The 141406-nt window shown below is 50.0% G+C and overlaps 5 protein-coding genes across 13 annotated transcripts in view; 1 reads left to right on the top strand and 4 right to left on the bottom strand.

Annotated features, from left to right (window-relative positions):
- The window catches only part of EFNA4 (ephrin A4), a 31604-nt gene extending 31366 nt beyond the window's left edge, over positions 1-238 (bottom strand). The window contains exon 1 of the mRNA XM_061606661.1: positions 216-238. Within this exon, the coding sequence (XP_061462645.1) occupies positions 216-223 (8 nt within the window). The 5' untranslated portion in view covers positions 224-238. The remainder of the gene's footprint in view (positions 1-215) is intronic.
- A 3687-nt stretch (positions 239-3925) lies between these two features.
- Positions 3926-40448, bottom strand: ADAM15 (ADAM metallopeptidase domain 15). Of its 3 annotated transcripts, XM_061606657.1 has the most exons (25): positions 40122-40447; positions 35644-35747; positions 34943-35025; positions 32452-32530; positions 30610-30686; positions 29424-29601; positions 28692-28757; positions 27941-28009; positions 26279-26448; positions 25697-25778; positions 24865-25019; positions 23923-24097; positions 23501-23593; positions 22691-22886; positions 21442-21550; positions 19539-19704; positions 18616-18693; positions 16621-16732; positions 14222-14363; positions 12960-13010; positions 12445-12550; positions 8040-8117; positions 6704-6763; positions 5507-5622; positions 3926-4069 (listed from the first exon to the last, which is right to left on the bottom strand). In XM_061606657.1, the coding sequence occupies exons 1-25, from the start codon at positions 40243-40245 to the stop codon at positions 4009-4011; spliced, it is 2730 nt and encodes a 909-aa protein (XP_061462641.1). In that variant the 5' UTR covers positions 40246-40447; the 3' UTR covers positions 3926-4008. The 3 variants fall into 3 exon arrangements, with proteins under 3 accessions (XP_061462641.1, XP_061462642.1, XP_061462643.1); XM_061606658.1 differs by lacking the exon at positions 12960-13010; XM_061606659.1 differs by lacking the exons at positions 6704-6763; positions 8040-8117 and having other exon boundaries at positions 40122-40448.
- A 3633-nt stretch (positions 40449-44081) lies between these two features.
- DCST1 (DC-STAMP domain containing 1) lies at positions 44082-58262 on the bottom strand. Its single transcript, XM_061605963.1, has 13 exons — positions 58136-58262; positions 57536-57675; positions 56347-56524; positions 55273-55416; positions 54611-54732; positions 53839-53996; positions 52103-52202; positions 51232-51327; positions 49975-50101; positions 48767-48883; positions 46713-46855; positions 46025-46138; positions 44082-44377 (listed from the first exon to the last, which is right to left on the bottom strand). Exons 1-13 carry the CDS (start codon positions 58260-58262, stop codon positions 44132-44134), a joined length of 1812 nt encoding a protein of 603 aa, XP_061461947.1. The 3' UTR covers positions 44082-44131.
- Positions 58263-63156: 4894 nt separating this feature from the next.
- DCST2 (DC-STAMP domain containing 2) lies at positions 63157-84094 on the top strand. Its single transcript, XM_061606761.1, has 15 exons — positions 63157-63460; positions 64470-64640; positions 66194-66295; positions 66551-66745; positions 68525-68590; positions 70298-70511; positions 71288-71445; positions 73283-73447; positions 74918-75085; positions 77338-77438; positions 77699-77829; positions 78678-78805; positions 79549-79642; positions 82036-82314; positions 84001-84094. The coding sequence occupies exons 1-15, from the start codon at positions 63157-63159 to the stop codon at positions 84092-84094; spliced, it is 2370 nt and encodes a 789-aa protein (XP_061462745.1).
- Positions 84095-85937: 1843 nt separating this feature from the next.
- On the bottom strand, positions 85938-132617 carry ZBTB7B (zinc finger and BTB domain containing 7B). 7 transcript variants are annotated; one of them, XM_061606345.1, is made up of 4 exons: positions 132559-132617; positions 131966-132347; positions 90641-91637; positions 85938-87977 (listed from the first exon to the last, which is right to left on the bottom strand). In XM_061606345.1, exons 3-4 carry the CDS (start codon positions 91627-91629, stop codon positions 87494-87496), a joined length of 1473 nt encoding a protein of 490 aa, XP_061462329.1. In that variant the 5' UTR covers positions 91630-91637; positions 131966-132347; positions 132559-132617; the 3' UTR covers positions 85938-87493. The 7 variants fall into 7 exon arrangements, with proteins under 7 accessions (XP_061462329.1, XP_061462330.1, XP_061462332.1 ...); XM_061606346.1 differs by having other exon boundaries at positions 131989-132347; XM_061606348.1 differs by lacking the exon at positions 132559-132617 and having other exon boundaries at positions 131966-132378.
- Between the last annotated feature and the right edge of the window lie 8789 nt (positions 132618-141406).

The following is a 141406-nucleotide window of genomic DNA, read 5'->3' as shown; positions in this document are numbered from 1 at the left end:
CAAAGTGCCCTAGTTGAGAAATCCCTCCCCCTTGCTCTATTACTGCCTTTTCGCTTGTGTTCTCCGAGTGTGTAAGCAGCAAAAGGAGCAAGGAAAAGGAGTGACAGGCTTTCCAGACTTCTCTACCTCTGGGCAGGGTTGTGGATCGGGGCCCAGGAGGGAGAGGGCCAGTGAATGGGCAGGGGTGACTGCAGGGTTGGGAGAGACACTCTTACCTTTGCATTTTTTAATGCAAATTTCCCATAGTGGTCCTTCCTGAAACAACACGCGAACCGTACGTTCGCACCAAATCTCCTTCGAAATCTGCACTTGCTCCCAAATGTTGTGATGCAGCTATTCAACCAAACAATGCGGACAAACGTCTGTCTGTGAAATAAAATCGACATGAAAATGTGCATTCTGTTACAGGGAGGATGCTTGCAAAAAATGCTCCGACTAGGCACAGTTGTGTATGAGAACACGTATATCAGGAGAATGAAAATGCATACAAATGTTCACGTGGACTAAGATCACCATGGGTCAAGCAAACTTACAACTGGAAAAACGAGGGAAGCTGAAGTTGACATGCTTGCCCGTCCCTAGGTGGCAGAGGCAAGAAGGGAGGGCCTCTCAGTGGAGGTTCTCTTGCTCAGGCTGACCCCTGAGACAGACACAACTCATTGCTTTTGCTTATTGTGTTGTCTCAAAAATCTTTTTGGACCAAACCAGGCAACTCTACGGATATATAGAAGTAGAGAGGGTGCACAATGGAAGGCTGTGCTGGACTGCTACCTACTGGAATAACAACGTAACAACAATTTGCTTTTAAAAAAGGGAAAAGCACAAAAGCTGCCAAAGAAGCTGCCGCAAGTGGCTCTCTGGCAAGGGGATCCGGAAGCCCTCCCAGCTTTCCCCAACCTTGCGCCCTCCGGTTGTTGCTGGACTCCATCTCCCACTGGCCCCCAGCCAGCACAGACAGCGGTCAGAGATGATGGAAACTGTGCGAGGCTGAGCGAGGCTGCGCACACACCCTGTCCATTTTGATCTCTTCTTTTTCAGTCTTAAGTTCAGCCCTGCCCATTTCTGCAGCCAGTTGAAGTCCACACAAAAACTCATCGGTCTTTTGCCGATCCTAGAGCGTCTGTTTTGCATACAGGTGGTCCCAGGTGCCTCCTATAAGCCTGATGGAAAAGCAAGATCTATTGGACCGCTGATGCCTTGAACTCCTCCATCTTAAGCTCCAGTTGGAATGTGTGTAAATAAACCATATTTCATCAGAACACCATAGACTCCGCTGACCTTCTTTCCAAGGAAACCAAACCCTGGGAAAGCGCAGGGACCCCCGGGGATCTCTCACCACTCGGAGATCGGGGTGGCGTGCAACAATACATTTCTGCGTGCAGTTTTGCCAGATACACACATTTCTACAAACAGGTTTCCCTAAAAGAATTAATTTCCTATGTCATTTCCCCCAATATCACACTTCCCCCTCATGCACACCATTATTTGGTTGGAGAACTGCATCACAAAATGCCAAAGGATCGCTGTGTATCGGTGTCATGTATCGTTCCAGAAATTCGGGAGGGTTCACATTCAAATCCTAACTGAACCAAATGTCTCCCCCTAGCGACAAGCTATCAAAAATGTTGACACTGCAGGTCATCCGGCCACCAACTTTTGCCACTATATCTGTACCTCAAGGGTGCAATCAGGACAGGACTTGGGGGCAGAGGTTCACGGACCCCCTCATCAGGAGGAGGAAGAGGGTCCCCAAAACAAGGCAGTACAGCTTCTTCTAAGCTTTTTCCCCCTACTGCACAAGCATCCAGCAGACCGCCCACTTCCCAGCTAGTTAAGTCATTTGTCTCATAGTATCTAAAAGGTTCATTTCTTTTTTTCTTTTCTCATCTATTTTTTTTTAGAAGCTACCTGGCTCCTTATTAAATCCCATACACCCAACTGCATAAAAACTTATTTCACACTGCACACACTTTTTGACACTGCACAAAATGTGTCTAGCCGCACATTAGAATTAACCATGCAGCAGAGCTAGTTTACCACATGTTGAAGTAAGTGAAGGAATGCACAATGCCTTCTAAAAGCAGAGATTGGGAACCTGCAGTCCTCCAAGATATATTGCTGGACTACAACTCCCACCATCCCTGACCACAGTCCATGCTGGCTGGGCCTGATGGGAGCTGGAGTCCAATAATATCTGGAGGGCCACAGGTTCCCCATCCCGGCTTTATACTTCCACAAGTGCATTTAATGTGTGATCCCTGATTGGTTGGAAGATGTGGCTGGGACAGGGATGGGGAAACTGTGGCCCTCCATGTGCTGCTAGACTGCAAATCTGACCATTGGCTATGCTGGCTGCTGGGAGCTGTAAAACAGTCACTTTCACAAGTGCTACACAATGTTTATTCTGCACTTGCAAGGGGAAAAAAACCAACCCTTCACCATGTCAGCACCTACTCTTTGGAACTCACTGCCCACTGATATTTGGTAAGTGCCTTCGCTGTAGTTTTCAGCATTTCCTAAAAAATGTTTTTATTTAGGACAGCCTGCCCAGAACTACAATTTCAACATGTAATTTGATTATGCACATCTGCTGATTTTATTTATATTTGGTAAAGCACTGACTCTTTAGCAATCATGGCTTCCCCCAAAGCATCCTGGGAGATGAAGCTTGTTAAGGATGCCGAGGGGACTCCTAGTTCCCTCATGGACTTTACAATTCCCAGAGTGTTTTAACTATCTATCCCTCTTCCCAGAAAACTCTGGCAATTGTAGCTCCATGAGGGGAACGGGGGGGTCTCCTAACAACTTACAGCACCCTTCACAAACTATAATTCCCAGGATTCTTTGGGGGAAGCCATGTTTATCGGGGGGTGGACACAGGGGCTCTGACTCCTTTGCAGAGACCCAGATCTTCTGCCATTCCCCTGCTGCCGTTTAAAACTTCAACTAACAATGCACCTGCTCTGAAGGAATGGAGGCGGGCGGCAATGGGTGGCAACTCCTCCGTCTCTTGGTGCATTCGTAGTGTTAGAAGGCAGAGGCAGAATCATCCAGAAGCAAGCCTTCCCTATGCTCCACCTCGATCACCAAGACCCTCTGATTGGGGTCTTCTGGCGCTTCGCCCACATCCCTGAAATTCGACTGGTCTTTAATAGGGACTTTAGTGTGGCAGGCCCTGCCCTGTGGAACTCCCTGCCAATAGAAATCGGAAGGAATCATTCCAGCCTTCTTCTCGATGTCTCCTAAAAAAACAGTGTTGTTCAGACCATGGGTTTTGCAATGTGAACTTCTGGTATTTATGGATTTCTAAAACTTCAATCTCGTTGTAATTTTGTATGCGGCATACCGCCTTGCTGAATTTTTATGAAAGTGCAGCCGAGAAATATTTCAAACAATCAGTAATTTTAGACAAGCCTTCCTGGTGGTCAGCCCCAACCCGGGGTGGAAAAAAACACTGAAATAAAGAGGCTGGTGGGGGGGAACATGATGGAGCCAGTCCATTTTTATTGAGAAGAAAAGTTATGGGCAATTTCCAGCCAGCATTGGTGAGGGGCAGATTCCCTTAGGGAATATATTCAGAATGTCTCTCTCTCTCTCTCACACACACTCACACACAGTGTTCTCTCTCTCTCACACACACACACACACACACTCACACAAACCCCTTCACCGAGGGAGTTTACTCCTTCAACCCACCAGTGCAAAGACTCCCCCCCCCCTTTCTCCAGAATTCCTTGCATCCAGATTCCAAAACCAAAAGCAGGGCAGCGGCTTTGAGCCAAAATGGCGGCGTCTCAGCCAAGCTGGGAGTCCAACTTCCGGGAAAACAAAACAGCAAACAGCCCTGTCTGGGCAAGGATGTCAGGCAGTCCTCTCCTAAAATCTACAGCCGAAGCAGCCGGCAAAGCAAGCAGCAAGGACGGACTTGGGGGGGTTGTCCTCATTTGGGCTGTTTCGGCTGGAGAAGGCGGCACGCCGTTAAGAGTCCGTGGGCCTGGGCCGGCCAGATTAGATTTCATGGATGTGCAACGATGGTCCGGTCGCCGTAGAAGGGGGAGGAGGAGCAGGCCTGAGTCAACAGAGGAAGAAGGGAGGGATTGGCATTGAGAGGGTAGATGCATCAGAACAACATCTTTAAAAAATTCACTACAGCAGGGTTAGGGAACCTGAGGCCTTCCAGATGTTGCTGGGCTACAAGCATTTCGGACCCTACGACCGGCAGGCTGTCACACAGAGGAGGGCCAGGATGTCTTCCTGATCATCCCAGAGTGCAGGTCACGGAATAAGGGGCTCAAGTTACAGGAAGCTTACAGGTTTCGACTAAACATTAGGGAAGGGGGTGGACTCTGGAGGCATCCAAGAGGCAGCTGGATAGCCATATGTCAAGTGTTCTTCAAGTTGGATTTTTTGCATTAAGCAGGGGGGTTATAGGCCCCTTCCAACTCTACCACTCTATGATTCTATGAGGCCTTGTTGGTGGCGCTGCCACCACTGAGCGCTGCCTGGTTGGCGCTGACCCATGACAGGGTCTTTTCAGTGATGGCTCAGTGTTTGTGGAATGCCCTCCAGAGCGAGCTGCATCTCTCCATCACGATTAACTTTCAGGACGACTTTGAAAACATTCCTGTTTCCCCAGGCGTTTGATGGCTAAAGGGGACTCTTCCTGGCAACCTAGAGATCACTGACGAAAGAATGTTTCCGACTATGGTTTAGAATATTTCCGACTGTAGCGTTTTGGAATGCTTTTAGCTGTCTCAAATATGCTTTCCTTTTTCTTGTTGTATGGTTTTACATTTGCTGCCCTGGGCAACTCCTTAAATTTATTTGAATATGAATTCTAATCATCATCATCCCTGAGCATTGGGCTGAAGCGGATAGGAAGCTGGAATCCAAAAACATCTGGAGGCTCTCCGACCCCTAGATCTAGAGAAACCCTGAAAGAGAGAGAGCTTGATTTCAAATTCAGGGAGGTCCAACTAGCACAGCTGGTTTGGGAAATCAAGAAGAATTAGGGGAGGGGAGGGGCTCCGTGTGGGTTAGCTGTGCGGAAGATATACCGCAGAAGGACTATCTGGCCATTTTAACCTGCTACTGCTGGGGTTGTGTTTTGTCTTTGTTTCACAAATTATTTGCACCAATGTGATATTATTCTATCGCATGTTGCAAGTCACCTCGAGGTTGCGGCAAAAGTGTAGAAAGGCGTGCCAGAAACGGGAAATAAGTTCCATAAAAAGAAATACACGTCAGAGGATATATGTGTGTGTGAGAAAGAGAGAAATATACCAGATAAAATGCTGTCTCTTCCTCTTTGGTACCTCAAAACTCAAGGAGAGAGACTGCCAGTCAGTGTTGTCAACACTGAGCCAGACACACCAAGTTAAACCATTAGGCAAAGGCAGGTTCCTATCTAACCTGAAGACATACATGGTTTTCCGTATTCCCATCGGGCCAGCAGGGTCCTTCCCCCCTGCCCCCCAAAGCATTCCCCTCCCATCCTCCCACTCACCTAGAAGGCAGCATCTGGGCCCGAAGGTCATAGCTGGGAACGGCGCACAGCTCAGCTCGGGGAGGATCCGAAGGGAGCGGTTTCCGGGGAGGCGGAGGTTTGGCCAGACCGGGGGGCTGCATGGAGGAGAGCGAGACAGCAAACCCAAGTTAGGGGGGGTGCAATCCAGGCTCAAATGCTTCTGCACCCCCTTGCACTCTAGCAAGGCCACCGAGCCAAGAGCAGTGCCGAACATTTATTTTTGGGGCTGTTTGTTAGGTGGGTGGGATATCAACCCCCTGCTGGAAAAATAACCCGAGAGTGCGGAGGTGTCCCAGAAATTTCTCTGACATCTTTGGGAGGGGACTGCCGCTCACTTGAATTAACTGTGCAAAGGGGCCAAAGGTCTTAGAATTGGTTGTCATGCTTTAGCTTAAAAAAATGTAAGAAAGCAACAGCAGCTGGCTGGATCAGGCCAGTGGAACCGCCTAGTCCAACACCCCATTCTCCCAGTGGCCAACCAGATGTCCCAAATGGGAAGCCCGCAAGCAGGACCGCAGTGCAAGAGTGACTCTCCCTGCCTGCGACTCCCAGCAACTGGGATTCAGAGGGTTACTGCTTCTGACAGTGGAGGCTACTAGCCACTGATAGGCTGATCCTCTTTTAAAGCCTTCCAGGTTGGTAGCCATCACTGCCTCCTGTGGAAGTGAGTTCCACAGTTGTGCTGTGTGAAAAAGTCCTTATTGTCTGTCCTGATTCTTTCGACATCCGTTGGTTGGTCCCGCTGGGTTCCAGGATGATGAAAGGAGGACAGAAACGCCGCACCCCCCTCAGGACCGCAAGGCCCTCTCCCGAGCTTCCCACCAGCCGCACTGCCAGAAATGCCTTGCTCCACTCAAGGAAGTGCAGCTGGCAGGCAGCCATGCCAGGGCTCTCTCCCACAGCTTCTGGCCGGGCAGACGTCATGGCGAGAGCTGGTAAGGGAAGTGGCGAATCCATCCTGAAAGTTACAGGATAGACCTCTGTCCCATCAGACGGGAAAAACACAAGATGGCCCCCGGCTTTTGTCGGAGAATTGGGACCTTAACTGAGACCCTCCTGTGCCTCTCGCCGCTGCTCCACCTGTCTCAGGCTTCCCTCCTTCCCAAACGGAGCACGCGCCCCTCCCTCTCCAAAAGGGCCATCGCCACCTGGAATGGCACAACAGCACCAGGTTACCTGAGCATCTTTAGGAATGGGATCAGCAGGCAACGGGCGCATGGGGGGCGCGGGCCTGTCCTGGGTAGAAAGAGGAGGTACAGACATAGGCAATACATGCTCAGGTAAGGAAGAAGAAGTTGAGGGTTGTATGTTGGGGGAGTAGTGCTAGCAAAAAGGCGAGGCCTTGCTTACCAAGGGCACCCACTAATCAGGTCTGGGAATGGACTGTAGCTTAATAGAAAGGAGAGAGGTTCATTGGCTGATGAACCTACAGAAGGTTAGTTCAGGGCTAGCCAATGCAGTGCCTTCCAGATGTTGCTAGATGTCAACTGCTGTCGTCATCTCTGACCACTGGCCAAGCTGGCTGAGGCTGAGGGGAGCTGGAGTCCCAACAAGGACCACCCATGCTGGCATTACACCTCTGTAAGGGAATTTAATATATGATCCCTGATTGGTTGGGACATGTGTCCAGGACAGGAATGGGGAGCATGTATGGACCTCCAGATGTTGCTGGGTTACAACTCCCATCATCATCCCTGACCATTGGCCATGCTGGCTGGGGGGCTGATGGGAGTCATAGTCCCAACAAGATCTGGAGGGTGCCACGTTGGCTAGCCATCGGGTTTGTTCAACTCTCCCCTATTGCTCCTCTGTGTCACTGGAAAGGGGTGTGGCTCAGTGACAGAGCACATGCTTGGCATGCAGAAGGTCCTGGGTTCAATCCCTGGCATCCCCAATTTGAAGGATCTTAGGCACTGGCCATGCTTGCTGGGGCCACAAACTCCCCACAACTGATCCTAGGAAACAGCACTAGGAAAGGCACTGCAGAGCCACTGCCTTCCAGAGTAGTTAATATTGGGAGAGGCAGACCAAGGATCTAACTAGGTATAAGGCAGGGATGGGGGAACTGGTGGCCCTCCAGATCTTGTTGGACTCCAACTCCCACCAGCTCTAGCCAGCATGGCCAACATCCGGAGGGCCACAGGTTCTCCACTCTGTCTTACACATATGTCCCAACCAATCAGGGATCATATATTAAATGCAATTATAGAGGTGTCAAGCAGAAATGAGGGGCCCATGGTCCTTCAGATCTTGTCGGACTCCAGCTCCCATCAGCCCCATCCAACATGGCCAATGGTCTGGGACGATGGGACTTGGGAGTCCAGCAACACCTGGCAGAGGGCCACAGGTCCCCGATCCCTAGTATAAGACAACTTCAGGGGTCTGCTCTGTTTTCTGATACTGGAGAAGGGCCGTGGCTCTGTGACAGAGCATCTGCTTTGCATGCAGAAGGCCACAGGTTCAATCCCCAGCTGTGACCCTCCCCTCCTTCCTCCCCCTACTGCACCATTACCTGTTGACCCCTTGGGACCGGGTCAGGCGGAAGAGGCTTGGACGGCGGGTCAGGCCGCGTAGTGCCAAGGGGATCAGGCTGCAGCGAGACAGAAAGGAGAGCCGCGAGAAAACACGAGAGGGGGGAGAGAGAGAGATGCATAGAGGGTGTTATTGTTCAGGCTAGTAGCATGCACAGCTAGGGATATGTGGGCCACACATTCATGCAAATGCAACCATGCAGCATGCAAGGGGGGGGAAGAGAGGGAGAGAAAGGAACCCAGAGAGACGCCCCCAAATCTCACGTCGGCCCAGGAATTCATTCTGAGCCCCGGTCCGGTCCTGGAACCTGCTCCACGTTTCCGTGGCAGGGCCTCAGCTATGGAACACCCTGGGCAATAAGTAGGAAAGGGGTGCCCCAGTGCAAGCACAGAGTGCCTCGAGCTCCACTGAGTATCTAAAGCAAACATAAGAGCCAACCCTTACCAAACTGAGGTTGGTTTGGAAAGGGAATGAAAGGGGCTTCCAGAATTCAGGAAGGGAGTTTTGGGGTCACATTTTTGGGTTGGATCCAACTAAGTTCTACACTCAGAGTAGACCTACTGAAAACAGTGGTCATAAAAGTCAAGTGAATGGGTTTACTCTACGTAGGACTAACCTTTGCATCTGTATTGGAACTGTTTTTTTTAAATGTTTTAAAAGGCTTTTTCTTTTTAAGACATTTTTAAAGGCTTTTTTTTTTTTAATATATTTTTAAAGATGTTTCCAGGGTTTTATCATCTGTTGTGTACCTTCCTGGGCTCCTTCTGGGAGGGAGGTGGGATATTAATTTAACAATAAAACAATAAGCAAACAAACATAGGATAGAACCCATTATATTTTGGGGAGGGGGAAGAAAACAGGAAACACGTTCGGCACTGCCACAGACATTTCACACACTTGTATCATTTATTATTATTAAATATTATTATGAATTATTAGATTTCTTATCTCTCCTTCACGAGGTGCCAGGGTGGGTTACAACAATTTAAACATGAAATATTAAAATCAGTTAAAGTCTGAGGGCAGTAATCAGCAAAGCAATTCTGTCCAGGCAGGGATTTCTGTTTGCACAATGGAAGTCCCCCCCTCCCTTATTTCTTACATTTATATCCCAACTTTCCTCCAAGGAGCTCAAGGTGATGTAAGTAGTTCTCCCTTTCCCACTGTACCCTCACAACAACCCTGCGAGGTAGGTTAGGCTGAGAGAGGCAGTGACTGGTCTAAGGTCATACCCAGTATGCTTCATGGCTGAGCGGGGATTCAAACCCTAAGCCAGCCTTTCCCAATCTTTGTGTCCCTCGATGTTGCTGGACTCCAGTTCCCATTATTCCTGTCCATTGGCCATGCTGGCTGAGACGGATGGGAGTTGTAGGCCAGCAACATCTGGGGACCCAAACCATTATGCCGCACTGGCTCTCTTCCCGCACGCGACTCGGGGAGGATGCACGTGGAAAGAGGGGAGGGAGAAGTTCCCCTGTGCAGCCAGAAGGCCTGATGGAACGACTCCATCGGATACCACCCACAATATTTGCAACTTGGTTTCTGTAACTCTGCTTAGGTTGACTAAAAAAAAAGGTTCCGCCACTTATAGATGTATGCAAAACCTTGAATCTGGGGCAATTTGTGGAGAGGGAAAACAGCTCAGAAGCCAGGAAGGCTGGTGGTCAGGGCTTCAGGGAGTTGGGACATGGAACCGGGGTTCCCTTTCCTACATGCCAAACTTTTCAGCCTGCTGTACCCCAGAAACAGCCCCTATAAAAATGTAAACATACTGCCTTCAAGTCAATTCTGACTTATGGTGACCCTATGAATAGGGTTTTCATGAGGCAGAGAAGCAGTGACTAGCCCAAGGTCACCCAGTGAGTTTCATGGGTGTGTGGGGTTTCGAACCCTGGTCTCCCAGGCTGCAGATTGAAAGGGAATGGGCTGTTGGGAGTAAAGCATCAATGCAGGTTACAAGTAACCTGAACCAGAGGAACAGGTTGGAAAGGCAATCTGTTCTTCCCTCTGCTGATTTCCTTCTCTAAAGCGTTTGTTGCTTTTGCAGGCTTTGCTCCTCCCCTTCCTCCCTTCTCTTCCTGTCTTTGTCCTCAGTCAGTCACGGCTCCCTGAGTGGAAGCCTCACAGCTGCTTCAACATGTAGGCCTTTACCTCTTTGCAGTAATAAACCTTAAGTTTCTTGATTCTTTCCATGACCCAGTCTTAACAGACCAGTTATTTCTACACTCCGCTGCAATACACACATGCACACACACACGCACCAAAAACTCTAACAGGGGCAACCTGTGACCCTCCAGATGCTGTTGGACTCCTAACTCCCATCAACCTTGACCATTGGCCATGCTGCAGGGGCTGATGGGAGTCAAAGTCCAACAGTATCTAGAGGAACACAATGTGCCCCATTTCTGCAATAAACTTTCACTCATTAAGGATTCTGCACGAACTCTCTGGCCACTTGAGGGCGCTTCAGGACTTTCTCCTTAGTCAGCCCTACGCACCCTTCAACCTGCTGTTTACAATGGTGGCGAGTCACCGGGGGCGTGTTCCAGCCACACAACCCCGAAATCCTTTTGTTTTGAAGGTTTGCCTCTTATTCTGAGCCATTTCCACAGGGAGAAGGATTTGGGGAGATTTTCCTCATAGATGCATTAGATCCCCTTTCTGACTTAAACAAATACAGAAGTGGGGCGCTGCAACACCTCCCAGCAAGAGTGCTCCTGTTCATGCTCCTTCCAGCCAGTCATACCTGCTTCCAGGATACTCCATTTCATCCCCTTCTTTTCTTGTTTTTCAGCCAATACCCCACATTTGGAGGCCAGGTTGTGAAGTGCCCTTCCCAGGAATAATGCTTAAAATTGAGCTTCAGTGTATGTCACCGAGATTATATTAAAATATTGTGTTTATTCATATTAGGGTGAAATATAGACTTAAATGTATCTGAGGTTTAGTTGTATATGAAATATACGTGGTTTGGTAGAACTGTGATTATTTTGCAAATTAAAAGGAACGATAGTGTAGCATAGTGGCCAGGGTGTTGGACTAGAATCTGGGAGACATGGGTTCAAATCCCCACTCAGCCATGAAGCTCACTGGCTAACCTTGGGCCAGTCACGGCCTCTCAGCCTAACCTACCTCAAAGGTTGTTGTGATGACAAAACGCGTGGGGGGTGAAATATGTATGCCACCTTGAGCTCCTTGGAGGAAAGGTGGAATATAGAAGCAATAAATAAATGAATATTGCATCGAATGATGTTGAATGTCTTTGTACAGTATGTATTTAATATTTAGAACACATTTATTGATCTCTAGACAGAATGAATTTAGGCTCTAGATGTTTGAATTTCAAAACTATCAACAAAGTTGAATGCATTTAATGTTTACATGATATCAGCATATAGAATTTAGTTTTTAGAGTTTTGTGTTTAATAATTATAGTAATTAAAATGTACATATATTCTATTTAGCATAAAATGCTGCAAGGGGCGGGAGCAGCTTCAGCAGCTTGTCTCCTTTGGTGCAAAAAAAGTAATTGCTGTTCATTTTCAAATAATTCCCCCCTCCCCAAAAAACAGGCATTCCCATAGCAACAGCTCCAGGATGCACACCAGAGAGGATCTAATGAGACACTCAGGGTAACTGCTGTAAGCCCCGCCTCCCAGCAATCACAAACCACTCCCACAATCACCCACCACAACAGCCCACAGCCCTGCCAACCATCACCAACAGCAACAGCCCAGGCTGCAGGCAACAGGCTACCATGGCAACCAATACACACACACACACAGCTCGACACACACAAATTTTACTAAATTTTACTGCAATCTCAGAATTAAAATTTACAAAAATCTTAAAATTTGATACCAAGTTATCACCAGAAACAACATTTGAAAACCAGGTGTTTGGAAGTTATGTATACCGAGTAAGGTCAATTATTATGTTCTGGTTCCATTTCTGCTTTGTAAACTCCCCACCCCTCCTGGGATCCATCGTATTCAGAGAAAGGTAACTTGGTAACACTGGGGCAAAAGAGCTTCATAATTTAAAATCCACCTCCTGTATATTTGGGGGGAAATTGTTGCGTAAGAAACAAAAACAAAACTGTTTTTCCTGTTCTTTCCAAATGTCTGTTTCAGCATAATAATAATAATAATAATAGCCCCCCCATTACCAATAGGTCTCAGGGTGGGTTATAAAATCTAAAACACAATATTAAAACACAAGAATTAAAACAAATTTCAATCGCAAGAATGGGGGGGGTCTTCTCGTCCATCGCAAATGCACAGAAGGTCCTGCCTGGTTGTGCCAGGGTCAATATCAGACTCCTGGCAATAATCAGGGGTGGTTGAAGCCCCTTCCACCAGGGAAAGTGGGGCACCCTTGCTTACCTTACAAGTGGGCATGAGCTGGAGCTCAGTGTTCTGCCTCCACTGTGGAGGACGGGGGCGCTCCGGAGGGGCCTGGCTGTAACTCCGAGGCTCTGGCTGTGTGATCCTGATTGGGAGAAAAATATATATTACAGGCCAACATACAGAGACCAGCACACTTTTGCCTTTGGCTTAGTACTGGCGTGTGGCCCCCAGAAGGTTATCCAGAAGAGAATGTGGCCCTTGGGCTGAAAAAAGTTCCCTGCCCACGGTCTAGAACATATGCAGTCCTGCCCCCCTAGACAGCTGCACTCCACGCAAAAGGGAGGAGTGAAAAGACACACGTGGAAAAGCAACAGACAGCCCCAAGGAGATCATTACAAAAAATCACCAATCAGAGGCAAGATTCAACCAGCACCGAAGGGAAGGAGCCTCCACCATTTCATTCAGGGGAAAAATGGGTAGCAAAGTGCAGCTTCAAAGAGTAGACATTTTAAAACAAAAACACTCTGCTGTTTCAGGATCAGCCACATTACCCTCTTTGCTCAGCTGGGCGGAGGAATCGCACCCGGGACTCTGTCTCAGCACTGCAGGGTGAGGGGAGCACAGTTAGTGTTGCACAGCAGGGTGTGAACTGGGGGTGGGGATGGCTTTAGGTTTACCGGAGAGGTCCCTTTGTGGAGAGCGAGATGGGCGAGTGGCACTGGGTGGGTGGGGGAGTAAATCAATGTTAACATAGACGGGCAGAGTGAGAATAAGGTGCAGGTCAGGGCAAGAATTATCACTGGGTGGGATCCAGTTCAGTTCTACTTAAGAGTAGACCCACTGAAAGTAATACATTCCAATGAAGCCATTGCACATAACCCATAAAATGAAATTCACTAAACACCTCCCAATGTTGCTGAACTACAGCTCCCAGCAGGCCCAGCAAGCATGGCCGGTGCCTGGGCATGATGGGAGCTGTAGTTCAGCGACATCTAGAAGGACAGAGATCGCACACCCCTGAAATGGGCCATTGGCCAACTCTTTATACTGCATCAAACGCTTGGGAGAAGAAATGAATTTAAACCCGGTGCACAAAAAATGTTAATTACAAAGCCTGGTGGACATCACTGGGGGGAGCATCCCACAGACTGGGAGCCACAACGGAAAAGGTCCTGTTCCTTGTCATCAACCTCCAAACCACCCTCAGCGAGGGAGACCCAAGGAAGGCCTCAGATGAAGACCAGAGGATCTGGGTAGGTTCGTAGCAGGAGAGGTGCTCTGAAAGATATCAAGGTCCGGAGCCATAAAGCAGGGCCACATCCACACCAGACATTTAAAGCACTCTTATACCACTTTAAACAGCTATGGCTTCTCCCAAACAATCCTGGAAACTGTAGTCTGTTCAGGGTGCTGAGAGTTGTTCCAAGACCCCTATTCCTCTTACAGAGGTGCAATTCCCAGCGTGGTTTAACAATCTATCCCTCTTCCCAGTGACCTCTGGGAATTGTAGCTCTGCGAGGGGAACAGGGGCCTCCGAAGAACTCTCAGCACCTTTAACAGACTACAGTTCCCAGGATCCTTTGGGGGAAGCCATGACTTTTGCAAGGGGTATCACAGTGCTTCCGATGTAAGGCGCAGATGTGGCCCTGCCCCACTGAAAGAGGTTGGGCTGTTAGACAAAGGGGGAAGCACGGAGGAAAGTATCTGTGCTTGTGGACACATTTCGAAGGGACACCAGCGGAAAGCTAGGGGAGTCATTTGGAGGGGACACTGGGGAAGAGAATAAGGGGGGGAGAAGCGGGCACGATGTTACCTGTACTGGCAGCTGGTGCCCTTGCCGAACTTGCAGAGGCGCTTGTGGAGGCCAATCCGCTTGGCGAAGCACAGCCCGAAGGCCAGGACCAGGGCGACAAGCAGGACACTCAGCACTAAGACGGTCGAGGTGGTGCTGCCCGCTGGGAAGGAGGGGGGGGAAGAGAGAAGACAGTGTGTTCTTCAGTGCCCGGCAGACTCACAGCCCCTAAGGCTGCATACCAGGCGGTATGCTCTCCGAGGAAGGGGCCTGTCCCACGCCTTCCAGTCGACAAAGGAGGCCTTGTCCCCAGCTATGAACATCCACCAAACAACAATGAGCTTCCCCAAAGCAAGAGAGCCCAGGGGATTAACCCTTCCTACGACAATGGAACCAATGACCTAGAGAGGTAGCGGGCTCTCTGACACTGGAGGCATTCAAGAGGCAGCTGGACAGCCATCTGTCGGGAATGCTTTGATTTGGATCCCCGCATTGAGCAGGGGGTTGGACTAGATGGCCTTATAGACCCCTTCCAACTCTACTATGATACTATAATAGGCTTTTTTCCTGATTATCCGGCCCTGATCCTGAGCTTCTCCTGCAATTGGTATCTTAGGGTCCCTCCAGACTGATATAGCTTCCCCCCACTTTTTTTTTGCAGTTGTCTTTCGCAAAATGCCATGGACGCAGTAACAGCGCATTAGCACCAGAACAGTGCTGGACCGTCCGCACATCATCCCGCTTTATGAGTCGTTCTGCCGTGATTCCGCAGGGTTACCACAGGATTGCCACCCGGAGGGGCACCCTTGTGCAACCAAAGCAGTAGAAAAAAATAATAAAACGGAACATTTTGCAGCCTGGAAAGTTACGGGGATTCAGCCGGAAGCAACGGGGCATGTGCCAATTGGAAATAAAGCAGGATCTCCCCCCTGGAACTTTTGCAGGTGCAAACAGTATTGAGAGCGGAGCAACGCATAGCTGCCTTGATACCATCAGCAGCACCAATAATTATGAATGCACAATAAAAAGGACAGCTGGAGGGGGCCTTTGGCAGAAACGCCGACCCTGCAGGGGGTGGTTGGGGTGTACAGGGAAAGGACATAGCTCAGTAGCTGAGCACCTGCTTTGCATGCAGAAGGTACCAGGTTTGATCCACGGGCTCTCCAGATAGGGCTGGGAATATCCCCTGCTTGAAACCCGGGAGATCTCGCTGCCAGCCAGTGTAGGCAATACTGAGCTAGATGGACCAATGGTCTGAGTCATTAGAAGGCAGCTTCCTGGGTGTGTGTTTATGTGTTCTTCGAGGGTGGGGAACCTTTTACTGTTACACACTTTCTGGATCTAAGCATTATGAGTGCCTCCAAGTTTTTTAATTTAGAAAGAGCAAAGCGAAAGCCAGACTACAGCACATTTGGGAAATCATTGTTCTGGAAGGCAGTGGAAGAGAAGAACATAACAATTAGCTGCCTGCTTTTTATGGTTATTTTCTATGCTGTTACTGATGTTTTGGTTTTTTAGAATTATCTGTATCAAGAGTTCCCATTCAGGTGCTCTGCAGCGTGTCTGTGAAGAACACGTATAATCTGAATTCTATGGAATGCAAACTGTAACACAACTAAAACGCAATATATGTGAGAAACAAAAGTAGCAATAAAATGCCATTTTAAAAAATCACACGGCACCGAGCACAGTGTGTTACAACTGCCGCATCAGGCACAAAAATTATGAAGAGGTCCGCCCAGACCCTCAGCAATCTTGAAGTGGTCCGTGGGGGAAATGCTTTGGGAACCAACAATCTGTGTCACAACTTTTTATGACTTTCGCTTTGAAACCACGTGATTAAAAAACAAACGTCTGAATATGGCTTAAATCAGTGGTCCCTATTTTAAAGTATTTCTACCTGTGAATTGTTTTTACAGTGTTTTTAAATTGTAGTTGTTTTCAGATTGTTTTTTGTCGTCGTTAAAATGTTATGTTGATGTGTGAATGTATGAAGAAGTCCTTCCTTTTGTCTGTCCTAAATTGATTAACTGATTAATTAATTAATCAATCAATTAAATCTATATCCACCCTTCCTCCCCGAAGGAGCCCAGGGCAGCTGGGCTTCCAACATTCAGCTTTTTGGGATGTCCCCGAACTCTAGTGTTATGAACGAAGGAGAAACACATTCCCCACACCGTGCATAATGTTATACACTTCTATCATGTTGCCTCCTACTTGGCTCTGCTCACTTGCCAAAGGGTTTTACTTTGCCCTTCTGGCCTGCAAAAAAAAATCCCTGCGGACACCTAGGCCACTGGCCCAAAAAGGCTGGTGATCCCTGGTCCAAAGTGTCACTCACACTCACACACTCACACACACACACACACACGTGATTAAACAACACATTTGTGATCCTACACCTTCCCCCAGCCACTTACTTGGCTCTGCAGCAGGTGATCCACTGTCTATACTGCCCCCAAGTCCGCTGCTCAGGCAGTCTGGAGGAGCCCATCCTGACTGACAATGGCAGTGCCCTTTACTGTTACATACCTGCAAGCAGGGAGGACAGAGAAGAAGAAGAAGAACAAAGGAATGCACAAAGTTGGTTACTTGGCCAAATTAGAGAAGGCCAGAGTACCTCCATCATTACTATTATCGTTATTAATTACATTTATATATCACCTTTCCTCCAAGGAACTCAAGGTGGTGTACATGGTTGTCCACCTCCTAATTTTATCCTCAAAGCAACCCTGCAAGGTAGATTAGGCTAAGAAACAGCGACAGGCCCAAGGTCACCCAGTGAACCTCATGGCCAAACGAGGATTCAAACCCTGGTTTCTCGGGTCCTAGTCCAACACTCTAACCGCTATACCACACTGGCTCGCAATACTTTATTTCACCTTTCCCACTGCTGCACATCCCCTTACAAAGGGGAGCCTGCCGGCATCTGAGAAGGGGTGGCCTCAGGCAGCATGGCTTTATCACAATTGTCTCTTCAAGAAGGCCCCAATCCGCTTCTAGAGGAGGTGGGGCTGCTGTAACTCTCCAGGCCAGTCCCGTACCATACATTTAAAGTACATTCAAACCCCATTCCTGCCACCCGGCCAAAAAAGAATCCTGGGAACTATAGTTCCCCCCTCACAGAGCTATGATTCCCAGCATCCTTAGCAAATGACAGTTCCCAGGATTCTTTGGGGGAAAGCCATGTGCTTTAAATGTGCGGTGTGGATCTGCTGTCATCAGCCCAAGGCAGGGCTCTTGGGAGCACATGAGCTTAAACAGCAGCTGCAGGAAGAGGTCTCATATGCCCCGGAGGTCTGGCTGCCCTTTTCCAGGCACCAGGCCCTTTAGCGTGGCAAGCTGTGCCCTGTGGAACTCCTTGCCAATAGAGGTTTCGGAGGAATTCTCTCTCCTTGCTTTCAGATGTCTAACAAAAACCCTGGCTTATTCAGGCAAGCCCTTTCGAACCAGAGATTCTTTTACCACCCAGTTCTTACCAATAGGCATTTGCGATACTCTTACTGTTTTTATCAGGCCTACAAATATTTAAACAAATAAAGACACAGGGATGGAAGCATCTGTCCATTTCACTTCTGTCCATTTCACATTTTGCCAATCTGAAATTCAGTTTCCACATTTCTGCAGCAATTTGCGGTTTTTCTTTTTTAAATCCTCATGAAAATTCTTCAGAGTTTTAGTGCGAATTTCTCCGAAGGCGTGCATTTTTGTATGCATTCAAAATTGCAAGCAAATTCTCCTAACGTAACACATTTCTGTACAATGTTTTCACTCATATATTCATTTTTATGCACAATTTCCCCTGACATATGCATTTTTTGTAAACATTGGTTGGTCGGAGAATGGCATTGCAAAATTCAGGGGGTTGGAATTCACTAGGGATGGAATGATCTGCCAATTTCATCTCTCTCGTTTCTAATCTTAAATTCGATTCTCCACATTTCTGCAGCAATTTGCAATTTTTAAAGAAAAAAGTCCTTGTCAAAATTCTTCAGCATTTAAATGCACATATCTCCCAATAAATATATTTTTGTATGTCGTTTTGACTAATGTACACATTTTTTGTAAGCCGTTTCTCCTAATATAATGCATTTTTAGTGTTATTTTCACCAATCTCTTCATTTTGGGCACAGTTTCCCCTAATACCTGCATTTTTTTCAAACGTTCTTTGGTTGGAGAGCTGCATTGCAAAACTCCAGTGTGCGGATTTCGAAGGATGACTGTGATTCAGTTCTCATATCGTTTCAGAAAGCACAAATTTGGTAAATTTGGTTTCAAATGTGAACCGAATTGAATTTCTCCCCCATCCCTATAAATAAATCTATTCCCCCAATGGGGCAATCAATGTGCCACTCCCCACTGCCACCCCCATGACACCACTAACTCCCTCCCCCTCCCCATGGCCCTCTACTTACCCCATGCCCGTTGCACTGGCACACCGGCAGTTTCAAGGAGGAAAGATCTCGACACCGTTTGTTGACACACACCTGTAACTGGAGAGCAAGGGGCAACGCATTTTTTAAAGTAATACTTGTGATGTCCAAATGGTCACCCAATGGACACAAGCAGACACACATAAAAAGTAACCAATGAACCAAGAATTCAGACTGGAAGCCGCTGAAACACTGGCTAGAAGTATGCATTTTTCGTGAAATTGAATAGAAACAGAACAACAGTGGCACATTATGCAATAATTCTTAGGGTTATTACAAACCACCAATCAGAAGGTCTCCTCTCTAGCTACCCTTTTTAACCCCATGCAGCCTCAACCCACAAGTTGGAGATGAACCACATATTCAAACACATGATTCACTAAAAAAGACACTAATGCTGGGAAAAACAGAAGGGAGTCGTAAAAGAGGAAGGCCAAACAAGAGATGGATTGATTCCATAGAGGAAGCAGCCACAGACCTGACCTTACAAGATCTGGACAGGGTGGTTCATGACAGATGCTGTTGGGGGTCACTGATTCATTGCCATAAGTCATAATCGACTTGAAGGCACATAACAACAAAAATACAAGTACAAAGCAAGAACAAAAACAGGCATCCAGCCCAGATTACATAACATTATATACCCACTATCCTCTGCAAACAATATAATCCAACACTATTATGAATCTGACACTTAAATCTTTTTTTATCTAAACTATTACAGATGTGCAAGCCATCTGAATGAAAAAAAAAGGACATTCTGGAACAATTCCTTTAAAAATGCCCTGATGAGGGGTTGGGAAGAAGGACCATCTCACTAGGGATCCACACCTGCTTTACAAGCAGCAGCAAAAATCAACACCACCCAACAAGATGCCCCCTGCACCCCAATGATGCCCACTTACCTTGCCAGCCCCACAGGCTGTGCCAGGCAATGCCATGGCCAGATCAAGAATGTCGTCCACAGGAATCGGGGTGTTATGTGAGCAATCGGGCACTCTGGCTGTTCGGTTTTGCTTTCCAGTGCTGGCAAGGCTGCTTTGGCACTGTAGCCGCCCGCACCGCGCATCCCTGCCAGAAAGGGATGAAAAGCCATTTACGTTGGTTGCCCCTTTACTCTCTCTGCACGTCAAGCTTCTAGTCCTCAGTGTCTCTTAATTTTTTAATTTATAAATATATCTGTATACCACTGTTTCATTTTAAAAATGTCACAAGTGGTTTTACAGCAAATAAAAAAAGTAAAAACCATTTAAAAATACAGTAAATATTGAGTATTATACTCATTTATCATTCGATAATGCTCTCTGTAATTCATAGAATCATAGACTAGTAGAGTTGAAAGGGGCCTTTAAGGCCATCCAATCCCCTGCAAAATGCAGGAATCCAATTTTAAGCATATCCAACAGGTGGCTCTTACAGAATCACAGAATAGTAGAGTTAAAGAGTAATTATTATTTCACCTGCATTCCTCTCGCTGCTAGTCCATGTTCCTTTTACTAGCTCATATTATTATTAATCATAATGATCATGCTTAACCATATTTCTAAAACCTTTTTCAATTAGTTCATGTTAGCATTCCTATAGCACCATTAAGTTTATGCAGATTTTCTTAAATTTCATTCCATAAATGAAATATACAAAAACAAAACTGTTCCATTTCTCTGGGCCACATAGTATCTCATTGTTTGCATCCCCTGAAATGCCTTATAGTTAATTCTCTCTTCTAGGGGTTCCGAGACTTTGGTCCGTGGACCACCAGCGGTCCATAAGCATCATTGCGGTGGTCTGTGGCGTGTCCACATTAAACATTCATAGCGATTTTGAATGGTTTTTGCTTCTTTGGGTTTTTATATGGCTTTTTACTGTGTTACCGTTTGAATTCCGTGGAACACAAATCATAATACAATAAAATTACAGTATTAAAAAAATTAAAGCAGCGACACAAATAAAATTAAAAATCAGACAGCACAAGACTCTTTTATGCAGAAATGGGGCTTATTTGCAATGCGCTGGAACAATATGGTTCGATAATATTAATCCTTATAAGATCATGGGAACTCTGAGAAGATGTTACAAACCTTGTCCTCTGTTTTTTTTCTTATTTTAACCCGTAAAGGATTTGTTAACCAAATCCTGATGTACTTACTAGAAATTTGAAATATACTTTATGTTATACAACTGAACATATATTTAGATTCGATTACTATGCCTTTCCCCCCCTTTCTTTTCTGTAAAAACTGTTGTTACTTTTGCATTTGACTTTGTTTAAATTAAAAAAAAATCATGCAGCACATTACAACTGCTACAACAGGCACAAAAATCATTGTGGTCCACTAAGACCCTCAGCAATTTATAAATGATCCACGAGGAAAAAAAGTTTGGGAACCACCAGCCTATTCCACAGAAGCCTGCTTGCCATCATGCAGCTTCAAACACACAGGCGAGACCACACAGCGCAGATGAGCAACTGTTGGACAGCCTCCAACAAGGTTTGTTCTATTTGAAAGCGGGAAAAGGCCAGAGAGATCAGTGGTTAGAGCACCTGTTTTGCATGTAGAAGGTCCCAAGTTCAGCCCCCAATGACATCTCCAGGTAAAGCTTGGACAGACTCCCTGCTGGAAATCCTGCAGAGCTGCTGCCGGTCAGTGTCGACACTACTGAGCTCGATTCAGCACAGGGACTGAATGTGACCCTCCAGGCATCTTGATCTGGCCCTTGGAATGCTTCCTAGGACACACCTTTGAAGTTGCCCACCCCCGGGCTGGCAGAGACACACCTGAAGCTCACAGGGAGAGGGAGACCACTCACCTCTTTGCACACGAAACATAGGAGCCATTGGGGTGCTGACCGCAGTGCCCCTCCAGGTCGCCTCTGCCGTTCAAAGAGGCCACGCAGGTGTCCGACACCGGGACTGATCCTGCCAGGAGACACAGAGCAAGTCAGGATGGAACAACAAGCCATGGAAGCAGGAACCCAGAAAACGGCCCCATCCGCGCTGTACATTTAAAACAAGATCATGCCACTTTAAAGAGTCACAGCTTTCCCCAAAGAATCCTGGGAACTGTAGTTTCTGAAGGGTACTGAGAGCTGTTAGGAGACCCCCTATTGCCATTCCCAGAGCTATAATTCCCAGAGTAGTTTAGGAATCAATCCTTCTTCCCAGGGAACTCTGGGAATTGTAGCTCTGTGAGGGGAATAGGGGGTCTCCTAACAACACATAACTAAGGAATTTCCGAAGGAAATCACCCTGTGCTTTATAGATTACAGCAAAGCCTTTGATTGTGTAGATCATGAAAAACTACGGAATGCTTTAAAAGAAATGGGGGTGCCACAGCATCTGATTGTCCTGATGCGCAACCTATACTCTGCACAAGAGGCTACTGTAAGGACAGAATATGGAGAAACTGACTGGTTCCCCATCGGAAAGGGTGTGAGACAGGGGTGTATTTTATCACTCTATTTATTTAATCTATACGCAGAACATATTTATTTATTTATTTATTAAATTTATATACCGCCCGACTAGCAATAGCTCTCTGGGCGGTGAACATATAATAGCATAAAAATACAATGAATAACAAAATAATACTAAAATACAATCAACAATCCAATACAATAAACATTTTTAAAATTAAATCAGTGTAACTTAAAATGCTTCAGAGAATAGGAAGGTTTTGACCTGGCGCCGGAAGGAGAGCAGAGTCGGTGCCAGGCGTACTTCCTCGGGGAGCCTGTTCCATAGTTCGGGGGCCACCACTGAGAAGGCCCTAGATCTTGTCATCACCCTCCGGGCCTCCCTGTGAGTTGGAACCCGGAGGAGGAAAGCAGGATTGGACCAAGTTGAGGACATTGAACTTGTCAAGGAATATCAATACCTTGGCACAGTCATTAACCAAAATGGAGACAATGGTCAAGAAATCAGAAGAAGGCTAGGACTAGAAAAGGTCCTCAAATGCAAAGATGTATCACTGAACACTAAAGTCAGGCCTTCTTGGGACCACGACTCAGCCCACCATACGCAAAATCTCCCCCCTGCATACCTCAAATATCAGCTTACCTGGGCCCCAAAGTTCTTGGCACTGGCTCAGGTAGGTGGGGCAGACCCCCCCATAACAGACTGCCTTGCTGCCCCCACACGACATCCCGTCCTGCTTGTGGACGTTGGCGGGGCAGCGCGGTGAGGCGCCGTCGCAGTACTCGGGGAGGTCGCATTCGTTCTGGGGTCCCCGGCAGACAAATCCCGCAGCGCGCAGCTGCAAGAAAGATGAGAGACAGAAGGGATAGACAGACGTTGAAAGAGCATGCAAGTGAAGGCCTCTCCCTCTCCCATGAGCCCACTCCCTCTCAAAAGTGCCCCTCTCTGGGTGCTTAGATTTCAGTGTTTTAATGGGGTTGTTTTGTCGTGTGTATTCTAAAGTTATGGAAGGTTTCTGGTCTTAATCTTTCTGTATCCAGTGCTAGCCCAATTCAGAGCAGACCGATCAAAATCAGAGGACATTCAACGGGTCTACTCCAAGTGGAACGTAGCAACCTTCTGTAACTGGTTTTTGTACTTGTGGGCCGCTGAGAAGCCTATTTTGGCATTAAGCGGTGTATTTAATTAATTAACTGATGGATTATAAAACAAAACTGAACAAATAAATAAATAAACCTGCTGTGCTTTATTTATTTAAAAGCCTTTTTAAACACACCGCTTAATTTTTTTTAAAAAAACAAACCTCTGAGCAGTGTACTGTCTTAAAAAAAACCCAACCCAGACAATATATCATTAAAACAAAAGCACAACTAAAAGCATATATATATACTGCTTAATAATAATGATGATGGATGCTTTGCCCCCCACCCTCCTATGCCATGGCAGGTTTACCTTGCACTCGTGGCAACAAGCTCCCCCCGTGGCACACTGAGCTCCGGCCACGAGCTGGCACGTGCTTGCATTGCAACACGGATCTGCGCACTCCTGGAAAAAGAAGACAAATTAATAGAGAAAAATCCAGTGACCCACGTGACTCCTCCAGATCCTCGCCTAGGCCTAGCGCACGCAGCTATTCTGGGCCGCAGTGAGATGAGCAAGGCCAGAGCAGGCTCTTGCTAAGACGTTGCATTGTTCGCACCCGCTCCTGCATCACCGCCAGCGGCAACTGGCTTCTTTCTTGTCCCATCCATGCCAGTAACGTAGAAAAACTTTTTACCGTCCAAAATATATAGCCGACAGAACAAATATACTGCATCTATCCAGCAAGGACATCAAAAGATCGCAGGGTCGGAGAAGAGCGATTCTCTTCCTACCTCTCGGAGGCCGCAATCGCATTCCTCCCAGGCCTCCACAAAATGGTTCCCACAGCGAGAGTCCACCAGGCGCCCCGGATCAGGGACGTCGAGGAGGCACCAGACTCGATTGCTCTGCAGGATCTGTTGGAGTTGCCGGTGGCTGCAGCTGCTGAAACTCAGCCCGGGCATGATACTAGGAGGAGAGGAAGAAAGCGTTCAGAGCCCAGGCCTTTTCAGTGGTGACTCCCCGTTTGTGGAATGCCCTTCGCCAGCGAGATGTCAACCTCATTACTGACTTCCAGGAAGAATTTTTAAAGATTCCCGTTTGCCAAGGCTTTTGGATCATTGAAGGAGACTGCTCCCGGCAACCCGGAGATCACTGGATGAAGAGTGTTTCTACCTATTTTCAGAGCATTTCTGCCTGTAACTGTTTTCAGAGCGTTTAATGACTGTTTTTACCTATAACTATTGTTAAGAGTGTTTTCATCTGTAGCTATTTTTAAGAGTGTTGTTGAAAATGGAAATGGACTGCCTTCAAGTTGATCCAGACTTACGGCAACCCTCTGAATAGGGTTTTCATGGTAAGCGGTATTCAGAGGGGGTTTACCATTGCCTCCCTTTGAGGCTGAGAGGCAGTGAGTGGCCCAAGGTCACCCAGTGCGCTTCATGGCTGGGTGGGGATTTGAACCCTGGTCTCCCAGGTCATAGTCCAACACTCTAACTGCTACACCACACTGGCTCTCACAAGAGTGTTTTTACCTGTAACTAAGATTGTTTTCACCTGTAACTGTTTTTAGCCAGCTTTTTTTGTTCTTAAGATGTTAAAATGTTGTGTTGATGTCTTGGCTGCCTTGGGCTCCTTTGGGAGGATATAAATCCAATAAATAAATAAATAAATAAATTCGCAAGGCCCTGTGTCTTAGCACTCTAACCCCCCAATCCAACCCCCCCCAGACTCACCCTGTTGGTGGCTCCATGATGCAGCTGCGGCCAGGGGGGAGGTTGGGGCTGGAACCGTCGCAACCACAGCCGGCACCGTCGTGGTCAAGGCCGAGGTTGTGGCCTAGTTGGTGGGAGAGGGTGGAGGCCATTACTAAAGGGCTGACGGAGTGATCCTGAAAGAGGAGGAAAGGACAGCGGTGCGCTAGGGATGCTCAACGATGGTGCTCGATTCCTATTTGTGAGAAAACTGGCCCGATTTGCACTTTCCCCCTAGACCCCTATGCAGATCAGGACAGTGACTCTGCAGGTTTGGAACGTCCCCAAATATTACAACACAAACCTCATCTCAAAAAAACCCAACAGCCTCATACCTGAATGCATATAAAAATGCATATTCTAAGTGAGGGGCTGGAGAACCTCAGACCTCAGGGCCCAAATGCAGCTCTCCAAGCCTCTCTGCTTGGCCCTAGGGACTTTTCCCGGGCCACACCCCTCATCAGGCCTGCTTTATACCTGCCTTGAGTGTTGGCTGGAATACGCCCCTGAATTCTGACAATGCCTCTTGCATGAGAAGCACTTGGGGAGGACAGAGCCAAACCCACACAGCCCCCGCTACCCAGCTGATGGTCGATCAGTGCGAAGAAGTGCGAGGGGGACTCCCTAGGGCCTAGGTCATACCTAGAGTGGCTGAAGGGCACATGCGGTCCTGGAAGCGCAGGTTGCTCGTCCCTGACAAGTTCAGGGCAAAGAAGAGATTTGAACTCAGCCCCTCCCAATCCAAGGCTCAGCTGCTTAGGGGCTATGCTGCACCAGGTCTCTGGGAAAGCAGGGGACGGGTACAAGCACTCACCATGCTGATCCCTCCAGAGCGCTTGGAACAAATTGAACCCTGCGTGGCTGCTCCTATTGTGCCGCCGGTGAACGGAGAGCCCCTGCCAGATAGAAAGGAGTGGTGAGCGAAAAGAAGATGGACCAAAAAGAGGCAAACAGAAAAAACACACAAGAGAATCTTGCTACAGCTGACAGGGCAGGTAAAGGGGAGGGCTTGAGATAGCCCCGCCCATCAACATTCCAGGCTACACCCACAGCACCGGTATTATTAAGCCCCAACCATCAAGACCCCAGGCCACACCTTCTGCCGGGCCACGTCCACAGCACTGGTACTTGTCAAGCTTCGCCTGTCAAGATTCCAGGCCACGCCCTCTGCCTGGCCACGCCCACAACACTGGTACTATCAAGCTCCACCTAGCAAGAGTCCAGGCCACGCCCTCTGCCTGGCCACGCCCACAGCACTGGCACCCCACGTCAAGCCCCTGGTACTCCTTCCCAGAATGCACCAAGCTTCCTCTAAGGCCACCTCACCCCCTCCTCCTCCATCCCTGCACCCCAGCCACGATCCCCTTGAGCCTTTCCAACTTTTCCGGCTCCTTACATGATGAGCTGGACGCTGTCGTGCGGAATCTGGGGAAGCAGCTCCTCCTGTCTCCAACGCAGGAAGCGCTCCAGCACTGCCCGAGGCGGACCGTCCATCAACAGTCGGTCCCCCTTGTTCCAAACTTCGATGCCGACAAGAGCCACCCGCAGACCCAGCATCCGGTAAAACTGTTGAGGGCAGAGAAGAAAGTGAAGAAAGCAGGTTGGGGGAAAACGGAAACAGAAAAGCATCAGACTTTTTTTTTTTTTTTTTTAAAGAGCGCTTATTTTTATTTATTTATATATATTTGCAAGCCACACTTTCATCACAAGGCGGCATACAGATGGAAAACACAATTAAAAAGTCAAACACCTCCATAAGAGCAGGTTGGCAAAGAATCTCAGAATGGTATCCAAGTAACTTCTTCTCAGAGTAGACCCACTGCAAATAATGAACATGAGCTGGCCATGCCCATTCATTTCAATGGGCTTAACCCTCTGGTTGGAAACACTCGTCTAAATAATCCAGTTTCCAGAAGACGTCGGAAAGTGAGAAAGGATGATGGCTGCTGAACTTCTATTGGCAAGGAGTTCCACAGGGCAAGGCCTGCTACGATAAACGCCTCAGTCCCCGGTAAATCAAATCAGACCACTGGGACATGTGGCTCAGTAATCTCTACACTGACTGGCAGCGGCTCTCCAGGTTTTCAGGCAGGGGACATTCCCAGACCTAACGTGTAGTTGCCAGGGATTGAACCTGGGTCCTTCTACATGCCAAGCAGGAGCTCTATGACGGAGCTCCTGCTCCTAAAAATCAAGGAAGATTCCAGTCCCCATGGTGGTGAATTGAAAAGAACATAGCAACTCTCCTGCATTGAGCCAGACCATTGGTCCATTGAGCTCAGTATTGTCTACAATGACTGGCAGCAGCTCTTTAGGGTATTATTATGATGAATGATATTTATTAGTCGCTTTCCCCCCAAAATGGAACTCAAAGCAACTTACCAATAAAAAATTGTGCTCAAAATGGGTTACAACAAATGCAAAGAACAATTACAAAAACAATTTCATGATAAAACAAGACAGCAGCAGTAATAAAGCAACAACAAATGTCAAAGTCTCAGCTAAGAGACATTCCAGCCCTACTTGGAGATGCCTGGGATTGAACCCGGAACCTTCTGGATGCAGAGCAAGTGCTCTGCCGCTGATCTACAGCCCTTCCCCTACTTTACAGTATAAACAGGAATTATTCTTTAATGCTGTAAATCAGGGCTAGGGAACCGGTGGCCTTCCAAACGTGGCTGGACTCCAACTTCCCCCGTCCCTGGCCGCTGGCCATGCTGGCTGGGGCTGATGGGACTTGGGAGTCCAACCACATCCGGAAGACACAAGCTTGGGAAAAGCTCAGCCAACACTGACCGGCAGCCGCTCTGCAGGATCTCTGGCCGAGAAGGGCCTCTCCCCGCACCTGGTACCTGATCTGTACTCCCTGAAGATTAGCCAATCATTCCCCTAATATGTATACCACTTTTAGGTACATGCAGCGGGTACGAGCCACATCTAAAATGTCAGGAAGGCTGCATTGGATTCCTGCATTGAGCAGGGGGTTGGACTTGATGGCCTTATAGGCGCCTTCCAACTCCTACTATTCTATGATTCTATGAAAACGACAGTCACTCACCCCATCCATGTGGCTGGCAATCTCTAACATCCGTGTCCGGGTTCGGTCAAGGTCTGGGTCCAGCTCGAACTGAGAGGAAACAGAACAGGGGTGAGGAATTTCAGAGCTGGGGGGGGCAAAGGCACTCCTCCAGGCCTCTCTATTTGGCCCTCGGAATTCTCCCCAAGGCCACGCTTGCCTCCCTACCAGCCACATCCTCCCCAAATGCTGCCTGGCTGGAATATGTCCACAAACACAGACAATGCCTGTTGCATGTCTGAATGGAGAATAGAGAGGGGTGCATGCATACATCTAGAAACCTCTGACTCTGGCACGCTTGGAATGTAACCTTGGCCACATTCACACCATATGTTTATTCCACTATTATTCCACATTAAACAGCCACGGCTTCTTTCCCCAAAGAATCCCAGGAATGATAGTTTGCGAAGGGTGCAGAGAGTTGTTAGGAGACCCCCTCATCCCTGCCACAGTCGTAGCTAAGAGAAACATTTTACTGTCTGTAAATTCCCAAGCGATCTGGTTCCCGATGGCGACAGCGAGGTAACCAGGAGAAGGTGGAAAAAAAAGAGAGAAATCCCTCCTCATTGAGATCTAGCCACTTGAGATTCCAACCCATTTGAAAGTTTCCCTCACTGGGCAAAACTGGGTGCTCGCAATCTGTTCTAGCAGACGGGTTGTTCAGATTTCTTCCTGGGAAGCAACAAGAAGGGGGGGAAGGTTTTGCCATGTGTTGGGAGAAGAAGTGACTCACCTCTGCGCGGTCAGCCACCATCACCAGCTCCACGAATCCACGCTCAGGCTCCGCCTCTCGTTTAACCTGGGAGGCAGGAGAAAACATTGTTTGTTAAGCAGCGGAGACAGAACAATTGCGACACGTTGAAGCCACGGCTGGAACAGGAACATAGGATGCTACCTTATATGGAGTCAAACCATTGGTCCGTCTAGCTCCGCACTGTCTACTCTGACAGGCAGTAGCTTTCCAGGGCTTCAGTCAGGGAATGTCCCCAGCCCTTACCCAGAGATGCCATCGGTGATTGAACCTGGGACCTTCTGCATGCAAGGCAGATGCTCTACCACTGAGCTACGGCCCTTTGTGTAAAAATAAAGTAAGGTTCTAGTCCTCATCGTTCTGAATAAAGGGCTGGTCTTAAAATAGGAACAAAGGAAGCTGCCTTATAACCAGGCAGGCCCTTGGTCCACCTAGCTCAGTACTGTTTGCTCTGACAGGCAGCGTCCCTCCAGAGTTTCAGGCAGGGGTCTTTTCCCAACCCTACCTGGAGACCCTGGGCAGAGACCAAACCTGGGACCCTCTGCATGCAAGCTGATCTACGGCCTTTCCTCTGGAATCATGATGCCTTGCATACCGCAGGCCCAAACCCCAGCATATCTGGTCATAAAGACCTCTCACCCTGGACTGCTGCTGCCTGTCAGACAGCACAGGGCTGGATGGGAAAATGGCCCAACCCAGATGTTCAAAACATACCCTTTGTAGCTGACTGCGCTCCAGCTGCGGCTGTCGGCAGAGCTGTCCGGGGGACAGAGAGACAAGCCTGCATTCCCCCGACTCTTGCCTGACTGACTCAAGTCTGTAGGCTCTCGTCCCCTCCTCTGCACCGGACTCGAGGCTGTAGCTTCGGTCGCTGGACAGGACCAGGAGACCGCTGGAAGGCGGCAAGAAACAGAAAGCAACATTAGCGCTCCAGCAACCTTTGCGCTGAAATAGCATGGACAGAGAGCAGGTAGGCAGCCATGTCGTTTCTGGTTGGCCACCTTGTGCTAGCTGGCTCTTGCAAAGAATTGTGGGTAAGAACATCAGAAGAGCCTGGATGGTGGATCAGGCCAGTGGTCCATCACAGTCCAGGCTCCTCTTCTCACAGTGGCCAACCAGGTGCCCATCAGGGGAAGCCCGCAAGCAGGACCTGAGTGCAAGAGCAACTCTCCCCTCTGGCTGTTTCCCACAACTGGTATTCAGAAGCATCCTATCTTGACCAGGAAGGCAAAGCATAGCCATCATGGCTAGTAGCCATTGATGGGTAGGTGGGTCCTAGGGTCTGATCCGGCAAGGAAACTTCCTGAGCAAGAGGGCAGATCTTGGAAGTGTGGCACACAGAGTTGGCTAAAGAGCTACAGTTCATTATTCTGAGTGTTATTAGCAGGATCTGCAACAAAATGTTGCAGGGCAGAGAGATCATCTACAGGGAGCCAGCCAGCCAGCCATGCCCTCTTTCAAGATACTCCATTCCATTCCATTCCCCCTTCCCTGGTTTCCCATTTATTCCTCCCAACAGTAAATATTTTCTGTCTTAACTATTAGACAGGCGCCATCTCTGTTATCATTTCGGCACCTGCTAAAGACCTTCCTCTTTCAACAAGCCTTTTAAGGTGAGACTTTATGTCGGTCTGCATCTGTGTTGGAATTCCTTTTTAAGATGTTTTTTAACCTTTTTAAAAACAACAACGTTTTTAAACTTTTTTTAAAAGATGTCTTGAAAGCTTTTAAAAAAATGTTTTTAAAGATGTTTTGTTTTAATGTATTTTAAAGACGGTTGTTATATTTTAAAGTGTTTTTAATGCTTTTGTTAGCCGCCCTGGGCTCCTGCTGGGAGGAAGGGCGGGATATAAATCAAATAATAAATAAATTAAACAAAATAAACAGGTTCTTCTCGTACCTTAGCCCAGAGCAAACACAGACATTGGCCCAGGAGTCGAGGTACCCCTGCATGTCGCCCCGATAACAGCAATTGCCCTGGAAGACAAAAAAGAGATGATGATGATGATGATGATGATATAGGCACAACCTCCCAATTTAGCAAAAGTCTCCTTCTTCCGTCCCAGAATAATTCTATAAGTAAAACAAAACAGGGGACCCTGGAAGCTGCCTTAAATTGAGTCGGCTCAACCTTGGTCCATCTAGATCAGTAGTACCTACACTGACCGGCAGCAGCTCTGCAAGGTTTGAGGCAGGATTCCCTCCCAGCCCTACCTGGATATGCCATTGGGGATTGAGGCAGGTGTTCTGTCAGTGAGCGACAGAAGATCTGAGGTGTGGGCGGGGAAGGGAAATAAAAACCAAGGAACTCAAACACTTTCAAGGGCATGGAGCGCCGCTCCCTGCAAGGATCACCTAAAAGTTGGGAAGGGGCATTGTGGCTGAGGACAGGGGGCGTGCCCCTTGAAGCCCGTAGCCCGATTTGAAAAGAACTCTACAAGCTATCAGTTTCAGACCACTGGCATGAGCAATCTGTCATTTCCTGCCACGCCCTCTTCCCCCCATCCATCCGGTACAGCCTGCTTGGCGAAGAGGAAGAGGGAGCGGGGGGGGGGGGGAAAGAAGTGGTCCCTCCCGATTTACTCTCCGGCCCCGCCCATCACTGCTTGCAGCCCCACAACAAAACGCAGCCCTTCGCAGGGGAAAGGTTGCTCGCCTGGTTTAGAGAAGAAGAAAGACAGCCAAGGGCAGAGATGGAATGTGTTCATCCCAAGGGCCACACTCGCTTCTGGGCCACCTCCTGGGGGCCACATGCCAGCGGTGGGCAGGGCCAGAGGCAAAAGTGGGCAGAGCAACTGAATGAAAACTTGACCTTTGCGCAGGAGGCTAGTTTGCACATGCACCCCCCCTCGCTATCCCCCATCCCTGCAAACAAGAGGCACGATCAGACACACCCCAGCCAGGTGAAAGCACCTAGGGGTTGAAGTAGGGCCATTTAGGGGTGTGGACTGGGGAGAGATCCAAGGGCCAGATGGAGAGACTCGGAGGGCCGCCTTTGGCCCGTGAGCCAGAGGTTCATAAAATGATGTGCGGCACAGAGAAACAGCTGACTGTTTCCCTTTCATTTCATCATGGGTTCAGCCCTATGACAGGCAACAGATTCAGCAAAGACCAAAGAAAGGCACTTCCTTCCCGCAACACACAATTAAGCCTTCGGGCTTAGGGCGGTATATAAATTAAATTAAATAAATAAATAATAATAACTCACTGCCACAAGATCCGGGGACCGTTATTGGGTTTAGATGGCTTTAAAAGGAAAAGAGACCAATAAAAATTGGATCGGGGCGGGGAGAGCGGTGATCAACATAGCCTTTGCCTTTTTCAGTGCTGCCGTACAACCAGGTGGATGTTTCCATCTGCTGAACCGTTCGCCATGACCTCAGGATGTCTTTGCAGGCCGGCCACTACCAGCTCAGACCTTATTTATTTATTGCATTTGTATGCCGCCCCATAGCTGAAGCTCGCTGGGCGATTTATAACAATTAAAAACATTAAAAACAAATATACAAATTTAAAAACACATTTTTTAAAAAGCAATTCAGGGCTCGGATCTCTCCGTTTGCTTTGCAGCCCTGAAAGTTGGCACTTCCGCCACGGCGTCTGCGTCACGGCAGAGTCCCAGATGGCAGAGGCAAAGGTTCTAGGAATAAACATCTCCAGCCTCCAGATCTTGGCTGGGGTGGGAGGAAGGAGAGAGGCCAGCTGGGAGGCACTACGCAAAGCCAGAAAACAAGATGCCCACCTCTGTGGTCGTCCGATGCGTCACCCTCGTCCCGTTGGGAAGGTAATAGGCAAGCCCTTGGCTGCCCGCCAGCAGTTCCCTGCAATTGAGGACAGGCAAATCAGCACGGGCAGACATTAGATCCGGAGGACATAGGAAGGTTCTAGCGCAGGGGTGTCCAGACTCTTTTGCCCACGGACCACTTGCAAGCCACGGATGGGTCTCGGTGGGCCACCTCAAGATTTTTCTGCCTGTTGCGGCAATCGCAAGGCGCTGTGCTGCACAAATTTCCATTGCGTTTGTATTGCTCCTTTTATTTCTGATGTCGCGTTTTGTTGCGCAACCGTTTGCACGCTGCAGAATTCAAACTGCAACGCAATCAAACACAATACAAGCAACACAAATGCAACTAAAAATCGGGATGACTATTCCATGTGGACATGCCACGGAGCACCTGAATGAAACTCGTGGACCGTTGGCAGTCTACGGACCATAGTTTGGGACCCCCTGCTCTAGGCGAAAGACCCTAGCTCAGTGGTAGAGCATCTGCATCGCATGCAGAAGGTCCCTGGTTCAATCTTCATTGGCATCTCCAAGTAGGGCTAGGACAGACTCTGTCTGAAACCCTGCGGAGCCGCTGCCAGTCAGTGTAGACAGTACTGAGCTAGACAGACCACTGGCCTGACTCAGTATAGTTAGTTAAGTTATTTTTTTGAACTACAACTCCCATCAGCCCAATCCAGTGGCCATGCTGGCTGGGACTGATGGGAGTTGTAGTTTAAAAAAGTAACTTTTCCAAGCTCTGAGTATAAGGCAGCCTTCCTATGTGCTTTCCCTGGGGTCTTCCAGATGTTCTTGGACGACAACTCCCATCAGCCCCAGGGCAGCGTGGCCAATGGTCAGGGGTGATGGAAGCTGCGGGTCTGGAGGGCCACCGGTGTACCACGCCCAAGGTACGCTAACAGCAAACACAAGCATTGTGTTATGGTGCCTTGTGCAGCCAAACGGGAGCTACTGAGAAATAAGAAGGGGGAAATCAACGTGCTCAGAGGAAGCCCCCCCATTTCCAAAATAGGGGAAAAAATATTTAGGTGGGAAGCAATACACGCCATCAACAGCCCCAGTCTGCATTTAGCCAGTGCAGTGTGGCGGACAGGGAGCTAGATGAGGAATTGGGAGATCAGGGTTCAAATCCCTCCACTCAGTCTTAAAGCTCAATGGTTGACCTTGGGCCAGCCCATTTCTGAGTGTAACCTACCTCACAGGGTTGTTGTGAGGATAAAAACAGAGAGGGGGAGAGTCACGTTAAGCTCCTTGGAGGAAATGTGGGATAGTAATAACAGTAGTGGTAATTATAATTATATGCTCAACGGACGCAGAATACTAAGTGTCTATTGGGGGAGGTAAGAAAGGAATGGAGTATCCTGGAAAGGGGGATGGCTGCCTGGCTGGCACCCTGAAGAGAAGCCCCTCATACTGCAATGTTTCCTTGCAGGCCCCACTTGTTAATGACTATTAGTCGTGGTGGCTATATGGAGCCTCTGTGTTCAGGGACAGTCTACCCCTGAATACCAGCTGCTAGGAGGAGGCGCGATAGGGTGAGCAAGGAGAAAGATCCCTGCCTTCATTCCCTGCTTGCGAGCTTTCCAAAGGCATCCAGCGTTGGAAAAACAGGCTGCTGGAGGAGACAGATTTTCGGTCTGACCCAGAAGCGACTTTGTATTATGCAACAATTAGGGGTAGAAAGGGTGGATGTTACCCCCCTTCCATTTTTTGTGTCTCAACGCAAAGTGAGTGGTTTCACTGCAGCAACAGGGGCAGATTATTAAACCAGGAGACAAATTAATTCTGAGGTCAAAGCTGAAATTTCTTGTTAGAATGGGAAAGTTCCTTTTAGACAACCACCTATTGCTGCCCATGAATGGGGTGGGGGGGCTATTCTTTCCTACTTACGGACTTTCTGGAAGTGTCTGGCTGGCCACTCTTGGAGACAGGATACCAGGCAAGGGTAGCCTTTGGGACAACCTAGCAGGGATCTTCTTAAGATTCTTTTTTAACGCTTGTGCCCCAGGAGCTTCCCGTACCTCGCCCCTTCCGCTTTCCCCATACTTCCACCCTACAATCAGCAGGCGAGGCCTCACTGGTGTTGGCGCTGATCCGTGACAGGCCCTTTCCAGTGGTGGCTCCCCATTTGTGGCACGCTCTCCCCAGGGAGTTGCACCTGTCGCCATCACTATTAACTCTCAGGAGGCATTTGAAAAGCATTCCTGTCTGCACAGGCATTTGACGGCTGAAGGGGACTCTTCTTGGCAAACCCAGAGATATTTTTCACTAATATTTCTAGAACATTGTTGATGATAATCGCGTCAACATTTTAAACTGTTTTTAGCATGCTTTTCTTTTTCTTGTTAAATTGTTTCATTTATGTTTGCTGGGGCCCTTTGGGAGGAAGGGCAGGATACAAAGTCAATAAATGACCATTATACTTCCACCCGTGCAGCCCCAAACTCACCAATTCTGTACTAAGTCCAAGAGGAGGTTGTCTCCCTCGACCTCCAGTGCAACCCTCAGGAGAGCAGGGAAACCCCTCCACCCCTGCAAACAAGAGATGCGAGACATGACGGCGAAAACGGCACAATTTCCGTGCAGACGTGTCCCCCGCTTACCAAAAGGGGGGATTGCGAGCCAGTGACTGTGGAACGGGACTTTCCAAGGAGATTGGAGAGATACCGGCGTAGACCTTCCACTTGTTGGGCCAGCTGTGCCCCTCCACCCACATAAGACTAAGCACCCTCCAAAAGCGTGCCCAGTGCCAGGGTTAAGCCAAGGGCAGGGCAAGTTTCCTTCACCCCCTTGATGGCAGGAAGCACCACTCCCTGGTTAGCTCATTGTCCTGCAGGCGTGAAAGGGGGGTGCCGCAGAGAGGTGTCCGCTTCTCTCCCCCCCCACCCTCCATCCCCACCTGACCCCACCCAGCACTTCCTGCCCAGCGGCAATTCACGGAAATGCTTGGAGGCTCCCAACATCCGTGGGTCAGGCATATGATTGGGAGGAGAGGCTGAAGGCTGGTGTTTGGGGGGGGGAGAGAGATGAGCTCATTTTGCCAGCTCAGCTCGAGGTCATGGCATCACAGCTGCTTCACCTCCCCCTTCCAAAGGGTCTCAGGCTTTGCCGGCTAGCAGCTCGGGTCAAAAAGCCGGCAGGGGATCTTACCAGCGCGGCTTCCTTCAAGCTGACAGGCCGACCGCCTTGCAGGATCTTTGGGGTGACGGGCCAGGAGCAGGTCCGCTCGTCCCATCGCCGCCGGACACTGTCACCTGCAACGAGGGAGGGGGAAATCTGTCCATTTGGGGTTCGCTCAGTTCCTCGTTTTCCATTCTTAAGTTTTCCGTTGCGCACATTCCTGCATCAGTTTGTGTGTGCGCGCTTTTTTAAAAAAAAGAAGTTTAAAACCGAAAAGTCCTCGTGACAGTTCCTCAGGATTTTAGGGCAAAATTCCCGTCGTGCATACATGTTGGCATGCAACGTTGCCTAATCAACAAATTCTTGCTCAACAACTTTCCCAAATAGAATTTATTTTGGTATGTTACTGTGCGAGATGTGTAGGCTGGGAGGGGGACGGAAAAGTCGGATCTCCCCCAGTTTTGGAGGGGCCTTCAAATCTCTAGTTACTGTCAATAATGACATGCATTTTCAGGCAGGGTCCAACAGCATCTGGAGGGCCACAGGCTCCCCATCTCTGCTTCACACCCCTGTAAGTGCATTTAACAGATGATCCCTGATAGGTTGGGACATGTGCCTAGGACAGGTGCGGCTCAACTCCAACGCAAGTCATACTTGCCCACTGGCCATGCTGGCAGGGAGGCTGATGGGAGGCCGAGTCCTACAACATCTGAGGGCTTGCCAGTCCAACGTTTGGAGGTGCACAGGTCCCCTATCCCTGCCCTACCTTCTTAGTCGTTCTCCACCTAACTCGGGTTCTGAGATCTCAACAGGATGTTAAGGGCTAGAAACTTGGGGTGCGGTGTTGCTTTGGTTTTGTTTTGCACATGTGTAGAATTCAGCCCTGAGATTGAAGCACAAGACACTTCTCTTTTTCTTTCTTTCCCTGAGCGGTAAAGAAAAAACTTCCCTTATTTGTGGTTTTCTGATGAATCACATTTAGGGCATTTGGAGCTAAGATGTGCAGTGACAGCACCTTTGCTCAAACAGGCTTCAAGGCTTAAACGGTACTGGAGAGGGAAGGGCGATCAGCTTAACGGGGGATGGGGAGGTGACTAACAGCACAAGCCCATGCACATTTATTCAGAAGGACATCCCATCTCACTGCATTCAGCTTAACTCCCAGGTAAGGGAGCTGCCAGTCATAGCCTTAGGGCTGTTTCACACACGGCATCTGCCCGACGCGAGCGTGCACAGGTGCAGGGAAACTCCCACCTACACAGGCCATCGGTCCATCTCCCTCTGTATTATCCACACTGACCCTCCCAATGGTAAGGGATGACGGGAGTTGGAGTTCAGCCATGGCGAAAGGGAACCACTTTCTCTAGCTCAGATGTACGAGAAAGAGGTTTTGCAGCACACGAACTCAGGACTGGAAGCAGATTCAGGACTGACGCTACTTCATCCAACACTCAGGTACAGAATTCACCGCCGCCCCAAGAGGACCGTTAGCTTGGGTGCTTTTCAAGAAGGGAGGGGAGATGAAATTGATCAACGGCTATTGGCCATAGCCTAGTGGAGCCTCCATACACAGGGGCAGTCTACCTGTGAATGCCAGTCAATAGCTGCTGCCTTCATCCCTAGCTTGGGGGGCTTCCCAGAGGCATCTGGTTGGCCATTGTGGGGGAAACTGGGGCCTTTGCTATGAACCTGCAAAGCTCCCCTTACGTTCTTCAGCATAGGACAGATGCAGGGAATCTTCGGCCCTCCAGAAGTTACTGAACATGCCCTGGCAAGCATGGCCAACAACCAGGCATGATGGGAGTTGTAGTCCAGCAACATCTGGAGGGTCAAAGGTTCCTCACGAGTGGTGTAACGTCTGAAAAGCATCACTTATGAAGCGGCCTTCAATCTCCCTTCCTCCTATGCTGCTAGATCCCACACTGCTTTGGAAGCAGAGGACTGGGGTTGCCAACTCTCGAATTGGCTCCTGTGGCGATGACAGCAAAGAAGAATAGAGCCTCCAGGTTCAGAGGCAGTCTACCTCCACATAGCTTTTAGAGCAGCCTTCCTCATCCTCGGGTCTCCAGATGTTATTGGGACTATGACCCCCCCATCACCCCACCTCAGCCATCGTGGCCATTGGTCAGGGATGCTGGGCGTTGCAGTTCAGCAGCATCTAGGGTCCTGAGGATGGGTGCTAGAAGGATGCAATGGTGGGGAGGAAGACTCTTGCCTTCATAAACCTGTTGGGAGACAAACCCACGGATGTATGGCCTTGGGTTGCCAACTTCTGGAGCAGCCTCTGCAGCTGTGCCTTTAACAGCAACGCGACCGCAGCAGCCAACAGGCGATCATGTTTCCCCAGTTCTGTGAACTCATGTTCCTTTCCCATGTCCTGAAAAGAAATGTGATCACCTGCCCAGTATTGCACCTGCGGTGGTGAACTCGAACCGCTGTTAAAAGCAGAGGCACCACTCAGGTCCGCACCTGCCAGCTCCAGCTGTCAACAACCCTCCCACCCGCTCACCCCGACCTCAGGACTGTCTACGCCGCTGTTCTTCAGCCTTGGGCCTCCAGATGTCCTCGAACTACGGCTCTCATCATCCCCAGCCAAGTTATGGGATCATGGGAGTTGTAGTCCAACATCATCTGGGGACTAAAAGTTGAAGAACGCTGGTCTACGCTGACTGGCAGAGCTTCTCTAGGGTCTCAGACTGGGGACTCTCCCGGCCCTACCTAGAGATTGAACTGGACCCTCCTGCAAGGTTAGCAGATGTTCTCTCTACCATTGAGCTAGGCCCCTTTCCCTAAAAAGAAAAAAGTTAAGATTCTAGTCCTCATGCTTCTGAACAAAGGCCTGATGCAAATAGGAACATGGATAGTTGACTAGCAGTGGCTCTCCAGGGTTTCCCGACAGCTAAGGGCTGTCTCTCGCCCGCTGCAAACCCAGATTCACACAACCAAGCATTACACCCAGAAATGACTACGAATCCTTGCTTTCTAGAAGAGCAAAGCATATTCCAAACTACATCTATTGCATTTCCATTTTCCAAGGGAGGGCACTCAAGGGCTGCAATTCTAGCCACACTTTGGGAGTGGACTACAAAGGAACTTACTTTGGAGTAAACATGCCCAAACATCCCTGTGCTTGATTTTGCTGGCAATCAAATCCGTTAGCAAACAAATGCATTTGAAAACTCCTCCTCCAATACTTGAAACAGGCCAACTCCCTCTCATTCAGTGGCTTTTCACCTTTTGCGGGGTCACAAGCCCATTCGAGAATCAGATTAAGAGCTATGGGCCCCCATAACTAAATAAACAAACTTATTTTATTGCACTGGAAATTGGTTTTTTGTTGCAACTGATCCACAACCCCCCTGAAGCCTATCCACAGACCCCGTAAAGGTCCATGCACCACAGGGTAGGAACCCCTGTTCTAATTGGCCTGAGAAATCCCCTCTGAATGTACTCAGGTGCACCTTTTTCTTGTCTGAAATTTATGCTCCAGGGAGGAGCCTTGGCACTAGATCTGGACAGGATGACTCAATGGTGGCATAAATTTATCCCCAGAGAGGCGGCATGCAGGGATGAGGAAGCTGTGGCCCTCCAAATGTTGCTGGTCTCCAGCTCCCATCAGCCCTAGCCAGCATGGCCAATGGTTAGGGATGATGGGAATTAAGAGTCCAGAAAGGTTTAGAGATAGACACAGGTTTCGCAAAGCTTAGAGGCTGAGGCTGCCATCCTAGCTTCACTTACCTGGGTGTAAGCCCCATTGAATTTAATAGGAATTCTGAGTAGAGATGGTGAGAATTGCAGCCAGAATCATTAGGAAATTCTATCCTCACAGTCTTGCCATTTCCATCCAGCTATGGAGAAGATACTATTTTCTCTGCATTGTGGACACAACACTACCCACATTTATGATCACTTGCACCTGCTTGGCATGCAAAAGGCCTGTGTTCGATCCCTGGCATCTCCAGGTAAGGAAAAATACCCGCATGTGAGCTGCCGCCAGTCAGTGTAGGCACACCAAATTGGATGGACCAAAAGTCTGATTAGGTCTAAGGAAGCTTCCTATGTCCACAACAGCTGGCCTACCTTACGGGGTTGTTGCAGAGGGCTTCACACAAGCAAAGCGCCCTGTAATCTTAATTTTGTTGTTTATTTAGGATCCACAATGCGGATGAACGCCGCCACGGGTCTTATTTCCTGGGTCAACCTCAGGAAAGGCCCAGGCTCGGTGGCAGAGCGTCTGCCTTGCACGCATCAGGCCCCAAGTGCAATGCCCGGCATCTCCAGGCAGGCCTGGGAGAGACTCCTGCCTGAAACGCTGCCAGTCAAGGTCGACAACACTGAGCCAGACGGACCAGTGGTCTGACTCCGGGTGAAGCGGCTTCCTACGCAGGAGTTGGCTGTAAACAGACGCACGCTCCCGAAACACGTAACGTGTGAAGGCAGCCTAAAGAACGTTTGAACGGGGTGGCATTGGAAGGACCGGGAAAAGGGGCAACGGCAGGCTGACTTACCTCCACCCTGCGCTCTCGGGACGGCTCCGCGGGGCTCCGGCGCCGCTCCGGGGAAGAGGAGTCCCCCAGATCCGAAAGGACCGCAGGCAGCCAACAGGACCCCGAGACCCCAAAGCAGCGCCATGCGCCTCTCCCTGCAGCTGGAGGGACGCCGGAGGAGGCGCGGCGACTGGACGCCAGGGGACGCCGTGCGCCCTAGCGCGCCCCCGGCTTTGGAGAGGCGTCAGCGTCCTTGAGGGCGCTTCGGCGGCGCTGCCTTGGCCAGAAGCCACTGGCGCTCGGAGCTGGAACTCGGAGTAGCTTGGCTCCAACGCAGCGCCAGCAGCCACGGCTCCGGTTAAATCCCTCCCCCGGGCCGGGGCGAAGAGGAGGAGGAGAAGGAGGCGGCTCTTGCTCCTTCCTAGCCCGGCCCATCCGCCGCTGCCGCCGCCCTCCCTCCCGCCCGCCTCGCATCGCAGCACAGCTGCTGGGCCCGCCCGAGAACGGGAACTTCCTGCCCGACCGACCTTCAGCCTCCGCCCGGCTGGTGCTTGCCAAGGCCCGGCCCGAGGAGCCACCCCCGAGGATCGCGCGCGCCTCCCCTCCTCTCCCGCGGCTTGCCAGGCCGCACCCAAGGAGGGCGCACGGAGCCGGGAAGCCGCCTCCCTGTCCACGCAGCGAAAGAATGGGCGGCCCGAGCCAAGTCTCCGAGGCGAGGGGCGAAGGCGCTTCCGAAAAGCGGCGGGGGTTGAGGGGGTTGACTGACGTCGGGAAAAGGCAGGCGGGCGGGGCGGTTGGGGAGGGGGCGCAGCTCGGGATTTCCCTCCACCCCAGGGAGAAGGGCGAGGCTTTGGCGTTTCGCCTCCAAAAGGGGATGCCAAAGGCAAATCAGTAAATAAACGGGAATTCGAGAGGTCGTTGCCAACTGGTCAGGACAACCAAGCATGGCTTTAGCCTCATCTGGTCTCGCTTAGAGCTAGCCTTGACCTCTGGATCAGCAGCAGGGAACAAGCCTTTTGACAAGGCTTTGTGCTGAAGCGCCTGCCTTGCATGCGGCAGGTCAGAGAATCATAGAATAGTAGAGTTGGAAAGGGCCTATAAGGCCATCAGGCCCACCCCCTGCTCAATGCAGGAATCCAACCAGCCCGGCGGAGGGTGAAGGTCCCGGTTCAGTTCCCAATGGCATCTCCAGGTAGGGTCAGGATCAGTAGTATAGTGGCAAATTCAGTAGTGCAGAGTCTCTTCATGTTAGTCACAGCCACCCCTCCCCCTTTTTTGCTGGGTTGAGCATGAGCTCCTTGTTAATGGCTTCTCCCACAAGACATCCCTAGGAGCCAATAAGAAAGGGGAAAGTGTTAGCTACTGAGAAGAGTCTTCTCAGTAGCTGGCTCTCACTTCCTTTCACTCTGATTGGCTACATTCCACAGGAAAGGACAAGGAAGGCTGTTAGAAGACTCTTCTCAGTGGCTAACAGACTCCCCTTTTATGCTCATTGGCTCACAGGATGCTGGAGACATTGGGACCCTGCTCCCAAAAAAGGAAAGGGTCTAAGGCTCCCCCAGACCCTGGATGACTACTTTCCCTTGTCAGGAAAGGCTCCTTGCCTAAAACCCTGGAGACGCTGCCAGCCAGGTAGGCGGTACTGAGCTAGAAGGGCCAAAGGTCTGGCTCCATGTAAGGTAGCTTTCCTGTGCTCCTCTTCTGTGTGCCCCCTCCGAAGGAAGTGCGGAGGGTGGCGACACGAGAAAGGGCCTTCTCAGTGGTGGCCCCCGTTTGTGGAACACTCTCCCCAGGGAGATACACCTGGCGCCATCATTATCCATCTTTAGGCGCCAACCAAAAAGCATTTCTCTTCTCCCAGGCGTTTGGTTCTGAACTTTGGAAGGCTTTTGGACAGCTTCTGTTGTGGAGCCTTCCTAACATGGATTGCTCCATCGCCTGACGTACTAATTTTGTTTCCAACTTTTTATGTTTTCAAAAAATCTCTTGCTTTTTTTTGTTAACTGTAAGTTGCTTTGAGTGCGCATATTTGTGTCGAAAAGCAACAGATGTAAATAAATAAATTATCTAGGCTAAACATGCCCAGCCCCTTTGAGCTTTCCTCGTAGGACTTCTTTACCTAACCAAAGGCTATCATTGTTAATCAGAGGATCTTATCAGGGTTCCTCACACCCAATTCTGGCCTGCCTTAACCCTTGCTGGAGCCTTTCAGTCCTGGTCAGTTGGCTCAGAAGCAACCCAATGGAACAAGGAGGAAAACAGAACTCAGGACTCCCTGGGTCAACTGGATTCTCCCTCCACTGACTAACAGTCTTCACTGCACGCCTCCAAACCCATTCCAATTGGGATCGCCAACATGACAACCATGGGCATCAATGTGCCCGCCTGTACCTCCTATGGCGCCCACGAAGGTCTTGCTAAATATCCCTTCCAGAATCTACAATGCACAAGAGACAGTTTGCTCTTCCCACGTGCTTGGCTCAGCCTCTCTTACACCCCAAAATGCTCACATTTCATTGGATGCCAGGACTGGACACCCACCCATCTTTCTGTTCTCAACAGAAGAAAGGCGCAAAGGGTTTCTCCCTGTGGGGGCCAGTGGCTGATATAGGTATCTTTCTTCTGTTGATGGAGAGCAGGGCATGCCTGCACCAGTTTGAGGTCCCGTCTCTTTTTGACGTGGTGTCCATTTTGTGCTAGGCCATGCAACCCACGGCAGACAGGCTTCTACCTACACTCCCCGCATCGCTGCATCCTCCATCCCGGCAAGCGAGAGGCACCATCGCCTTTCGAAGATGCATCCTGGCCAGGTAAAAGCACTGCAGGGCGTGGCCTGCAAAAGGGGGCATGGCTTGGAAGAGGGGGCCTGGGGGAAGGCTGCATTCTGCCCACGGGGTGGAGATTCTCCCATCGCTGTAGGAAGAAAATCCAAATGGATTGGGGGCAGGGGAACCACTGAACATAAAAACAGCCTGCTGGATCAGGCCAGTGGCCCAACTCATCCGGCATCTGGTTCTCACAGCGGCCAACCAGATAGGAAGCCTGCAAGGAGGACCTGAGCGCAACAGCAACTCTCCCCTCCTGTAATTTCCAGCAAAAGGTATTCAGAAGCATAGTTCCTCTGACTGTGGAGGGAGAGCGTAGCCATTGTGGCTAGTAGCCTTCGATCGCCTTCTCCTCCATGACTTTCTCTAATCCTCTTTTAAAGTCTTCCAAGTTGGTGACTGCCTCTGCCTCTGGGAGTGAGGTCCACAGCTTTGCTGTGTGCTGCATGATGAAATCCTTTCTTTTCTCTTCTGACGTTCAGCCTTCACTGATTTACTACCAGGATGAAAGAGCATGTCCTCTCTCTACACCACCGGGTGGAAGCAGAATATACACTATACTGTACGCATAAAGCAATATTATACCACTTTCAACAGTCGTGGCTTCCCCCAAAGCAGCCTGGGAACTGTAGTTTGCTACAGGTGCTGAGAGGAGACCCTCGTTTCTCTCACATAGCAACAATTCCCAGAGTTCCCTGGGTAGAGAGATTGTTAAACCACTCTGGGGATTGTAGCTCTGTGAGAAGAACAAGGGTCTCCTAACAATTCACCCTTAACAAACTACAGTTCCCAGGATTCTTTGGGGGAAGCCGTGACTGTTTAAAGGGGTGTCACACTGCTTTAAATGTGCAGTGCAGATGGGAACTTAGCTTTGCACAGTACGTTGCATTCCAGCCATGCAAAAGCCAGAGGTTTCTTCATACACACATGCCTCTATCCTTCTTCATCCAGGGATGCAAGGGGCCTTTTAACAGTTGAAAGACATGTTCCAGGAGGGCAAATCATTTAAAGAGGACGTGGCCTGCATAGCCTGGAGAGAGTGTTGAGGGCCAGGCAGAGAGGCCTGGAGGGCCACTTTCGGCCTGCAGGCTGGAAGTTCTCTCATCCCTGCAGTAAGAAAACCAAAGGAGATTAGGGGGGGAAACCACCCCAATAATTTAATAACGGGAAGGGGGGAATGCCATCATCACACTCCTCTGCATTGCTTCAATCTGCATAGCCTTCCAGGCCCTCGCTGCTCTCGTCGTCAGAAAGCAGTTTGTCAGGACTGCACGCAAAACAGATCCGCCCCATATCCTTCCAACAGACTCTGCAGTAGAGGGTTCCACAATCCGGGTCCGGGCATAACCGAGAGTTGCTGGACTCGGGCAAGTTGCAGAGGATGCAGCGTTTGCGGAGAAAACGCTGAAGAAATGGGAACCAGCGGCCCACTCTGTCCAGGAAGGGCTTCTCCTGCGATGGGGGGGCAGGGGGGAGAGAAGGCACAAGCCAGAAGCAGGGGAGAGATGTACCGTATGGTTTGGAAAGTGGTTTGCTCGCTGTCCACTTGGACACCCCTTTAAGATATCATAACCAAATACTGCATGCTGGTTCCTGAGATGAAAGAGCAAGTTTTTGTCTCTGCTTGGATACAACTGGATGCCATTTTTGAATCAAGATGGCGGACGGAACCTTTCAAAGCTGCGCTGATTTTAACCAGAGGCTGCATAATGGTTCCTGAGATCATTTTTTTTTTTGGATGAAATGGGATGCCATTTTGAACCTTTCAAAGCTGCACTGATTTTAACCAAATTTTGCATGATGGTTCCAGAATTATTATTATTGTTGTTAATAATAATAATAATAATAATAGTCACTTGTTACCTGAAGATCTCCAGGTGACTTACAACACTGCTAAAAACAAAAACAAACTTACCGTAATAAAAAAACAACACAATGAAACAACAACACCACTTGCGTAACGGAGCAGGTTTTCATCCTTCTTTGGCTACAACTGGATGCCATTTTGAATCAAGATGGCAGGCTAGACCTTTCAAAACAGTCCTGATTTTAACCAAAGGTTGCATGACATTTCCTGAGATCCATTTCCTCCCCCCCCCCATGTTTGGATACGATTGTCATTTTGAATCGAGATGGTGGGCAGCACTTTTCAAAGCTGCACTGATTCTAACCAGTTTTTGCATGAGATTAAGGAGCAGGTTTCCCTCTGTCTGAATACATCTGGATGCCATTTTGAATCAAGATGGTGGACTGAACCTTTAAAACAGCACTGATTTTAACACGGGGTGGGTGTGTTTGTTTCTTTGAACTCCCGAGCAATACCGGGTACCCGGCCGCTAGTTAAAAATAAGTCAAGAGAGGTTAAAATGAAATCGCCAGTCAGCAATCTCCAAAATAAAAATAGAACAATCCTATTTTGTCCCTCTCTATATAATTACTTAAGTGGTTGCCAATCACTTTCTCAGATCCAGGGCCATTAAAAATGTCGCATTTCCCCACCCCTGCAGGTAATGTGGTCTGGTCCACCGTGCACTTTGCATGTCTGGGGCCCTAGAATGAAACGAGTTGACCCCTGCCGCTGGTGATCGTCAGATGCTTAAAAGCACCAAGCTGGGCTGTTGGTTTACTCAGTAGTCCCCATAGGAGGGAAAGGGCGGAGGCTGCTCCGCTGAGCCAACAGGAAGCCTTGCCCCTGAGTGAGGGAAGGTGGGAAGGTAGTAGGCCAAAGTGAGCAGGAAACTGGGTGGCTTGGCTTCTTGCAGAGATACAATGGGCTGTAACCCTGCAGAGGCGCTGCCGTCTGGGCTCGGCAACACTGATGGCCCCATGGTCTGACTCATAAGGCAGCTTCCTATGTTCCTGTTTAAATCAGCCCTTTATTCATAGTGATGAGGACTAGAACCTTGCTTTATTTTTAGGGGAAGGCTCATAGCTCAGTGAGAGAGCACACACTTTGCATGCAGGAGGTCCCAGGCTCAACCCCGGCCTCCCCAGGTAAGGCTGGTGAAACCCCGGAGAGCCACTGCCAGTCAGTGCAAGACAACACTGAGCTAGATGGACCAATGGTTCGATACTGTACAAGGCAGATTCCGAGCTCACCAGTCTTTTGTGCTGCCGGGCGCGGAGGATGATGCGCTTCCGCTGCACAACGACAAAGGCCACTCGCTGCCGAAGCATCTCGTTGTAGAGGAAGAGGATGCGGTTCTTCTCCCGCTAGCAGAGAGAGTTGCGTTAGGCTGCTGTTAGACAGGTCTAGACTCTGCTTCTAATGGTCTTATGGGGGGATAGGGGTGGGCTCTTTTGATGTCAATGTGTATTCACAGTGGCGGCTGGTGCCCATCAGGACTGGTGGGGCGGAAGGCAGGGAGCCCAGCAGAAAGTGGAGCAAGAGCCAATCACAGGCAGAGCCAACTGACTCATAGTTTTGCCCCCATCCTCCTCCCTGGTGACTTCTGCAAGGGCAACACCAAGACTAAGCAGGAAGAAGCTGACAGCCAGGGCCACCCCTTGCGCTTGATGGAAGTCAGAAGGCAGGCAGGTGAGGGCTGGCTGAGAACAGTGGTGGGGCGGTGCTCCACGCGCCCCAATGGACCAGCCTCCGTTCTTCCTTACCCGCACTCTGAAATGTGGTACGCAGCCCCTGCTGCATTTGAGCTTCCTCCCCATTCTGGGCTCCCTGCTTTCCGCCCCAGCTGTCCCGATGGCCACCAGCCACCACTGTGCCACAGCGAGGGCGCGATGAAGCCGGAGTGGTGGCGGCGGTTAATCTTGCCCCTGGCGTACCAACCTTGGGGAAAAAGAAGGCGGCAATGATGCGGCGGAGCCGGAAGACGTAGACCTGCACAAAGCAGAGCAGGACCAGGGAGCCCAGGGGGGCGGCGCACCTCAGGTACTGTTCCTTGGTCATCACACGCGCTTCCGGCAAGCACTCTGTGGAAGACAGGACGCGGAGGGAGCTGGGTGAGGCAGGGGCAAAGCTCCCTGTGCCCTCAGGGGACAACTCAAGCCATTGCACGGTCTCTGTAAAGTGGCAGAGCGCTGGATCGGGGGTTGCCCAAACTGTGGCCCGAGTTGGTGGCTTTCATTCAGGTGGTCCGCAGCATGCCCCCACTAAACATTCATATTGAGTTTTAATTGCGTTCGTATTGTTTTATCCATTTCTTACATTGCACTTTATTGTGTAACTACTTGAATTCTCTGGGATGTAAACTGTACTGCTATAAAATACAATATGAGAAATAACAGAAGCCATACAAACACAGTCAAAAACATACAGCATCTAGCACAGTGCGTTACTGTTGCTACGATGGTTGTAACAACAAAACTCCTTCGGTGGTCTGGCTAAACCCTTGAGCAGTTTTCAAGTGGTCTGGGGTGCAGGGGGGAGGGGGCCAGGAACCACTGCAGTAAATAGAAGCTCTGCGTTTCAAACCCTAGCACAGGAGTAGGGATCCTTTTCCAGCCCAAGGGCTGCCTTCCCTTGTGGGGAACCTTCGGGGAGCCATAAGCCACTGGTGCGCAGGGCCACAGGCAAAAGTGGGCGGAGCAATACCTGTGACTGTACATTCCAGCCACGCAAGATTTAGTGGATTCTATATACACACACATGCATCCATCCAGACATGCAATAGACAGCATCACAATTCAAGGACACATTCTACTCAAAGAGGGTTTGAAGCAGGGCCAGTGAGAGTTGTGGCCAGTGAGGGTTGTGGTCTGGCCAGTGAGGGTTGTGGCCTGAAGGCCAGACAGAGAGGCCTGGAGGGCTGCCTTTGCCCCCCCCAGGACCGAGGTTCCCTATTCTCACCCTTGCATCTATAGTTAAAACGGGTTAGCCCACAGATCGCCAATGTGGTCCCCTCCAGCTGCGGTCGGATCCCCAGGTAGCGTGGCCAACGGTCAGCGCCACTGCAGTCCAACAGCATCTGGATGGTGCTATCTTTTATTCTCACTTTCTTTTATGCGTATGCACATATATACATGTATGTATGTTTGTATGTGTCTGCATAATGACGAGGACCTATCGGTCTGCGCATATAACACCTGTCCTGGCCCGCTTGCACTGGCTACCCATCTGTTTCCGAGCTAGATTCAAGGTGCTGGTTTTGACCTATAAAGCCTTATACGGTGTGGGACCGCAATACCTTGTGGAACGCCTCTCCCGCTACGAACCTACCCGTTCACTTCGTTCAATATCTAAGGCCCTCCTCCGGGTACCAACTCATCAGGAAGCCCAGAGGAATGTTGTTAGATCTAGGGCCTTTTCTGTAGTGGCCCCCGAACTCTGGAACAGCCTACCTGAGGAGATACGCCTGGCGCCTACGGTACTTTCTTTTAGGCGCCAGGTTAAGACCTGGCTATACTCCCAGGCATTTTAATGTTTTTACGTTTAATTTTTTGTTAATTTGCTGCTATGTGTTATTGATTTTATTATATTATTGTATTTTAATCCAGTTTTGTACACCGCCCAGAGAGCTACTAGCTATGGGCGGTCTAGAAATGAAACGAAATAAATAAATAAATAAATAAATAAATAATGCATTTTATGTATTTCAATAGCATTTTATGCATTTTAATTTACTGGAATGTTTATTGTGTATTTTATTATATATGTGTGCGATTTTATTGTAGCCGCCCTGAGTGCCCTATCGTAGGGTAGAAGGGCAGGATAGAAATATTTTAAATAAATAAATAAATGTGGGCTACGCCTGGACCGTTACCCCCTTCTCCAGCACTTCCCAAAAGACTGGGCAGAAAAGGCTTCCTCAGTCTTATGGCCTCCATCCTCTAAGGCATGCACGCATGGCACCCCTGCCAGCAGCCCCTCTCTTCCCTACTTACGCAGGTTGTTTGTCTCCATCACCATCTCTGAGGAGGTATTCAAGGCTCCGATGGTGCTCCGCAGGAGTCGCGCCATCATTGTGTTCCCGCCAACCTTGACTTCCAAGTGGTGGCTGCCTGCAGAGAGGACAGGAGAAGGGTGGCTGTGCAAAGGGCCCCTCTCTCTGTCAAAACGGCCCCGCCCTTTCTCGCTTTCTTTCCCCTTGCGCCTGGGATGCCCCTTGTCATGCCTAGCCCTGACTCAGATCCAGACCCGGAGTCAGAGGGGGTCGACCCAGGCAACCCGCAAGACGAGGACCTCGAGGAGGAGGCAGGGTCTCCCTGAAACCAGTGCTGAGGATCCCCTTTGAGGGCCCTCTGGGGAAAGGCCTGCTGAAAAGCCCTTGGAGCTGTCAGAAGAGGTGGGGCCACCACCCCTCAGGCCCTGACAGTGCCGACACCAAAAAGGTTAAGTCATTTGAGTAGGAAAGCCCTATTCCCCTCACGGAGCTACCATTCCCAGAGTTTCCTGGGAAAGAGGGATTGACTGTGACACCACTCTGGAATTTGTAGCCCCGTGAGAGGAAGAGCGGCCTCCTAAAAACTCCCAGCACCCTTCACAAACAACACTTCCCAGGATTCTTTGGGGGAAGCCATGACTGTTTAAAGTGGTATAATGTATAGTACAGATGGGGGTCTACGCCACCACGCTCTTGGTAAGAATGTGGTTAGAGACACCCACCCCTCTTCTTCTCATAGAGCTCCAATTCCCTCAGTGGTTTAACAGTAAATCCCTCTTCCCAAAGAACTCTGGGAATGGTTGCTCTGTGAGGGAGAAAGCAAGAGATTTTAATGCACAGCAAAGACACAGATTGATCAGTTTCACCTTAAAGCAAAGGCATAGGCTTGAAAGCTTATCCATAGCAAAGCAAAGACACATGCTAGTCAGTTTCACCTTAAAGCAAAGGCATAGGCTTGTCCATTTATTGATAGCAAACAAATCTGGTCAGTTTCACCTTAAAAAAAGCCTTCCTTAAAAAGAGCTTCATTCCCTTAACTGAGGTATTGCTGTACTGACAAATTAAAGGAACTATTTTCCTTCAAAAAGAGCAGCAAAATATTGCTACCTAAAACTCTGATCTGCAACAACAAAGAATGAATGAATGGAAAAGTCAATACTGAATCCGAATGGGGCAGAATTCTAGCACCTCCCCAGACTCACAACTTACTGCGGAAGGAGTACTCCACAAAGGAGTGGTGTCTGATGGTACTGAATATAGTGTAGAGGAGGAAATCAAGGACACAGGCTATCAGCAGGAACAGCAGAGCTGGCAAGCAGCCCAGTAATTCTGTCATCTGGAACGAAGGAGGGTGTGGGACAGGAGACGAAGAGGGGGGCCCATATGAAAACAGGAGAACCAGCATGGCGTAATGGTTAGGGTGCTAGACTAGGAGCTGGGAGATCAGGGTTCAAATCCCCACTCAGCCATGAAGCTTGCTGGGTGGGACCTTGGGCCAGTCACGCTCTCTGCCTATTGCGTACCTCGCAGAGTTGTTGTGAGGATAAAATGGGGAGGTGGAGAACCATGTACAGTATGTACACGAGCTCCTTGGAGGAAAGGTGGACTATAAATGTGAATAAAATAAAATTAAACAAAACGGGAGCCAGGGCAGGAGGGGCACAGCAAACTCACAGGGCCAGCCCCAGGACGGTCCCATCCATCCCAGGCTACGGTCTGAAGGCATGTGAGGCCAGCTCCCTGCTGAAGCTAAGCAGGGTCAGGTCTGGTCAGTGCCTGGATGGGAGACAGCCTGGGAACCATCTGTAAGCCGCCTTGGGTTTCTATCGTGGAAAGAAAGGCGGGGTATAAATGTAATAAATAAATAAATAAAATGCATACCATATTTGGTAATCACATGGCTTCCCCCAAAGAATCCTGGGAACTGTTGTTTGTTGCAGGTGTCCAGTGAGGGGTAAAACAATAGTTCTCAGGTTTCTTGAAGGGAAACCGTGTGCTTGAAATGTGCTTGAAATGTGTGGCGTGCATGCAATTAGAGTGGCTGCAATGGAATCCTGAGCACAAGCACGCCACGTGGCAAGATTTGCAAGATCCATTTGTGCAAAGGCTGCGTACGCACCAGACATCTAAAGCGCATTTGAAGCACACGGCTTCCCCCACTCCCTAAGAATCCTGAACTGTAGTTTACAACTCATGAGAGCTACAACTCCCAACACCCTCAACAAATGACAGCCCCCAGGATTCTTTGGGGGAAGCCGTGTGTTTTATACGTTATGTTGTGGATGTGGCCTTTACTGCCTGAGGCAAAGATGAAGATGGGCCCTGTGTGGGCTAGGGATGAGCAACAAAGAGGGAGGGCAGCGAGACTGCCTGCCCCGCTTCTGGCCTCTTGGAAGAACTTAATGAGAACTGAATTGACTTTCTGCCGCATCCCTAATCTTGGCCCTCCAAAGCCCTTCCATTTACCATGTTCTTGGTCTCAGCCGGTTGGAAAGCGAGTCGGAGGGGGTCGATGGCACGGCCTTGCTCGGCCCGCCGCAAGGGCAAAAGCGTACGCTTCTTCTGAAAGATTAATTGGGGTGGCGTGCGGGGAGAGGGCAGGGAAGAGATAGAGAAAAGCCTAAAAGAGAAGCAGTGGATGTGATGCTCTAGACTCGGGGTGTGGGGAACCTGTGGCCCTCCAGATGTTCTGAGTGACAACTCCCATCATCCCTGGCCACTGGCCACGCTAGCTGGGGCTGATGGGAGTCGTCGTTCAGCAACAGCTGGAGGGCGAAAGGTTCCCCCGCCCCTCCTGTAGAGCAGGGGTTCCCAAACTTTTACTCCTGCAGGGACCACTCCAAAACTACAGAGGGTCTTGGCCAGAGCTTGGAAAAGTTACTTTTTTGAACTACAACTCCCATCAGTCCCAGCCAGCATGGCCACTGGATTGGGCTGATGGGAGTTGTAGTTCAAAAAAGTAACTTGTCCAAGCTCTGGTCTTGGCATGCCACAACATGAATTTTCGCCTGTCGTAGCCTCGGTAACGTGCCATGCGAGGTGCTGTACGATTTTTAGTTTTATTTCCATTGCATCTTTTGTTTCTTATGCTGCATTGCCCGTTGCGTGCCGTAGAATTCAAACAGGAAGATGATAAAATGCAGCACGAGAAATAAAAGAGGCAAGCAAAAACACAATTCAAAATCGATAGGGATATGTAATGTGGACGTGCCACGGACTACCTGAACAAAGCTCACAGACCACTGGTGGTGCGCCCACGATACCAGCACCCTCAGATTGACTGTAACACCCCTCCTGATCATCCAGCCCCCCCCCCGAAATCACTGGTTGCTCCTACCTGTTTCCGACGCCGGGCATCTATCTGACGGAAGTAGCGAGAGATATAAAGGTTGTCAAAGCGGATGTCCTGATTGTAGCTGTTGGTATAGGAGTAAGCCCTTGGGAAGAGAAGGGGGTAGGGACAAATCGGTGCAAGGATTGACAACAGCTTGTGGGGGGGAGGGAGTTGCTCCAACCTTGTCTGCCTAAGCTCTGCTACAACCCCATCGACACTCCCCCGCCAAACCCCCCTCAAAGCACCTGCCAATGTCAGTAACGTGAAGCTCAGCTTTTGCCGCAAGCAGCTAGTCCTCAACATCTGTTGAAGGCTGCAAGACTCTCGATCAGGGCTGCTCCACATCGTGAGCTTCGGTGCCTCATTCCCCCCGCATGTCCCCAGGGGTAGAAATTTCTTATCCCCCCCTCCATGTGCACCCCCTTACTGTCCCAACAGATCTGGGGCACCCCAATAATTTTCCTACACAAGCTGGATTTCAGTCAGGGAAGTGGAACCTGTCACCCTCCAGAAGTTGCTAAAACTCCCAGCCGTCATGCAAGGGTTCTCCTGATGAAGAGAGGAAATGGCCTGACTCCCAAATCAAACCACTGATCTCTTTGGTAAGTTTTGAAATGTTTATCCCATCCTTCCTCAAAGAAGCTCAGGGTGGCATACATGCCGCGCCGGCTGGCAGCTCCCTGACAGTGGGGCAGTGGAATCTGCTCTGGGTTTTAATCTGAACTTTCAGGGAACTGTCCAAGGTGCTCCTGTGAATACACAGCTCGTCCCCCTACGCCCCATTTTATTCCCACAACAATCAAGATGCTCCAGCCTTGAGTTGCTACCAGGCACTGCTAGGAGCTTGCCTTCTGCCTCCACATCAGGTGGTGCTAAGCCCCACCCACTATTTCATGAGGCTTCACCCCTTTGCATCTCCGGAGACAGGGCAACCTTAAACTGCGGCAGGGATTTTCAGCACGGCGTCACAGCTGGGACCTTTTGCACACAAGCCACACAAGCTTCCCATTCAAGCTATACATCCTCCCTGTTTAACTCTAGATCTGTCTTACATCGAGTCACACCACTGGTCCATCTGGGCCAGCTCTCCTCAACCTGGTGCCCTCCAAATGTTGTTGGGACTCCAACTCCCCATCAGCCATGGCAAGCACAGCCAGTGGTCAGAGGTGATGGGAGTTGTAGCCCAACACCATCTGGAGGCCCACAAGTTTCCCCACCCTGTCCTAAACATATGTCCTAACCAATCAGGGATCACCTATTAAATGCACTTACAGAGGTATAAAGCAGGGATGGAGAGCCCTTGGCCCTCCAGATGTTGTTGGACTTCAGCTCCCATCAGCCCCAGTCAGCATGGCCAACGGGCAGGGATCATGGGAGATGGAGTCATGCCATATCTGAAGAGTCTCGAGTTCCCCAAGCCTGTCCTAGACACATGTTATTGGACTCCAGCTCCCATCAGCCCCAGCCAGCATGGCCCAATGGTCAAGGATTATGAGAGTTGCAGTCTAACATTATTTATGGAGAAGTCTGAATAAACCGAGGAAGAGTAGTCTACTAGGTTAATGTTACCACGGCCTGCAAGCCACTCTCCAAGATCCCACAGTTGAGCAGAGAGCAGCCCCGATAGCCTTTTCGCTGGAGAAGCTGGGAATTGAACCTAAGACCTTCTGCATGCAAAGCACGCACTATGCCCCCATCCAAGACCGTCCCTGAACTGCCACGCCCCGGGTCCAACTCACGAGGCAAAAACAACGATGAACATGCAGGACAGGAGGACACGAAGCACAGACATGGCGGTGCCCAGGCGCTCGCCGTTCTTGGCCACCTCTTCGTTGACCTCATCCACCAGGTGTTTGTGGGAGAGGTTGGCACCTACCAGCATAGCTTGATGCTCTTCCTGGGTGAGGTGGGGGGGAGAAAGGGAGAGGGGAAGAGGGTCACTTAGACAAGCCCTGTGCCCAGGACATGCCAACGGGAACTGGGCTGTCTCCTGAGTACTCCTGCAAAATTGATGCTTAGTGGCAGTCATTCCATCAAGCTGCAGGGCAAATTGTTGTGCCCCAGACTGAGGGGGAGCTAGACTGGGAAGTGGAGTCAAACGCGGATGAGGTTCCTTTGGAAGCGGGAGGGAGGGAGAGTAGCAGGGAGGGTTCTGGCAGACCCCAAACTCCCATGCCCAGCACTTCCACAGATGCAGTTCCTGTGTCTCCTGCGAGTCCAATGCCCGAGCAGTTGGGAAAAGAGTCCCCGATGGCGTCATCCATGTCAACCATTCCATCAGGCTACCTGAACCATTTCCATCCCAGCTAGTCATTCTAAGAACTGCAGCTTTAAGAACTAGTGCCTGAGTCTTGCTTTTTCCTCTTCCCTATCCATTGTTTTTTCCTTTTGTGTCATGTCTTGTTGTTGTTGTTATTCTATAAGCACTCTGGGAGTTGTTTCCGCTGAAGAGCGGGGTAAGAACATTTCTTTAAACATATAATAATAAATTGAAAGTCACCCCATACGCACTGTGACCACTAAGCTGGCAGTGAAGTCCTGGTTTAAGCTGTCGACGGAATCGTTGACCCGGTCGTAAGTCTGGCCAAAATTTCCTTCCACAGGGATCTTATCACGGCACCAAGCATGCATGACTGCAGCAGAGGAAGAAAAAGGAGGGGGAAATGAAGGATAGAGAGGGACGTTGTGCGTCAGAACAGGCGTCGTTCTTACTGTTGGCCACCCCAAAGCAGGACTATACCACTTCAGGGGGCAAGACTGTACCAGTTCTGGTGGCATGTGGGGACTCACATGAAGGAATGCCCAGCTCCTCAGGTGCAACCTCTTCACAGTTCTACATCAAGTCTGCAATTTATTTATCTTTACATCCTCATGAAAATTCATCGGCAGTTTAGTACAAATTTCCCCCTAATTTTTGCAAATGCAATTTTCTCTCATATCATGCATTTTATCTACTAATGGTGTGCAATGTGGTATGCACACTTTACCCCAGTCTATGCATTTTTGTACACGACTTGGCTAGAGAACCAGATTGCAAAATTCGGAGGTGTGCTAATTTCGAAGAAGGCCTATGTTTTGGTACGCATCTTGTTTTCGGAAAGTGCAAACGAGGCAAGCTTGCTTTTAAAGACGAACCCGGATCAAGCCTCTCCCCATCCCTCGCTGGAACTCACTCTTGGCAAAGTGGCACAGGAAACTGAACTTCATAGGGATGCAAAGCAGGTGGTTGATGAACGGCACGGCAATGGTGCGCATGCAAGACTGGTGCTTCATTGCGAACCAGTTCTGGCAGCGCTTGATGGCTTGGTCTATTATGTCTAGAAGGAAAGAAGTAAAAGGAAATCCTCAGTTTTTAATGTTTTGGTTTTCATGTTTCCTGTTGCACTACAGCACCAGGTTTCTGTAGAATTGTGGGTCATGGATTCCTGCAAAGAATCCTGGGAACTGTAGTTGGCTAAGAGTGCTGAGAGTTATTAGGAGACCCCTCACAGAGCTACCACAGAGTTCCCAGCGCACCTTAACAGATTACAGTTCCCAGGATTCTTTGGAAGGGAGAGGAGCCGTGTGCTTTAAATGTATGGTGTGGATGTGACCGTGATGGCGGGAGGGAGGCTTGGAGGCCATCTAGTCCAACCCACCCCCATCCCTGCTTGATGCAGGAAATATAGAGCTAGTGCATCCCCAAGAGATGGGTGTTCAGCCTCTGCTTGAAGACCTCCAGTGAGGGGCAGCTCATAGGATGGCCGTGTGTCCTGCTTTGCAGGAAGAGAGAGAGAGAGAAAATAAGTGGCAGAAAGGAAGTGACGAAAGGAGGTGACAAAAAGTGTATGCATGTGTGTGTGTGTGTGTGTATGTGAGAGAGAGAGAGAGAGAGAGAATGGGGAAAACTCTCCTAACAATTGTCGCCCTGGGCGCCTGCTGGGAGGAAGGGCGGGATATATATTGAATAATTAATAAATAAATAAAAATTCCCAGCACCCTACAGTTTTCCCAGGATTCTTTGGGGGAAGCCATGACTGTTAAAGTAGCGTCTGAGTATATGGTGTGGATGTGACGTTAAATGCACGTTTAAATGCAGACTTAAATGCAGGTTTACATTCTAATTGAAATTAAATGTGAAGTTAAATGCCTTTTTTATTTTTAAAAAAATCAAAAATCAATGTAGAAAGCTGACTTATGGTCGGCGTCCGTACTTGAAACTCCCTGCCGTGCTCACACTCTAACCCTTCCCTTCTCCGCATGCTCACATGTGCAGCGCATGCGCGTCTTTGCCTCGTAAATCTCCTGCGTGGAAGGGTTGGCCGCCTTCACCGCCTCCCTCACCGAGCGCACACCGAAGCCCTCCTGGCTGGCCACCTGCTCATTCAGCTCCGAGAAGGACTGCGAGACTTGTTGGGTTTCGGATCTCAGGGTCTTGCCAGTCCTCTGCCGCAGAAAACGGGAACAGTGCCAGCGAGGACGGAGGGAGATGGGAGCAAAGGGTACATACCGACGGCAATGCCATGAAAGGCAATTATTGTTTCCCGTATTTTCCCAAGAAGCAGGTGTGGCCGGCTCTAGTGGCGAATGCCATGGCTGAGAGGCCAGGATGGAGAGCAATCCACCATTCTCTTTCCATGTAGGAAAGTAGGAAGAACTCTGCTGGATCCATCTAGTTCAGGGATGGGGGAACCTGTGGCTACATCTCCCATCATCCCTGACCATTGGCTATGCTGGGGGGGGGACTGATGGGAGATGGAGTCCAACAACATCTGGAGGGCCACAGGCTCCCCATCCCTGCTGTACACTTCTGTAAGTGCATTTAATATGTGATCCCTGATTGGTTGAGACCTGTCTACGACAGGGATGGGGACCCTGTGGCCCTTCAGATATTTGCTGGACTACATCTCCCATCATCCCTGACCATTGGCCATGTTGGGTGGGGTTGATGGGAGTTGGAGTCCAGCAACATCTGGAGGGCCATCTGATGTACACTTACATAATATGTGATCCCTCCCTGATTGGTTTGGACATGTGATCCTTGATTGGTTGGGACATATGTCTGGGACAGGGGTGGGGAACCAGTGGCCTTCCAGATGTTGCTGGACTACATATCCCATCATTCCTGACTACTGGCTATCCTGGCTGGTGCTGATGGGAGCTTGTCCAACAATACCTGGAGGTCACCAGGTTCCTCAGCCTTGATTTAATCCAATGGCCACACAGATGCTTCAAGAGGACTAGCAGCACCCCAGCTTGGCGATCGAAACCATCTAAACCAAACTGCAAAACCATCCACTCTGTGTCGAGCATCGCCCTTAAGCCTACTCCAGACTCACTCCCAAACCCGCTACGATTTCTCCCTACTGCTAACCCCCATGCTAAATGCCCAGGAATCTTCAAGAGGATTAACCACATGCCCCCCACAGCTTTTTGATCTAATAAACCACTTCTCACCATCATGTCCTTGAGGATTTTGCGCAGAGGGGCCATCGACACCTTCCAGGCACGCTTGGCGTTTTCAATCTGCAGCTCTACAGTACAGCTGATGGAACGTACCACTTCACCCAGGTTGTGCCGGATGTTTGCCACTGGGCCTGGGGGGGCAGGGAGGAAGAGGAAAAAATACATCAAGCAGAAAAGAGGACTGGCACCCTTTGTGCCCACCCATCCAGGGATGGGGCAGATGCCTCTGCTGCGGCTTCCTCAGCACTTGTGGCACAGTTGGCACCAGATGTTTAACTGCCTGCCGCAGCATCTGTGGGCAGCCCCCATGGTTCAGCCAGAGAGAAAAACTGTTGGAAGTGCAACAGCAAGGATCATTCAGGTTGTAACTTAACAGTTAATTCTGTTAGGGTTAAAGTCAACTAGCCAAGAGGAGGATGGGTACAGATGTTGCTTAGTAACCAGGCAGAGTGGCATGATCGTAACTGAGATAGCATGTGCTCTGATTGGCTGGCTTCTGAGGGAGCTTTCCCTCTACACGTTTGGATGTATATCTCCCTGCTATGTACAAGGCCTGACCTAAGAAAGACAAAACTTCTCTGTTTCTTGTACCATCATAGACTGTGGCCAAGACGTAGGTGAGGATGTAAAGCCGTCCTTCTTTCCCCAGGAATTTGGGCACCACCAAGAGGCTGGCACAGCGGAAGTGTGGGGAGGTGCCCCAGCCCAGGGCAGCCATGCCTAGGGGAGAGAGAGGAGGCAGTCAACTGCCACGCTGCAGAGCCACACACCATGTTATCTGTGTTTGGAACGAACCAGTTTGGTTTAACAAAGTTCACAGAATTTGTTCAAAAATCTCTGAACTACGCCTGAAAGTAGTTCTCATAATTGCTGGGCAAATGAAACATGAATTAAGTTCATTCGGGGATAGAACTGTGAATGATTCCTAGTTCATCTTCAAGTTCATTCTGTTTCATGTGTTTTGGATGCTTTCAATGACCTTTGAGGTCCCTTCCGACTCTATAATTCAGGTGCAGGGAACCTCTGGCCCTCCAGATGTTGCCGAAGTATTTTAAATGACTGGTGTGGAGATCACCCTGGTTTTAACTATTTACAGCTCAGGACACCAGTATCTCTCAGAGCTCCTCTCCCAATACGTTCCTCCGGTCTTCATCTGAAACCTTCTCTGGGTCACCTCCTCTGAGGGAGATCCGGAGGGTGGCAACGAGGCACAAGGGCTTTTTAGTGTGGCTCTCTTTTTATGGACCGCTCTCCCCAGTGAGGTCCACCTGATGTCATCTTTCACCTCTTTTTGGCATCAGGTTCAAACGTGTCTCTTCTCCCAAGTCTTCGACACAGTATGATGAGTTGGCCAATGGCCTAGTTCGGGTGTGGGTAATGCTGTCTCTCTAGAAGCTGCTGAGCCACGTCTCTCATCACCCCTTGGCATTGATGGGAGTGGTCGTTCGGCAACATCTGGAGGGCCACAGGTTCCCCACACCTACTCTATGAGGCCACGCAGCGATTCGAGTTACACATTGGTAGGCTTGATTACAGAGATATTTGCAGCAGGCTGCAGAGGCTATGGGGTCCCGCCAAAATGCCACATGGAACAGGCGGCATTTTGCTTCCCAAGCCCTTATGAGTCCTTCTGCCTCTGCACCTCCTCCCTTCCAGAACCATTCCCACCCACCTCCATTCTCCTCACCTGCCATGCCGTACATCAGCTCGATCTTATGGCCTTCAGAGATGGTCATTGGAAAAATCAGGAGCCTGGACAGGCCTGGAAATTAAGAAAGACACCTGGGTGTGCCACCTGCAGTTCCCCTGACTTCTGCCCCTTGAAAGGTGCATCACCTTTTATGGCCCCACCAGCTTCCCCTGGTCGCCATCCTGACAGAGAAATGTAGGAAGGCTGCCTTCCACTGAGTCAGACCCTTGTTCCATCTAGCTCACTACTGTCTACCCTGACTAGCTGTGGCTCTCCAGGGTTTCAGGCAAGAGGGCCTCTCCCAGCCCTACCTGGAGATGCTGGTGGGGGATCGAACCTAGGGCCTTCTGCATGCAAAGTTGATGCTCGACGGCCGCTGAGCTACAGCCAGTTGGGGCTGGTCCTTTAGGGTGAGACAGGCACTGCCCCAGGAACCTCCTTCTGCTCTCAGCCAGACCCCACCTGCCTGGCTTCTTACCTCCATCTTCCTCCTTCTCAGTGTTGCCTTTTGTAGAACTCAGCAAGGAGGAGGAGGGCAAAACTAGACTTAGCTGGCTCCGCCTCCTGTTGGGCAACCCTGCCTTCCACCCCACCAGTCCCAGTGGCCACAGACTGCGGCCCTTCTAGAATGCAATCCCTGCCTCCTACGGACCGCCCACTTGCTTCTAGGGCGCTGACAGGCAGCGCCCCCATATTCATGAAATCCGAACAGTTCGGAACGTGATATTTGCCGACGCTTATCAGCAACGCCTGTTCCTACATCTTGTCTGTATTCCACGTTTCCATCCCCTCTTGGGTTAAAGCAAACTCACCCAGAGCAAATAAGCTCCCGATTCCAGCCCCCAGGAAAAACTTGGCAAGCCTGAATTCCTCCGGGTGGCTCCAGAGAAAATCGATGCAGAAACGAGGCAGGAGGGCGCTGAGGGCGTGTTTCAGAGCTGCGCAGAGAGATGAAGCAGTTTGCAATGTTGGCTCCTTCTGGACCAGATATTTAAACAGTCATGGTTCTCCTCCCCCCCCGACAAAGAATTATTATTATTATTATTTATTTAATTCAATTTATATACCGCCCTAAGCCAAAAAGGCTCTCTGGGCGGTGTACATAAGAGATAAAACAAGCACAATATATAAATACAATAAGTATAACAAAATCAAAGATCAAAACAAACAATAACAAAAAACCAACAACGTCAAAATACAACAATAATGAAAATACTGATAAAATACACTATAAAATACAATTTAAAATACACTTTAAAATGCCTGGGAGTATAAAAAGGTTTTCACCTGGCGCCGAAAGGATAGCAGCATCGGCGCCAGGTGTACCTCATCGGGGAGACTATTCCACAGTTCGGGGGCCACTACTGAAAAGGCCCTAGTTCTAGTCACAACCCTCCGGGCTTCTCGATGGGATGGCACCCGGAGGAGGGCCTTAGATGTTGAGTGCAGTGTACGGGTAGGTTCATATTGGGGGAGGCATTCCACCAGGTATTGCGGTCCCATGCCGTGAATCTTGGGAACTGTAGTTTGTTAAGGGTGCAGAGAGTTGTTAGGAAACCCCCTCTATGCCCATCATAGAGCTACAATTCAGAGAGTGGTTTAACAATCAATCCCTCTTCCCAGGGAGGGGAACTCTGGGAATTGTTGCTCTTTGAGGGGAAGAGGGGGGTCTCCAAAAAGCAATCCGTGCCCTTAACAAACCCCAGTTCCCAGGATCCTTTGCAGGAAGCCATGACCATTTAAAGTGGTCTGTCGGGAATGCTTTGATTTGGATTCCTGCATTGAGCAGGGGGTTGGACTTGATGGCCTTACAGACCCCTTCCAACTCTACTATTCTATGATTCTATGATTCTACTGGCAGGGGACCATTTCAGCCCTTGGGCCATATTTCTTCATGGACAACGTTCTGGGGGCTGTGAGCCAGTAGTGGGCATAGCCAGAGGCAAAGGTGGGCGGAGCAACAGATGTGACTCCTCCCTTTCTACTGGAGGCCACATTCCCCCTGCACAAAAGGCAGAGGCTTCTGTGCATCGACACAACCTCCACCCAAGCAAGCCCAAGGAATTATCCCAGTCATACCAAATCACTAGAGGAGGGCCCAAAGCAGAGGCAGTGAGGAGGCGTGGCCTGGGGAGAAGGGGTGTGGCCAAGTGAAGGGGTGTGGCCTGGGGAGAGTCCCCGAGGGCCAGAAGAGGGAAGCCTGGAGGGCCACATCTGTGAGGTACCCCACCCCTGCCTTGAGGCTTGAGTAGGGTCAGGGGCTCAAAGGAGACTCACTAGTGTTGGGGGGCTTCTTCTTCCAGCTCTTCTGCTTCTTCACCCTCTGGTACTTTCCTCTGGAGGTCTGGTGCGCCATGGCGCCCCAACTCCTGCTAAACAAACAAGAATGTTGGCCACATCTATACCATCCATGGCTTCCCCCAGAGAATCCTGGGAACTATCGTTTGCTCAGGGAGCTGGGAATTGTAGTTCTGGTCGCACCCGCACAATACGCCTAAATCTCACGGCTTCCCCCAAAGAATCTTGGGAACTGTAGTTTCTTAAGGGGGCTGGGAAGGGTAGCTCTGAGGAGTAAACTACAGTTCCTAGGATTTTTTCTCTGGGGGACAGTCACATGCTTTAAAGGTAAGGTGTGGGTGTGACACAAAACAGTCCCCCCCCCCCAAAAAATATGGATGGGCTCCAGCCGGCAAGAAGGGCGGGATATAAATCAAATAATAAATAAATAAACTGTTTTGTGACTTTGTACTGCAATGCCTCCCCACTGATCCTGGGCACAGTGAGGTCCTCATTTCTGGTGCTTTTACCTTTTAGGGCTATTGTCCTTGCTGCTTCGGACACCAGGATGCAGCCCGTAATAGAAGCCTCACATTACAGTCCCGTGTTTGCGTCGTACCACTTCTGGATGGCGGGGGTCTCAGGAGGGAATGCTCTGCTGTACCAAAAGAAACTCCACCCAGTTCTCTCCACATGGGGACCTAGTATGTCAGAGAGAAAATGCATTGCCTAGTCTTCTTGCTTTCATGCTAGATTTCTATGCACAGTGGTGTTGTTTTTAATTATTTGTACGAAGGAACAGTCCACCGTGGGAGCCCACCCCTGGGAATCTGAAGTAGAACAGCCCCAAACGGAGGCTGACCACCTCCGTGTGAATTGTGTCATCACAATATGAATTCTATGTTGCCATGCAAAGCATATTATGGAGAGGGAGGAGACACACACATTGCCTTCTCTCTCGGAATTCCAGCTCTTCTGGGGTGAGCTCAATGATTACTGTTGATTAAGTTGCAGGAGCAGAGTTGATTCGAGTTGATTAAGTGGGTATCAAGCCATTTCCTTTCAAATGATGAAACTCTGAAGCTCCAGAACAATTCCTGTCCTGTCCTCCTTATGAAAGTTGTCAAATGTTGATTTCACAAATATCAGATCGCCTGTGTAATGCTAGGGGTTAGGGCCAGGGGGTCAGCCAAAGTCAGGGCAGAGCCTGTTAGAAATTGATAGGGCTGGTGAGATGCGAATCTGAAAAGCTAGAGGAGGAGCCAGTGTAGAATGTGGGAGGGGCTAGGGTGGACTCAGGAGAGAATCTAGCAAGTGGTAGGAGGAGCCAGGCCAGAATGTGGGTGTGGCTAGAGGCAAAGCCAGGACAGAATCTGGTCTATGATGGGTGGAGCCTAGCAGAACCCAGAGTGTACTGGCTTTTCAGACCTCCAATAAAAACACTGTTTTAGTTGGCCGTGGGACAGTGAAGCACTGGGGGGCACCCCTCTCCTCCCCTAGCTTCCCTACTCCAAATTTATTACCACCCCATAAGCTTTCAGCCCAGGTTAGTTCTCTTGTTTTGTGGTTCGACCAAATGCTGTAAGCCTTCACTTCTAACCCACAGTAGCCAATCAAGAGTAGCCTCCCCAGACCCATCATCGCCATGGGCCTCCTGTCCGTTCTCTCCTTGCGGCATGTGGGTCAAAACCAGAAGAAGAAGAAACCACAGATTCCACGGGTGGTGGAGGACACCCTGGGCCGGTCCGTGGCCCGCAGCGTAGGGGGCTTCACCCTGGGCATGATCGTCGCCAGTGCCTACGGGGCAATGGTCATTTTTGTGCAGGGGTACAACATCTGGTACTGCCTGCTGTCAACCATCACCCTGGCCCTTGGGCTTGGCCTAGGCATGGCCTTCTCGCACAAAGTGCGGGTCACCGTCCTGCTCATGCTGCCCCAGATCTTCTCAAGTAAGCATGGGAAAATGAGACAGAATTGGAGCTGGGGACTCGGGGGCGGGGTGGGGCGGATGGGCCTCGCTATTTCTGGGACTGACCCATTACGGAAGCTGCTGTCCCGAGTGGAGGTTGCTCCATTTGGGTGCCCGGGGTGCTGCACCACCAGCCCTCAGCCTGCCCTCAACCAGCCCTTCCGCCGCTTGACTTTCAAGTTACATCCACACCAGGTGGGGCTGCCTGTGACAGCTTCTTCCGCCTCCTTGGTCTCCGGGTTGCCCCTTGTAGAACTCAGCAGGGAGGAGAATGGGAACAAAGCTAGAATGAGTTTGCTCGGCCTGTCATTGGCTCTGGCGCCACCTACTGTTGGGCTCTCTGCCTTCCGCCCTGTCAGCCTCCTGGGGCACCAGCTGCCACTGATCCCTTGGCTGCCTCCCTGCAATACCAGTTACCTGAGAGAGCAAGGGCCATAACCCAGCGGTGGTACAACATGCGCCTTGCGTGCAAAGGTCCCCAGGTCAGACTCCAACGCCCATCGTCCCTGGCCGTCGGCCATGCTGGCTGCAAGGGCTGATGGGAGTCCAACTACAGCTGGAGGGCCACAATGTTCCCCTTCCCTCCATGGGGGACCCCGCAGCGGTCTGCAAGCTTCATTCAGATGTACAAGGCAGCTTCCTCTTTCAATTGGCCTTTTCTTCGGAACCATGTGGACTAGAACCGTACGTTGTTCTGAAGGGAAGGGACATAGGCTCCACGGCAGAGAAACTGCTTTGCATGCAGAAGATTCCCAAGTCCAATCATGGGCACCTCCAGGTAGGGTTGGGAAGAGGGAACGGTGAACAGCCCCCCTTCGGGCTGCAACATTTTGTTGGCGCCTCCCACTTGCGAATGGTATTGGAAGAATCCAACCAACGGCTGACAACCGGCGGGCCATCGTTTGGGGGTCAGGAGGCGCAGGGCCTGAATGCGAAGGGCCCCAGTCTCTGATGTTTCCTATTGCATCTCCTTCTGTCACCTTCTACAGAAGAGGGCAAGACCATCCTGTTGCTCTTGGCATTCGGCTTGGCCATGGAGGGCCCCTTCGCCAACATCGTACGCAACTTCACCCGGGGCGCCGAGGCTGTGTCATGCGGTGCCGAGCTCGCCCTCAACCAGACGGCGGAAATGCTGCAGAGGGCCCGCGAGCCCCTGATCAGTGAGACAACGGGCCTTTCACTACGGCTGAGTTTTAACACACCCCTTGTTATTCCTGGCTGGGTTGAAATGTATTCTGGGAGGGCAGGCGTGGGGATCCTCGGACCCCAGGAGCTGAATGCAGCCCTCCAGACCTCTCTGTCTGGCCCTCAGGACTCTCCCCGAGGCCAGACCCCTTGTTTCCACGCCACTCTCCTTCACCGCTCCTGCTTCGCACCTTCCTTGAGTGTTTTTGCCTGGGTGGGATATGCCCTTGAGCTCAGATCCTGCCCCTTTCCTGGCTGGCTGGATGAGAGAGAGAGCGCACGCATGAGTGTGTGTAGAATAGAAACTAGCCTCCTCTACACAGTAAAAGTTGCATTTGTTGGTCTACCCACTTCTCCCTCTGGCTCCGCCCACCACTGCCATGTGGCCCCCAGAAGGGGATACGGCCCTTGGGCGAAAAACTTTTCTCCACCCTGGGTAGCGAAGCCTCCACGTTATATTCTCATTTGTGACAACTAATCTCAACCTACCACTGTGGTGACTCCAATACACGTGGAGGTTTTGCCCTTTGATCTTCACAACAACCCTGTTTAGTGAGACTGAAAGACACTGGCCATCCCGAAAGCCACGTAAGTGGGGGCCACGCTAGCTATAAATAGGAGTTCCTCGTTTTTACTGTTTTATTTTTTTGAACACGGTGGAGGTGGGACAAATTCAGATGGGGAGATCCTGACCTTTTCTTCTGGGCTTTCCTCCACTCACACACCCTGCAAGGTATTTGATGAGCTGAGCAATCCAAACTCCTGATCCACCATGCCGGGGAGGGCTTGTATGGGGGTGTGGGAGTTGTCCCTCCACCCAGCCCTGCAAGGATCTGCCATCGTGGAAGACCCACCAGTGAGGAGCACCCTAACGCGCCTGCTCAAAGGGTGGGCAGAAGCTTGTGCAGGCAGCATCCCCACTAGTGGCAGGTAGCCACCCACTGGAAGTGTGGTGCAGTGGTTATACGTCAGTGTGTGCAGTATTTAGAGTGTCAGACTAGGACCTGGGAGACCTGGGAGACCTGGGAGGGTTTGGATCCCCACTCACTCATGAAGCTCAGGTAGGTGGCTGTGGGCCAGCCACTGCCTCTCAGCCTGACCTACCTCACAGGGTTGTTGTGGGGATTAAATGAGGAGGAAGAGGAGGAGAACCATGGATGCCACCTTGAGCTCCTTGGAGGAAAGGCGGGATAGAAATGCAATCATTAATTAACAAACAGACCCAAAAGTGGGGAAGGAGCCGGCTTGGATCCTGAGTGGACTTTGCTGCCCCCACATGTGACAGCCACAGACCTGATCCAGGCCTCTTTGTTAAGGCCTTCATGGGAGCTGTTGCAGCAAAGTATTTCCTCACACCATGCATCATCCTTGACCATTGGTCATGCTAGCTGGGGCCAATGGGAGTCAAGAGTCCAGCAACATTGGGGGAGGGATCACACTGCCTACCTGTTTAGGCCTGGGGCTGTTCTTGGTCCCAAGTAAATGCCGGCTCCGTTTTAGGTCCGTCCTCTCCCCACTTCCCACCTAGATGCGCTACGGAAAATCAAGGACATTGCTCAGAAAGCGAAAGTGGTTGGCGACCGCGTCCGAAAGCTTTTCCGATCTGTCATGGATTCTGTCCGGCACGTAGGTGAGTTGCAGGGCTGTAGAACAGGTTGGGGTGAAGGAGAATGGGAGAGAGGCACTGAAGGGGTGGCGCAGTTTGGTGGTGGCAGTGGGATCCAAGGAGAAGCCCTTCTGCTCGCTCCAGCTTGCTGGTGCCCATCTGGCCAGTTTACCCACAGAGACCATCATCCCTTGCCCAGGATGCTCAACTTACTTCAGAAGAAGGGCGGGATATTAATTCAATAAATAATAAATGGTTCCACCCCTTCCTTCTATGCAGCCCACTGCCTGCGCAACGTGTGGTACTGGCTCCTCAACCTGGGTGAGGTCTGCAACGAGGAGATGGGCACCCCTTACCGGAAGTGCGTCCGCCTCTTTGAGAATGCCAAAGACGAATGCGAGCGAGCCGTCCCGCTCATTTACTTCCTTTGCTCTGTCGTGCTGTTGTTCAAGTACCTCTGTGGCCTGGCTAATAGTGAGCATGAACTTTGACCCCCGACCCCTCTTCACCACAGCCAACAGCTACACATGACTCCTGACCTCTGCCACCAGGACATTACTCAGCATGGCCCATTGATGTGTTAATTGCCTCTGGCCCTTCATCACTGGTCCCAGGCTGTGGTCTGAAGGCACGTGAGGCCAGCTCCCTGTTGAAGCTAAGCAGGGTCAGGTCTGGTCAGTGCCTGGAAGGGAGACCACCTGGGAACCATATGGAAGCCACCTTGGGTTTCTATCATGAACGGAAGGCGGGGTATAAATGTAATAAATAAAATAAATAATAAATAAATCACTATACCTCTAACCCTTGGCAGCCTACTCTCTGCTTACCATGACCCCAAACCCCTCATTAGCCTAGTTACTAAGTGTGACCCCTAACCTCTGACCCCTTGTCAGCCTAGTTGCTGCTCAGCATGGCCCCTGACCTATCAGCAATGTAGCCACTGTTCAGTGTTACCCCTGACCTCTGACCCCTTGTCAGCTTAGTTGCTGCTTAGCATGACCCCTGACCTCTCAGCAACCTGGTGATGACCCATCATCTGACCCCTTGCCAGTCTAGTTGCTGCTTAGCATGACCCCGTCCTCTCAGCAATTTAGTCACTCTTCAGTGTGACCCCTGACCTCTTGTCAGTCTAGGTGCTACTTCGCATGACCCTTGACCTCTCAGCAACCTGGTCGTGACCCATCCTCTGACCCCTTGTCAGCCTAGTCACTGCTTAGCATGACCCCTGACCTCTCAGCAATGTAGTCACTGCTCAATGTAACCTGACCTCTGACCCCTTGTCAATCTAGTTACTGCTTAGCATGACCCTGGACCTCACATCAACCTAGTCACTGCTTTGTGTCACCCTTAACCTCTGACCTTTTGTCAGCGTAGTCACTGCTTAGCATGACCTGTGACCTCTCATCAACCTAGCCACTGCTCATGTGACTCCTAACCTCTTGTCAGCCTAGCTGCTACCTAGTGTGACCCCTGACCCTTTATTAGTCTTGACATTGCGTAGTGTGACTTCTGACCATCACAGACTATGCTTATTCATCATAGACACTGCACATATCCTTGACCTCTCACAGCAAGCCTGGCCACTGCTTATGGTGACCCCTGACTCCTACTATGACCCCGACCCTCCATCAACATTTTAGCATGTGTTTTCCAATTGTTTTTTTTTAAAGTGTTTTTAAATTTGTATCTTTGTTTTTAATGTTTTTAATTGTTGTAAACTGCCCAGAGAGCTTCAGCTATGGGGCGGTATACAAATGTAATAAATAATAATAAATTATAATAATCAACTTAGTCACTGCTTAGTATGACCCCTGACCTCTGACCCCTCATCGACGTGGTGACAGTTTAGCATGACCCTTGACCTCCCATGAGCCATTCCACTGCTTAGGGTGACCCCTGCTGTCTCTGTCTAATGCTTGGCATGGCTCTGGGAGACTGGTGAGTCACAAGTGACGCTGGCAGAATTGATGGGCAGAGTGTGCACCCTCGAGGGATGGGTAGATCCCAATGCCAAGAGTTGATACCTGGAGTTCATTGGCTTTCCAGTCCCTGATAGGGAAAGGATGATAATGATGGCCTACCTTAGAGGACTGTTTTATAGGTGACCAAGAGAATGTGTGGGACATGCTTTGAATGCACTGAAGTGCACTGAAGCGCGTTAGAGCAGCAGTATTACTATTACCGGGGTCAGTCAGGGAATTAATGGGCAGTTGGGCAGCTGCTTTCCTGAACTTCTCCTTTTCCTCTCCACAGTCCTCCTTGTCTTCTGCATAATTCCCCAGTACATCACTCCGTTCCTGCGCCGCAAGATTGCTGAACGTGAGTGTGGAGAAAGCGTGGGGGATAAAGCGCCTGTCTAGCATCGAGGGTAGGGGAACCTCCAGCCCTCCATGCCTCTCCATCTAGCCCTTGGGACTCTCCCCCGGGCCGCATGCCTGTTAGGGGCCAACAAGATCTGGAGGACCACAGAATGCCAGCCCCTGATCTAGAGGGAATGGAGAGGTTGTGGCATATGTAAGGGGGTGCGTCACAGGCTGCCGTCCCTGCCTCCGAGGAAGCTGGTTATTTTCCAAGCAGCGAGTGCCACCGGATCTTTGCTATTAACTTGGCTTCGAGACACAAAATCACAGAGAGACGTGGAGCGAAAGCACATCCAGAAACAAGCAACAAGAAAGGGCAACTTGCTTCTCCCTTGAGAGAATAAGAACATAGAAATTGCCTTCTTGGGGCAGACCCAAATCCATCTAGATCTCTATTCTATCCTGTTTTCCATCCATAGCCAAACAGATGCTTCTGGGATGTCCACAAGTAGAGCAGGAAAGAAGACAGCCAGCCCTGTGCTTGTCTTCAACGTTGCCAATTATTATTATTATTATTATTATTATTATTATTATTATTATTATTACCTGAATGTCTCTGTCTGCTAGCGCAAGTACTCTTGCGTTAGCGTACAGCCAAGTTTCAACACTGCACAACAGAGGAATCCAACACAACAGTCGCGCTAGTGGAAACTCAGTGCATAAGAGATTGAGCAATGTATTGTTCAACAACACTGCTATGCTCTGGATCCCTATAAAGATTCTGTTAAAATATATGCACGTAACTGTGATGAACAAAACAGAGGATTTCATTGTTCCACCAAACCGTTTTGGCTTCTTCCTTCATCAGTTGCTAACATACAAATGCTGTTAGAGGTTTGAGGATGGAATGCTCAGAGGGGCTTCCTTTGCAGATGCTAAGTGATGCTGGTACTGTCCTCCAGGTTCAGGCCAGGTGGTGGTGCCAATGTGTCCAGAGAGTATACCCCAAAATTCTCCGTTTCAGTCTGTGCTGCTGGATCTGTTGTCATCTCTATAGCTATTATAGAAAAGTCCAACAGACTGTGGCCCTCAGTATTGAAATGTTTTGCAACTGGTTGCTCCACTTTTTTTGTCAAGATTGCTGATTTGTGATTTCTGAAGTGTGTGTGTAGGTCAGTTGTAGTTTTTCCTATGCATTGGATATGCCATCCTGGTCTTTTGCGTTCAATGACTCAGGGATATTGCAGGACCTGCAGGTGATGTTCTGTTTGATGTAATATGTTCTGCCTGTCCTAGTGCTTTTGAAAGTAGCTGTCTCCCTGAGGTACAGAGAGGTGATGCAGCATTTGGAGTGACAAGGATGAGACCCTGGACTGGTGATAGGTGGCTTCAGTACAGCTCACACCAGCAGTCTGCGTAAATTAGGAGGCTGGCGAAATGCTACAACGGTATCTCCTATCTATCACCGAGCAATCACAGAGCTACCCCCTGCTAGCAAACTCCGAACATCTTGCTAGAGCCATTAACAAGCCTCCTGTTGTAGCATTTCGCTAAATGGGCTACTGGCCTGATCCATCAGCCAGGCTCTTCCTGAGTTCTTAAGTGACCACGTTGTAGCCCTGTGCATTCTAAAGCCATGACACTTAACAACCACAATTCAAGCCCCAGTTAGAGTTGTAAACATAACCCAGTCTTCCCCCCCCCAACCCGCCCATATCACCACCAGCTATCGTGGCAGTGCTGAACCGTGTGCGGCAGGAATTTGAGTTCAACATCACAGCCGTGCATAAGTTTGATGTGACAGTCAACGCAAGCAAGAGCCTGTCCCAAGTCGCCTTTGACATCATGGAAGATGTAGCAATGCGCCTGCAGCCAGCGAAGGAGGCCGTGGGGCTTTTCGGCTACATGTCTACCTTGGTCATTCTTTACATCTACATCAAGTGAGTGGTGGGGTGAGGCCAAATGGAGTGAGACGCTGTTTCCTTAGGTAACCTATGATGGGGTTAGGAACCTATGGGCCTCCTGATTTGCTGGACGTTGGCTGTGCTAGCTGGGAGTGATGGGAGTTTATAGCAAATAGGAACTGGCAGCTCATTTAACAAACTGAAAAACGGAACAGAATCAGATAGCGACATCCCTACTGTTGGCTTATTCCTCCTATGCCCAGAATGGAAATCAGTCCAATGAATACAATCAGCATTTCAGTCTGCAAACAATACACAACAGTTATGTCCCCCTCCCCAATTTGCATCATTTTCTTTGCACTGAAATGAATAGAATGAAATAGCATAGTGACAATGCAATTTACACAATCAATGTAATTAGTTACATACATTATGCAAGTTACGCCATCTCGCTACTGTGGACAGCGAGACAATAATTTAGGTTTCCGCAGATGGTGAACTGTAGCTGAACGGAAACAGTGCTGCATGTGACAAATACAGGGTGGAACAGAAAAAGATGCCTTCATACCGCTGAGCTGTAGACCTTCCCCTAAACCATAGGAAACTACTTCCTACTGCCTCGAAATGTTGGCCTCTAGCCCAGTATTATCTACACCAGGGATAGTCAACCTGATGCCCTCCAAATTGAACTAGGGATCTTCTGTAGGCAAAGCGGGTGCTCCACCCGCTGAGCTCCCTGCTGTCCTTTCCCATTTGCAAGCAGTGCCCCCCTCCCCGATTTTCATCTCGGAAATGTTGGTTGGCTCCAACAGGGCTCTGCTTTACCGGAAACATTACTTACATGAGGACAGTTTCGACAACATCTTCATCACCAAGCCATTCCTAGAAATGGACACGATGCGGAGAAGGAACCAGAGGCCCACCGTTCTGCCCCTGTCGGCAAAGGAGAGCACCAAGTACATCCGCCCAGGTAGGTCGGCGGGGCTAGCAAGACACCCAGCCTGGAGATTCTGGTCTCCAGAGATGATTTACTAAAACGAGAGGTGCTGGGTAGAATGACACACACATACAGTACATACAGTTGAAGCTGGTCCATTTGGGCAAATGGGGCCCAGCCCCACTAGCTTCAGTCTGGTCTCAGACAACTCCCACCTGCCTGCCTTCTTACTTGCAAACAGGGGTGTAGTCATCCAGGGTCTCGGGGGGTCTTAGACCCCTCACTTTTTTGAGAGCAGGGTCCCAGCAGAGTCCCTATGTCTCCAGCATCCTACAAGACCGTCAGCATGAAAGGGGAGTGTGTTAGCCGCTGAGAAGAGTCTTCTAGCATGCTTTCTTGTCCTTTCCCGCTGATTGGAGTAGAAAGAAGGTGAGTCAGCTACTGAGAAGACTCTTCTTAGTGGCTAACACTCTCCCCTTTCATGTTTATTGGCTCCTAGGCATATAAGTGTTGTTGTGGGAGAAGGCATTAACAAGGATCTCATTCTCAACCCAGCAGCAAAAAGGGGGTGTGGCTGTGACTAACATGAACGGACCCTGCACTTCTGAATTTGCCACTAGGCTCCTGCTTACAAACAATCCTGGGGGTGGCGATGCCTGTCAGATGCCTCCTCCTTAACCTTGGGGTTGCCTTTGTAGAACTTGTTGGAGAGGAGGATGGAGAGAAAAATAGAATTTGTTGCCTCTCCCTGATTGGCTCTGCCACTCATTTGCTCCGCCTCTCATTGGCTCCGGCTCCACCTACCATAGGGCTCCCTGCCTTCCGACCCACCAGTCTCAATGGGCACCAGCTGTCCTGTTCTAACCAGGCTCCCGTGGAGGCAGGAAACTTCCCAGCAATTACCCCAAGGCAGTATCCAGGTCTAGTCCAAAGTCGGAGTCCACAACAACAAAGGGGTCAGGCCAGAGGCAAGGTCAGAGCAGCCTGAGGTTAAGATCCAAGCAGCCCATGGGCAAGGCAGGTCCAGGGTTGGGTCTGGAGTCAGCAGGAGTTCAGCAGCCCGCTCAGGTACAGGGCTGATGCACGGACATTGTCCCAGCAGCTCTTCCATCCTAGCACTGGGGTCTTTGAGCTGGAGCTGTGGAACCACACCCCCAATCTCAGCTGACTCCTATCAGCCACCTTCCGCTAGGCCTTCACTCCCAACGAGTCCTGTCCTGCAGCTGGGGACTCCTCTGGATGGGTTGGTCTCCATCTGGCATTTGAGGCCATGCCTCTCCTTTAGACTCAGGACCCATTCAGCCTCAACGTCAGAGGCCAAACTTCCCCTGGGGGCAGGTGGCCCTTCCTCATCCTCACTGCAGGACCCTGGCTCCTTGCCCTAAGACGGAGCCTCACCCAGGGCTGGGTGAAAGCCCAGAGTCTCCTGATCTTCCTCTGATGAGGTTTCCCCTGGCTGGGATCTGACCCACCAGCCACCTTGCACGTATGCATACAAACACACATCTGGAGCAACAACAAGGAACGAGTCTTTGCCGTCTGTGAAAGCCTTTCTAGGGGTTTGGAGAGTGGCACTCTCACGTGCCCTCTCCGTTGTCTCTTCTCCGGGCCGAATGTACCCAGCTCTGCCAATCTTTGCTCGTAGCACTGGCTTTGCCGGATCTCTGATCGTCCCAGTTCCCCTCCTCTGAATCTGTTCCAGTTTGTCCAAACTAGGGGTCGCCACCCTTTCGGGGTGGGGGCAGTGGGCATCTGTGTTAAGAAAGCATCCGTGGGCGCCAGTCACAACGTGGCTAATCTGGAGGCGTGGCCTAGCATAGTACAAAATGGCTGCTCATTGGCATAACCCAAAATGTGTCTTCTTGTGCAGCCTCACTCATATTGCCTTACAAAGAGCAACTCCAGTACGCCCTGGCTATCGTCTCCATCTTCCGCCAGCTGATCCTCGTCGTCCTGCTGATTGTCGCCGACTATTCGGTCTTTTGGCTCTTCGACTTGGTGCGGTATCAGCTGCATGGCGAAATTGTTGCCAGAGGTAAGGAAAAACAACAACGGTAGGGTGGCCACTTGCACACAAACCCCTCCTCAAAACAAGAGAGGGTAATATTTTTGCACAAAAATGCACACATGGTAATTATTTTATTTATTTATAAACATATCTGCTTCCCGCTGTTTTGTTAAAAACGTCAAAGTGGTTTACAAGAAGCTGAACACACACACGATAAAAACATCAAATATACAATAAAAACAAAGGCCAGCTGTTGCAAAAAGGCATCTTTTCAACTGCCTGCGTAAGCCTGGTGGAACAGAAAGGTTTTCAGCAGGCATTTTAAAAGTTAGAACAGAAGGCGCCTGCTGAATCTCTGTTGGCAGAGCGTTCCAGAGAGCTGGGCCGAAGACACTGAAGGCTCGATTTCGTGACGATGTTAAATGAGTCTCGCCAACTCGGGGGATGATCAGAGCTGCTCCTACAGATGATCTCGGTGACCGACCTGGGCTATAAGGGTTCAGGCAGCCCCTAAGGTACCCTGGACCTAAGTTGTTCGGGGCTTTGTAAATTAATACAAGCACCCTGAACCTGGTTTGGTAGTGGATGGGTAGCCAGTGTAGATGTCTGAAGAGTGGTGTCACATGTTGTCAGCCATGCACTCCCATCAATAGTCTGGCTGCCACATTTTGCACCAGCTGGAGCTTCCGAGCCAGGGCCAAGGGTAGCCCCACATAGAGTGCATTGTGTGTGTAGAGATACAAATTCAGGCACTGGGTGTACCCCCCCATACATTTAAAGCACATGGCTTCCCCCAAAGAATCCTGGGAACTGTAGTTTACTCTTTGCAGAGCTACAACTCCCAACACCCTTAGCAAACGATGGTTCCCAGGATTCTTTGGGGAAAGTCCCATGCTTTAAATATATGGTGTGTATACAGCCACAATCACTGTCATTTAAACCAGGGGTAGGGAATCTTTATCAGCCCAAGAGCCACATTCCTTTCTGGGCCACCTTCCGGGGGCCACAGGACAATGGTGGGCGGGACCAGAGGCAAAAGTGGGGGATCAATGAATGTCAACTTCACCTTTGTACAGTAGGCTTGTTGCTACATGAGCTCACACGTCCCTCTCTGTCCCCCATCTAAGCAAGCCAAAGGCATTACAGAATAGAAAACTGGGATAAAGAATATAAAGAAGAATTAAATAAATTTATTGGCCAGCTATGCAGTAAGGGAATTGGGACTACCCAATGTTAGAATGGAACTCTTATTTTTGCAATATGTAAAAGGAGCCACACAAGCGTCAAGCAATTGTTAGCCCATAATTTCCTGTGCACTTTCCCATCGCTTTCTTTATGTACCAGGAAAAGTCAGTTTTGGGGGTGGGGGAGCAGGTCTCTTGTGCGAGAACGTCGAATCCACTTTAACTGCGCAACCTGAATTTGCAGTCGAACCCCATCTGCAAAACAAATACCGATAGCCTGGACATGCCCAGGCTGAACAACTTCTGCCCACAGCCCCGGTGACAATGAGCGTCAGCGTAAACGGCACAGGCTACACCGGTGAGATGTACCGTGACATGGTCTCGGCCTTCGAGGTGCTGCAGCGTGGCAACATCAGTGTGCTGTCTCGCAAATGTCGCTTGCGTCCGGCTGAGCCCGATTACGACGGCTACATAGTCATCGGTAACTGGGGACCGGGAATGGTAACTGGTGCCCATTGGGACTGGTGGGGCAGAAGGCAGGGAGCCCAACAGTAGGCGGAGCCAGAGCCAATGACAGGCGGAGCCACCTAACTCCAGTTTTGCCCCCATCTTCCTCCCTGTTGTGTTCTACCATGGCAACATAGAGACTAAAGAGGAGGACGCTGGCAGACAGCGCCACCCAGTGGCGGCTAGTGGCTCTATGTCAGTGGGGCAGTGGAATTAACTCCAGGTTTTCGGATTCCACTGCTCCACTGACATGGAGCCACTAGCCGCCACTGATGGCCATCCTGTTGGCCAACCAACCTGGGAAGCCTACAAGTGGGCCAGAAAGGCAACAGTCCTCTCCTGCTGTTGTTCCTGCCTCAGACCCTAGAGGTAACATATAGTGACGATCTGGTGGGGAGGAAGGCAGGGCACCCAACAGCAGGTGGAGGCAGAGCCAATGGCAGGCAGAGCCACCCCGATTGGTTGTAAGTAAGATGGCAGGCAGGTGGAGGCTGGCTGAAGACAGACTGAGGTTCTGGGGCAGGGCCCCACTTGCCCTAATAGGCCAACCTCCCCTGGCCAGGCAAAAATGTGGTGGGTAAGCCTTCACCACTGAAATTCTCTTGACAGTCTCCCTTTCTCTGCTCCCCAGTGAAACTGGTAATGCTTTCTCCAGATAGTTTCACTGGAGGTAAAGGAAACGGTGGTGGGATGAGCGACAATGCTAAGGACTAGAGCACCCTTCGCCAACCTGGTGCCCTCCAGATGTTGTGGGCCAGAACACCTATCAGCCCCAGCCAGCATGGCCAGTTTGGACTACAACTCCCATCAGCCCCAGCACAGCCATTTTGGATTCCAGCTCCCATCAGCCCCAGGCAACACACCCATTCTGGCTTGCCTTTCAGCCCAACCTACCTCACAAGGTTGTTGTGAGGATAAAATGGGGAAGGGAGAACCATGTACACCACCTTGAGCTCCTTGGAGGAAAGGCGGGATATAAAACTGATAAATAAATAAATTGTGGGTTACAACTCCCATCAGCCTCCACTGGCACATCTACAATCCCCATCAGTCGATAGCTGCGCTGGCGAATAGGAGCTACAGTACCAAGCCAGGCTGGCAAAGGCTGGATTAGGATACCGATGGGATTTCATCCACATGTCTGATTGCAAGGCACAATTGACCTGCATCTGGGGAACGCAGATGGGTGGGAATGTCTCATCCGCACCACCTGCAAGAAAGTACATTGGAAAAGCCAGAGGTAATCACAGTGGTGAGGTGCATTAACAGAACCTGGAAACATTCCCTTTATGAGCGCTGAAGTGTAGTGCTTTAAAAACCCGATCTCCACCCCCACCCCGCCTATTCTGCCAGCATAAATGCTCACAACTACATAGTACTTTGCAGCGGCCTCTTGTGGCTAGTGCTGGAACAGCATGGTGCATAAAATGCTCAGTAGGGGTACCTCAACATCACTTTAACCACCATGCCATTCCAGCAACAGCCACAAGAGGCCTCTTCATAGTGCGGCTGGAGATGTCATGTCTAAAACAGGGGTTTCCAAGATTCCCTCCCCCCATGGACCTCTTGAAAATCTCTGAGGGTCTTGGCAGACCCTTTAATGATTTTTCTGCCTGCCGTAGCCCTTGCGATGCGCTGTCCTCCATTCTGATTTTTTTTTTAAATTGAACTTGTATTGCTTATTTTTATTTTATTTTTTATGTTGCGTTACAAATGTGCATTCCACAGAATTCAAACTGGAATGCAATGAAAGACAATGTAAGAAATAAAAGCAAGGGAAATGCCATGAAAAGCAACTATGGATATTTAATGCAGACATGTCGCAGACCACTTGAATGACGCTCGTGGGCCACTGGTGGCCTACAGACTAGTTTGGGACACCCTGGTCTAAAACATTGGTGGGGGGCACCAAGTTGGTGAAGGCTGGCCTACCCTATAGGGTAAGGAGCTTAGGGGGTTTCTCCGCCCCCCTGCCATTTGAGTGCTGCTTGGGCGCTATCCAAAGTTAGTCCCACTGAGAGCACTCGTTGAAACTAAGGGCTATTCATTTCAATAGATCTACTATGAGTAAGTTGGATACAATGCTGAATTTTCAGGAGGTATGAAAGGGCCTGTGTTGCCAGTCCCCCCACTTCTCTCCCGGCTGCTAAAGCTGCCCCCTCTTTCACATGACTGACGGTTGCTGCTTCTGCCCCCCTCCCTTCCACCCTGCCCCCCATCTCCCAGGTCTCATGTATGGAATCTGTGTCTTCATCACCGTCTTTGGCACCTACATACAGCGTCTCCGACGGGTGGTGTGTGCGTGGTACTATCCCTCCCGTGAACAGGTGCGCAATTCCACCCCTCCTGTAGCTCGTTAACGATCCTGGGAATTGTATCTCCCTGAAGGGTAAACTGCACTTCCCAGGATTCTTTGGGGGAAGCCATGTGCTTTCAATGGATTTGTGCTTTGGAACTGTGCCTACCCAGTGTTTGATGATGATGGTCCTTGCCTTAATCCCGGGTAACTCCCCAGACAGCGTCTGCCACTCACCCCGGTCAGCGTCCGCCGCTCTCCCTGGTGACCTTCTTCCTCATCATCTTTTAGGAGCGAGTCTGTTACCTCTACAACACCATCCTGACCCGAAGGACTGGACTGGCACAGGCTGTGCTTAAGGCTGTAAGGCAGCGGTCAGCAGACGGGGGCCATACCAACATTTTACTTATCCTTGCAACCAAGTAAGCCATCAATGCTTTTTCCGGACAGATAGAAGTTAGTTTAGACACACAATTCTGCCCCCCCCCAAAAAAACAGGGATTCTCTGTCCATTGCATCCTCTTACCCTCCTGGACAATGAACAAGAAATATGATCTAGCAATCATCCTATACACGGGGGGGGGGGCGGGGGGAACGACGTGTGGCCAGTAGTGGCTGGCGCCCATTGGGACTAGCAGGGCAGAAGGCAGGAAGACCAACGGTAAGGGAAGCCAGAGCCAATGACAGGTGGAGCCACTTCCTGATTGGCTGTAAATAAGAAGGCACGCAGGTGGGGCTGGCCAAAGGCAGATGGGAGGTTGGTGGGGCACTGCTCTATGTGCCCTAATGCCCCTCCCAGAGGTTGTTGGACTACAACTCCCATCATCCCTGCATTGTGAGTGTGTGGCAGTAGTGCAAGTAAGTAATTAGTGAATACTAATAAAAATATTCACTGACAAGAATACTGTAACTGGAAAGGAAGGCAGGTGAAGACCTTTATATTCTTTCTCAGATAATATATTATATGATAGCATTATTATTATTACTACTACTACTACTACTACTAAAACATTTCCAACATTATCTAATGGTGTATTTGGTCCCTGGATATAGCCAGGAAATGGATGAAATGAAGCAGGAAGCCATATCTGGTGCTTTGGGCAAGAAATCCCCCCCCCATCATAAGGGCTAGAAACTTGATGGAGGCTATGTTTTTGTTTCGTTTTTTCATTTGTTTGTTTTTACACACACACCAATAAAAGCAGAGGCTTGAGGACTGGCACCAACACACTGCGAGTGGGCAACTGTCACTCCCGGGTCTCCTTTGCAGGGTGTGGCTGTGTGCGTGGCTGGTCAAGAAGCTGGGCGTGCACACGTCTTACTGCATGGGCTGTGGGAGAATCCGCGAGGGCACAGCCACCGAGGACTTTGTGACTTGCATCACACCGGGATGCCGAGGTTGGAAAGCAGGGCAGGGCAAGGGTGGAGAAGGGGCACGGGCAGAGGGCATTGCTATGAAAGGCTTTAAAGGGGGATTAACACATTTAAAGGAGAATACGGCTCCCAGTGGCTTCTCTGGGAGTGGGGAGCCTCAGGCCCGCAGGATGAGAGCAGCCCACCAGACCTCTCTGCCTGGCCCTCGGGACTGTCCCCAGACCTGGCTGGAATGTGTCTTTGAACTCTGATCCTGCCTCTTGCTTGCTTGGATGGGGGACAGGGAGAGGACTGTGGGTAAAAACCAGTCTACTGTACAAAGGTAAAATTTATATGTGTTGCCCTGCCCACACTTGTCTCTGGTTCCACTCACTACTGGCAGGCAGCCCCCAGAAGAGGATGTGGCCCTCAGGCTGAAAAAGGCTCTCTATGGGCCCTCAGGATTCTCCCCAAGCCACCCCCTCTCCCCAGGCCACGCCCCTCATTGACCCTGCTTCGCACACACCCCTTAAATGCATTTGTCTGGCTGCGGTGTCCCCCCGAACGCTGATCATGCCTCCAAACAAAGGATAGATAGGGACGTGCGGATGCGTGCATGTCTAGAAACTAGCCTTTTGGAGAAAGATAAAATTTGCATGCGTTGCTCCACCCACTTTGGTCCCTAGCCCCTCCCACTCCTGGCACGCAGCCCCCGGAATGTTGATAGAGGAACTCCAGTGGGGTGATCACAAGTCGGCTCCTCTCAAACCATCTGACTTCCTCCACAGGTATTTACTGTCCCGAGTGTTACAAGCTTCTGAACAACATGTGCTCCATTTGCATGGCCCCATTAACCTACCAAGGAGACGTGGACGAGGAGGTGTGAGTGAAACACTGCCACCTGTTTCCATTGTCCTTGTTTTTTTGCGGGAGGGGCTCCCTGGTAAATATATCACCCCCTTCCCTCTGTTTCTAGAAGTTAAATTGAGGTACGCAAGGGATGCAACTCACCTCTAGCCCCCATGCATGCAAATGCATGCGTGCGAATACCAAGGCAGGCGGACGCCATGCACCACACTGCCTTCCATTTCACGCCCTGCAGCCGATACCAAACTGCAGGCCAATTGCATGATGGCAATTGCGGAGGGACACCGACTCCCATCGTCCCCAACTGTTGGCCACACTGGCTGCTGGTCGTTGAGAGTCCAAGAACATGGGCTACAAGTCCTGATAACTACACTCTCCACCCATGGCCAGAGGTGGTCTGCTTCTGAATACTGGTTGCTGGAAACCACAGGAGGGATCCTGCTTGTGGGCTTCCCTTTGGGGCATCTGGCTGGCCACTGTTGGACGAGATGGGCCGCTGGCCTGCTCCAGCAAGCTCTGAAGTTCTTATTGTTGAATTACAGCTCCCATCATCCCTGGCCACGCTGACTGAAGGGGCTACTGGGAGTTGGAATCCAACCACATCTGGAGGGCCACACGCAGTAGTGTACCTGCAGTAGCAAATTCAGAAGTGCCGGGTCCCTTCATGTTAATCACAGCTGTGCCCCCTCCCCCTTTTTTTTGCTGTGGGGTTGAGAATGAGATCCTTGATAATGCCTAGAAATCAGTAAGCGTGAAAAAGGAGTGTTAGCTACTGAGAAGAGTCTTCTCAGTGTTTGACCCACCCTCCTTTCCCTCTGATTGGCTCCAATCCACAGGAAATCCACAAGGAAACACTCCCCTTTCATGCTGATTGGCTTGTAGCATGCTGGAGACATAGGGACCCTGCTCCCCAAAAAGTAAAGGGTCTAAGACCCCCTGAGGCCCTGCATGACTACACCGCTGGCCATGGGTTCCTATCTCAACGATCAAACACAGGCTTAGCTTTTAAATTGGACTATGAAAGAGGGTTGTAAAAGATGTTAAAATGAAATGGTTATTGACCTACTTGCTGTGGGAACAGTTGGCATTATGCCTCAAAATACAGGGAAGGGTTTCGTGGCAGAGCGTCTGATTTGCCTGTAGAAGGACACAGGTTTGGCCCTCAATATGTCCAGATAGAGCCGAGAGAGATCCCCGTCTAGGATCCTGGAGCGCCACTGCCAATCAGCATAGCCCATACTGAGGCAGACTGAGCAATGATCTGTCTCAGTGTAAGACAGCTTCCCGTGTTCCTAACAGGCAGTGCCAGATTTAGACTTGGTGAGGCCCTAAGCTATATAAAGCTTGGAGGCCCTTTGTTAAAAAATTACACCATATATATATATATATATATATATATATTCAGTACACATAAAATTTTAAAAGCCCCCCCAAAAAATTCTGAAATTTTTTGAGGCCCCGGCGGACTGTAAGGCCCTAAACTGTAGCTTGTTTAGCTTATGCCTAAATCCGGCACTGCCAGGTCTTTCCATACTTACAAAATTCCCACTGACGATTGTGTTTCAAGAAAGCATGCCAGAGCTTGTTTTTCCTTTTTTCCTCGCAAGCCGTGACTTTATTTTTTTAAGATTGTAAGCCTGAAGATAGCAATAGTCTTAAATCCTGACTTTCTGTAGGCAAATCTGAAAGCCTTTCGGCTTCGAAATGCAGCAAGGGAAAAAGCTATAGCCAGCCAGGTGCGGAGGAGTTGAAGCTCAGTTCTGGGGAGCAGAGAAAAAGAAATATAGGGGGAATCAGAGGAGCAACAGAAAGGGGGAAAATAATGGATAGCCCACCTTTCATCAGTGCGGATGGCAGGTCAGGGCAGCCTGAATTCTGGGGAAGAGGCACAAGAGCTAAAAGGTAATGGAGGGTGACTGAGCAGGCACACCACCAAGGCATCAAAGGGATGCATCTTCGTCACATTGCCGGTCTCTCCATCACAGGGAGCTGCTTTAGGCCGAGTCAGACCAGTTGGTCCCTCTTGCTCAGTACTGTAGACACTGGCTGGCAGCAGCTTGCCAGGATCTCAGCAGGGAACATTCCCAGCTTTTCCAGGTGCCATGGTTAAACCTGGGAGCAAAGCAGGTGCAGTGCCACTGAGTTACAGCCCTGCTCCCAAAAGCAAACCAAGACCCCAGTCCTCATGGTTCTGAACAAAGGGGTGCACTGAAAAAGGCACATAGGAAGCTGCCAGTTGACCCACCTTGCTCAGTACTGTCCACACCGACTGGCAGCAAGTCCCTTCAGGGTTTCAGATGGGGGACATTCCCAGCCCTACCCAGAGATACTTGGGGACTGAACCGGGGACCTTCTGCATGCAAACCAGGTGTTCTGCCCCCGTGTTACAGCCCTTCCCTTTCCTCCAGGGATTCCAGCGATGAAGAGGCCATGGCGCTGTGGACCAGAGCAGTGCAGGCACTCCGCGGGACACCAGACAGAGAACGGCAGAAGCGGGGGCGGCTGCTGAAGTCTCGGATCGAGCGGGCCGTGAAGGGCCGCGGGGCCTGCCGACGCTTACCCCCAGAGCTGGCCAAGAAGATTCTAGCCCAGCTGAAGGAGCAAGAGGAAGAGAGCAGCAGCAGCAGCAGCGAAGGAGACATGTCAAGCAGCTCAGACGCAGACAGCTCCTCAAAGTCTTCATCCAGGTGAGGGCAAGGAACCATGAGATGCTGCCTTATACAGAGTTGGACCGTTGGTCTGTCTAGCTCAGTATCATCCACACTGACCTCTCCAGGGTTTCAGGCAGGGAGGGGGTCTTTCCCCAGCTCTGCCTGGAGATGTCACTGGGGGTCGAACTCGGGGCTTTCTGCATGTGCTCAACTACCGAGCCACAGCAGCGATAGCCACCCTTAAAAGTAGCCATCTTTTCTGCAATGTGCCGTCCTGTGCCATTAGCAATGGTCAGATGGGCAGACGGTCAACCGGTAGGCGTTTCCCTAGCCCCGGAATGGTGCAGTGACAGCAGAACTGCACCTGTTGAAGTTCTGTCTGCCAAGCAGCTGGTAACGGCACAGAAAATGTGAAAGGGAGGGACAGAACTGGCAGTGAGGAATGGGTGAACACGTCCGTGTTGTCTTCTCATTTTTCCAATCTTAAGTTTGGTTCTTGACATTTCCACAGCAGTTTGTGATTTTTAAAAAAATGTTCTCATGAAAATTTATTAGCATTTTAGTGTGAATTTCTCCTAATAGTTTTCCAAAGCTATTTCCCCTCACATAAAGCACTTTTGTATGTTGTTTTCACCCATATATGCATTTTATGCCCACTTTACCCTAGCATACATGCATTTGTGTACACATTACTCAGCTGGAGAATTGGATTGCAAAATTCAGAGTGCAAATTTCAATGACTGGTTGTGTTTTGGTAAGTGGAAATTTCATAGAGTCGACTCCGAGTAGGATTAACGTTGGATACAATCCCTTTCATTTAAAGCACATGGCGTCCCCCAAAGAATCCTGGGAAGTATAGCTTACCCTCACAGAGCCACAATTTATTAATTTATTTATTATGAGATTTGTTAGTCGCCCATCTGGCTGGTTAGCCAGCCACTCTGGGCGACGTACACGATAAAACAGTATATAAAACAGTTAAAAATTTAAAAACACAGTAAAACTAGCCCGTTCCAAAAGCCTGCCTAAAAAACCAGGTCTTCAGGGTCCGGTGGAAGCTCATTATAGACGGGGCATGGCGTAGATCATTTGAGAGAGAATTCCCAGCACCCTTCTCAAACCACAATTCCCAGGATTCTTTGGGGGAAGTAATGTGTTTTAAATGAATGGTGCGTACACAGCCTTTGCCAGTGCCTCTTGCTCGACTGGACAGAAACGTATGTGTAGGTGTAGAAACTTCTGATATTTGCATGGCTGGAAAGTTGCCTACCGCACAAAGGTAAAAGTCACATCTGTTGCCCCACTCACTTTTGCCTCTGGCCATGCCCACCTCTAGCATGAGGCCCCCAGAAGGTTGGCCACAAGGTAAATATGGCCCTTGGTCTGAAAAGGGTCCCCGAACTCCGCCCTACAGATGTTTAATAAAAATTCAGCAGGGCGATAGCCTGTTGGTCTTCCGTCTCCCTCATTTCGTTTCTTGCCTCTTGGAAGGTGCCATATGCTATGTGGCTTAGTTTTTGTTTTTAAAATTATTCCGCCAAGATTTTTTTTTCTTTATAAGCTGCTTTGAGCACCTGAGATGAGCTGGAAAAATCAGCTTGAAGGCTGCTTCAAGCAGCTCAAACGAGTGGAAAGATCTGAGGATATAAAGCCCGATTTAAAATAAAACAAGATCTTCTATGCTCTCAAAGTCTCTCACCCCTTGCTTTTCCTTTCCAACAGCCTCAATTTCAGCTACCAGAAGGAAGCCGAGAGCAGTGACAGCGAGGAGCTGAAGGAGGTGAAAAGTGATAGCAGGTCTACCTGGAAGAAGTAGAGAGAGAGAGAGAGAGAGAGAGAGAGAGAGAGAGAGAGAGAGAGAGAGAGAGAGAGAGAGAGAGAGAGGAGGGGCTGCCTCTTCTTTCCCCACCTCTCTTTAAAAAGAGGGTGCACGTATGAATTTATTAAATTAGATCTTACATAATCAGTTCCCTCTATTTTCGATGTTCAGGCAGGGCGTGCCGATCCTTTCACAGCCAGAGTTGCAACACCCACCCGCAAGCAGGAAGTCTCTGCAGGCTTGAGGGGAATCCCAAGGTTTGCCAAGGTGTTAAATAAGTGTTTAGGAAAAACCTAAGGCAGGTGGGGGAACCCCCAAAACAGTTCAGTGAGAACTAGGGATGGAAGAAGGCATTGTTTTCCGTTCTGCCCTGTATTTGTCTCTTGCAGCACTGTTCCCATTCCGCTGCAGTTTGTCTGCTGCCAAACACTACATTATTTACCAGGCTGTCTGCTGATTATGTAAAATTACATTATCATTCCTTTATTCCACCCCATTCATTTCAATGCCAAAGAAACACAATGTAAATTGGAGTGCAGGAGGGAATAGAATCAAAGTTATATATTGTTTGTGGACAGAAAGCAACAACAGAGCAACCAACCAATCATATTCGCTGGATTGATTTCCATTCTGGACGTGGGACGAATAAGCAAGCATTGGCAATTTCCACTCCTGTTTCTATCCGAATTCTCCGGCATCCTGAGTGAGGACTGGGCATGCTTGGGGGGTGTCGCAGAATGCTTACTTGACTGTTGACTGGAAATGGGGCTGCTCCAATCCTCAACGGAGGACACTTTGCACTGCAGCCATTTGTTGCAGGTCTCGCTTGGATTTAATTGCAGTGGAAGCTCATTATAACATGGGGGACGGGAGATAAAGGATTCACCTGAATTATAGGGGTTCTGCATTAGAATGAAAACCACTGAACTATACACAGTATTTTACTTGGGGAACATTGTCATATCTGCAGTACAGGCAGGCCCCGCTTATATGGCAGGTTCCGTTCCAGACCCCTGCCGTAAAGCGGAAATCGCCATAAAGCAGAACCCCATTGAGTATAATGGGGCGCGTTGTGTGAAAATGATGCGAAAATGCCACGAAATGCCACAAAAGTGCAAAAATCGGCTTTAAAATGGGGAATGAAAGCTGCCGCATTAGCGGAACGCCGAGAAGCAAAGCGCTGGGAAGCGGGGCCCTACTGTATATCCAAATCAGCGGTACAGCGAGACACGTTATAACGAGCTTCCACTGTGTTATCCTCCCCTATGGAAGCCACCCCCTATGGTCACTTTGCTGGGGAAACGAGGAGTTTTGCGTGCCACCTATTTGTCCCTTCGCTTCCACAACAGACTTAGTGTGAGACAAATATGTAGATACACACACACGGCTGTCAGCACAGTGGCACGTTCCAGCATAGGCCCACAGGCCCTCAAGCCACACTTGGTGACCACTGAAGCCACTTTCCTCCCTCCATCTTTCTCCCCCCATGAAGTCAATGCAAACATAATTACAGGCGAAGATTTCCCCTGCTTTCCATTTTTATTGTCAAGCAGCCTCAACGAACAACGGTCACCGGGAATACCAGCACATTAATTAAAAAAAAAAAACCGACAAACAAACGGGGGGACATCCCACCCACCCACCCACCCAGCCAGCGTCCAGAAAAATATCCACATTTTTTCCTAGTGCTTCCGCAGCCAGAGAGGACTTCACGAACAAGAAAGACAATCAGGAGTACATCGTTGAAGTTTCCCATCCATCTCCAAAATTTTCTCTCTCTACCAGCGAATCATTGAGAAAACAGCAGCGCAGGGAGGGTTTAATGAAAGGGGAAGGGGCCTTAGCCGAGATATTGCGGGGGGGGGCAGGGCAGAGGAAGAAACCAACAATCCGTTTTGCATTTCAAGTAGCTAAAGATTCAAGTTTAAACATACAGGCACTTTTTTTAAAAAGCCAGGGAAGACAATATGGGGCTCACTCAAGACCTGCCCCTGCTCTTTTCACCAGACAAGAGATTCCCCCCATGCCACACTTCCTGCTGGGAGGGTAGGGGAGAAAATTGGGAACGGCTGGGGCAGAGGGACAATCAGAGGGGTGGAATAATATATTACATCATCTCTTAAATATAGATTAAACTCTGTGCTAATACTCTAGGGATGGACGTCTCCCACCACCCACTCTAGCCTCCCCCAGCAAGCTATCTCACCCCTCCAGAGGGGTGGCAGTGGGGGAAATCTATGGAATGTGCAAACAATGATAGTGGGGAAATAGACCTGATCCCTAACCATCACTGAGAGGTGTGCCAGTCCGAAACACCCCCCTCCTAAAATTGCTGGCAAACCCTAGTGCAATGAAGTCATATAGGATGTGAAGGGGAGGGAGATTAAAGTGAGCAAAGGTGGGGGGCATGCAAAGGGGCCATTGCTTCTTTGTGCAAAGGTCCATGATACCTTTTGTTTTGGAATAAAACGTCCGTATTTGGGAAGGGGGTGAACCCCAGGCTGATGGCAACCACAAGTGCTAAAATTTATTTTCTTGCAAGGAGCTCTGTACGTGTGATTGTGGGTGGGTGTGGGAAGAGCTGTGGGGCAGAAGACATCCTGCCCCAAGGGAAGGGGCCGAGGGTGCTGGGACCAGCCCATCGCACTGTGCAAGGACGCCAGAAGAGGGACAGGCATCAAGAGCTTAGCGCGGCTCATCGTTGCAAAAATGAAGTGCAGTAGATGCACGCCCTGGGTGAGAAAATACCCCCATCCCCACCCCCCACCACGCAAAGGAAAAGTTGCAAGCCTGGCGTGAGCTGCCACTTCCCCCCCCAAAAAAAAACAGCTGCCAGCCTCAGCAGCAGGAAGAATATAGAGATCTCCTTCAGAAACAAATTTCTGCAGTGACAAGGGAATCGAACCCTGGCACCTCTTCTAAAGATCGTCAACCCATCCTTTCCGTAAAATAAATAAATAACTCTGGCTGTCCACCCTCCCTAACATGGGGATGGGAATACCCCAAAAGTGCAGGGTCTGGGGGACCGCCATCCACTCCCCCTCCCCAAAGTTAATCCTCTTGCCATTTTTATCTCTTTTTTTAGTACTACCACTATTTAATTGCTTATTTCTGCGATCCTGAGCTTACACCCCCCTCCTTGCTTTGCTGTGCCCACCCGCTCACCTGCTTTGGTTCATAATTGCCCCCTAACTCTCGAAGAGGCTGCTAAAGGCACCAAATCAGCACACTAGGAATGGGAAGGGCACAGTGCATCTCAAGAGCCTGGTACCATGTGGTTGCCACGGCAACAGAAGGGGGGAAATCGTGCATCTTGGCCTGGTCCATGGCCTAGTCCCTGGAGAGTCACCACGGCAACAGCCCAGGCAAGGCAGGGCTAGGGCCTAGTCTTGGGCCCTACACCATTTCTATCGCCGGCGGACCATCTGTCAGCATCCTCTCCTCACGGCCTTCCTCCTCCTCCTCCTCTTCTTCCTCTTCTTTAGGGAGAGGAGACGCCGCTTGATGGGCACGGGCCTGATCCCAGTAGTGGCGGGCAAGGGAGAGGCACAGCCCCTCCGTCTGCCCATTGGTCAAGTCGAGGTCGGTGGAGGATGGGGGCATCCCCGCTGGGGGCACAGAGTCGGGTTCATGCTCAGCCCCGCGACGCCGGCGCCTCGTTCGCACCTCCAGGCAGTTCTGGCCCTTGAGATGGCGTTGCAAGTGGTCGTCCTTGGCAAAGGCCTTGTGGCACAGGCAGCACTCATAAGGGCGAGCGCCCGTGTGGAGGTGCAGGTGGTTCTTTAGGTCATAGCTGTGCAGGAAACGAGCCGTGCAGTGCGGGCAAGAATAGGGGCGTTCGCCCGTGTGTTTCCGCATATGGATCTTGAGCTTGTCGTTCCTGCAAAAGAGGATGGGGGAGAGGAAGCAGAAGATTTGTGGCAGGAAGAGGTTGGAAAAATCTCTGCAGGTGGCCAAGTGACAGCTCCCTTCCTCGTTACAACCTCGTTTTCAAATGAGCAGGTTGCTAGTCCTTATGACGTTACGATCTCAATTTCTAACAAGCAGGGTTGCTAGTCCTTATGATGTTACGATCTCACTTTCTAACAAGCAGGGTTGCTAGTCCTTATGACATTATGATCTCACTTTCTAACAAGCAGGGCTGCTAGTCCTTATGATGTTACGATCTCACTTTCTAACAAGCAGGGTTGCTAGTCCTTATGGCAGTAGAGAGAAGCCAGGGACACGGAGAGCTGCACAAGACTAGGGCTGTTTTAGGATCCAAATAATATTTTACACATGAAAACACACACATGGATTTTGGTATTAGGTGCCAGATATCAGCAGCTTGAGAATATGATCTTCCTTGAAGAAATAATAATAATAATTCAGGTTCCTAGGCCTTATGGCTGTGAAGACAAAACATATGCGCACTACTAGCGTCAACAAGGAGTGGTGCCTTCAGTGTAGTTGGTCCAAGTCTGTGGAACTCCCCGCCGATTACAAATGAGGCAGGCACCATCCTTGCTAAGTTTCAAATGTCAAGTTAATACGGTTTTATTTCAAGAGGGCTTCATGAATGCTGTCCTATTGATTCCGCTGTTTTGATCTAGGTTTTAAATTTTGCATATTGTAGACATATGGTGAAAAATGGGGCATACATTTCTCAAATAAGGAAAGAAGACTGCTGGCCTGAAGTTATAAGACACCCGAAGTCCATCAGGGAATGATGTTGGAGAAAAGACCATTATTATTTAGGAAGAGATCACCTGAGATTTCTTAGGCGTTTCTACTTTTTTTTTTTTTGAGAAAACAAAAAATACAGTCTCAGTCCTTACAGTCTAATGCACCGTTCTTCAACCTTGGGTCCACAGCCAGATTGGCCAGTGGCCAAGGATGATGGCAGCTGTACTCCAACAACATGTGGGGACCCGAGGTTGAAGAACGGTGGTCTAATAGACATGATACAAAGGGGGGAGGGGAGAAGCAAATTCAGCCACTAAATCAGGACTGTGGCTCTCCAGTTGTTGTTGGACTCCAGTTCCCATCCTCCCTGACCACTGGCCATACTGGCTGGGGCTGATGGGAGTTGCAGTCCACCAACAGCTGGAGAGCCAGCGGTTCCCCAGCCCTGCACTAATTGTTTGTAGTCAGATTAATGTGTAAATGACCACTAGAGGGAGCTGTGGGAAGGGAGGCGCCTACTGGGAGTCAACCTCTAGGGAAGCCGATGGTGTGGCGCTCGCTGTCTCGTGTCTGCTGCCAAGGGTACAGCCCTCGCTGCCTCACCTCTCCCTTGGCTGCTGACAGTTCTGGGAGAGGAGACGCCTCTTATTGCACAGGTTTAAAAATATATATATTTATTTTAACCATCTCTTATCACTCTTCTGTAAAAAAAATAATAATGGTTGGCCTCACGGCACTCCACATCTCAGAAGAAGAAAATCCCAACAGTGAACTTGAAAAACACACTGACTTTGTTCCAGCTAAATTGTACTCAGAAGCGGCCCCTTTGTAAGCAAGAGCCATGGGTAACATAAGCCCCCTGATTTTAATGGGTCTACTTTGAGGAGGGCTAACGGCCCAGTTATAAACCAAATGGAAAGAAGCCGGGGCCAGTTTGTACAAATCAGCAGACATGGAAGTGGTAAAGCTTCACCAGACTGCACCATTTCAGATCCTGGGGAGGAAACTCTGTGTTTGAATGCAACCCTCCCCCCAAAGGCAAGGGAGGGACTCCCAACGCAGTCATAGAGAACAAGCATGTTAGGAACCTAGCTCAGCCCAATTTGGTATGACAAGGAAGTTCTTACTGTGGAGAAACCTTCAAACCCCCAATCCCCTCCCTTCCCAAGTTTGAAATGGTGCAATCCAAGAAGAGCTCCAGGGCTTGATTCTGAGGATTGCATAAACTGGGTCTTGCCGTACAACTCTGCATACCATCTAAACACCAGATCAGAGCCAGGGAACTTGTGGACCCTCCTGAAGTTCTTGGACTCCATTTCCCAGCAGCCACCATAGCCAATGGCAGAAGATGAAGGGAGCTGGAGTCTAAGAAAGGGTTCACAGGTGCTCTAGCCCGGCTCCAAAAACAGTATTGGACCTGCCAGATCTTCCGCTCTGTTAGAACTGGGTCACACCAGCATTTAGCGCTATACCTTCAAGGCAATGTTATTCCACTTCAAACAGTCACTGCTTGTGAGGAGACCCCTATTGCCCCAACAGAGCTACAATTCCCAGCATGGCTTGACAATCAACCCCATGTGGCCCTCGGAAGGTTACCCACAAAGGAATGTGGCCCTCAGGCTGCTTAAAGTTCCCCACCTCAGATCTAGAACCTCTTCCTCCTTAAAAAAAACAAACAAACACGTCCAAGAGCAAAAGGAGGAAGCTGTGGTATCCCCCACCTACACTCACATGTGGTACAGTCTGTTCTACGACTTCAGCACTTCTACCGCCTCGCGCACCCGCCTCATCCTGCCACAGATGTCAAACCAGGCCTCAGGCACCGGCAGCAGGTGGGTGGGAACAGGTTTCGAGAGAGAGCGAGAGAGCAAGACTCACCGCGTGAAACGGACCCCACAGACCTCGCAGGCGAACGGCTTCTCCCCGGTGTGGGTGCGCATGTGGCGGGGTAGTTTGCCGGCGCCGTGGATAACCTTGTGGCAGACAGGGCACTCTTGGGGCATCTGTGAACGACGCTTACGCACTAGCTTGTCAGGGGGGTCGAGACCCCGGGACAGACCCGCTGGGTTCAGTGCACGCATGTAGGACACAATGTCGTGCTCAACGGGCTCGTCGTCCGAACCCAGATCTTCTGGGGAGAGGCCTGGGGTGTACTGGTATGGGAAGCTACGAGAGAGCACGAGCGCCTCTTCGTCATCCTCTCGGGGGTGGATGAGGGCTGGTGCAGGAGAGGTTTGGCTGGGAGGGCTCGGGCGCTCCTGCGTCCCCGTAGAAGAAGGAGATGGTGACAGGGACAGCTCAGCGACATGGTTGTTGAGGCGGGAGCCCTTGGTCTGTAGAAATTTGCGGGTTTTCTTGCTACGGCGGGGGGCTGGGTAGACCAGGGGCTCGGCCAGGTCCCCTTCAGCACTGGGCAGGGTGGCAAAGGCCTCCAAGTAGCGCCGGGCGCGCTCACGGGCAGCGTCATCGGGAACGGGGGCTTCCAGGCCATTGCCCTGCAAGATCTCCATGCAAGCAGCAATCACGCATGGGATCTCAAGGAGGCGGGCGGCCCGCAAGACCTCTCCGAGGCTGCCCGTGCTGATGGTCAGCGTGGCGGTGTAGGCGAAGTCCAGCAAGGCCCCGAGAGCCTCGGCCCCCACAAAATCCAGCTCGCACACGCCCATGCCGGGCCCCGCAAAGAGCCGCTGGAAGTAGCGGCTGGACGCGGCCAGCACAGCCCGGTGGGTCCGGTATTCTGAGCCCTGGGCCCGCAGGGTCACGTCACAGAGAACTCCCCGCCGGCGCTGCTCATTCAGGCTCCCCAGCAGCTCGCTGCTATGTTCCGGGAAAGGGATCCCAATCAAGTCGTCTTCGGGGCTGCCCATTGCCTCACCTGTACAGAGGGAAAAGGAAGAAGAACAGGGATACCAGTCAATACATACAGTATTTAGACTTCACATTGAAATAGCATTGGCTCCCTGGGAAGAGGGATTGACTTTAAACAGTCGCGGCTTCCCCCAAAGGATTCTGGGAACTGTAGTTTGTGAAAGATACTGGGAGTTGTTAGGAGACCCTCTTTTGCCTCAAAGAGCTATAGTTGGTAAAGTGGTTTAACAGTCAATCCCTCTTCCCAGGGGATTATGGGAATTATAGCTCTGTGAGGGAAATGGGGTCTCCTAACAACTCTCAGCACCCTTCACAAACTACAGTTCCCAGGATCCTTTGGGGGAAGCCATGGCTGTTTAAATGTATCGTTCTTTAAATGTATCGTGCAGATGGGGGCCTATACGTAAAGCTGCCTTATACGGCGTCAGACCCTTGCCCATCTAGCTCAGTATTGTTGATACTGACTGGCAGTGACTCTCCAAGGTTTCAGGCTAGGGTCTCTCCCTGCCCTACCGGGAGATGTCAGGAATTGAACTTGGAACAAGGGACGGATCTGTTGGCCAGTGCATTCTGCCGACCTAACAGGCCAATATCGATTCCCATTCGTTCTTTGTCCGCTAGCCACTGCTTTTTACTGATCCTTTTTTTCCCCCTTGCAAAAAATATTGGTATTAATATATTTTACAAGGAAATATCAATATTTTGAAAGGAAATATTGATAAAATTATCATTCTTAATATTGGTATTTTAGAGGCTGAGTCTTCTTTTTAATATAAAAAATCTATTTTCAAAACTAGCTGCCGACAATCACAACAAAAACTCCGCAATACAGAATAAACAAATTTAACAGAAAATTTGGTTCCAAATCCAAGTTAGGCAGAATTCTAGCACATTCCTAGCAGGGGCCTTCTGCATGTTCTGCCACTGCATTACGGAGAAAAATATCTGACATCTGAGTTTATTTGTACTGAACACCACCAACATCAAGGCAATGCCTCCAATGGGTTGAATCCAGCCAGGTTTTACTCAGAGTAGACCCACTAAGATCGACAGACCTAAGACAGTCATGCCCACTCATTTCAATGGGTCTAGCTAACATTAGAAACAACCACATGTCAACTCAGGAGTAGGCTGTGTCAAATTCAACGGGATTGCAGCCAACATCACGTTTTATATCAGTTACCGTGGGCCTTTTAAGAGACCCAACAAATCTGCAAGTCATCACCGGCACGTCACACATGTAAATCTGGGGACAATCTTCACCATGACCTTGGAAGGTAGGCTGGTATTAGCATCCTTGCACTGCAGACTGAGGGAGGCCCAAGACAGCTACAACTCTGAGCCTGTTCGTGACGGAGGCGAGAGCTGAAGAGAGCTCCTCTGAGTCTCAGTCAAAAAGGATTGTGTTTTGCTCACTTCCCTCTTCCCTACTTATCCTTTTTTCCTTTCGTGTTGTGTTTTTCAGAGTGCCAGCCGGCGGGCAGGGGCTGTCTTTTTTTTCTTTCCCCAACTGATCGTATGTAAGCTGCGCTGGGAACCTTTTTGGCCGAAGGGTGGGATTAAAAACAACGCTTTAATTAAATAACGCAAGAAAGAGGGCCTCCTTCAGGGAAGATGGCAGATGCACCACAGCAACTCTCTCTCTCTCACACACACAAACACACACACACAAAGGAAGTCTGCACACTCTGACAGAATGCAGCAGCGACTTCATCTCCAATGAAGGAGGAAGTCCTCTCGCCCCCAGACGGTACAAAACAGATCAAGGGTCCTGATACCAACTGGGTAGAGGCAGATTCCTAGGAAAGATAGAGTCGCCCCCTCTTGCCACCCACGACAAGGTTAACATTTGCAAGCCTCGGTCGGAAGCCTCTGCTCTCAGCGCAACCCAGAAACAGAATCCAGAGCAGCTATGGCGAGTGTAATTGGGTGGCGGGAGAGATACCTCAGGCCTAGGAGCTGAATGCGGCCCTCCAGGCTTCTCTACCTGGCCCTCGTAACTCTCCCTAGGCCACGTCCGGGCACCAGCTCTGCTTTGCACCATCCTTGAAGGTTGTTGCCTGGCTGGAACATGCCCTTGAACTCTGATCTTGCCCCTCGCTTGCCGGGATGAAGGCGAGCGAGGGGCGCGTGCAGAACTAACCTATTGAACAAAGGTAAAAGTGACGCCCGTTGCTCCGCCCACTTTTGCCTCTGGCCCAACCCATCACTGGCCTGTGGCCCTTGGGAGGCTGCCCAGGAGGAGATGTGCCACCTGGGCTGAAAAAGTATCCCCACCCGTGCCAGGCGGCACGGCCTCCTAACAGAAGTCATCTCCTAGGCCAGCCTTCCGCCGCCTGGCACCCCCCAGATGTTTTGGACTGCAACTCTGCTGGCCGGGGCCAATGCAAGCTGCAGTCCAAAACATGTTACGGGTGGCAGGCTGGGGAAGGCTGCCCTCCATGGGATTTCAGGTCCAACATCATCTGGAGGGCCTGAGATTCCCTGTCCATGTCCTAGACGCACGTCCCAACCAGTCAGAGATCACATATTAAATGCACTTACAGAGGCTTCCAGCAGGAACTGAGAGCCTGTGGCTCTCCAGAAGTTGCTAGATTCCAAATCCCATCAGCATGGGCAATGGTCAGGGGTGATGGGAGTTGTAATTCAGCACCATCAGGAGGGCCACATAATCCCCATCCCTGCTGTATGTCTTCAGGGGCACTGTCGTTTCTATGCACCAGAGTATAGATCAGGAGCAGTCAAGGAGCTGCCACCACCCCCAAACAGTGCTGGACCCCCATCATCCAACCATTGGTCATACTGGCTGGGGCTGACAGGAGTCCAACAATATCCAGAGGGTGCCACGATCAGCTCTCCCCCCCCCATCCATAAAGATCCTTGGCACTGCAGAAGAGGTCTCAGGCGCAATTCCTAGAGAAGGCCTAAGACTAAGGATAGGGGAGAAACTGGATTCGATCCGCATTTAAAGGCAAACCCACCTCATTCACACTTTCTGAAACAACAGGAGAGGCAAAGCACAGCCATCCTTGGAAATGCGCAACGTACTCTGATTTTTGCAGCGCAGTTTTCCCACCCAGTAACATACACAAAAGCGCATATGAAACACACACACACCGGAAGAGTGTGCATTGAACACGTATGCTAGTGAAAACAACGCACAAAAAGGCGGCACTTTGGGGGAAATTATTTTGCAAAACTGTGACTGGTGGGCAAAAAATGCATACAAAAATGTGTCTGTTTGGCACTAAAATGCTGCTGGATTTTCATGAAGGGGTGTGTGTGTGTGTCTGTATGTAGAACTGAAACTCAGACTGGGAAAATGAGAGAAACCAAAACGGACAACTTGCCCGTCCTTACCCAATACCAATCAACCCCCCAACCCCCCTAGCCCAATATATCCCCCTCTTTCCCCCCTACTCCTTCTTCTTCTGCACTTTTAGCTCAGACAACCAAGGTGCCAGTGGGCAACCATGTCAGGGTGTGTGTGTGGGGGAGAGAAAGAGTTGGATCTTGCACCATCTTATTCTCGGAAGTCGGGCTGCGTTGTGGCCACTCCCTGCCCGCCTTGGGTGCCCGCCAGCTGAGCTGTTTGCCTTCTCAGGGGCAAGGGTGGGTGGGAAAGGAACAGGCTCCAAACAGGGGCAGCCGCGCCCCTCGCTCTCTCTGCCAAGCAGGCCCAACCGGACGGGCAAGGGGCCGGGCGGGCAGGCTTTTGCGGGGAGGGAGAGAAAGCAACAGGGGGGGTGGAAGACCTGCCAGGCAGGCGTGGCTTTCGTTGGAGCACTCTGACCCAGGAGCTGGGCGCGCCTCACGTCATGGCAACGCCCCAGGGGGCCAGGGATGCCAGCTCACAGGTAGAACTTTGCCAGCCCATGCAAGGTGCAAAGCAGCAAGAGGGGCACCTTTGCAAGACAGAGAGAGAAAGAGACTTAGATTGCCTGCTCTCAGGGCAGGGAGCAAAATGCCCAGGCCAGGCCTTGCTTGGCTTCTTCGTTGTATCTCCAAGTCCCGGCTAGGAGGCAGGCCAGGTTCCTCCGTCGCCCCAGTGGTTTCCCCACCCCAGACTCCCTGCCCCGTCAGGCTCCAAGGCCCCGAGCCTGATGCGGACATCCTCTTCACACACACCCTGCACCCAGGAAAGCTGCATTTCAGACGGGCGTTGAGCGGTTGTATGATCCTCACAGCACAGAAGAGAGAGTGTTTGAATTTCTGCTTAGCTGCTGTGAAAGAGTTTAGAAATTGAGCTGCTGCATGGTCTTCACAGCAGAGAAGGGTGTGTGTGTGTTAGAGGTTTTCCTGTTGAATTTCTGCCTAGCTGCTGCGAAGTGGAGGGGCGCAAAATATAAAACAGCAACCTTTCCCTGCGAAGGCAGAAACCTTGGCTCTCACTTCCCCTTCCAGTGCTGGGAATAGAACGCAGGAGTCCTGAGATTACCCACAAAGCCTCCCCACCTGCCCCTGCGGCCACAGGTGGGAGGCAGGAAGGCCCGGTTTAGCTGCAATTAAGCCATCATGCCCCTTTGGGTTGACAAACCCTGACAAAACCCCAATCAGATTAGGGAGGGATTAGCAGGAAGAGCCAGGGCTGGGATTAGAGAATGCAGCTCTGACACAGCCAGCAGCCAAGCATGGTTTAAAAGAGAGGGGGGTTGGGGGGGGTCTGGCAGGGCAAAACACAATCAGGTACGGGCAGATGCTTGAAAAACTGTATGAGGAGCAGAAATTCAACTGGTTCAGCCATCTCTGGGGAAGCTTGGCTTGGTGGATTTCTGCCTATTGGCAGCTTATTGAAAACACAGAGCCTTCACTGTGGCAGGCAGAAGTGGCACATAAGTAAGAGACAGAGCTAGCCCAGGTTCAAATCCCATCTTATCTGCAAAGTTCCCTGGGTGACCTTGGGCTGGTTCCCCTCTCTCAGCCTGGCCTACCTCAAAGGGTTGTAGCAAGGATAAAGTGATTGAGAGGAGAGATAGGAGAGAACCCTTCTGAGCTTCCTGAAGGACAATAGGATAAAAATGTAAATCAGGGATGGGGCACTTGGTGCCCTCCAGATGTTGTTGGACTGCAACCTCCATCAGCCCCAGCCATCATGACCAATGGTCAGGGATGATGAGAACTGGAATCCAGTGACATCTGGAGGACCACAGCTTCACCACCCTTGCTCTACACACATATCCCAACCAAACAGGGATCTCATATTAAATGAACTTACAGGGGTGTAAAGCGGGGATGGGGAACCTGTGGCCCTTCAGATATAGTTGGACTCCATCCTGCATCAGCCCCTGTCAGCATGGCCAATTGTCAGGAATGATGTCTTAGACATATGTCCCAATCAATCAGGGATCACATACTAAATACATTACGGAGGTGTAAAGCAGGAATGGAGCAACCTGTTGCCTTCCAGCTTGGCCAACGCTCAGAGATTATGGAATCCAACAACGTTCCAGAGGGTGACAGATTGCCCACCCAGTACAAATAAAGAAATAAATATGTGCTCAAGACGTGGGATCCTCATGTTTTAACTGCATAAATTTAAAAATGGCAATAAGAACTATTAAAAATATACCTGGGATCCTCAATCCCCTATCATACGTTCAGTGTGAGATTAACCCCCTTTTAACCTCCCCTTAAACCTTGTACATTAGTGCACATAACTATGAATGTAGTATCAAAATTGATTATTTTCGGGGGCGGTTGTTTGTTTTCAAGGAACAAGCAATGTCGTCTTGTGTTTTATTGCCATTATGAGCATCTTCAATATGAAATCCATTTTAGACACTCAGCACTCAAAAGCAGCCTTCCTCAACCTGGTGCCATTCAGGTGTGTTGGACTACATCTCCCATCAGCCTCAGCCAGCATGGCCAATGGTCAGGGATGATGAGAGTTGGAGTCCACCAACATCTGGAGGGCGGCAGGTTGGGGAAGGCTGCTAGGGAATTAATTGGTATTTTAAGAGGCATTATGGCATAGTAGTTAAGAGAGCTGGACCAGGGAGATCCAGGTTCAAATCCCCACTCATCTACAGGGCTAACAGGTTGGGCCAAACATTTCCTCTCTCAGCCTAGCCTACTTTACAGGCTTGTTGGGAGGATAAAAAGGGGTGTATGGTAGAATAATATTTGCAGCCCTAAGCTCCATGGAATGTTAGGAGTGGGATACATGTTTAACAGCATAAATAACATAAATTAAAGTTGTCCAAACGTGGGAATATCCGGTTCTGTTCCAAGCAGCTGGTTGACCATGGTTTGGGATAATTCCTTCCAATTTAACTGTGCATCTGATATGAGTTTTAAAACTAAAATAAAACAGTCGTAGTTTTGGGGGTTTTTTTAAGAGAAGATGGTTCTTTTGTAACTCATTGGCATAGAAATAACTGAAATGCACTTTGGAAGGCTATGATCTTGCGTACTGCAAATTTTCACAAGGGATGGACTATGGAACATAAGGAACTGAGAGGTGGGGTATCAGAGTTGGAATAACAAGCCAGTGTCAGAAGGTGTAAAACCCGCAGGAATAAAGTTTGTATTAGAAACAATCTTAAATAATTATCTAGGTTAGTGAGTAATGATTCCATTTCCCGGGTGGGAAAAACTGCATCAAAGGGATAGCAAACTACTTAATCCTTGGATGGGCAGGCATTCAAATTCGATTTTCATAGTCAACATTTAGCATTTATAATCTCCCCACATTCACATTTTTTAAAAAAAATGAGACATACTTGGACCCAAACCTGCAGTGCCTACAGTTCATCAGTGGTGACACAAAGGCACTCTACACATGCCCACTGGTACTCTAGCCCTGCCACTTTCGTTACACATAACTCCATGACTGGATCCTGGCATTACAAAAATAAGATTCTGACTTAATTTAAGCTACGAAGCCATCCTGAGTGTCACTGCCTCCCCCACCCTCAAATAATAATAATGAAAATCCAGCCATCTGCTATGCTTAAATTATTTTCCCACCTATGGCAGAGAGTATACCAACAGATCTTGAAAAACAGATATTTGGCTCTGGTTAGGGAGCTGAGCTAATCTTGGGGAGAGTCTGGTCCTACCTGTATGCTTGTTATTGCACCCCTTTGTAATACAAGACAGAGGTGTATGATAGCCACCCTGTTGCAACTCTTGACCTAAGGACTGTAAGGCTGTCTTTAAAGGGAAAATCTGGCAACCCCTTCATAGTGACATCCAAGCCAGATCTTTGCTATGCACCTTCGACGTGGGTGCTCTGGGGTTTGATACCTTTTCCTGTTTTCAGCAAAAGATTCTGCTGTGGCAGGCCAGCCGTGGGGTCTATGAGAATCGCATGCCTGCTGGCTTGTCACACCCACGGCCTCTCAACCACTCAAAAGTCATCTCTCCATCACCTAAGAGTGAGATTTTGGAGCCCAGGCTTTAAAAACTATACTCTCCACCATCTGACGGGCAGGGGAGTGAGGGAAGAAAATGGTATGGCATTTCACGTTCAGCAACAAGGGGTTCAGAGCTTTGCTAAGTGGGCTACCCAACTGCCTCCTCCATGAGGTCTAGCCGCATGCTCCAACAAATATTCAAAAATCTAAATTGGGTTCTACTGCTCATGCAGAGGATCTGTTTCCACCAGGGGCTCAGAGCAGCACTAAGTGGGCTAGCCAAATACCTCCCTCATGAGGTCCAGAGGCATATCTGACCAAATATTTAGAATATATATATACTGATCATGCAGCAGTGGGCACAACATGAACCGGAGGATCTATGTTTCCACAACGTCAAAGTTGAATCTGGGTCGCCAGAGTAACCCACCGGGAGCTCAATAAGCCCCTGTGGCAAACTACACAAGGGGACCCTGAGTGCATGGCTAGCCACGATCCACAGCTGCTAGACTGCAAAGCTATGCAGGCCTGGCTAGCCATGGCCAATGGCTCCCCAAGGCTCGTCAACAGAACCCCTGAGCACGTCCAGAACCCTTTGCCCTCCTCCTCTTTTCCAAAGGAAAAGGCCACAGCAGTCTCCCCCAACCTGGCGCTCTCCGGATGTTGCTGGGGCTCCGACTCCTGTCAGCCTCTGCATGCACAGCCAGTGGCTGGGGGTGATGGGAGTTGTAGTTCAGCAACGCCTGGAGGTCACCAGGTTGGGAAAGGCTGAGATAGAGGGTGGAAGGGTATAGCTTCCAGGCCATTTTTCACCTCCAGTTGGTTTGCAAAAAATAAAATCAAACTGGTGGTTCGCAGGCCGGATGTTTCAACGGGGCTGAGCTATCCCAGCAGTGAGTGGAGGAGGGGTTTTTCCACCTCTGTCGTTCTCGGGGGAGATTCTGACAAGAGATAAGGCAAGGAGGTGTTGGGGCGGATGGGGGGGCAGAAATAAGCATCTTTGGGTGCATTTACGGGAAACCCCGAATACAGAGGGTGACCGGATGCCAAAAAAGGATGAGCGCAACAAACGGGGAAGTTTTGGAAAGTGCCACTTGCCACAACAGGGGTTCAGAAAAGCTGCATCAGCCAAAATTCCCCCAGCTGCGTGACTCTTAAAAGAGAGAGAAGCCCTCTTTGCACGCCCCTTGCATCTGGGGCAGCTCCCCCTTGAGAACCAGCCCCAGAGCCTGCTGTACCTCCCCAACAAGGGTGGCTAAATTATAGGTTTCAGAAATATTGGTGGCACGGGAGCGGTGGAGCCTGGCAGCTGAAAGGCAGGGCTTGATGGATGGAGGTGGAGCCTAACAGAATTTGAGCTCTAGCAGATCAGGGGTGGAGCCTAGTGGAATTTGGCAGGATCTGAAACACAAGCTGGCAGGTCAGAAGTGGAACCAGGCAGGGCAAGGGGCGGAGTCAAGAGTTTAAATATATATATATATATATCTTTTGTCAATCCAGCTTGGAATTGTGTTCAATTTCCAGGCCCAGTTACCTTCCAGAAGCTGGATTTACTGACCAGATTGGTTTACTAATGGATATTTGGTAATCCCCCCATTTCTGACCCAAAAAACTATCACTGCTCAGCCAACGTCTTAATCTGCTAGTCAATGGGCACCGGCAAACACACACGTCTTCTGAGCAAAACATGACAAAGACTTTCAAAAGAAAACTTAGAAAAATTAAAGCGTTTGTTGCGAAATTTACACCCTGTGTACACCAATTTACACCCTGCTTGCAAGCATGGCCGTGAAAGATGGATTAAGATGGGAGCACTCTGTGCAGAAGGGATCTCAAGCTCACAGCCTTCCAAGCGTCGGACAGTCTGTCAAGATTCAAATCTCACACCAGCCAACGCTTGGAGCACGCTGGTCTGTTCTCAGCCTCTACCACCTCATTGGCAATATAGAAGACAGCCTACCTTGCAGGGTTGAAGCCAAGATACCGAGATAAGCACAAAGAGCTTTGAACTCTCCCAAGCGTCTTATGATTAATCATCTTATGTGATAATGGCGTGCACACACACACACACACACGCACACACAACAATTCGACAACTGAGCCATCAACCCCTTCGACTCTAAAGCAGTGTAAGCCTCTGAGACTCTTCACACAGATAGCTTTCAGTGGTCATAAAACTGGTTCTTACACCAAGGGTGGTTTCTCCCAGTAGTGGGCTCCTACTGGGAGGAAGGGTGGGATAGAAATCTAATAAATAAATAAATAAATTTCTCCCTGCTGCACCCTGCCCATTTATACACTTGTTGCACATCAGCAAAACCTTCCAATTTGCGGGATCTAGTTCCGATTTGTTTACTAGAACCCTGAAATCCACCAGCTGCAGCCAGGCGCAAAAGGGATATGCTTAGAATTGGAAGAATTCTGAGCCTGGGAGTCTCGTTGGAGTGCCAGATCCGAATGCGGAGCTCAACAGTCCTTCAATCCTCACCCCTCCCACACATAAGCGCCCCAAGCTCTCTTCATTTCAGCAGTATAATTTGTGTGTGTGTGTGTCTGTGGAATTGTTGTTGTTGCCACTGTTTCACAATTAGGATTCGGGCATCCAGGCTGACGTTCTTGCGCTCAGGTCCTGTTTGTGGGCTTCCCAAAATGGTCATCTGGCTAGCCACTGTGAGAACAGGATGCTGGACTAGATGGGCCCCTTTTGGCCTGATCCAGCAGTCTCGCTCTTCTCCTGCTCTGATCGGCTTCCAATCACCCAGAGATCTACCCTTTGTGCAGAGTCGATGGATCTGATGTGCAGCAGGTAGTTCTCTGGCGGTTTGAAGATCTGCCTTCTGTTCACCCTGTACATCGACTCTGCACAAATCTGTCCTGCTCTGGATTCCAGAGCAATGGTAAACTTCACTTTGGTAAAATTGCCGCCTTTGGATTCTTCTGGGAATACGGGCCGGGATATAGATTTAATATCAAAACAAACAGAAAGAAAAAGTTGTATTTTTGCTTAACACTGAAGAGTATCTCAAGAGAACTGATTGGGTTTGACTTACTGCAGAAGAAACGCGTTTGCCAACATTTACCATCTGCACAGGCAGTTCCATGGGTGGGGGAGAGATTTAACAGCGTGCCTTGGTACTTTTGCGCATGTGTGAGCACATTTAAATGCATGCGCCACAAGGAACGAAGATTTATTTATGTATTTATTTAATGCATTTGTATACCGCCCCATAGCCGAAGCTCTCTGGGAGATTTATAAGATGTAGCCACAATATAAATTTTGAATGTTAGAGCATCTTCGACGGAACACACCACTGGGCTTCATGGAGGAGGGATTTGGCTCGCCTACTTAGCAATGCTCCAGGCCCTCGGCTTGCTTAAGAAACTCAAGAGATTTAACTTCTACCCTTGGGCTGTGAGCCATAACATGTAGAGGGATGGACAAATCCCTGTTAGTTTCTGTTTCTAAGTTGTAAACTTAGCTTCAGTTCTCCGCATTTCAACATCAGTTTGCAAATTCTTTTTTAAAAAAAAAAAAAGTCCTCAGGAAAATTTGCCAGCATTTTAGTGCAAATTTTTCCTAACATACACACCTTTATACACAATTCTGCAACGTATATTTGTTATTTAATTTTGAGAATTGTATTTTATTGATGTATTATGTTGCATGTTTTTTGTAAGCCGCCTTGAGGGCCTTTTGGCCATAAGGCGGGGTATAAATTTAATTAATAATAATAATAATAATAATAATAATTTCTCCCTAATATAACGCACATTTGTATGTGATTTTCACTATGCATTGATGCACATGGTATCAAGCACGTGTCATTTTTGTACACGTTACTCGGCTGGCAAACTGCATCGCAAAATTCAGATAACTCCGGATTTTGAAGGATGGCTGTGTTTAAGTTCTTGCATTGTTTCGGAAAGTGCTAATTAGGTAGATTCACCTCTGAATAGTATGACCTTAATCACACTTCTCTCCCACTCCTAAGCGTGCATGACAATTAAAAAAAAAAAAAGAGGACGCTTTATGCATTTCAACCTAGATCTCCTTGCTCTGACTTTGACACTCCGGCCCAGAGGTGGACAACTTGTGGCCCTCCAGTTGTTGCTGGACTCACCAACTCCCATCAGCCCTAACTACTGGCAATGCTGGCAGGGGCTGATAGGAACTGAACAACATCGGGAAGGCCACGGGCACCCCCATCCCTGCCAAAACACCACTGTAAGTGCATTTAATAGATGATCACTGATAGGTTGGGACATGACTGGTCAAGTACAGGGCACATCCAGCACTCGCCCACAGTTGTGCGTTGCAAGAGGGGCATGTGAAGCTGCCAGTACACCAGGCCAGATTCTTTGCCCATCTAGCCCAGCACTCTGACTGGCAGGGTCTCAGGCAGAAAAGGGTCATTCCCATCACATGCTCTCTGATCTTTTTTTTTTTTTTTACAAAAGAAAACCTGGAGATGGCAAAAATTGAACTTGGGACCCTTCTCCATGCAAAACAGGTGATCTACCGGATTTGTGCCAAAGCTGTCTTTAGATTCCAAGGCTCTTCAACAACACAGTCTGGCCCCAGGTTCAAGTCCCCGCTCTGCCACAGCTTAAACTAGGATGGAAAACCTGTTGCCCTCCAGATGTTGCTGCTGGACTCATCCCTGAACATTGGCCACAGTGGCTGGAGGTTGATAGGAGTTGAAGTTCAACAACAGCTGGAGGGCCGTAAGTTAGCCTATCCTTGCTTGGTAGAATAAGACACACGGTCACCCTATAGACTGCTCAAGGCTGGGAACCTGCAGCCCTCCAGATGTTGTTGGACTCCAGTTCCCATCATCCCTAACTAACTTATCTACTGCCTATATCAATCACAAATGGGGGACTCTGTGGCCCTCCAGATGTTGCTGAACTCCAACTCTCATCATCGCTGAACCACTGACCATGCTGCCTGGTGAGAGTTGGAGTCCAACAACATCTGGAGAGCCACAGTCTCCCCATCCCGGCTTTACACCTTTGTATGTGCATGTAATATGTGATCCCTGATTGGTTGGGGCCAGTGTCTAGGACAGGGGAGGGAAACCTGTGCCCCCCCCGACTTTGCTGGACTACAATTCCCATCATCCCTGGCCGTGCTGTTGAGGGGGCTGATGGAAGCTGGAATCCTAAAACATTTGGAGGATCACTCACACAGGCGCCCCACTTCTGCCTTGAAACAAAAGAGCAAGGGGCAGAGACTTGACTAAAAACCAAATTAAAGCTAAACCATACAAGAGGTATGGGGTTGCATCCAGCTCAGTCCAACTTAGAGCAGACCCACTGAAATTAAGGCACCTAATTTAGCCATCTACAATACCTTCAATGGGTCTGTGCTGAGTGGGACTAACACTGAATGCATTCAAGAGAGCTCATATCCAAAAGTCCCGATTGGGGTGTGGCATGGGGCTCCCATTGTGGGCGTCCGGATCCTCTCGCCTGCACAGTTCGGCAGGCATGTCAAGGAAGTGGACTTGTGGGGCTGGGAGGCCAAGGATGGCAACGCCTGGGCACTGGCAGGCAGCCTTAGGAACCAGCTGTACTTTTCAGCTCAACGCCCATAAATCCCTCTGTTGCAAGCCGGCCCCAAAGGAAAGGGGGGGGCCTTGTGATACCTCCCTACCGGTGCCAGTCAGGCTGTAGGTGAGGAAGTGGCTTGCCCAAACAGGTTCTGGGAATGGCCCCCGGTACACAGGGCCTCTACCCTGGGACAGGAGGACCCTGGCACAGAAAGGAGGCCGGCTGGTAGGGAAAGTGGGGCTGGGAGGCAGGGAAGGAGGGAGGGAAGGCAAGGAGGCCTCGTACGAAACCACACAGCCGCCCCGATGCGTGACTTCGCTGGCAGCAAGTTCCCAGGGGAAAGGAGTGGCTCGGATGGGTTGCGGAATTCCCAGCCCCTACACAACATGGTCTCAATGGGGAAAAAAAAAAGATGAATCTTAGATATCAGGGAAGATGGCACTTCACTGGGGCAGGGCCGAGTTAAACCTGGACAAGTGCAGCCACCAGGCCAAGGGTGTGTGTGTGTGTATGTGCGTAATTTGACCAGTGTGCTGGCATTCCGGCTAGCTGAAGCGGGGGAAACAGATCCCACACAAGAGTCCATTTAGCGTTTTAACCATGGAAGGAGAAGGCAAGTTTCCAAGCGGTACGGCCACAGCGTACGAGGCTAGACCTCATTGTCTCAGGAGAGAGAGACACACACACACAGAGAATGGCTTTCCTTACTCTTCCCCGCCTTCCCACCGTCTGAGTCATTTCTTTCCCTTCTGCCTCCTCCAACTCCTCGCTCCCTGGGTCAGTGTTACATAAGAACATCAGAAGAGCCTGCTGGATCAGGCCAGTGGCCCGTCTTGTCTAGTGGCCTGTTCTCACAGTGGTCAACCAGATGCACCTCTTCTCCTGAGCCCAGGGATAGGGGAACCTGCGGCCCTCTGGATGCCCCACTTCCCATCAACCCTGGCCATTGGCTATGCTGGGGCATCAGGGGGCACCACATTGAGGAAAGGCTGAATCAAATGTACAGCGGTTCAGTCTAGGTGCTTTCTTTACAGCTGGGGTAGCCAACTTGGTACCCTCCAGACATTGTCAGACGACAGCTCCCATCGTTCTTGGCCACTGGCCGAGCTGGGAGATGCTGATGGGAGTTGGAGTCCAGCAACATCTGCAAGGCACCAGGTTGGCAATCCCTCCTTTGGAGCATTCCAAATGAGGAGGACTGTTCTGTCTTTAGGAGGCGATTTTGATTATTATCATTTTTAAAACTCACACTCGTTATTTGGATTTAAAAAAAAAAAAAGATGAAAAGCTTCTTGTACGGCCATTGCTGCATTTGCTGATGCTTTGAGCTGCTACTTCCCGAGACAACGGAAGCCAAAGGGCGCTTCCGTTCAGCTCTCCCAGTCCTACGGAGATTCCCCCCACCCAAGTTGTGGCCTTCAAACACAGCAGCTGGCAAAATGCAAGCACAGCATCGAAAGGCAGTGCAGTATAGTGGCTAGAGCACTGGGCCAGGACTGGGGAGACTCAGGGTCGAACGTCCATTTGGCCACAAAGCTCATTAGATGACCTTGGGTCGGTCATTATCTCTCAGCCTAACCTACCTCATAAGGTTGTTGTGAAGCTAAAGTGTGTGTGTCTCGGGAGGGGGGTAACTATATAAGCCACTTTGACCTCCTTGAAGGAAAGGCAGGAGGATAGGATAACAACAATGATTTATTATTGTTATTATGAGCTCGATGGACTAATGGCTCAATATAAGAAAGCTCTTTCCCATTAATGCTGCCTTCTTAATTTGCCTTCTACAATCACCTCAAGGCAAAGTGCAAGAAAAATGGCAAAAACAGGTAAAAACACAAAATGCAATAAATGTAACAAACCAGCAAACATCGCCGGCCCCTTCCGATAAGTCAGAGAGACATAAAGACTGCGTCGCCATGACACGCGTTTTCAAGCACCCTGCTATTAAATTCCATAACCCACTAAGTAGAGTTTCCCAAACTCCAGGTAGCCAAGGTACATTCAGGCCTTAACCCCTGAAAAGTTCATTTTTAAAAAAAAGGGGGGAAAGAGGGATAATTGTCCACCCTCAGATGAGCCCAAGTTTCTGAGAGAGTTGCTGAGGAGAAAAAGCCAGCAGTAACTGACACAGAGCAGCAACAGGCAGCCTCCCCTACGGATAGGGAATGCGTCGGAATGCTCTGGCTTAGAGAGGCATGGCAAAACCAGCTGGGAGAAGGCAGAACAGCAAACTCATACGGAGACACAACAGGCCTCCTCCTCTTCCTCCTCAATGCATGGGCATCAATTCTTTTAAGTGATTTCACAACGCAGGAGTTTGGAAATGACTGAACGAGAGCACACAGGCCGTATAGATAATATTAGGGCATTGCAACACCCACCCTGTTCAAATCTTTCCTGGGTGTTCCACCTCGGTGTTTTCAAGACTGCACCAACAACCGGATGCAAAGGAGCCTGGCCACCAGCATCTTTGGTAAGAGAGGAGGAAATTTGGTAGAGGGGCAGCAGATCATGATAAACCCACACTGGATAGGCCTATCCAAAAACTACGATAACCTAATGGAACATCCACGGTCAGGCACAGTCTCTCTCTGTCTCTGAACTCACTCCCACAAGAGGCTGTGATGGCTACCAACTTGGATGGCTTTAGAAGGGGATTAGACAAATCCCTGGTGGTAGAAGCTAAAATGATGAAACTGAGGTTATCATACTTTGGACACATAATGAGAAGACATGATTCACTAGAAAAAACCATCATGCTGGGAAAAACAGAAGGGAGTAGAAGAAGAGGAAGGCCAAACAAGAGATGGATTGATTCCATAAAGGAAGCCACAGACCTGAACTTACAAGACCTGAACAGGGTGGTTCATGACAGATGCTCTTGGAGGTCACTGATTCATAGGGTGCCATAAGTCATAGTCGATTTGAAGGCACATAACAACAAGTTGGTGGAAGAGAAGGCTACCAATGGCTGCTAGCCACAATGGCTATGTTCCGCCTCTGCTGTCGAAGGCAGGATGCCTCTGAATACCAGTTGCTAGGATTTGCAAGCAGAGACAGTTGCTGTTGCGCTCAGGTCCTGCTTTTGGGCTTCCCATAACGAGCATCCAGTTGGTCATTGTGCCTTTGGCTACATCCAGCAACCGGGCTCTACTGATGTCCTAAGATGATGTTGGAGACGAACAATGGGGGCATCCCAAGTTGGCCATTGATGGAAACAAGAATGGGGGGGGTAAATCAGGGCTGCGGCCCTCCACCAGGTGTGGTTGGACTCCAATGCCCATCAGCCCCAGACAGCATTGGCCAATGGTCAGGGATGAGGATGGGGGCTGCGGTCCAGCAACCTCTGGAGGAAAGCCACAGGTCGCCTCACCTCCGGACTCAACGGAACTGTGGATCCAAAACCAGCAGGGCTCACCTTAGGTTGAGTTACTTGTTATGTTATGTCAAAGCTTGGTTTGACAAAGGTCCCAAGCTCAGTCCCAGGCATCTCCGGGTAGGGCTGGGAAAAGAACCTCTGCCTACAGCGCTGCTGCCAATCAGTGAAGACAAAATTAAGCAAAGCAAATTGTCTGATTGGGTAGAAGACAGTTTCCTATGTTCTGACAACACCCTTAAAAAAATCAGTAAGATCAGCAGAGAAAAGCAGCTGTTATTTATTTATTTATTTATTTTCTTCTGACATTGATACCTCACCTTTCTTCCACCCCTGGAACCCAAAGCGGCAGACCTGTGGTTCCCCGGCGGTCTCCCATCCAGGCACTGACCGGACCCAGACCTGCTTAGTTTCAGCAAGGGGGTGGCCTCATGTGCCTTCAGACCGTAGCCTGGATCCAGCTACCAATTCCCTCATTCCTCAGCTTCTTACAGGTCACATTTCCAGGCACTCGGCGGATCGGTGGGCCCACAGACTACAGACACCGAACAAAGCCTAGCAAAGCCCTAAGATGAGCCCCACACACGCAGACACACACCCTGAGCTGCCTAACAGTCACCTGCGGTGCTGAGATGGACAACAGACTTCATAGTCATTAATGTGCACGTTAACACACTCTCAGAGCCTGCTTTTCCTGGAACTTTTGATTAAGGTGGGCACCTTATTTCAACCTATGCTGGATTTCACATCGTTTTCCGGTGACGTCCTTGATGAGTCGCACAGGGAAAAAAAGATATCTTCATGTAGACACAGGAATCCGGCAACTTGAAAACAAAAAAATCCAAAAGGGGAGTTGTTTACCTGTTAACACAACTGGAGCCTGGTTCCCCACGCCAAAAGGGTTTTGAGGGTTGGGGAGGCAAGGACAGTTAATCTGATTGGGTTATTGGGGGGAATAGGATGCAGTGAAACAGAAGTACGGAGTTGTAGCCAATGTCAGTCCAACTCAGAATAGACCCACTGAAATGGAGAAATATGACTGAAGTCCATTAATTTCATTGGCTCTACTCAGCGTAAAACTTCATTGGACGCAACCCACAGAGACGAGTTCACCTCGGAAGAGGCCGACAACACGATGATGATAAGATGATGATTTAGATTTTTTTAGTTGCGTGTTAGCCGAAAGTTTCCAAGCCGCTTACAACAATGTCAAAAACAAAACTATTATGCTATTAAAAAGAAAACAATAAAACTACAGAACCCTCATGCAACCCCAGGAACCTTTGGCAGCTGACTAAAGATGCCATCTCTCCTGGCTTTTTTCAGAAACTAGCAGAAACCGTCCACAAAGCTCTGCCTCCCCCATCAAACAACAACAACTCCATGAGGACTACAAGCACGGTTGGCGTTTTAAACTAAATCTCGATGCTGAGGATTTCAAGCGAGCAAGCAAAACCTGTGCCACAACACTAGGGATATAAAACCCTGCCAGTGCTCTTTTTGTCCTGCTCTCCCTGAATGTGAATTAGCTGATGCCAAATTTCAAATACAGAGAGGCACCAAAGGATCCTCCAACCAGAGAAGATGGATTGGGAATGTGGTGGGGGGACTATTTTACAGAAAAAGCAGAACACACAGGCACTCCCACACCTGCTGGATCCAGGGGGTCGGAGGGGGGGGGAAGAAGAGTTCCAAAGGGGATCTGGCAACTGTCATATTTCAGAAAACAGCCAGACAGAAATCATGTGTATTGCAAAGTGGAGACGGAAAAAATGCAGCAGAGCCCCATAAGCTTCAGTGGAAATGTGGGGGTCTAGGATACACTGGGCCATTCTGGACAACCCTCAACCCCAGTCACAGAGAGGGCGGGATAGTTAAAGGACATAAAAAGCAGTAACTTGCCTAGGCCATAAAATGGTCGCGATGCACTCCAGATTTCATCATCTTCCGAACGTAAAAACACACTGTCAGTTTAAACCACACACACACATATAGCAGCCAGCTATGGGCAGAAGCCCCTCGCCAACCTCTCTCGCGGATCCGGCCCCGGAGGGTGGCAGGTGGCAGGGAAAGGAGCATGGAACCCTCTTTTGCCACCACCACCCTGGCCAGCCGAGAAGGGCCCAAACTCTTCCCAACCCAAAAGACGGATAAAAACAAATCAAGACAGCCTCCCACAGGACTCCAGTTCCACAGGGCCTATAGCCAGGTCTGCCTTTTTGGATCCTTTCCTGCAGAACCCTGGCAGGCAGGCAGGCACACCGTCCCGGCCAAAGCTCTCGGAGGCCCGGCTCTGCTGACTGGGGACGCCTGGCACCCCGTAAGCAGAAAGGTCCCCCCCCCTGCTCACACACTGCCTACCCAGCTCGCCCATCTCTCTCACACGTCCGCGGGCCTCACTCTGGCCTTGCAAAAAAGGGTCCTCTTGCTTACCTCACTTCCCCTTTCGCTTGTCTCTCCGCAACGAGCAAAGCAGATCTGAGCCAACCTGGCAAGCGGCCTTGCTGAACTACAGCTTCATCCCTCCTCAAAGGGTGGCAACGCCCACACCTCAGGGTTGCGTTGCACCTCTCCCTCATTCCCTCCCCTCGTTTTTTTTTTCCTTTTTAGCCACACTCTTTCTAGACTCAAATGGGAGGGGGGAGCAAGGGGTTTCCCCCAGATTTCCCCCTGTTCCCTGCAGGGCACGCAACTGGTTCTGCGTCTCGAATTCACACCCAAAAAGAGAGGGCCAGCGGAGCAGTGCCGAACGACACAAGACAAGAAGTAGCCCCGTTTGAACCTCACCTCTGCTACGTGTTGCCCTCCGCCCTGCCTTTCTCAGAGGGCCTCAGTCTTTCCCATCTGCAAGATGGGGATAACTAGGCTCGCCTACCTTACAGGGCTGTCGGAAGGGCAATGGCGAGAGAACGCATGGGAACCTCTTGAACACCTGAAAATGCTAAATAAAATGCCATGTAGTTAAGTTTATCGGGAATTTACTGGTTGGAAGGCCCAGCCTGTAACACCCCCAGAGCCCCGATACGGAAAAAGCGGCTGTGATGAACTGAAAAATGACATAAACCCGATCAGCAACCGGAGACTCTACAGAATCTCATAAGCAAAGCAAGATGGAGATCCTCAATCTGTTGGCATTTGCAATCCCCCCCCCCCATTTCTAGTATTCTCAGGTAAACTGGCTCCAAATATGGAGGTTCCACCTTTTTAAAGATGTCCCTGCTAAAAGCCATTGATACATTATCTATACAACCACAAATGCATGTAATTCTTTTCCTTTTAACAATTCACCCAAGCTCAAAGACTCTCACCTGTTTTTAACTGATTCACGCCTTGCATCTAAAGCAAGTTTGCAGAAATCTTTGGCCTTCCAGATGTTGCTGAACTGCAACTCCCATCAGCCCCGGCAAGCATAGCTGATGGTGAGGGCTGATGGGTGATGTAGTTCAGCAACATATGGAGGGCCTAAGGTCGTCCCCCCAACCTGATCTAAAGCAACCCAAGGTTGGGGGCACAAGAATGCTGTTTTAGAGGATCTCTCATCTAACCCCCCCACCTCCTGCCAGCTAGATTCAGCAGAGCTACGAGGCATTCATTCAACTCAGAAAAAGTGAGGTTCAGAGGGGGCAATCGTCACCCCCTACCCACACATTTGAAGCTGCTATTTGCAACACAAGAAGAGAGTCCGAGCCAGGATTTCACTCCTGCACCTGCGTTTTTCAATGCCAGAATTCCCTCGGAATGCATGAAATATGCTCTGTGTCTCTTGCGCACACGCACCTATGCGCAGCCTCGCTTTAGCCAATTTGCTTTTAAATGGTTCACTTTCATGAGAGGGCCTTTGCAAAAGCATCGCTGGGTACTTTGAAAGAGTCAACCCACAGACACAAGCGCACACAGGCTGATTGATGTGTCCATAGGCAAATTTAGAATTTAAAATGTCACAGAAGGCAAGCCAGCTAGTTTCCCAGCCAGATCATCCCAGATAAACGATTACATTAATTTGCACCACACCCTAGACCATCCCTGTTTAATTAATTTACCCCCCCAATTAGCCTCCCCCCCAAATCCTGCTCCAAATCAATCCAATTCCCCTTCAGTTACCCTCATTCATCACACACCCCAAACACTTCATAGATAACGTCATCCAATGTTAATTTATTCTCTGAACTTAATGCCCGACTTGGTAACTCAGATTGTCCTTCCCTACTTCATTACCCACCACAAATACTCGGGGCACTCCGGAAAACAAATTGGGGCTCATGACCTATATCCTGACAAGGCCTCTGAGCATGCATCGAGTGCTTTTCCCACCCTCACCTTGGGTTATGAGGAAAAAGCTTCCTTCTAGGATCAGATGTTTTATTTTTAAGATTTTTTTTCTCATCACGCACACATACACTTTTCTGTCTCGCACCACCACCACAGACATATAGGGTTGCCAACTATCCGTCTTCACATGGCATGGATTGAGAAACAGCCACCTGCTCATCACCACAGAACTATCTGCTTTATTAAAAGGCACAGCCAGAGAGGTTGGTTTAGAAGTTGGCGACCCTAGACCATACAGTCTGGTATTTGGCTTCCAAGAAGCATATGAAAAGCAAAGCACTCCTCCTCTCCCTTCACCTGGGGGTTGCATCTAGGAGCTGGTATTCAAAGGTAAACTGCGTCTGAACAGGGAGGTTCCATTCTTGGCTATCCTACCTACAGAGGCTACTTCAGAATTGGCAAGCCTTGCATTCATATACACATCTGCGTGCATACTCACACATAGACAAGAAAAAGCAAGCAGGCACCTCTCAGCTCAGGGGTGGGGAACTCCAGACCTGAGGGCCGAATGTGGCCCTCCAGGCCTCTCTAGCTGGCCCTCGGAACTCTCCCCAGGCCACACCCCTCCCTGGCTCCGCTTCACACCCGAAGCACTTTTGCCTGGTTGGAACGTGGTCTTGAACTCTGAACGTGCTCTTTGCCTGTCTGAAAGACAAGCAGAGAGGCGTGCGTGAGTATAAACTAGTGCAGAAAGAATATTATGTGCCACATGTGCCTGTTCCACAGACTGAAGTGCTCGAGTGGGCACATACGGGGTAAAGCGGTCCCACCAGGCAACTGCATTTTGGTTCGTTTCAAACCCCCAAAGACAAAAACGACCCGACGACGACCCTGTTGGCTTTTCAAAGAGTAAGGGGCAGATTATTGCACAATAAAGCTACACAGCAGTGGTGGCTAGTCTGTGACCTTCCAGAGTTTGCTGGGCTCCAGGTCCCATCAGTCCCAGCTAACACGGCCAACCATCAGGGATGATGGGAGATGTAGTCCAACAATATTGCAGGGGGCAGGTGCAGGAATCAGGTTTCGCGTCCATGTTGCACAGCATACAGAAAGGACAGCAGAGCTTTTGGCAGTATCCTGAGGTGCATATGGATGGTTTGAGCAACAGTGTCTGGTTTACTCCATGCAGTGAGCAAACTTTGGGATTTCGCTCCCGCAAGAGGCAGCGATGGCCGCCGCTTTGGATGGCTTTGAAAGAGGGTTAGACAAATTCACGGAGGGAAAGGTCTTCAGTGGCTACTAGCCACAATGGCCGTGCTCTGCTCAGGGCTGTGGAGTCGGAAGCAATTTTGGGTGGAGTCGGAGTCGGTAGAAATGTTCCGACTCCGGCTTCAAAATAAATTTTGATTGACAAATTTTTTAAAATATAAATTCAAAATTTCAAAGAAGCTTCCCATGAAGTCAGCTGTGGTTGAGCATTTCACCATAACTCAGGATGGAAAGCATTTTGTGTGTCAGTGCATGACACAGGACCCAGATGAAGACAAGTGCTGTGATGCCAAGATCAGCGCATATTCAGATAAATATGCTCCTACGAGAGCTTCTAATTTAAAGAGACATTTACAGCCCTTTCCAGGGCTGTGGAGTTGGAAGCAATTTTGGGTGGAGTCGGAGTCGAAGGTTAGGCATACCAACTCCACAGCCCTGGCTCTGCTGCCACAGTCAGAGTCAGGATACTTCCGAATCCCAGCATTACTCTCCTCTCATCAAATTCCAACCGCATGGACGCTTGTTGACAGGCCCTTTGCAGTGTGGAAGGTGCACTCTGCACATGCTCCAGCGTCCCCTCTCCTGGGCATCAAGTTCCAGGAGCTACGGGAACAGCAAGATCTTGCCTCAAAAATCACATCCCCGGGGTTTTTGTCTCTCTCAAACCTTATTTGGAGAAAGAAGAATGGCCCTAAGGGTGCTGGGGAGACCACACAGGAGAGTGAGTAGCCCAGAAGGCTGCCCACCAATCTGGATCTCTGCCCTACTTCCTCGCCTTGTGCCCCGCGTCCCGGAGCTGGGTTGTGTCACCCATCGAGGCTGGGCTGGGCCCGGCGTGCCCCAACCTGCCCTGCTGAGCAGCTCGGCAAGGTGGGCGCTGCCCCTGCAGAGCCAAGCCGCACCCCCACCCAGGTCCCTCCCCGAAAGTGTCAGCTTGACTCAGCCTGCAGGGCAGGAGCAACGCCAGGGCTGGCAGCGAGGGCTTCTTGCCTCCTGCCGTGCCCCAAACAGTAGAACCGCACCGGGGTGGTTGTGTGTGTGTGTGCCTGGCAGCTGCCAAGGAAGATGCCAAGGAGAGCGAGGCCTGGCGCCAGACAGGACTGGGAGGCTAGCACACGGGGCACACGGCAAGCTGCCTGATCTTGAATCAGACCCGTGGGCCCAGCTAGCTCAGTACTGTCTACACTGACCGGCAGCGGCTCTTCAGGTTTTCAGGCAGCCCTGTGTGGAAATGGACCTAGCATCTTCTGCACACCAGCAGATGCTCTGCCGCTGAGCTACTTTGGGGGGATTGTCTGTTCAGGTTGTGTTAAGTCTAGTCAGCACATTCCTCTTTGAAGGGTGCAGCTCTAGGAGTTAATGCAGAAGACGGGAAGGAAGCGCTCTGGAGATCAACCCCCTGTTTAATTTCGTCAAGTCACAATCTCGTCCCGAACGACAAAAATCCACCTTCCCCCATCTCTGCAGGAACCAGGCAGGCAATCGGTAGCTTGCCTAAACAGAAGAGTTTTCAGCAGGCGCCGAAAAGAATGCAACCAACACGCCTGCCTGATGTCAACAGGCAGGGAGTTCCAACTAAAGAGAGTCAGCTGCTGGTGCTCCGAGTTTTCTAAGCCAGATGCCCTGTTCCTTGAGAGGCAGGAGGAGTGCAGCCTGGCAAGGGGGTGGGGTGGATGCCACTTTGTACACGCTCAGAAGCACATCGTTTGTCGCATCACATCCTGGGACTGAAAAGGGGCTCAAATGAGGCCCCGCTAACAACCACCAAAAAGGATGTGCTCCAGTCATGGTCTTCTACAGATCTGATAGGAATAAGAGAGAGAGAGAGAGAGAGAGAGAGAGAGAGAGAGAGAGATGTGTTCATTCATATTCTGCCTTTCCTCCCACAAACTCCTCCTTACCCCCATTTAAGCTTCATAACAACCTTACGAGGTAGGACGGGGGGAGCTGGCAACTGGCCCAAGGTCACCTAATGATCATGGCTGAGTGAGGATGTGAACCAATCCAACCCAACACTCTGGTGTGTATGTGTCAGAAAAAAGAAACAGTCCATGCCCATCAGAGCCAGCTACCCACTGGCAACTTTGCTCCAGGCCTCAGCCAACTCTAGAACCTGTTTTTGAAAACGGCCAGAAAAAATCCCCATAGTAAGCGAATTAACAAACTTGGGCTGTGTACACACCATTTGTTAAAACACAATTAAAGCACATTATTTCCCCCTAAAGAATCCTGGGAACGACCATTTGTTAAAGGTTCTGGGAATTGTAGTTTGGGGGGTAAACTACAGTTCCCAGGATCCTCTGAGGGAAACAGTGCCTTAAATGTGCTTTAGAATGTACAGAGTGAATGCAGCCTTAGTCCTAAGAACATTTTTTGGGGGGGAGTCCCTTCCTCTGTTGCAAGTCCCTCTGCCCCAAACACCTGGGTTGCCCAGGCAGGCTTCCAATTCTTCTGTCGCCTGTGGCTGTCATGCAGCAAACTAAATCGCTTCCACAACCCTGTCCTTACAGGGAGGGGGGGAGAAATGAGCAACCCAGCTGGACGACAGGATCTCACCAAGAGGGGGAAAAGGGAAGGAGAGAGTAGAAGGAGGAGGGAACGTTTGCTACCCTTTTGGAAAGAACAGCTGCTATGAAAGGGGAAGTGTCGCTTGGGGTGGGTGGGGGCGAATTGCCAAGGGCACAAGTGAGCCAAGCTTGGTCAGAGGGGCGGAGGGGGCATCCCTGATGCCAGGACTTTTCTCAGAAAGAGGGCAGGTGGGGGGAACCATGCCCTGTTATGCAACCTAGTCCTCTACGTCAGCAAGCCAAGGACCCGCGCACCATGGCTGGGTGGAGTCAAGAGCGAGGGCGCCAATGTGAATCCTGGGCACCAGCACATCCTGGCAACCTGCCCCACAGTGGGTACACGCAAGGCACCGGCTCTAACAATCCCTAGAGAGAATTGTGGCCCACAGACGCCATCCCAAGTGTGCCACGCGGACAACACGCTTGCCAGGGCTAAAGCAAGTTGGGATCTCCCACCCGGCAGGGGTGCGCGCATGCCACCGCCCTGTTCTGCCTGCCGTCTCGAGAGAACACCAACCTACACTGAAGGGCTGTCGTGGGCTTGCTGAGAGAACGCACCCAAAATGCTGACAAAGATCCATTAAGAAGAAGGAGAGCGATTTTGATAGAAAAGCTGCCTACACCACAGGGGCGTCCCACACCTCGGCAGTGAGGGAAAGGCACTCTGCGTATGCTCAAAGGAGGTTCGTCTTTAGGATCAGGTCACAAAATGCCAGAGCTGAGGTCCAAAGGAGGCTCTCAAGTTGAACTGACAGATCCTGGGGTGAGCCCTGGCACAGAATTTAATGCGACCCCCTTTCTCAGGCTAATGGCAGCCCCACTTCTTCAAGGGGCATTCCCCCCCTGCAGCCGCCCACCTGAAGCTTGGCGCATTCCTCCTGTCAGTCCTCCAAGCCCACTGGCTTTTCCACTCTTCTCACCCTTCCCCAGGCCAGCCCCTTCTACTCAGGGGATACACTGCCCCTGAAATTAGAGGCTCCATTTTATTTTTTTTTAGCAACACCAGCCACTAGCCTCTGCTCCTCCTTGTAAATATCTTTTAAAACCCTCAATGGATGGAGACCTTTAAAAAGTACCAACGAAAGTACACGTGCGGGAGGGGGGAGACACAACCACTCCCAGCCCTTTTGCCTACTGGAGCTCCCCCCGCCCTCGCCGTGATCCCCACCCAGGTCGTTGCGCTTCCTGGAAGGCCAGGTGCAGCGACCAAGAGAGATAAGGTGGGAGAGGCGGGCAGGGAGAGGTCCGGGCACCTTCTGTGGCACGGAGGGTTCAAGCTGGTGGCACGGGGTGGGGGAGAGACCTCCTGGGAAGGCTGCACGTGACTCAGCCCGGGTGGGAGAGCGGCTGTCGCAAGCCTGCGCTTGCTCTCTTTCGCAAACCACAAGCAGTTATGAAAACGGGGAGAGGGGAAGAGAGCCTTGTGGGAAACAGGCCCACCCTAGAGCGCCGCCCATGTGTATGCGTTGGCCGGCAGGCCCAAGCCAAGCAACCTGGGCGCAGCCAACTGCTAAGCTTCCATTCGGGGGGGGGGTCCACACAAAAACACACACACACACACACACGATATTGCAAATCCCGAGGACATTGAACCTGTCAAGGGTCATCAATACCTCGGCACAGTCTTTAACCAAAATGGAGTCAACAGTCAAGAAATCAGAACAGGGCTACGACTGGGGAGGGCAGCTATGACAGAACTAGAAAAGGTCCTCAAATGCAAAGATGTATCACTGAACACTAAAGTCAGGATCATTCAGACCATGGTATTCCTGATCTCTATGTATGGATGTGAAAGCTGGACAATGAAAAAAGCAGATAAGGGAAAAATCAACTCATTTGACATGTGGTGCCGGCGCATACCATGGGCTGCAAAAAAGACAAATAACTGGGTGTTAGAACAAATTAAACCAGAACTGTCACTAGAAGCTAAAATGATGAAAGTGAGGTTATAATACTTTGGACTCATCATGAGAAGACACAATTCACTGGAAAAGACAATGATGCTGGGAAAAGCAGAAGGGAGTAGAAAAAGAGGAAGGCCAAACAAGAGATGGATTGATTCCATAAAGGAAGCCACAGACCTGAACTTACAAGATCTGTCCACAACAGATGCTACTGGAGGTTGCTGATTCATAGGGTCACCATAATTCGTAACCGACTTGAAGGCACATAACAACAACAACATCATATAATACAACACAGCCTATATTATATAAACCTTTCAACATTCCTATGATATCTTAACATCATAGCTGTATTTCATCCTATCTTTATATTTATGTATATATACACACACACACACACACATGTTAAGTATCAATCTATTTTTCTTAAATATGAATTCTCTAAAATATCAATATCAAATATTTAAATGTGTATATATAAAAATGTGTGTTTATACACACACACACACACGCTTTTCTTTTTCAGCTGCAAACATTCTGATCTTAAATCTGTTATACTTAGTTCATATATATATTTGTTGGATTTCCATTTATTTATTGTTGCACAACCGTTGTTAATAAACAACAATAATAAGCAATAGTCAACAAAACTCTAATCCAAAAGTAGATATTTGCTTCTCCTTGTTACAATACAGAATCAAATTAATTAAATATAAATTAACATAAGGTAATATTATTTCTTCTAAACTTGAATGCGCTGTTGCAGGAGGTAATGGCAGGACATTAAAACGAGCAGCCCATTTCCCCAAAAGTTGTTTCTATACTTGCTTGCCATTGTTGCCCTCAACAAAGATGCCCATTTTGCCATCAGAGCAAACGCCCAAACTTTATTACAGCATTCGTTCCAACAAAGGAGTAATATAACTTTCCAATGTTGAGCCATTATCAATGATAAACTAGATAAACTGGATATACCTTCCCAATCATTTTATATGGGTGTATCATCCTGACTAACTTGATAATTTCCACCTGTTTCCATATCTTTCCAATCAGTTCTTGCCTTCTCAGAACCCGAAGCCTCGCCTACTTTACAGGGCTGCAGTTCGGAAGCTACAACTAGTGCAAAATGCGGCGGCCAGATTGCTGACAAGGACCAAGCGGTCTGAGCATATAACACCTGTTCTGGCCAGCTTGCACTGGTTGCCAATATGTTTCCGGGCTAGATTCAAAGTGTTGGTATTAACCTATAAAGCCTTATACGGTGCGGGACCACGATACCTTGCGGAACGCCTCTTCCGATATGAACCGGCCCGTGCACTATGTTCTGCTACGAAGGCCCTCCTCCGGGTTCCAACTCACAGGGAGGCCCGGAGGGTGATGACAAGATCTAGGGCCTTCTCAGTGGTGGCCCCCGAACTATGGAACAGTCTCCCCGAGGAAGTACGCCTGGCGCCGACTCTGCTCTCCTTCCGGCGCCAGGTCAAAACCTTCCTATTCTCTGAAGCATTTTAAGTTACACTGATTTAATTTTAAAAATGTTTATTGTATTGGATTGTTGATTGTATTTTAGTATTATTTTGTTATTCATTGAATTTTTATGCTATTTTATGTTCACCGCCCAGAGAGCTATTGCTAGTCGGGCGGTATATAAATTTAATAAATAAATAAATATAAATAAAGGATCAAATAGGGAGGGGCATTCCACAATGGCACCCCCACACAGCTGCAGTGGCAGACTTGTACAATACCATTCCCAGTTCCTGGCCAGTCAAGTCTCTCCAACCATTGCAGGATTATTATTTTTGATCAGCCCCCCTCCAAGTTGTTCTTACAACAACCTCGTGAGGTAGGACAGAAACATGATTACTGGAGAGGCTGAGAAAGAGAGAGAGAGGCTAGCCTAACGCCGCCCACCAAGTCCCCTCTCCCACCCCATCCTTCCACCACACTGAAACTATTTCCTGCTCTGAGTCAGTGGATTATGGAAAGAATCCCCAGCTTCTGTGCCAACAATGGGCAGAAGTAAGACAAACAACTGGATGCCTGCACCATCAACTGGATGCCTGTGCTGGTATAGCACAGTGGGGAGGAGAACCTGGTTGGGAGTCCAAAGGCTGTGAGTTCAAATCCCCGCTCGTGCCTCCTGGGCATCAAGGGCCAGCTAAAGATCACCCCACAGGGAGTGGCTCAGGGGTTATGTGCCCTGCCACCTGCGTAGCCGTGGGCAAGCTGCGTAGTCCCAAGGAGCCCAGTTGCCCCCCAGCTAGCAGTTGCGGACAAGGCAGGGGCTGGCTTGTGCAGCTGTGGCAAGCTGAGCAGGCTCTAGCCAGCTGGGGAGGACTAGCCTCAGAGGGAGGCAATGGGAAACCCCCTCTGAAGACCGCTTACCATGAACAGCTTATTCGTAAGGTCGCCATAAGTCGGGATCGACTTGAAGGCAGTCCACTATCCAAATCCCACAAGCTGCTTGGGTGTAATGTAGAGAGATGGCCTATCGAATCTCCCACTCAGCCACAAAGCTCAGCGGGTGAACTTCAGCCAGTCATTGTCTCTCAGCCTAACTGACATCACAGGGTTGTTGTGAGGATAAGGGAAAAATCATCGACACCGCTGTGAGCTCCTTGGAGGAAAGGCGGGGTGTAAATGTAAACAACGACAATAATTTGGAGAGGGGACGTTTCTTTTTCACAAAAAGAAGCAGTGAGGAGAAACAGATTGTCATTAGGGGCTTTTGGAGGAAGGGAGAGAATCAGGGCCACTTTAGGGATGCAAACAACTGTTTCCCCCTCCCCTCTCTCCCCCCCCCCAAAAAAACAAGAATGACAAAGCGGAAGGCATAGTGGGAGGAGAAAAAGGAAGGAGTTGGTGAAACAGAACGTAAGTCTAGGAAACAGGAAGGAAAGATTCGAACAGCCACAAAAAAACTCCCCAAGGGTTGGAGAAAGAAATAGTTTTTTTAACAGTAAGAGCCATTCTGCCATTGCATGCTGTAAAAAGGGGCAAAGGGCTCTGCACATGTTCAGGGGACATATATTGTTATCTTCATGTGCCCCAGAAGAGATCATCGGGCTTTGGAAACAGGTGCTGGGACAAAGCACTGGATCTTGCACAGGGGTGTAGTTATCTGGGATCTTGGGGGGGGGGGTCTTAGACACTTTACTTTTTGGGGAACAGCGTCCCAATTTCTCTAGCATCCTATGAGCCTATCAGCATGAAGAGGGAGTGTGTTAGCCACTGAGATGAGTCTCTAACCTGCTTCCTTGTCCTTTCCTGCTGATTGGAGACAATCAAAGTGAAAGGAAGTCAGTCGGCCACTGAGAAGACTCTTCTCAGTAGGTTACACTCTCCTCTTTCATGCTTATTGGCTCCTAGGGAGCAAAAAAAGGAGGGGCACAGCTACCACGAAGGGATCCTGCACTTCTAAATCTGCCACTAGGCTACTGGTCCAGCATGCGGCCTCTGCGCAGACTGCCACCTGCTGCCTGACCCTCTCCACTTGCTTGACTTTTGGCTATGGGGTACGTGGCTTAAGGGACTAGCACCTTGGACTTGGTGGCCAATGGGTTCGTCCCACTGGACAAATTTTTTCTCTCTCTCCAGGTCCTGGGCACAGCAGGAGGGAGAGGTTGGAAAGTGTTTCATGAGCCAGGAAGCAGTGAAGACGGGAGGGGGGGAAGGGACCAAAAAGGGGGAGGAGGAAGGTGGAGTCGCTCAGGGAACATTACTGGGTGGGACTCAGCCCCGCAGGACTCGGGAGAGGCAGCTGGGTGGGGTTCGTCGCCGAGTGGGCGTCAGCCGGGAACAAAAAGGGGCTGTTTAGAACAACATGGTGTGTGTCTGCGCGTGCGCGCACATGTGCACACACAAGGCAAGGACAGCCAACGTGGTGCCCCCTTCTATTGTGTGACCCAACTCCCAGCAGCCCCAGCCAGCCTGGCCAACGGCCAGGGGATGATGGGGAATGGAGTCCAGCAACATCTGGAGGTCACTGGGAGAGCAGGATGCTGGACTGATCCAGTCGCAGGACTTTTCATAAAATCTTGTCAGCCCCAGCCAGCATGGCCAACAGCTGGGGGATGATGGGAGTTGCAGTTCTAACCATGTTCCTGCACTCCAGCTCCTATCAGCCCCAGCCAGCATGGCCAATGGTAAGGGACTATGGGCAGGGTTGTAGTCGTGTAGGGTCTCAGGGGGTCTTAGACCCCTTAATTTTGGGGGGAGCAGCGTCCCAAAGTCTCCAGCATCCTGCGAGCGAATTGGCATGAGAGGGGAGTGTGTGAGCCGCTGAGAACAGTCTTCTAACATGCTTCCTTGCCCTTTCCTGCTGATTGGAGCCAATCAGAGTGAAAGGGAGCAAGTCAGCCATTGAGAAGACTCTCTTCAGTAGCTAACACTACTGAGTTTGGGGGAGGGGGCAAATGGTGGAAAACCACTTAAATATATATATTTGCCTACTCAAAGTGGGGGCGGGGGGAGAAAGGGAGTGCTCCACAACATCTGGCTAGCCCAGACTTATACTCTCTCTCACACACACAGCGGGCAGTGCCAAGGCAAGTGGGAGGCTCACACTACAAGCCTGCCAACTGTTTCTCAAACGGGGCTCTTGGCGACTCGGGCAGCAGGGTCACAGGCTGGCATCCCACAGGTGGCTTTTTCCTCATCACTGTACATCCTTGCCCAGGGTGGGTGGAGGGGAGACAGCGTACCTGTTGAATTTCTGCCCATCACACTGCTGTTCAAAAGCACATGCCTTGTGCCAGCATCTCCCCAAGAATATGGTCGAAAGGGACCTCCACACAAGATCCTCCCTGGAGTCTCCCAAGTCCAGAGGAGAAGACATCCAGCATCAATGCTGTCCAGATGGGGCACCTATCTTTAGGGCTAAATCGAGGCCAAGAACCATTTTTTAATGCCAGGTATAAAGTTCACACACACACACAAATAATAATCAGGAGGGCATCCGAGCATGTACAGAGTGCCCTCCACACTGAGTAGTCGGGGATTAGGAGACAGAGCTAACTAACAATCAACCACGTTGTGTTTACTAGACAACATTGGGGGGGGGCCCTCAGGATCCCCACTTTGTTTTTGGAAATCCATCCCCCGGGTTTTAAAAATGCCAAACCAACACCCAAAATGCCTTAACAATTAAGCACCAAGGCCACTCTCTTCCACTAGTGTGGGGTAGGAAGTACACATGGCTCATGGCCCCCTTCCCAGCCTACGCTGGCGCCCACAGACCCTCACAAAGCTACAATAGGCACACTCTGAAAATAGCCACCCTTCTGCTCACTCTCTCACGCACCCAGGAGCCAAAATCTGACCTGGCCTGACCTCGCCTCCATCTCTCCCCAATTCCAAGCAGTAGATGCAGCCTCAGATGAAAAGTGTGATGCTAATCTCCAGGCCTGTGAACCTCTGAGTCCTGCCCACAGCCTAGGATTACACCCACCCACAAATGCTCCGCGCATATGCTGAACCAGGCCCCAAGCGAAGCCTCCATGCCCCAGGAGGCAAGCCACAGTTTCGCCACCCCCCAAGAAAAACCACACACACACACACACAAGCCTAAGCTGCAAAAGCACCATACATTTAAAGTGTATGGCTTCCCCCGCCCCCAAGAATCCTAGGAACTGTAGTTTGTTAAGGCTGCTGGGAGTTGTAGCTTTGTGATAAGGTAAACTACAATTCCCTGGATTCTCTGGAGGGGGGCAAATGTATGGTGTGTATTCAGCTGTAGGCCACATCTGTACTATACATTTAAAGCATATTGATACCACTTTAAACAGTCACAGCTTCTCCCAAAGAATCCTGGGAACTGTAGTTTTTCCACGGTGCTGAGAGTTGTTAGGAGGCATCCTGTTCCCTTCACAGAGCTACAATTCCCAGAGCTGTTTAACAATCAACCCCTCTTCAAGTTGTAGCTCTGCGAGGGGAATAGGGGTCTCCTAACAACTCTGAGCACCCATAACAAACTACAGTTCCCAGGATTCTTTGGGGGAAGCCATGACTGTTTAAAGTAGGATATGACTGCTTTCAACGTCTGGTGCGGAGAGGGCCTTAGTTGCCACCCAGACCCACAACTGACAGAGGGTCACATGTCTCCTCTGTTTTGTACACCCCTGCGCTACGGTCCCAAGTGTCCCCACAAGCTGGACCCAAAGAACAGCAGGGTGGCTCAAGAGAACTGCAAGATACTGGTGGGTGGGGAGGACGAGAAAGCAATCCCCCACCCCTAATAAAAGCTTTCCGCCATATGTGCCACTCCGCCTTTGTACATGTCCTCAAGCACAAGCCCTTCTGGAAAGTATAGTGCCGGCTCTCATCTGCCTTCCTCTTGCACACAATGTTGTGTAAACACATTTGGCGTTAAATAGGGTGCATGTATGTATGAATATTAATTTGGCAATTCAGGCCAAGCCAAAAGGGACAGTGAGGTCCCTGTAATGGACAAAGATCCATCCAAGTGCACCCGGTCTCTCTCTCTCTCTGGCTGCATACACACATATTTCAAGCACATGACTTCCCTGAGGAATCCCAAGAACTGTGGTTTGTTAAGGGTGCTGGGAATCGTAGCTCTGTGAGGGATGAACTACACCTCCCAGGATTCTTGGAAGGGTAAACTACGGCTCCCAGGGTCCTATGAGGGGTAAACTACAGCTCCCAGGATTCTTTGGGGGGAGGGCGGGAGTCATGTGCTTTAAATGTATGGCGGTTATGCACCTCTAGGAGTTCTCTAGCTCATTGGACTCTACCTCCCATCAGCCCCAGGCAACACTGGCCAATGGGTAAGGAAGGCAGTTGGTGCCCAGCACCATTGGGAGGGCCGCAGGTTCCCCACCCAGGACTGAATGTGGCCTGACACTCCACCGCCCAGGCCCATGACTCGAGATGACTCGACGCACTAATTACCTGGGACAAACTCCTGCCCTCTGCCACTCCCATTTTGGATGCGAATTCGGATTCGAACCCACTTTGCCCGTTCAATGGGTGGAAAGTCAGGGTTCGAGGCAGGGAGGATCCGCCTTTAAAACCACCCCAGCTGAGACAACAACTCAGCTCATCTCAAGGCGAAAAAATAATCTATGTTAAAGGGTCGGGGGGGGGCAGCCCCGAGGGGCCATCGAAAGGCGGGGGAGGGGTCTTCCTGGCCCCCTAAATCGGGCTTCCCTGGACTTACCGCATCCGGTGCCCATGTGGCTGGCGGAAAGCAGCTGAAGAGTCAGGATGGTTGTGGCAACAGTGCCCTGCCCAGCACCGGCAAGGCCTGACCTACTTCTCCTTCTGAGACTCCTCCGTCACCTGCTCTCCCCCCCACTCTCTCTGGGGAGGGGAACTTGGCCAAGTCACGCCAACTGTTGCCAGGGATGACACCCCCCCTTTTGCAGTGCAGGGAGACATGAGCACCCCCACGCACACTCAAATTTTGGCTTGTAAACGGGATCTCTCTCTTCTCCCCCCCCCCATTTACTCTCACTCCTTCGGCTGGCAAAATAGGTCACCACCGGGCACCAGCACAGTGGCGCAAGCTTGCAATCAATACTCTCTTTTTTGCCAGGCGCTTCGGCGCCGGGTGTGTGCGCAACGGCAGGGCCCAAACGGCCTGGGGCTCCCATCGAGAGCACAAAAAGGGTTGGTGGGCTTTGCCCTCCCTCTGCTCGGCACTGCCAACCGGCTGGCACTGTGCCCGGCTTGGCCTCGCCTCCTTTGGCAGGTTCCCCCTGCGAAGCCAGACTCCGGTTACAGGCCTCGCCTGGGGTACAGCAGCCAGGCCGGGGACGTGTGCCACGGGGTTGCCATGGAGCGCCTCGGAGCTCAGGGGCAGCATCGCCCCCACCCTGGGGCGGGCGGGCACCTCCAGCAACAAACAGGGAGTGGCACGGAGGGAGATTTCTCCACGGTTTCATCAGCCACCCCCTGAGGAGACTCGCTCCTGCTGCACAGCAGCCGAGGCTCCCACGGCAACCAGGCCAGGGGGCTGCAGCAGGCCCGGCTAGGCCTCGGCTGCGCCACCCGGGCCAAAAGTTGCGCATAAGCCCAGACAAAACGAGGCAGCCAGGGTGCGAGAGAGGGAGAAACAAGGGCAGCCCCTCTGGTTCATCCCTCTGCCTCACCGCCAGCCCCTCAGGCCTACAAAATGCCAACCTCCTTCCAGACAGTTTCATACTTGGCAGCACGTCGTATTGGGGGTCACCAGCATCTCGCCCCAAATCCCACTTCACCTTTTAAGCAGCCATGTCAACAGACAGAAAGCAACAGGGAAACCTTCAGTAAGGGCACTGTATATCTGTGTACTACTTCACCTGCTGAATTTCTACCCAGGCTTTTGCAAGCGCTGTGTCTCTGCCTGTTTAGAAACAGGAGAGCCAGAATCAGGAAGACATGCCAAGTCCATCCAGGCCCTATTTTTTTTCTGCCCCCACCCCAATTTTTTTTTACAAATAATTAAAAAAAAAATTCTACCCACCTCCTACTTTTTTGGTGTTCTCCCCCCCTGGAGCTTTTAGGCTGACTACAGGCCTGAGTCCATCCTGTCAAGCAAACTGCATTGACAGATAGAAGCAAAAATGTAAACAAACCCACAACCATATTTTTTTAAATTATTAAAATTATTAGGCTTAAGCAGTGATGTAGATAGACAACTGGATTTCCATATAGCTCTTTCAAAACCCTGCCTAGTAATCTAGACACCTCCTCTTAGCAGTGATAAAGGAAAGGAACTCTGCACATGCTCTGAGGTGCCCTTATTCTTTCAAATGCTCCAGGGTGCAGGTATTGCTGTTGTTTTCCTGCAGGCCCCAGGACTAGAGCCATCGCAAAATTTGCATTTCTTTCAGCGCCTTAATGCATGCAAACAAGCTGAGGACTGCCTGGGATTCTTCAGCAGAGAAGGAACTATACTCTGCACATGGGCTGGTGACAGCAAAGACCACAAGTTTTCGTGTCTGCCATTAAAACACAGGCTACCAATGATGCTCTCCACGTTTTAAATGGCATACATTAAATTTTTTATACATTTAGTTCAGCGGTTGTATCTGCTTAGCCATGTTTAAAGTGTGGGTACTTTATACCCAAACGGCAACAGCTGGTGGCTGATGCAAATAAATATCTGTCTGATCTGATCCTCTGCATATTGCAGAGGCAGGCCTAACCAGTCAGCCAGTACATTAATAATAATAATAATAATAATAATAATAATAATAATAATAATAATAATAATAATAATAATAATAATAATAATAGAGAGGAGAGTTAAAACCAAGACTGAAAAGGTAAGAATTTGGATTAAAGCATGCTTTGATTTCGATTCCTGCATTGCTCAGGGGGCTGGACTTGATGGCCTTATAGGCCCCTTCCAACTCTATGATTCTATAATTCTATACCAAAATTAATCTGAGCCCTGTCACCTCTTCTTTTGTGGCTCCTGTTGATGACAATAGGTGCCCCTGCTCCAGCGGTGCCATTGCTCAGATTAATTCTGGTATGCCTTAATCCAAACTCTTACCTTCCCAGCTGAACTCACGTCCTGCCTGCTATTCATTGCTAGTCCGTGCCCTTCCCACATACACACACAGCGCCTACCTGCAATCCACTTTGTCGGCTCACAAGCAGCCCTTCTCCTCCACCGGCTGCACACCCAAAAGGACACCTGGGGCCATGCGCGCAGGTGTATTATTAGCTACATATCCATCCCCACCTTGCTCACCCCTGCGCTGCTGGTTCGGAGTCCTCGGGGAGGTGGGTCTACGCAAACAGCCGCAGGTCGCCTCTGGGAACTTCACCCTCCCTCTGGCATGCAGGTGGGTGGCCAAATAGCTCCCTCCTCCACCTGTACGCATCAAAAAGAGGTTTACGTTCCAACCAGGGCAGCATATGTTGTGTAGGTTGGAACGAACTCTCGAGACAGGGGCCGCAGCCACCCCATACATTTAAAGCACTATTACACCCCTTTAACAACTATCGGAGGTCGCTGATTCATAGGGTCGCCATAAGTCGTAATGGACTTGACGGCACATAACAACAGCCAGGGAGAATCCTGGGAATTGTAGTTTCTTCAGGGTGCTGACCTCACAGAGCGACAACGCCCAGCACCCTTAACAAACGACACTTCCGCAGATCCATGACTGTTAAAAGTGGTGTAATAGTGCTTTAATTGTATGGTGTGGATGCAACCCGAGTTATTGATTATGGGTCAACATATCCAAGGTTAGGCACACTCAGGGAAGACCTTTTGAAATGAATGGGCATGACTCACTTGGATCCTTGCATTCCTTTGGGTCTACTTTGAGTATACACTTAGTTGGAAACAATTCATTATTTGTTACCTGACCGGTTTTCTGGGCAACGTACACTTGGACCATTTAAAACAATTAGAAACACAGCATTCGTAACATACAAATCACAATATATACTTTAATAAACACAAGCCAAAACCAGAGCACAGAACAGAGCGATGAAATGACCCACCAGGGCAAAACCATCAAAAGCCATAAAAGCAGGAGACTTATAGGAACATAGGAAACTGGCTTATACTGAAATAGGCCGTTGGCCCATAAAGGAACATTCTAGTCCTCTTGTTTCTGAATAACGATTTGAATAGGAATATAGGAAACTGTCTTATACAGAATCTGATCTTTGGTCCATCTCAGTACTGACTGGCAGCAGCTCTCCAGGGCTTCAGGCAGATGACTTTATCAGCCCTACCGGCAGATGCCAGGTAGGGCTGGGACATTCTGCACGTAAAGCAGGCGCTCTGGCCCTGAGCTAAAATCAACATTCGGACAATGTTAAAAAAAAATTCAGATGGTGTTTAGAAGGCCTGGAAGAAAGGCTTCGATCCCCCCACACGCAACCGCGAAAGACGTCGCAAAGCTCCAATGCCACATATACACAATCGCACCCGGCGTGAAGTAATCTAGAGTAACTACCACCTCCAAGTTCCGGATTCCCAGCCACTAATCCGGGTCATTCGCTGGACTAATCTGGGCCACGAACCAGATTCGGCTGCCAAGGGCCGGGAGAGGCCGCTGATCAGCAAAAGGGCCCTTTCTACACTCTCACTCCGTCCACATCTGCACTGTGCATTTATTCCGCTGTGATTCCAGTTGAAACAGTCCTGGCTTCCCCCAAGGAATCCTGGGAAGAGTAGTTTTGTGAAGGGTGCCGAGAGTTGCTTGAAAATCCCGTTCCCCTCACAGGCCTGCAATTCCCAGAGTTCCCTGGGAAGAGGGAATGACCGTTAAGCCACTCTAGGAATTGCGGCTGTGTGGGAGGAATCAGGCTCTGCTTACAACTCTCAGCAACCTTCACGAACTACACTTCCCAGGGTTCTCTGGGGGAAGCCACAAAGAGGAATCCTAGTGGAATAAATTTCTTGTATGGATGCAGCCTCACTGACTTTGATTGTAAGCCGGCTTCCTAAATGGTAGAGAGCCCTTTTGCCTTTGAGCGCACATAAAGCACTTTCCTTGGAACGGCTATAAATAATCACCCTTTATGATTACCTGGATCATCAGCCTCATTCATTGATATATTATTATTTATATCCCCCCCTTCCTCCCAAAGGTGCAACGCAAGTGTGGAAGGGGGGCAACCTCCCTTCCTCACGCTTTTGTCATCACGTTTACAATCTGGTTTGGGGGCACAAGGGAAGAGGGGAGATGAAAGGGGAGGAGAAATCCTGAGCAAAAGCCCCTCTCCCCCCGCTCCAAGAATCAGGGCTCCCAAAACCTGTTGCTCAGAGTCAGGATTAGAATGAAGGAGACCCTGCAATCCGGGCACTCTACAAGAGCACAGCCAGGCCTGCCAAGATGAGCATGCATCTAACACACACACCTGTAAGGGAGGGAAGAATCATCCGTGGGGCTGGGTGTGCCTTGGAGGGCAGAGTCCAACAAGTAAAGCTTGCCCAAAAGGAAAAGGAAAGGAGCGGGTTATGCCAGAGCCAGCTTTTTTATTCCAAAGGGCACAGTGACGGGCACCTTTGCATTTGAGCCAAGGTCTGCCTTCACGGCTGGGGCACCGGGCGTTGTTCACGAGGAGGACTTGGTGTTTAGAAGCCATCCCTTCCGTGCTTGTGGGCTGCAGGGGCAAGCTCCCAGCCGGGCCCTCCCCGGCAGTGCGGGAGAACTCAAGGCAGGTGGCACAGGTGCTCCGACTACCCTCTCGTGCTCACAGGAAGTGCTGCGTCTTGCCTCCAACGGGAGCTGCCGCCCCGTGGGAATAAGGCCTTAGGGGTCAGCCCTACAGAAGAGAAGGGGTGCAAGGAACTCATCTAGGTCTAAGATACATGCAAGCACGAAAGCTGTCAACAGGGACACTCGTGCCCTAATCAGGACCCTTCCCAGGTATGGTCAGGTGGCTGGGCACTTGTGGGGTAGTGCCCCTTCTTCCCCAAGCTTGCCTGTCTGCAGGAGGGGCTGCCCTCAGAACCATCGCTGACCTACAAGGAGGATAAACCATCACCTCACCACCCGACCGTAACAGCTAAAACCATTAACTGGCTCGGTCGTTATTTGAATGACGCCTTTCTGGCACGCACTTGCCAGGGGAGGGCAGCTGCCTACCCCCTCCGGTCCGCGGCAGAGCCAATACCCGCTCGCCTGCAAGATTTTGCGACAGGCCCACTGCACAAACGTGTCCACAGTTTACGCCAAGGAGTGCCAGCACCTGGCACAGAAGGCGCAAAGAAGCCATCGCAGAGAGGGGACCTACCTCCTCGCCATATAGCAGTTCCGCCATGGCCCAGATGTGGCAGAGACACCCTGACACCAGCCACATTGCCAGGAGACCCTTTCCAACCAATCAAGCCCCCCCCCTCGGCCCATCTTCCAAAGCATGGGGCGCCTGCAAGCTTTGCAATCATTCAAAATAACCCCTATCATGAAGGCAGCTGTCCAGGAGGGTCCAGTGAACTAGGAACGCTGTCTAAGGCAGGGTAGAATTCACCTGCTCACCCAAGGCCCCAGATCTGGAAGAGGGGTGCAATTGCCCCCTCCACAAAAATGAGAATCCCCCTTTGCTCTCGATCCATAGGAGCCATAGGCCTAGGCAAACAACTGGCTCCATTCATTGGTTTGGAGCCAGGAACGGGGTGGGGGTGGGAGTGGGTGCGACCTCCAAGAGGATTTGGGGGTGGCGGCGGTGCGAAATCAGGATTTTTAACCGCTAGGATAGGGAAATGGTTGACGGTTGTCCTGATCTTACCCCAGCATGCCTTTCACGACCTAACACCACCTCCAGGGAAGTGTGGCAGCGGCTGGGGGGGGGGGGGGAGAGAGAATGGATCTGAGAAAAGCAGGTGATAGGGGGTGGGACTGAGGGGTAAAGAAGATTTTGGGGAGCGAGAGGGAAAAAAGAGGAAAGTTGCGGCGGGGAGGTAAGAAAAGTTATAAGGATCCCCCCAATATATGTATACAAACACACACTTATCTGGGGGGGTCGACCTCGCCTCGTGGCCCCCGGGGAAGTCAGGGTACTTTGAGACCGAGAAGGGGTTTCCAAAAAAGGGGGGGAGAGGTGGGGGATCCGATTCAGACTGGGGATCCAGGGAATTAGAGACACCCCTCCCCAGCCAGCCAGCCAACCGCCCCCTCCCCGGGGATGATCGGGGCGTCCCGCCACTGAAGATCGGACTCACCCCTACAATTTTTCTCGAATCTCTGTACGCTCCGTCGAGGGGGGGGCAGTTCTTTCTCCTGTTTTGCGCTCCTCCCGCGCGTGCTTGCGCTGGCCGGTCTCCGTGGTGGAGTGTCGAGCGCGATCCTCCTCCTCCTCCTCCTCCTCCTCCCCTGCTCACCTGTCCTAGCCACGCCCCCAGCTCACCTGTCCTCCTTCTCCTCCCCCTTCCACCTTAGCAACAGCTGCAACAGGCGCCCTTCGCCTCCCACCAGGGGGGAAAGGAGGCCAGCCTTCCCCTTTCCCTCTCTCTCTCTCCCTCCCCGACAAGGCGCGCACACACCCCACCTGCCCACAAGCCCCGCCCTCACCTGCCCACAAGCCCCGCCCTCACCTGCCCACAAGCCCCGCCCCTTCTCCACCTGGCTCTCGCGACGCCGCTCACCATCGCTTCCACCGTCGGACTTTTTCCAGGCGCTTAACAAGGATCGCGCCTCCGCAGCCTCGTCATTGGACAGAAGGGCGGGCGAAAGGAAGCATCCTTGGACTCCTATTGGCGGCCGCCGCTGCCCTTCCTAGCCTCCGATCACGCCTCTTCCCCCCCACCCACCCAGCCAGCAAGCTAGCTTGGGTGGGGTGGGTAGAGAGGGTTAATTAAGGTCGGAAAGCCCCTCGCCCCTTAGCAGGACGCCTGGGTTCTTTGGAAAGCGTTCCTTCTGCCTCTCCCTCCTCGCCTTTGCCGGCTCCTTGGGGCTACGCAAGGGTTAACGGGCTTCTGCACACGGGGTGGAGTGCAGGCCTGGCCTGGATGGGGGGAGAGAAATCTGGTCACTTGAAGGGGGGGAGAGGGAGAGAGTAAAGGAACAGCTGAATCATCCGAGGCTGCGGAAGAGGAGTTTGCAAACGGAAAGGATGATTTAATCCTCAGGCGGTGGGGCAGCGGGGAAAGGGGGACTTCCCAGGGGGAGGGGGGATTCCTCCCCCCACACTCACCCTCTACTCCCCCCACACTCACCCTCTACTCCCCACCACAGGGCTTGGCCTGTGGCTGCTTCAGTGCCATCTGGCTCCGGATGAGTCCAAAACCCAACACGCCCCCAGCACCATCCACTGGCCACGTGGAACTCCCCACCTCGTTGCCTGTTTATTTCGGCAGGCGTTCTTTTTTAACCGCTGACGGCCCAATCTTTGGGCAGAACATGACAATATGATAAAACAGCAATAAGAATAAGTTGTAATACGATGATAATAAAATGACACTCGCCGCTTGCCCTCCTTGGAAAGACGCGGCACGAAAGGAAAAGGGCACGGGAAGGGAAGAGAACAAGCGAACGCAGGCCTGGACTTCATCACGGGCTTATTGCAGCTGGGCCATATGGAGCCCACCCATCCCGGTGGGATTCATGGGTGCCAGCGCCAAGGTTTGGGGAAGGGCTATAGCTCAGTGGCAGAGCGTCGACCTAGCCTGCAGAAGATCTCCAGGTCAATCCCCAAGGGCACCTCCGGGTGGGGCAGGGGATATCAGCCTGAAACCCTGGGGAGCTGCTGCCTAGAGCTGTGAAATGGAAATGGGCTGCCTTCAAGTCGATCCCAACTTATGGTGACACTGTGAATAGGGTTTTCATGGTAAGCGGTATTCAGAGGTGGTTGTCTATTGCCTTCCTCTGAGGCTGAGAGGCAGTGACTGGCCAAAGGTCACCCAGTGAGCTTCATGGCTGTCCAGGTTCGAAGCCTGGTCTCCCAGGTCGTAGTCCAGTGCTTTTTTCCTGTTCCTTTCCCCAAAGCGTCCCATTTTTATTCTGGAAAAATGGGGAGGAGGCCATTTCCCCCCTAATTGTTCTCTGGGCCTTCACATCTTTGTTGTTGTTTTGTGCCTTCAAATCGATTACATCTTATGGCGACCCTATGAATCAGCAACCTCCAAGAGCATCTGTCATGAACCACCCTGTTCAGATCTTGTAAGTTCAGGTCTGTGGCTTCCTTTATGGAATCAGTCCATCTCTTGTTTGGCCTTCCTCTTTTTCTACTCCCTTCTGTTTTTCCCAGCATTATTGTCTTTTCTAGTGAATCATGCCTTCTCATGATGTGTCCAAAGTAGGATAACCTCAGTTTCATCATTTTAGCTTCTAGTGACAGTTCTGGTTTAATTTGTTCCAACAATTATTTGTCTTTTTCGCAGTCCGTGGTATGCACAAAGCTCTCCTCCAACACCACATTTCAAAGGATTTGATTTTTCTCTTACCCGCTTTTTTCGCTGCCCAACTTTTGATTCGGCATAAGGCAGCTTCCTGTGTTTTGGGATGGGGTGGAGTGTGGAGGGAAGGAGGGAAGGAGCTTTGAATAAAATGCCCTCAGTGGGACTCTTCTCCTCTTGTCTGGCGGGGGTGGACTTGACAACCTAAGCAAAGCCGTTTTGCTCAGAGTCTGGTCCTCATTCCCTAATAATTCCTTGTTCCCATTATGCTGTTAACAACTGAGCAGCATCGTGCTTGATAGCTTTTTGTTTATGTATATAATCAATGTGTTACTTATTTTTGTTCGGCTACAACCTGTATGTGGTTGCCCTGTTATTCAAGAATTTGAATTAAATAACTACAGTCTTTTCCTCTCTGTGATTCTTAACAAGCTGCAAAAGTGTTTCATGTGAATGAATCCAGAATCGTTTTCATGGAATTGCAGAACTGGGGGAAAAAAAGAGAGGACAGGCACATGGGAAGGCTGTCGTATCCACAAAGGGTTTTCTTTTAGATATGCCTTTGGTCGCACCCTCCTCTTGGATTCTAGAGTGCAAGTGTCTGGAAATGAGGTATTTCCCAGAGGCCTCTGCAGGCCTTATCTCATTCTCTCTGGGGAAATACATCAAGGGTTTGGATTCATACAACCCAGGAATGACTTTGTCACATGGATGCACAAGGCCCTCATTGAACAGTCATAGAATCATAGAATAGTAGAGTTGGAAGGGTCCTGTAAGGCCATCAAGGCCAACCCCCTGCTCAATGCGGGAATCCAGATTAAAGCATCCTCAACAGGGGGCTGCCCAGCTGCCTCTTGAATGCCTTCAGGGCTGGAAAGCCCACCACCTCCTAGGCCATTGGTTCCATTGTTTTACCACTCTAACAGATAGCAAGCTTTTCATGATCAGCCGAAATCTGGCTTCCTGTAACCTGAGCCCATTATTCCGTATGATCAAGAAGAGATCCTGGCCCTCCTCTGTGTGGCAACCCTTTCCAGTACTTGAAGAGTGCTATCTGCAGTTTCCAAACAGAAAGGCAGCAGCTACACCCTGAAAAACCATGCATCCCAACTCTGTTTGATAGCTGAGGGATACTCTGCACATGTTCAGAGGCACTGTTGTTCCTTTCAGTGTTTCCACCTACTCAAAACATGGTTTTTAAGGGGGAGAGGCTGTTGGTTGTTGCAATTCCTCTTTCCATGTCTTGGGAATGATTCTTATTTTTCCCCCTGCTGACTGTGTATTGTTGTTGTTATGTGCCTTCAAGACCCTATGAATCAGTGACCTCCAAGAGCAGACTGTGTATTACTGTCCTGTTTAAAAATTTAAAATAAAAAAGCTTTCACAGTTTGTTGTTAGTTGTCCAGTATACTGCTATGTTTAATTTGCATTTTAGATTTTGTTTAGCATAAGCTGTTTTAAGCTCCTGTAAGAGGGGGGGGGAGGATAACTTTCTTAATAAGAAAACAAAAGGTTTGGTCACCTCCTACATACCAGGGATGGGGAATCTCCAGAGGTTGTTGATCTCCAGCTCTCATCATCCCTAACCACTGGGAAATGGAGTCCAGGAACATTGATGGAACTGCAACTCCCATCATCCCCTAGCTGTTGGCCAATAACATCTGGAGGGCCATGGCCTCCCCATCTTTGCTTTACACCTCTGTAAGTGTATGTCATATGTGATCCCTGATAGGCTGAGGCATGCATTTAGGACGGGTGGGGAACCTGCAGCCTTCCAGATGTTGTACGACTCCAACTTCCATCATACCTGCCCATTGGCCATGCTGACTGGGGCTGATGGGAGTTGAATTTCACACATTCTGGAGGGACAGGGCTCCCCATCCCTGCTTTACAACTCTGTAAATGCATTTAATAGGTCATCCCTGATGGGTTGGGAGGTGTATCTAGGACATGGGTGGGGAACCTGTGGTTCTTCAGATGCTGCTAGACTACAGCTCCCATCATCCCTGCCTGTTGGCCATGTCAGCTGGGGCTGATGGGAGGTGGAGTCCAGCAACATTTGGAGGGTCACAGAAGTCCCCCACCCATGCTGCATAATAACAGCAAAAGGTAGATCCACACTAGCAACAACTTCACCAGCCCCAATGCAAGGGGAAGATTATCAGCAAGCTTGGGAGAACCCCAAAGTTTGCAGAAGTTTACATAAACTTTAGGGGGGGAATCCTAAAGGGAGCGACCCCCTCAAATAACCCAAGAAGAACTGAGCGGGCTCAGTTGGCACTGAATGTTGACTGGGGGAGGGAAGAAAACCAGGGTGGCGGCGGAATGGAATATTCTGGGAAAGGGCATGGCTGGCTGGAACCCTGAACAGGAGCAGGCCACACTGCAACATTTTGTTGCTGGTCCCACTGGTTTGTCTGTGCACTGTACAAGATGGAACGCAATGGATCCAGGTTCAGGAGGACAAGGCCTGGCTTGTCGTGGCCCCAACCCCAAGGCGTTGAGGCCAATTGTGGAGCGAAGAATGAGGGGGGTGGAATTGAACCTCAGCCAGGAAGGTAGCTGGGCCTGGCTCGGTGTGGAGGAGAAGCCCAGGCCGGCTGGGCCCAGTGGAGTCGGACTCTTTTCTCCCTGCTTCCTCCCTCCCGCAGGTGACTGGGCGGGGTCACCCAAGCACACAGGCCCAACCTGTTCTGCTGCAACCCGATGGGCGGGGACGAGGCGCACCGTGTTCCTCCTCACTTCGTGCTCACCTGGCTTCACCTTCGCAGACCCTCCTGCCCCACCCTATGCGCAGCCAGGAGGTTTGGCCTCCTCTCTCCCCCCCCCAAAAAATCCTTGCTCCGCTTCGCCATGCCCTTCTCTTCCTCCCAGCCTGACTCAGAAACAGCTGCAGGCAAGTCATGGGTTTTTTAGCTGAGCTGGGAGGAGCGCTTGGAGGAAGCCCACTGCCCGTCTGCCAAGGCAAACAGGTCCCTTTGCACACAGATTATCCCACTGGAGCAGCTAACTGTGGGCAAGGCCCACGGCAAGAGGGAAGAGGGCATTCCAAGGGGAAGGCAGGATCCGGCCCTGGCAAGGTTTGGCTGGTGCCCAGGGCTCACGAAAGCCCAGTTCTCGTATTGGTTTCCACACGCACACACACTGTTCAGAATTGGGGCTCAGCCATGGAACAGATTGTTTTCTTTAGTACATTTTATCTCTCCGGCCCCACTGATACAGGCTGGATGGGGTGACAAAAGAAGGTCCCTGCCCTGAGCATCTTACAATCTCTGTTGCAACACAGAGAGGACAGAGGGAGGGCAGTAAGCAAAGACAATGAAATTGTGCACAGGCTCTGGCTTTGTTTCTGATTCGGGCAGGGGCTTGCGGGTATAGGTTGGAACAGGGAAAAGTGTCCCCTGAGCGGGTGCTGAGTACATTTCAACAGGGGCAGAGTAAATGTTGACATGAAACAGAGGCTGCATTCACACTGTACATTTATTCCACTTTAAACAGTCATGGCTTTCACAGAATCATGGAATAGTAGAGTTGGAAGGGGCCTATAAGGCCATCGAGTCCAACCCCCTGTGCAATGCAGGAATCCAAATCAAAGCATTCCTGACAGATGGCTGTCCAGCTGCCTCTTGAATGCCTCTAGTGTCAGAGAGCCCACTACCTCTCTAGGTAATTGGTTCCATTGTCGTATTGCTCTAACAGTTAGGAAGTTTTTCTTGGTGTTCAGTTGAAATCTGGCTTCCTGCAACTTGAGCCCATTATTCCGTGTCCTGCACTCTGGGATGATTGAGAAGAGATACCGGCCTTCCTCTGTGTGACAACCTTTTATGTACTTGAAGAGTGCTATCATATCTCCCCTCAGTCATCTCTTCTCCAGGCTAAACATGCCCAATTCTTTCAGTCTCTCCTCATAGGGCTTGGTTTCCAGTCCCCTGATCATCCTTGTTGTCCTCCACTGAACCTGTTCCAGTTTGTCTGCATCCTTCTTGAAGTGCGGAGACCAGAACTGGACGCAGTATCCAAGATGAGGCCTAACCAGTGCTGAATAGAGGGGAACTAACACGTCATGTGATTTGGAAACTATACTTCTGTTAATGCAGCCTAATATAGCATTTACCTTTTTTGCAGCCACATCACACTGTTGGCTCATATTCAGCTTGTGATCAACGACAATTCCAAGATCCTTCTCATATGTCGTATTGCTGAGCCAAGTATCCCCAAAGATCCCCAAAGAAACCTTGGAAGTGTAGTTTGTGAAGGGTGCTGAGAGTTGTTAGGAGACCCCAATTCCCCTCACAGACCTGCAGTTCCCAGAGTTCCCTGGGAAAAGGGATTACTAATTCATCCACTCAAGGAATTGTAGCTCTCTGAGGCGAATAGAGGCACAGTGCACTACAACGGCTGCAACAGGCACACAAGCCACCAAGTGGCCTGCCAAGGCCCCCGGCAGTTTTTGAGTGGTCCATCGGGAAAAAAGTTTGGGAGCCGCCGTTTGATGGTATTGTGAAATTGCTTCAAGAGGCTTCCTAGCCTAGGGAGCGATTCATAAATGGAAATTAAAATAAAAATTGTGCTCAGTGGAGCTGACTCTCGCGTGAGCGTGCACAGGATGCAACCTCGTATTAGCTGCACCCTCCGCCCCACCAGCTCTCCAGTGGTCACCGGCCAGCACTGTGCAATACCTACTGTACATATTTGATGAGTTGTTCCTTGAACTATTTCCCCTGGAAACAACTTGTTCTCGTTGTCGATTCTGAAACTAGACCTTTAATTAGTCGTTTCCTCTTTGCAGCCATGGGGAATAGGGAATGGCCTTGCCTTCAAGTCAATCCTGACTTATGGCAACCCTATGAATAGGGGTTTCATGGTAAGCGGTATTCAGAGGGGGGTTGCCATTGCCTTCCTCTGAGGCTGAGAGGCAGTGACCGGCCCAAGGTCACCCAGTGAGCTTCATGGCTGTGCGGGGATTCAAACCCTGGTCTCCTAGGTCCTAGTCCGACACTCTAACCACTATACCACACTGGCTCTCATCGTTAATTGCTTGCCCCTTTCCCCCCCTCTTCTGTTTTCCTCCTGTTCTTTGTTGGCAGAGGACCGTGGTGGCTGGTGCCCGTTGGGTTGGTGGGGCGGAAGGCAAGGAGCCCAACAGGAGGCGGAGCCAGAGCAAAAGAGAGGTGGAGCCAGAGCCAATGACAGGCAGAGGCGACTCGTTCTAGGTTAGGCCCCACCCTCCTCCTTTCCTGCTGAGTTCTGCAAGGGCAACAGGGCTGAGAGTGAGGAGGAGGGGGAAGCCGACAGCCAGAGCCACCCCCTTGGACCATTCGTAAGTAAGAAGGCAAGCAGGTGAGGACTGGCTGAGGTTGCCCCGTTTGCCCAAATGAACCAGCCTCTGCTGCCAAAAGACCTAAGGCCTGTCAAAAGGGAACTGATCTGGAGTCCAAAGCACCTTTTCCCTAAGTTCCTGGGTAGACAAATTCACTCTCGACACACTTTCAACAATCCTTTTAAGTGCAGCTCCGTCTCCCAGTCTGCAACTGTACCAGCACAATCGTTAGCTGATTTTATCCACGGAGTTGTTTTTAAATGCTTGCATTGTTTTGAACATATGGAATTGTTTTGAACTGCTTTCCGTATGCAACTGTTTTTAATTGTTTTTATACTTTTCTAGTTGTATGGTTCGTAACTGCCTTTGTTTTATAGTTGTGTACGTCAGAGGTTTTTCTGTTCCCCGTGGACCACTTAAAAATTGTGGAGGGTCTTAGCAGGCCATTTGATGATTTTTCTGCCTGTTGTAGCAATTGTAATACACTGTCTTAGATGCTGTGGTGTAGGATTTTTAATTTATATATATATATATATAGTATTACAATGGCAGGAAACAGCACAGCCATCATATTAAATATTCATATTGGTTTTTAATTGTATTTTTATCGCTCCTTTAAGGTCTTAAATTGTGTTTTATTAAAGTACCATTTGCATTCGATGGAATTCAGGCTGTAATACGATAAAACACAATATGTAAGAAACGAAATAAGCAATGGAAATGCAAGAAAAATGCTCGTGCTGCACCTAGCAGAGCACATTACAGTGGCTGCAGCAGGCAGAAAAATCATCCGGTGCTCCACCAAGACCCTCAGCAATTTCCAAGTGGTCTGTGGCGGCCATCAGTGTCTCTTGTGGGAACGAACTCCATATTTTAACTATACACTGGATGCAGAGCAGGAGGCTGGTGAAGCGCTAAGACCATAAAAACATCCCTGCTGGGTCAGGCCAAAGGCCCCTCTAGTCCAGCCTCCTGTTTGAACAGCGACCAATCAGATTCTTCCAGGAGGTCCACAGGCAGGGCTTGAAGGCAAGAGCCCTCATAAGAACATAAGAACATAAGAAGAGCCTGCTGGATCAGGCCAGTGGCCCATCTAGTCCAGCATCCTGTTCTCACAGTGGCCTACCAGGTGCCTGGGGGAAGCCCGCAAGCAGGACCCGAGTGCAAGAACACTCTCCCCTCCTGAGGCTTCCGGCAACTGGTTTTCAGAAGCATGCTGCCTCTGACTAGGGTGGCAGAGCACAGCCATCATGGCTAGTAGCCATTGATAGCCCTGTCCTCCATGAATTTGTCTAATCTTCTTTTAAAGTCATCCAAGCTGGTGGCCATTACTGCATCTTGTGGGAGCAAATTCCATAGTTTAACTATGCGCTGAGTAAAGAAGTACTTCCTTTTGTCTGTCCTGAATCTTCCAACATTCAGCTTCTTTGAATGTCCACGAGTTCTAGTATTATGAGAGAGGGAGAAGAACTTTTCTCTATCCACTTTCTCAATGCCATGCATAATTTTATACACTTCTATCATGTCTCCTCTGACCCGCCTTTTCTCTAAACTAAAAAGCCCCAAATGCTGCAACCTTTCCTCGTAAGGGAGTCGCTCCATCCCCTTGATCATTCTGGTTGCCCTCTTCTGAACCTTTTCCAACTCTATAATATCCTTTCTGAGATGAGGCGACCAGAACTGTACACAGTATTCCAAATGCGGCCGCACCATAGATTTATACAACGGCATTATGATATCGGCTGTTTTATTTTCAATACCTTTCCTAATTATCGCTAGCATGGAATTTGCCTTTTTCACAGCTGCCGCACACTGGGTCGACATTTTCATCGTGCTGTCCACCACAACCCCGAGGTCTCTCTCCTGGTCGGTCACCGCCAGTTCAGACCCCATGAGCGTATATGTGAAATTCAGATTTTTTGCTCCAATATGCATAATTTTACACTTGTTTATATTGAATTGCATTTGCCATTTTTCCGCCCATTCACTCAGTTTGGAGAGATCTTTTTGGAGCTCTTCGCAATCCCTTTTTGTTTTAACAACCCTGAACAATTTAGTGTCGTCAGCAAACTTGGCCACTTCACTGCTCACTCCTAATTCTAGGTCATTAATGAACAAGTTGAAAAGTACAGGTCCCAATACCGATCCTTGAGGGACTCCACTTTCTACAGCCCTCCATTGGGAGAACTGTCCATTTATTCCTACTCTCTGCTTTCTGCTTCTTAACCAATTCCTTATCCACAAGAGGACCTCTCCTCTTATTCCATGACTGCTAAGCTTCCTCAGAAGCCTTTGGTGAGGAACCTTGTCAAACGCTTTTTGAAAGTCTAAGTACATTATGTCCACTGG

The sequence above is a fragment of the Rhineura floridana genome, chromosome 22 (assembly GCF_030035675.1).
Source record: "Rhineura floridana isolate rRhiFlo1 chromosome 22, rRhiFlo1.hap2, whole genome shotgun sequence".
Lineage (NCBI taxonomy): Eukaryota > Metazoa > Chordata > Lepidosauria > Squamata > Rhineuridae > Rhineura > Rhineura floridana.
Note: the sequence above shows the minus strand (reverse complement) of the source record. Positions and strands in the feature narration are given on the sequence as shown.

Excerpts from the sequence above, each read along its gene's own strand:
- ADAM15 (XM_061606657.1), bottom strand. The coding sequence starts at position 40,245 with ATGGCGCTGCTTTGGGGTCTCGGGGTCCTGTTGGCTGCCTGCGGTCCT. Across the intron at positions 24,098-24,864 it reads ATCATGGAGCCACCAACAGG|TATCATGCCCGGGCTGAGTT; the intron begins GTGAGTCTGGGG and ends CTCTCCTCCTAG. Across the intron at positions 19,705-21,441 it reads TATGTTTCGTGTGCAAAGAG|GGATGCGCGGTGCGGGCGGC; the intron begins GTGAGTGGTCTC and ends CCTTTCTGGCAG.
- DCST1 (XM_061605963.1), bottom strand. The coding sequence starts at position 58,262 with ATGGCTGCCCTGGGCTGGGGCACCTCCCCACACTTCCGCTGTGCCAGC. Across the intron at positions 56,525-57,535 it reads AAATCCTCAAGGACATGATG|AGGACTGGCAAGACCCTGAG; the intron begins GTGAGAAGTGGT and ends TTTCTGCGGCAG. Across the intron at positions 48,884-49,974 it reads TGTGGAGTACTCCTTCCGCA|GCAGCCACCACTTGGAAGTC; the intron begins GTAAGTTGTGAG and ends TCCTCTCTGCAG.
- DCST2 (XM_061606761.1), top strand. The coding sequence starts at position 63,157 with ATGGGCCTCCTGTCCGTTCTCTCCTTGCGGCATGTGGGTCAAAACCAG. Across the intron at positions 70,512-71,287 it reads ATTCTTTACATCTACATCAA|GGCTCTGCTTTACCGGAAAC; the intron begins GTGAGTGGTGGG and ends TGGCTCCAACAG. Across the intron at positions 77,830-78,677 it reads TTACTTATCCTTGCAACCAA|GGTGTGGCTGTGTGCGTGGC; the intron begins GTAAGCCATCAA and ends TCTCCTTTGCAG.
- ZBTB7B (XM_061606342.1), bottom strand. Across the intron at positions 87,978-90,640 it reads TGTGGGGTCCGTTTCACGCG|GAACGACAAGCTCAAGATCC; the intron begins GTGAGTCTTGCT and ends CCTCTTTTGCAG.